Source organism: Talpa occidentalis, unplaced genomic scaffold (genome assembly GCF_014898055.3).
Source record: "Talpa occidentalis isolate TD23 unplaced genomic scaffold, MPIMG_talOcc4v2.1 talOcc4.7, whole genome shotgun sequence".
Classification (NCBI taxonomy): domain Eukaryota; kingdom Metazoa; phylum Chordata; class Mammalia; order Eulipotyphla; family Talpidae; genus Talpa; species Talpa occidentalis.
The window spans coordinates 1453490-1591114 of NW_023605083.1; the positions used below are offsets into that span (position 1 = coordinate 1453490).

The 137625-nt window shown below is 68.3% G+C and overlaps 1 protein-coding gene across 1 annotated transcript; it reads right to left on the minus strand.

The window, feature by feature from the left end:
• Positions 1-11587: 11587 nt before the first annotated feature.
• On the minus strand, positions 11588-78759 carry RXRA (retinoid X receptor alpha). Its single transcript, XM_037492943.2, has 10 exons — positions 78709-78759; positions 30300-30565; positions 25710-25860; positions 25463-25642; positions 20546-20715; positions 18940-19069; positions 17788-17920; positions 16693-16784; positions 14986-15091; positions 11588-13584 (listed from the first exon to the last, which is right to left on the minus strand). Exons 1-10 carry the CDS (start codon positions 78734-78736, stop codon positions 13437-13439), a joined length of 1404 nt encoding a protein of 467 aa, XP_037348840.1. The 5' UTR covers positions 78737-78759; the 3' UTR covers positions 11588-13436.
• Between the last annotated feature and the right edge of the window lie 58866 nt (positions 78760-137625).

Genomic DNA, 137625 nt, shown 5'->3' on the forward strand with positions numbered 1-137625 from the left:
AGGCGCTGACCCCAGTCACAGGTCTCCGGGGCTCGGGCTGCACTGGGGGAGGCGGGAGCAGAGGGAGGAGGGCGGGAAGCTGGAAGCCAGGACCGCGGGGCTCGGGGCCCAGGGCAGCCGCAAGCAGGAGGGCCGGACCTGACCACAGAGAGAGGCCTGGCCCGGGCTGGGGTGGGGTGCTGGTGACGGGAGCTGCAGGGGAGCCCTTGCTGCTCTGCAGACTCCAAGGGACGGGACATGCTCACAGGAGGGGACCCCACGTGGAGGCAGCTCGATGGGGGCTCAGGGCACCTGCGCCTTCCAAAGCGAAGGGCCTGCCCTCCCGGAGAACCCGGGTCCTCTTTAAACTCTCCGCTTGTCTTTCCATGAAAGGCTGCGCGGAGTAGCGGGCGGAGGGCTGTTGCTGTGGGGTGTCTGGGACAGCCTGCAACGGGCCAGCTGCACACACAGGTCTTCTGGGGGGCAGGGGGGCAGCATGCCCCTGGCGGACCCAGTCCCTCCTCCTCACCGCCAGCGCCCTGTCCACAGTCGATCCGACCCGCTCGCCGGGCTGGCGGCCGCTGGCTGGGCGGTCTTGGCTGGCTTGTTTACTGTCAAGTTGTTCTAAAGGTTTATTTTTTCCCTTGCTCCCACAAAATTGATGCCCTCATTCTTCAGGCTGTTGTCGGTCTTCAGGCAGAAAAGCGCACTCAGGGGCCTCTCTGCTTGCCTGGCCGGTCTGTGAGAGGAGGTAGCGGCCACCATAAAGAGGCAGAAACCACTGGAAGCCCAGGAGCCCAGGCGTCCTGCCTTCTCATGACTGCACGCCCCAGGCGAGAGGCGGTGGCCGTGCCCGGCGGGCGGGGCTGCCCGCTCCCGTGCCCCCACCTGCCCCCGCCTCCTCCCCCAGGCCCTGCGGGCCTCCCCAGGCTGGCGGGCCATTATCCCACACGTGCCAATGGACCGCTCCCAGCTTCTCCTCCGGCCACAGCCACTGACCACAGCTTGCGGCCAGGAAGCCAGGGCCCTCCTCAGCTCTGTCCTCCTGTCCCTCTCCGTTCCTGTAGCCCAGCGCAGCCTGGCTGTGGGGGGCCGAGGCGCAGAGGTGGCGCACAGCCTGGCTCGGAGCAGGTTGCAGCTGCCCCCCAGCCCTGCCCTGTTTGGCCCCCCGTCCCCACTGCTACTCTGAAATGAGACGCAGCTTCCCGACAAGGAGCAGGGTGGGCTCCTTGTCCTCCCATGTGACAAGCGAGTAAACTGAGGCTGAGCTCAGGGACGCGCCCCCAGCCACACACACTCTTAGTGGGCACCGCTGTGCTGTGCCTCCTGCCCCAGGCCAGGCCCAGAGTCCTGTCCTGCACCAGATGACAAGCAAGACCTCAGCCCCCAAGCTGCCCGGAGCCTGGTTCTCTCCAGCCTCTCTCAGAGCCCAAGAGCCGGGCACCCACCGCCCAGGTCAGCACAACCCCCTCCCATCCCAGCCTGGGCCTGGCCCTGCAGACAAGGGACAGCCTCAGGCCCTGGCTGTCCAGGAGACAAGATTCCTGTTCAGGAAAACGCAGGAGACATGCCAGACGCAGCTGAAGCCAAGAACAAAGCCTGGGTGGGCAGGGGTGGCTCAGGAGGGCTTCCTGGAGGAGGAAGTGGACCAGAGATGGTCACGGGCTTCCCTGCTGGACCCCAGGGCCTTGTTGCCAAGACTCGGGGTGATTCCCTAGCCTGCATCCGTGCCCAGCGAGGGGGGCCCCCGCCAGGTGGAGACATGCCTGGCCGCGCCAGAGAGCCACAGGCCGCAGCTCTGTCCCTTCCCGGGCCCCGGAGGTCATCTCCCAGGGATGTGGGCTCCCCCCGCAGCTGGGCCTCCAGGGGAGAAGTAGCCGCGGGGGGCCAGGCTGGTAGGTGCCGCGGGGCTCCTGGCAGGGTCCAGAGCGGCTGCCTCAGAAGTCAGAGCTGTCAGTGGCCCCAGGACGCGTCACTTCCATCCCTGCTTTTCTGCAGTCCCGGGGGTCACCGCGAACCTCGCTGCCCTGCCTCCCTGGGAGGAGTCACCGGCTCAGCACCGTCTGCTCGTAGCCGGACCCTTGACAGCCACAGTCAGGTCTCGCCCGAAACCCCGCCGCCCCGGCAGGAGGAGGGCAGGTGCTGGTCGGGCGGCCCAGGCCAGAGCGCTGGCCTGACCCGCCCGGTGCCCTCCCAGCCCAGCCGCTGCCAAGGCCCAGCGGGCGGTGGGAGGGACCAGGCTCTGCTCAGAGGAGAGCCAACAGCTACTTTCCACGGAAAATATGTCTTCAGACCCCCAGAGGCTGGGAGGCCGGCGTGACTCAAGGCTCTGCGGCTGAGTCGCGTCCCAGACAGGCGGCTGCCCCCTCCCCACGAGCTCCCCGCAGGCCCGGGCTCCACAGCCAGGCCGGGGAAGGCGGCAAGGGCGGGGCCCCCACCACAGCGTGGAAAGGAGGCCGGGGTGGGCTCCAGCTAGACCCCTGAGTGCACGGGGTCTGCTCAGGGGAGCCCCAGCGTGTGCTCCGGCCAGATCCTCGCCTTTAGGCTGGGTAGTCAGCTGCTCAGGACGCTGGCGGGGGCCCCCCTGAGGTCCTTTGTGGTGTGGGGTGCGGGCTTCTGTTATGAGGACACTGCTGTGGCTGAACATGGGGGACACTGGGCCTGTGCACGCTCGAGGCTGGGGGATGTGGCCGCACCGCTCTGGAGTGGGAGTCGGCCCTGCAGGCCCCTGGCTCCAGGCTGGGGGCCCGGTCAGGCCACAGGGGGCAGTGCTTGCCCTGACCTGGCGGCCTGAGTGCCACGGGGAGTCCTTGGGATCCTGGGGTGTCAGCCTCCTTCCCGGACCATCCGGGCCACCACATCTGCTCCTACTATGTCCCAGGGGGTGCGCACTCTGGGGGACCCTCTCTGGAGGTGCCAGGACATGCCAGGTCCTGACTTGGTGGACAAAACGGCCCCAGGGCAGGTGGGACAGGCTGGGCTGCCCCACCGTGAGGGATGAGCCTGGGCGCCACGCTGCAGGGCAGGCTAGAAAGTGGTGGAGTTGGGGTCTGCTGCAAGTGGGGAGCCCTGGGGGCTGAGCCACCCCCGGCAGCTCCAAAGGGACCCGCCCAGACCCGGGAGCCCACCCAGTTGCAAAGGCTCAAGCTCAGGAGTTGCTGCGGGACCCTGAGTCCAGCAGGGAGGGCAGAGCCTGGGATGGGGGAGGAGCCCCGTGGACCCCCAGCTCTTCCCGAATTGGGGTGGCCGCCGGCCGGATCAGACCAGTGCCGGAGACCAGACGGGCAGTCAGTCCAGGCCGGCCCCGGCCCCACGTCCGCCCTCCCCAGCGGCCGCGGACGGCCCGGCGGGGGCCCTCGTGCTGTCCCCCCGCCGCGGCCGCACAGCCCTGACGTCAGCCCGGCTGGCGTGAGCCTCGGCGGCTGCGCAGTTGTCTCTGCAAAGTGGAATCAGATGGTCTTTCCAGGCCTCCCGCCCGCCGCCCCCTCGCGCGCCTGCCCTTGCTCTGTTCCCTGGCCCGCGTCCAGGCCTTCCTGCAGCAGCCCTCCACGAGCTCGCGGAGAGCAGCGCGGGCCGCTTCCTGCCGGCCGCCGACGTGGCAGGGCGGGGCGGGCGGGCTCGGCGGCGGCGCTGGACCCGCCGCGCCTCCCTGGGTGCCCGGCCCTGGCCCGCGATGGAGGCCGTGCCCCGAGGGTGGGCAGGGCAGGGCCGGGCGGGCTGCAGGCTCCTCTGCCCTGGGGTGACCCCGCTGCTCGCCGGTGTGCCTGTGACCGAGGGAAGCTGCTGCTCAGGAAGCAAAGCGGGCCCGCGAGGGCAGAGGGACACTCTGCTGCCACAGCCTGGGCCACCCCCCCGGCCAGCGCCCAGCTCTTTGTAGCAATTTTTGGGAGATCCCTGGTGCTGGTCGGGCGGCCCAGGCCAGAGCGCTGGTCTGACGCGCCCGGTGCTTTTTATGAGCACGGCAGCTTTCCCCACAGGCCCCTGGGGACAGTATTTGGTGTGGGGGAGTCTGAGCAGCCCCCCAGGACCCTAAACAAGAGACTCCGGGTAGACCCAAGGCAGGCAGCAGGAAGCCCCCAGCACCTCTTCTCTGACCCAGTTTGGTGAAAGTTCTGGAAGCTCATAGCACATGCACAGCAGCACCCGCCCGTGCAACACCGTCCAGTGTCGGCTCCACACGCCCGGCTCCCGCCTCCCTGGCTTAGCTGGAGAATTGGGTCCAGGGGGTGGGGGGGCGCCTCCAGCGGCGCCCTCTAGGGGAGAAGGGAGGTAAGTGAAGCGCAGGCCGCTGCTGGGCCGGTGTGGTGAGGGACCTCTGACCCCACTGCCAGCGAAGGTTGGGGGGGGGGCTGCCTCCTAAGGGCAATCAAGAATCATCCAGAAGGTTCTCAGCCTTGTCCCTGCACCCCACAAGATGCTCAGGCAAGAACATGGCCTGCCCACAGGAGCTCAGGAAATGGGGGCGTTAGTGGAACCCCGAGACCTCAGCGTTCATGATGAGGGAGGCATGCACGCCGGTACCATTTCATGAGCAGGAGGACTTCAAACAGCGATCCGTGAGGGGCAGTAACTGCGGGTCCCTGATTTCTCCAGGCTGTCCTCGATCTTCAGGAGCCCGGATGCCAGGACTGAAAAATTAGGTTTTCTTTCCTGTTTTGTACCCAAAGAACTCCTAGTCGTCCTTCGGAGCCCAGCTCAAACGCCACCTCCGCTGGGGGGTCTTCAGCCCTCCCTCCCATGGGCGTGGCCGCCTCCTCCGGCGCAGGCGGGCCAGCTGGTGTCACAACACCGGGGCGCAGTGAAGTCAGTGGTTGAAATTCACGAGTCTCTTGAAGAGGCTGCGGCACGTTGTTAACCCGCGGGGTGCACCTTACATGCCAAAGGACGGACACGCTGACCCTGGCGCCGCCCTCCCGGCCCGGCAGCTGCCAGGCAGGGGTTCCGGAGAGCAGGGGGTGCCTGCTGCTCAGGGGCCCCGCGGCACCCTCACCCCAGCCTCACCCGCCCAGCAGGGCTGCCCTGCGGAAAGGCCGGGGCTTGTGAGCTCGCTGGACTGCAGGCCCCCTGGGGCTATGCTGGCCGCGTGTCAGGAGACCGGGCCCACTGGGCCTCTGGGCCCCGGGGAGAAGATGGGAGCCCCAGTGGGCGAGCGCTCCGGGGGCCGGCGGGCGGGCTCCTGACCGAGCCTAGACGGGCCAAGGCGGCCAGTGCGTGGGCTCAGGTGTGTGGGCTCAGGGCGGGGGCCCTGGGCCCAGGAGGAAAGAGGGGACGCAGGAGGCAGTGGCCCAAGGAGGAGCCCCCAGCCCCCAGCCCGAGGGGGGATGCAGGTTGGTACCAGGCAAAGCACTTCATGAGGGGAGTGACGGAGTGTGGGTCTCCCCCACCCCGCAGACCCTCTAGCCTTCCCCACGAAGAGCAGGCCCCGCCGCCCCACCCCCCAGCGGGCTGGCCCTCCGCGGTGTCCTTCCCTGGGCCTCTGCGTGGTTAGCGCCTCACTGGGGCTCGCCCTGACCCCCACCCACCTCCCGCACGCCCCCCTCCTCGCCCCTCCCCCCACCAGACGTGGCCCTCACAGCCCTTCCTGTCTCTCCAGCTGCCAAGGTGCCCCCCTGAGGCTTCCTGTAGGCCCTCGGGGGCCCCACTGGGGCACAAGTGGCCAGAATTCACAGCCACCTTACAAGCGCCACGGCCTGGCCACGGAGGGGCTCGGGAGTGCCCAGAAGAAGCCCCGGCCCCAACCGTCGCCTCTGACCCCGAGGTTCTGCAGCCCCCTCCCCTCGGCCGCAGGTGCACCCCCTGGGCCACTGGGAGAGACGGCGGGGGGGGGGGGGTCGCAGGGCCCCGGGGCCTTTATGCCTGGCTCCGCGGGGCCCTTTCCTCCATGCTCTGCATTTCCGGGGAGCAGACGAGAAAGACAAGCGCTCAGGGGAAAGAGAACTCCTGGCCCGGACGCCATCGGAGCAGCTGGTGCTGGGCGTATGGACGTATGGGGGACCCTCCCTGCCTGCACTGCCTACCACAGTCCATTCGGGCAGGTCCTGGGCCTCAGGCGGGGGCAGCTGACGGCAAGTAGGCAGAGGCCACCCGCCCAACACCCATGAGCTCCGTTGCCCTGGGAGAGGGAGGGGGAGATGCTTGCCAGGGAGACGCCGGGTCTAACCAATCAGCAGGCGCCGCGGCTTGAGTGGAGGGTGTGCTCGGCAGGGCGATGCTGCCCTCTGGTGGCAGAGGGGGATGCTGACAGCCCAGGCCCTGCACCGAGTTGGGGTTTTTGTTGGGGTGGGGGAAGGAGGTGCCAGAGGGTGTTCCCCCTCTTCTAGGTAGAGATGGGCCGCCCTGGGCGGGGGTGTGAATCTCCAGCTGGCAGCATTCACAACCCTCTGCAGGAAGGCCACTTCTCGGAGCCACCCTCATGTGCTGCCCCAAATCAGGAAAGCTGTTTGCAGGGGATAGAGCGCATGGAAGACCTCTGTCCTGGAGTCTGACTCAACTCAGGGTCACGACGTCTGCACAAAGACGTTACCAGACTTGCTCAGGCCACAGGTTGTTTGGCCTTATAAACCCTGACAGTGCAAATCTGAGGAAGGTTCCGCTTGGAGAAGAGTGCCACCCACTGTTGGCCCGGGGAACTGCAACCCAGCTTTACAATCTTTGTGCCCAAACAGAGGAGCCACACTCTCTGGCCACGTGTGGAGCCTGGAGTTCTGGGAGACCTAGGGGAGGGTGTCCAGAGCCAGGGATGGGGGGGGTTTCTAGAGCCCTAAGAGGGGCTGATGTGACCAGTGGAAGAAACCACCACAGTCAGTGGGGCACCAAGTGGACAGTCCAGCAGCTCTGGACCCATAAGCCAGCTGCCCTCTCATGTCTCACCTCCAGGTGACCATGAGCACTTGGCTGCACAGCAACCCTTCTATCAGACCGGGCCGTCTCCTGGGACTGCTGCAGAACCAAGCCAAGGGGCAGCTGTCCGAAGTGCACGGACAGGGCTTCCACATCCTGGTGTCAACTTGCTTTCTCCCCTGCATGATGCTCTAGGCTTACCTCATGCATTTCCTGCCCCACCCCAGAGTCAGCCACTCTGCCCCAGGACCCTGTGCTTCCGTGGGAAGATGGTGCTAGAGGCCAAGGGTTAGGCATCGGGAGGTGGCAGTTGCTTTTCTCTCTCCTGACAGTAGGAATGACGTGTGTCCTAGTATGATGCACACATCTCCACGTTAGGAGGACATGGACTTGCAGGGAGGACTCCAACTCCAGCCCCTCAGCACATGACCGATCCCAGCAGCTCCCTGTCCCCTTGGGCAGGAATTGTGATGTCACAGCAGGAGGCACCTTATGGATGGGATCGAAGGGCTCACCTGCAGCTCCTGCAGCCCCCCCTTTCCCAGCCCCAGGGCTCCCCAGAGCTACCAGGTCACCCAGCACCTTGTCTCCAACCTCCGTGGAGGCTGTCTGGGACGTGGGTGACATAGGGAGATGGTTCTGCCACAGGCTGCAGCCCATGCAGATTCTCCCAACCTCCTAAATGACTTTTATTTGCTGTGGTGAGGCTGGCCGCGGCCTGCGCTGTGAGGTCTTGCAGGTGCTGACAAGGGCAGTGTCACATATGCCCAGGAAGGCATCGCAGAGCCACCTCACCGTCCTGAGCGCTTCACCTCCACAGCTTCGCCCAGAACCCCAGGCAACCTCCTCCCAAAGGCGGGGCGAGGGGAGTTGAGCCGCAGCCTCAGCCTCCCCCAGTGAGGGATCCACACTGTCTTTCTGTGGCAACTCCTCTCCCCTCACCGCTGAGAGGTGTGCAGGCCCCCATCTGGTCATCACTCAGCACCGACGGGCATTGTGGCTTCCGCTGTTCTGTGGCCGTGAGCGAGTCACTTCCATGTCCGTATGTGTTTGGTGGACCGCACGGGTCATCCGCTGGGCAGAGACCGAGGGCAGATGGCCGGGCAGTGTCTGCCCACTGCCTTCCAAAGTGGCTGTACCCCATCCCCCGTGGGGGGTATCTGGGGGGGTTTGCCCACATGCAGCAACCCTACAGGGGCTCTCGGGTGACCTTGGGGCTCTAAGGAACCCATCCCCTGGGGTTCTGCAGCAGGCGGGTGGCCCCAGCCTACCAGGTCTCCCCACCAGCACCTGTGCCCCCACCTGTCTCCACACAGCCTGGGACCTGAGCAGGTGGGGGCTCATGCGCGCCCTCTCCTGGCCTGGCTGCAGAGTCCAGGGCTGCGGGAAGGGTCAGCACAGCCCCCCTATGCCCAGCTCTGGGCCTGCTCTTGTGGGGAGCACCCCAAGGCTGGGGTTCCACTCGCTTGCTGATCCCCTCCCCGCAGTGTCCACTGAGCCGTCCGGTCTCTGCTCCTCCGCCAGAGCGCAACCATTCTCGCTTCACTCACCGTCACGGGGAGCAGCGGGAGCCCCAGGCCGGGCGGGAGGCTCCAGGCCTGGATTCCTACCCCTCGGCTCAGGCAGGCAGGGGGTGGGGGGCGCTGGCCAGTCCTCTGAGGCCCAGGGGCAGGGAGGGGCCGTGGGGTCTTGCTGCCTCAGGGTTCCGGACCCTCGCTGGCTTCTATCCTGGGCCTGCTGCTTCAGGACCACCTGGGGGCCTCAGGGGAGGTGCCATCAACCCCCATTTGCCTCCCAAGCCTGGGCCCCACTCACCAAAGCTCCCAAGAACCTGACTTGCAGAAGGAACAACACGGCGTGGGCGGGAGACCCGCCCCCACCCAGGCGCCCTGGGTGCCCAGTGCTGCGCCTCACAGCTGCGGGTCACAAGCAGCATGCTGGCCACGCCAGTGAGGTCAGGGGCCCCCAGGGAAGGGGGGCTGGTGTTCCCCAAATGCTGCCTGCTTTGCCCGCCCTCTCCCTGGGGAAGCAGCCTGCCCACCCTGGTGGGGAAGTGCCCCGGGAGGGTGGGGGAGGGGAGGGGCTGAGCCCTGCACAGCCCCCAGCGCCCGTCCTGCCCCACAGGCAGCTCTGAGGCTCTTGGGCCTTGATATGGATCCCGCCCTCCCTGGGCCCCCTTCCCTGTGCCACCCGGAGGGGGCGGCCACCCTGTGCCCAGGTCCCGCCCAGCACTAGGGCCCCTCCGGCCCAGAGGAGCAGGCAGTGGGTGTTGGGAGCACCTCCTGGACCACCTCTTCACAACAGCCGCGGGAAACGAGGCAAGGAGCAGGCGCAGTGGCCAGCGCCGCCCCTTCCCAGCCCAGGCGGCGCACAGTAGGGCATCTATAGGCGCGGGTGCCAGCTCCGCCCCCTTTGGATGGAATGCGCCTGGATGCCAGGATTCTGCAAAGCCCGGCTCCCACACGCAGGGGCCAGGGGCCAGGAGCCGCGGCGCACCCCGGGCGACAGACGGGCCATACCCCGTGCCGCCAGCAGGGGGCAGTGCCGCCCGCACCTCGGCCCGGGGCTGAGGCTCTGAGCAGGCAGGGGCAGCACGGCCTCCGCAGCCCAGGTTACCTGGGGCCCATGGAGCCCCGGGGTGGGCTCTGCAGCCCCTCCCACCCTACTCTGGGTTCGGCTGAAGGGCACGCGAACGTGGCCCGATTAGATGCTGGCCCAGTCGGGCGCTCCAAGCCTGCGAGGCCTCTGCGGCGGGCCGGCCTCCGAGGGGCGGGAGGGCGGCGGTGTCCACAGGCAGCAGGCCGCCGGGGCGGGGCTGGCGAGGCCGCGTCCATCCAGGCTGGGACAGATGGGCCCATCCCGGAGACGGGGGCTCAGCTTCACAGGGCCCCCTTCCGCGAACCCCAGGCTGGGCCCCCCAAGTCCTCCCGCTGGCCCTGCTGCTTCCCCACCCCGGAGCTGGGACCTGCCCCTGATCTGAGGGCCCCCAGGTGGCGCTGGCAGTGGCTGGGGCAAGACAAAGCCCCTCAGCAGGGAGAATTCACCGGGCCCCAGGCCAAGGAAGGGCGTATACCAGGACACACAGCCATGACGGCGGAGGGCAGGCAGCGGCGCACCCCTCAGTGGCCCCCGGCTCCCCTGGGCCTCCTCCCCCTCCAGGAAGCCAGCCCACTCCAGCGTGCAAGGTGGTGGCCCCGGCCCAGCGGCAGGCATCACTTCTGTCCCGGAGGAGCTTGCGGACGACCCCCACCGCCCCAGCAGAGCCCTGGAGGGGAGACGGGCGCCCCGCTCAGTCTCCCACACCCCCGGGCCTGAGGCCCTTCAGCCCATCGTCCAGTCCCAGGGAGACACGTACTGGGTGTGCGTGGGTGTGCAAGCACCGAGACTGTGGGCCTGAACGGCATGTGCACCCCACTGCCTGGTGTGGAGCCATGTGGGGGGCAAGGGGTGCCCCTTGGGCATGGCCAGTCGCTAAGGCCCCTCCTCAGGAGGACCACCTCCAGGTGCCGCTCCCCGCTCTGGACTGCCCAAGGGCCTCCCCCAGAGGGTGCCCAGTCAGATGGAGGTGCACAGGGGTTTCAGGAAGCACCACGGGCATGTGGATGCAGGGCTGGGCCTGGGCAGCCCGGTGCCTGCGGGTGCGGAGGGCGGCCCCAGCCCCGAGGGGCTCGCGGGGAGCACGCAAACAGGGCAGGCGGGCCCCACGGTGTCGCCGACTTCCAGGCACAAACAGGAAGACCCCGCAGAACAATCGAGAACTGAATGGTGATATATTTTTAAACGCTCCTATTTCGCTGGTTTCGCCTCACGTTTTTTCTACTGCTCTTCCACGAGTCCACGCCGGGTCCTCGCGCCCCGGCACCGGACAGTCCGCAGGAGCCAGCCACGGCCGCCGGCCACGACGGAGCGGAGCAGGGCGCGGGCCGTGCGGGGGAGGAAGCCTTGGCGGCCCCGGCTGGGGCGGCTCTGCTTGGCCACGTCCTGACCAGGCCTTCCCTCGGCTCTCCGGGCAGAACAGAACCGCCCTCCCCGCCACGCGCCCCGGTGCACGAGGGATAAAATTACATTTGTACAAAAATAGATTTTTTTTACCTTTCCCGATGCCTTAGACATTTTCTCTTCTCTCTGCGTCTGTGGTCTCTGAGGGCCAGCTCCGCGCCCCACCTGAGGCCGGGGGGCTGCTGACACCCACTCCGAGCATCTCAAAATAGATGCGTCTCCCCTCGCCTTGCGATATCCATTCAAACCCGATTTCACCAAAGGAGGGTCCTTATGTACTTGCTTGCACGAAGCAAATTTGCAGGAAAACAGGGGTAACGTCTTGATCAAAACCAGACGGGACGGTGGCAGGACACGGCGCGTGGCAATGGCCACATGGCTCCCGGGCAGACGCCCCCGCACACGCCCACAGGGCGGGCACCGCCGATCTGCAACGGGGCACTGTTCGCTGCCAGCCGCCAGCCGCCGCGGCACGCTCCTGTCCCGGGCCCGTGGAGGACAGGGCTCTGGCGCTCCCGGGGACTGCCACCGGCCGGATCCTCTGGAAACGTCACGAGGAACGCCGCGGGCGCCGGACGTCTCCCTGGAGAGAAGGGCCAGCGGCTGCAGGCCTCCCGGGCAGGCCACCCGCCTTGCGGACACCCAGCGGGTCACCATCCGGATACCGGGCTTCGGGGCCCCGCTGATGTCCGAGCTGGAGGGGAGGCTGCAGGGCTGGGGCTGCCACAGCAGCCACCCAGGGCCAGGACGGGTGGCGGGGACAGGCGCACAGTGGCCAACGAACTGATGTTAGCGCTGTCTTTAGAAAATTAAAGACTGTCCCACCAAAATAACAATTACAGAAAATCACCTTAATTGAACCAGATAGGTAATACTCTCAAAGGTCTGGGTAAAGGTTCCGCCTCATGGCCGGGGCCGAGCGCCCACCTTCCCACCCGACGGCACGTGTGACGTCACGGGGAGACGCGGCCGGTGGGACGGGGAGGGCCGGTCCGGCAGCTGCGGGCTGGGCGGCCAGGGAAGGCTCCCTGACTTCCGAGGCGGTGGCCTGGGTCTCAGTGCTTCATGGTGCCAGGCCCCGCAAGAGACCCCACCTGCACTTTGCCCCCTGGGGCCGCCAGTTCCTGAGGGGCGCAGGGGCGGAGCTGGAACATGGGGTGCAGAGAGCTGACAAGCCGGCGCGTGTGGCTGCAGAAGGCACCGGGTGTCAGGGTGGGGCAGCCTGCAAGGTTCCCGCAGCTGGGGGACACTGGGGCGTCTCCCAAGCATGCCTGTGTCACTCAGGACATCTCGAGGTGGCCCAGATGTTGAGGGAGAGTCTGGGAGGGTGCGCTGGGCAGGTCCTGGCCTGCCCGTCTCTGCCAGGTGGTGGGTGAGGGGGCAGGGCGGTGGTGGGGGCCACTCAGGAGGCGGGGCGGACAGACACCCTGGGACCTCGGACCACCTCTGCCCGCACCACCAGCATCCTGGAAGCACAGCAGGGCGCCTGCTCCCCACCAGAGCCCGCCTCCCCTCGGCCCACCCACGCCAGCCCGGGCGGGACCCTCCCCAGATCCATCCCGCTCACAGATGCTGGGGCGCCTGGGCGTGAGGTCGGCCAAAAGGAGCGTGTTACAGTGCAAAAGAGGCCAGTTCACCCTGAGAGCCCCCCACCCAGAGCCGTCGCCTCCGCGCTGGGGCACGCTGCCGGGACGCGGCCCGAGCAGGAGCTGGAGGGGCTCTCACGCCCAGTGGGGGGCTGTGCCTGAGGGGCGCGCACACCCAGGCCCAGATGCCCTCCCAGGCGCCCAAGTTCTGATTCCAAGAGTCTTCTAGAACAGTCAGCCAGAGAAGGGGACTGGCTATGGGGAGCCCCGGACGCCCCTCCTGCTGTTGCGCCCCTGCCCTGGGCCCCCCAGGGTGCACAGCCTGGAAGCGGCCAGCAGCCCCTCCTGCCCCGCCCCTGCGGACACAGCGGCGAAGGGGCCAACGCGGGCCAGGCTGCTCCTCCCCGCACCGGGGAGGGCGGGTGGGAGAAGCCGGCGGCCGGTCTGCTTCTGCTGGGCTGGGCAGGATGCGCGGGATAGAGGACACCAGCACGCAGAGAAATCAAGGGGATGGAGGCCCCGTCCCTGGAGCCTCGGGGTGGCCCCAAAACCCCACACCGAGGTCAACTTCTGCCCGACTGGCAAGGTCACGAGTCATCTTTGGAAAGAGGGGCGCCCGCCCTCCACATGGGGGCAGGAGAGCCCTGGCCCAGGGGGCCTCTGGTCTTCTGGGGACGGGTGTCCTGCCGGCCCCGCTCGGCGCCCGCCTGGTGCCGGGTGGCCGCGGCCCTGAGCGGAGGTAAAGCTGGGTCCCTCCACACAGGAGCCGGCCTCGCGGGGGAGCCCCGAGACAGAGATAAGACTCGCGACCGGAACAGGCCGCCTTCCCGTCTGCGCGGAGACGAGCCGCGGCCGCCAGTTCCGCCCTCTCCAGCGGCTGCCCGGAAAGCCATGCCCCCGCTGGCGGCGGTGGTGGGGGTGGCCGTGGCGGCCGAGCGGCGTAGGCTGCGCCCCCGGGTCCCTGCAAGCCCTGCGGGGCGGCGGGCCCCACTGAGCACGCTGAGCGGCGGGGCGCAGGTGCGAGGGACCCGCCTAAGTCATCTGGTGGGGGGCCTCCAGCATCTCCATGAGGAAGGTGTCGATGGGCGTGTCCCCGATGAGCTTGAAGAAGAACAGGTGCTCCAGGCACTTGAGGCCGATGGAGCGCAGGGCCGGCAGGCGCAGCAGCAGCTTGGCGAACCTGTGGGGGGCTCTCGTGAGGACACGCTGCCCCCGCCCTGACCCGAGTTCTGGGGACTACACCCTGGGGCCCCCGCCCCCTAGTTTTGGGGACTACACGCCGGCGCCCCCCCGCCCCCGCCCCCACCCCGGGGCGTGCGCCCTCGCACCCCCTCCTGAGCTGAGCCTCCCGCAGAGCAGCAGACAGGACACCCGGAGGCAGGCGGGTGTCACAGTCCCCGAAAGCTGCCCCTGGATGGGGGGTCCGCTGAGATAGCGGACTGGGGGGCGCAGCCTGAGAACCCCGTGGCCAGGAGCGGCCACTGCAGACTGAGTTGGGGAGAGCGGGTCCTGCAGCGCCCCTGCCTCAGTCAGAAGGCAAAGGCGCCCCGGGGCCGCCCCAGTAGAGGGGCAGGGCCGCTGCACAGGCCCCGAGCCAGCGCCCACACCTCCCCAGAGACAGCTCCCCGGTGGGTCACAGGCTCTGGGGTCCAGGGCGGGCGGGAGGGAGGGACGGGGGCTCCTCGGTCCCTGCCCTCCACTCCGGGAGTTTCTGGGCAGGGGACTGGGTGGGGGGGGAGAGAGAGGCCTGGGGGCTCTGGAGGACCCCAGGCGCAGCCACCGGGCTGCGTGAGGAAGGTGCGGGTGGGGGCCGGCTGTCCCGGAGCCCCCACATCTGCGCTGCCCCAGCCACACGCTGCCGGGGGCCTCCACCCACTGCGGGGCCTCATTAATTATTAACAATGTCTTTATTTCAGGGGAAGCCCCGCGGTTGGCTGGAGCGGGGCCAGAGAACACGGTTTTCTGCTGAGCTGGCGAGATGGGGGCGGCAGGAAGCCAGGAAAAACAAGTGGCCCCCCTCCCCTAAACCAAACCAGATGGGGGCCGGGAGCGGGAGAGTAACCAGTTAACCGTGTGCGTGCTGGGCCTGGGGGCCTGGGGGCCCATCCACTCCCCCCGGGAGAGGCCCTCTGGGAGGAAGCGAACAGAATCCAGGCCCGACTTGAAACGCCACTGAGCCGGCGTGGTCCCCTCCTCTGGCCACCTGCCGGGCGCCCAGGATGAGGCCCTTCTGGGGCCCAGAACTGGGGGGGCGAGAGGCAATCTCTGCACAGCCAGCACATGTCTATAAAGCACCCACTGCGTGCCGGCGTCCAGGTGGCTAGGACTGCGTGGAGGGCTGCCCTCTGCAGGGGCAGGGATGGGGCACGCCATCAGTCTCTGCAGACAAGCGCCTACTGTGTGCCAGCGCTGGAGCTGAGCCCACCCGCTGGAGAGCCCGGGGAGGTGTGGGGGCACCCCCCCAACCCCCCCGCTCAGGGCAGCTGCAGCAGGGGCTTCCAGGCTGCTCTCCCGGGATTGTCCCTGCCGTGCCAGGGGTTGGGGGGGACGGGCAGTGCCCAGGAGGCAGCCCCAGGCTCACCTGCCCGGCTGCTCGGGGTACTTGTGTTTGCAGTAGGCCTCCAGGGACGCGTAGACCTTCTCCCGCAGCGCCTCCACCTCGGCAGGGTTGGACAGCCCCTTGGAGTCTGGGAGGGAGAAGGAGCCGCTGGTCAGAGTCGCGCACTGGGGAGTGTGCTGGGGGGTCTGCCCCCAAGAGGCCACCCTGCACCCCGGTCCTGGTCCTGCCGCCTGCTGGCCACACGACCTCACACACCGGCCTCGTCCTGTGTGGCCACCTGCGGCGCCCTCCTGGCCACCACAGCCCCAGGGAGGCAAAGCAGCGGGCTTCGCGGACCAGGCGGGGTCTCAGCCCCTCTGAGCCCTCTCCCTGGAAGCAGCCAGACCACGCCGAGGGAGCCGGCGGAAGGGCAGGAGCCCATTCTGGAGGGGCTCGGCCTGTGGACAGATGCCTGGAACCCGGGTCACCAAGGGACCAGGGGTGGGGCTGATGAACAAGGGCACTCCAGGTCTCCCCAGCCCAGGGGCCCACGCTGGGCAAGTCCCTGGCAGCCCCGCCCTGCACCCACTTGGGGTCACAAGGCCCGGGGTCTGGACCCAGCCGAGTGTGGCCCACCCCGTGTGTGGGCAGAGCCGGCCAGCAGCCACTCAGCCCAAGGGGTTCAGGGGGCAGTTCTGAGGCCAGGTCACCTTTGACCCTGAGCCAGGGTGTCCTGCTGCCCGCCCTCCCCTCTGGACACAGCGACCAGCAGGAATGTGCCAAGTGCGTCACCTGGTCACCCCTGCGGCCCGGCTCCCCAGGCTCCGAGATACCCCAGCTCCATGTACCCCTTGTCTCTGGAGGCCCATTCCCGGGGGGCCAGGGCCAGCACCCAAGGCTCCAGGGCTCCTTTGCTGTAGGATCATGGGCCCAAGCACCAGCCTGGGCGGCAGCTGGGTGGTGACACCACCCTGCTGGGCACCTCAGCTTGGGAGCTGCTGGAAGGCAGAGGCTCGGGCTGGAAGGCAGGGGCTCGTGCAAACCTGGGCCCACCTCCCCAGTTCCCCCGGCACACACTTCACCCCTCAGAAGCCCAGCGTGTCCCAAACGGCCCCTCTGCCCCCGCCCACCCCAGCTCCCTTGCCCACTCCCCCGCAGGACTGCTGTGGCCCCAAGATAAAGCCAGGCCCTCTCAAGGCCCTCTCCCACCACGACGCCTCCAGGAGGTCCTCCCCCAAGGCCAGGCTCTCCCACACCAGCCTGCGGCCTCGCCCGCAGACCCAGGCGCTGAGCGGGCCTAACCTGGTGCTCCCTAGTGGACCCCCCAGGCTGGGCAGGGTGCCCAGCACGCAAGCTCTGCCTCTGCATTTGTTGGGTGAAGAAGAAACACCTTCGAGGCTTTTCTGGGAAAGACGCCAGAGGCTGGAATGGGAGTGCAGGGAGCAGGGGTGCCGCCAGCACCCAGCCTGGGCCCCGCAGGGGGGAGCCTCCTGGCACGCTCCTGCACCGCCCAGGCTCCAGGCCTTCGCGCTGGCCCGCGAGCAGAGTCCCTCTCTCTGGAGCCCGGATGTGGCACCAGGCTGGGGTGCGGCCCCGCCGGCCATTCAGGACGCCCCCACCCAGGGAGCCTGCTGCCCGCAGAGGCCACGCCGCAGGAGCCGCCTGGCCCGTCCTCACTGGCCGGGCGCTTCCTCGTCAGCAGGCGGGGGCGCGGGCCGGGGCGTGGCGGCCGCAGCAGGAAGGCCGTACCGGGGTTGAAGAGGACGATGGCCCGCAGGCAGCCCAGCTCCGTCTTGTCCATCTGCATGTCCCGCATCTTGGACACCAGCTCCGTCAGCACCCTGCGCGACAGCCCCGCCCCGGTCAGCCGAAGCCCGCACGGAGGGCCCGCAGATGCCCGCGGCCGGGGGACCCAGCCGGGTGGGCCTGAGGCAGCGAGGACTGGACTCGCTGCCCCCCCAGGCCAGTGCTGCCCAGCCGAGGGGGCTGCTCTGCTCTGCTCTGCTCCCCGCCCCGAGCGTGTGCGCCGGGGAGACACGCGGACGACGGGGGCCGGTGCAGCAGAGCCAGGGCCAAGCCCCTCCGAGGCCCCGCCCCGCCCGTGTGTCCTGCTCTTGCTGCCCAAAGCTGGAGCGGCGGCGGGGTGGGTACGGGGAAGCAAGGGGAGAGCCACGGCCTGGGCCTGCACCCTCAGGAGCGGCTCCCTTGGCCCCGGGCAGCTGAGGGTCTGCAGGCAGAGGGAGTGGGGAGCCTGGAGGACAGGCCGGAGGGAGGGCACGCGGGTGCCCACCACATCGGGGCTCCTGCTGTGGGCAGTGGAGGGGAGACGCTGGCGCCCCCTGTTCTCTGCACGTCGGGGGCCAGCAAGGGCTGGGCCTTCCCGGGACCTGCTGTCTTCACGCTCCTCCCTAGCAGCGGGCCCCGGGACCATGGCCGGGTACGGGGCTGATCCACCCCACAGGGCAGTGTGGCCCCCCATCTGTGCCCGTGGCTGACGGGTCCGCTCACCTCCACGCAGGCCCAGGACCCCCTCCCACTCACGGCTCCCGGGAGGCCCAGGCCTGGGATCCTCAGGGTGGCCAGACCAGGCTGGCCCCGGACGGGCGGGAGACAGCCACGGCCCGCTGTTTGGGGGCACGGCGGGGATGGGGACAGTCACCCTCGGCCGCCCCAGGGCGGAAGAGGGGAGCAGCGGCCCAGGGAGAGCTGGGCGCTGTCAGCAAGTGCCGACAGCCCTCCACACGGGGTTGGGGACCCCGAAGGAAGGAGCTGAGTGGAGGGGGCCATGGAGACCCCCCGGGCAGCTCCCCGGCCCGGCCCCTGTGCCGACGCCTGCAGCCCCACCTGTCGAAGATGGCGCCCACCCCAGCGCTGTGCGCGCTGTTGCGGTGCACGTGCAGCCCGGTGGCCAGCAGGATGCCGTCCTTCACAGAGATGGAGCGGTGCGAGAAGGAGGCGATGAGCAGCTCGTTCCAGCCTGGGGCGGGGAGGGTGCTGGTCACTTGCTGTCTCCAGGCCCCCGCCTGCCCCATGGCACCCACGCCGGGGTCACCAAGGTGGGTCCCGGGAGCCCCAGCCCCGGGCACCTCAGAGGAGAGGGCCGAGCACGCATCTGGGAAATGCCTTTCACCACCACACAGAGGCCTGATGGGCACTTGGGGCGCTGCACCCGCGGGGCACCCAGTGATGCCCAAAGAGCCCTGCAGGTGGGGGAGCCACGGCCACGCGGGCACCAGGGAAGGTGGTGACAGGACACGGGCATCCAAGCTGCCCAGCACGGTCCGAGGCCCCGGAAGGCCGAGAGGAGAAGGCAGGCGGGAGGTGACTTCCGGGCACGTAGAACCCGTGCCTGCACCGCTGCCAGTCTGCACCGAAACCCCCTCGACCCCGACTAGCCTCCCACGAAGCAGGGGAAACTGAGGCCCAGGGGGTAAGGAGATGCCCAAGTCGCACAGAGCCCTCTGGGGGGTCCAGAGTTCTGGGGTGCGCGCCTGGCCAGAGCAGAGCTCTCCTCGCCCCCAGGGGACACCTGCCAGCTGAGCAAGGGCCCAGGATGGAGCTCGCGGGGGCAGAGCTGGCCCCACTGGGCTCACCCAGCTGCCTCCTTCCTCGGGCCCACTGCCCTCTCCAGGCGCCGCAGGCTCTGGGCTGGGCTGGCCTCACCCACCGTGGGTCCCGCTGGGGTCAGCCAGGGCTGCTGTGCGGGGTGGGCCTGGGCACGTGCAGGCTGATGGCCTGCGGGGCCGCGATGCTCCAGCCCCCGCTAAGGTTGGACAGAAGCCTGGCCCCCAGCAGAGCCTCATCCTGCCCCAGAAACCCTGGCCGCCATCCTGGAGGCGCGCCCCTGGCCCAGACCCAAAGGCTGACGCTTGGGCAGCGCCCACCTAGCCCGGCTTCTCAGGCATCCAGAGCTGGGGGCAGAGAGAAGGACCTGGACTCGGAGCCCGCCCCAAGCGAGGCAAGGGAGGTCCGCCCGGCCTCCCTGCCAGCACTTACCTGCCCGCAGCAGGATGACCTGGTCGTCCAGTGGCAGCTCCGAGAAGTGCGGGACGCGCTTGGCCCACTCCACCAGCGTGAAGAGCTGTTTGTCCGCCGCCTGGCAGATGTTGGTGACGGGGTCGTTGGGCTGGGGGGAGACGAGGTGAGCAGAGAGCACAGCCCGCCCCGGACGGACCCCCAGATGCCTGTCCTCACCCCGAACCCGCGACGGTGCCCTGGGGTGCGGGGGGCTTCGCGGCAGGGGGGAGGCGTGCTGGGGAGGCGGGGCGGGGGCTGCAGGCACCGGTGCGGGGTGGAAGCTGGGGGAGGGGCCCCAGCCTGGGAAGGGGGAGCCGGGACCTGGAAGCCAGGATGGGCTCCTCCCTGAACCTCCGAGGGAGCCCTGCCTGTGGCTCAGGGTCCCCCCAAGAGCTGGGGTGACATGACCGCAGGGCAGGGTCTTTCGTGAGGCACAGGAGGCCCCTCCACGGTGACCCGGTAAGCTCCAGTGCCCATGGCGCCCGGAAGCAGGCGCCTGGCCTGCAGGGCCTGGAGGGGAAGGTGCAGGAGGGCAGGCCGAGGCACACCGACAGACGGGGCCCTTCTGGAAAGCTCTGGCCAGAAGAGGGCTCTCCAATCACTCCTTGCACCTCCTGGCTGAGATGGGGGGCTCAGATCACAGACCCTCGAGGGCCTGAGCTTGTACACAAGACACAGAAAACTCTATTCCAGAAGCTACCCGGCCGGTGCTCCCGAAAGCCGGCCCAGGGCCCAGAGCAGACGGGACAGCTATCACCCGGAGTCGCTGCAGGCCAGGTGAGGACGCCGCAGGTGGACACCCGGTCACACGTCCAGCTGCACACGGACCAGGCAGACAGGACACGGGACTTGAGGACAGGGTGAGGTGCCTATGCAGAACTGCAGGGCTGGGGCCGGGGGCTCCCCGCTGTGTGGCCTCTGTGGGGTGCTCCACTGCTGAGTCCCCCACTCAGATGAAGTGACCGTATCCGGCCTGGGACATCTGAAGAGCTGCCCCTCGCACCTGGGCAAGCGGTCATCCCCACCCTGGAGAGGACAGCGGGGCCCGTCCACCAGGTGCCTGCCTCTGGGTCCAAGCCCACACCCCTCCCCAGGCAGGGCTGCCAGAGTCGGCGGATCTGCCAAGAAGACAACAGGGCTCCCCTGTGAAGTGACACCGCGGAGGAGGCTGAGCCTGAGGAGGACTCAGCAGGAGGAACACGTGCAAAGGCCCTGGGGCTGGGGGAGGAACAGGCTAGTGTGTCCAGCACAGAGGGGCGGTCAGTGTCTGGGCCCCCGGGAGTTGGGAGGACCATGGAGGGAGAAGCGGGTGACCAGCCAGGTGGCGCAAGGGCCCTGGGCCAGCCCAGGACTCTGGTTCCAGCCTGGAGCAGCACAGGAGGTGCAGGTAAGACCTAGACGGACGCTGTGCACACACCTGGGCCAGGCATGGGCACCCCGAGGCCAGCTGGGCGCTGACCAGACACCAGGAAGCACAGGGCACGCGCCGGTCCTGACCTCGCCCCGGCCCGGCTGCTGCCCCAGGGCCGTGGCCATGGGCTCTCCGGCCAGGCAGTCAGGCACTTGCCGCTGGGGGGCCACTCACCGAGCTGGGGTTCAACCCCATGTTGGCCTCCACATACGTCTCGGTCTTGGGCTCCACGGCCAGCTCAGCCTCCAGAATCTTCTCCACGGGCATGTCCTCGTTGGCGCTGCTGGTGGACTCCACCTCGTTCTCGTTGCGGTCCTTGCCTCGCTGCCGCTCCTCCTGCACGGCTGGGGCGCCAGGGGCAGGTCAGCTAGTGGCCGAGGGCGCCAGGGCCAGCTGCCGGACAGCGCCCCCCATAGCATGCCGCCCGGCCCCAGCCTCGGAGCACCTCCTCCACCCGTTCGTTCGCTCGTTCATTCACGCCACTAATGTGCGCACCGGGACCTGCCCAGTGGCCCCAGCGGGTAGGGCCGGGCTCTGGGGCGCTGAGCCCAGCAGGGATCCCAGCACCAAGTGGGAAGGGCCTTGACGGGGCCTATACTCAGCAAAGCCAGGAAGGCTTCTCAGAGGTGGAGGGCCCACGGCAGCAGGTAAAATGGAGATGACAGGCCAAGCCCAGGAGAAGCACGTGCAAAGGCCCAGCACCCGAGCAGAGATGTACGTATGGGGGGCCGTGGGGGGCATTAGGGCCCTGGACAGCTGTGCAAGGACCACAGTTGGGGTGGGGGCACAAGCTGGAGGTCTAACCTGGTCACGAGCCGGATGTCCAGGCCAGCACGTGGGCAGGGACCAGGGGTGAGGGGAAGCGCGCAGGGCAGGTGGGGGTGGCCTGGGCTCTAGCATCGAGGGGGGAGGCGACAGGGAGGCGGCAGAGAGGGAATCCCCCGAGGAGGCCAGGGCTGGCAGCGCCCCAGTTGGGCACCCACGGACCTCAGGCCCCTTCCTCAGTCAGTCACCCAGCAGGCCCGAGATGACACAGGCAGAGCCGCTGGGACTCTGCCCACGGCCCCACAGCACCTGCAGCTCCCCAGAGGACCCCCATGTGCCCTCTCCTCCCTAGGGGGCACTAGGAACCCCTGGAAGAGCAGAAGAGTTGGCACAGGAAGAAGCCAGGGCCAAGAGGGGCTGCCCCCGGGACCGGGACCACAGGGAGGGCTGTGGGCCCCCGACAGCATGCCTGCGTCCCCCAAGGCCCGAAGCACCTCCCTGTCCATGTGGCGAGGCACGCGAGGCCACGCAGCACCCTCAACACAGCTGCCGGGCGCAGGCAGAGGCCCGTGTGCCTGCCGCAAGCCGGCTCTTCTGGGAAGCCTGGTGGCGGGTGGGGCTGGGTGAGGACTGCGGGAGGCGGGCTCTGCCCTCCTGGCCAGCCTCTGCCACAGCCCACAGGCCACACCGGGAGGCAGCCAGCAGGGACTCCGAGCCCCAGTGGGTCCATGCACCTGAGACCCAACGGGGCCCCCAAGCTCTGCCCTCTGGACTCAGCTCAGTGACACAGTGTGGCTCGACCACCTGTTACCAGGTGGGGAAACTAGAGGTCCAGGGTGCCCAAGGGGCGTGGCTGAGCTCAGGACAGCAGGTTCGGGGCGGACGGCCGGGGTGCCCAGAGGCTGCCCTGTCCCTCCAGCTGGGGGCGGGGGTGGGGTGGGGCGAGTCCCAGCCTCCACCCAGTCTCCTCCGTCCTGGACGGGGGTAAGACCCGACGGCCCGCGGGTCCACGAGGAAGAGCCCGGAAAACGCTCGCAGCCTCGGCACCTGCCCCCGCCCCCACGCGGCCCTGCCTGTGAGGACCGTGGGAAGCACTCTGACGCCGGGAAGGGCCGGCAGCACAGCGCAGCGTCACTGTGAGCGTCACAAGACCGTTCACAGACGGCGGCGAGGCAGAGGGACGGGGCTCCCTGCCCACCAGCGTGGTCTCCCTGAGGTTCCGCTGCCGAGGGCCCTGGGGAGGCGTCGCCGAGAAGGCCTCGTCACCCTCTGGGGTGGAGGAGGGCCTGCTGCCAGGGAGGCTGGGAAGACCCCTGCCAGGAGGGGCCGCAACGCCCAGCATGACCGGGCCCCTCCTCAGGAGACACGTGGCCAGGCGTGGGCAGCGATGGCCCAGCCAGCTGGGCCCCCTGCCCCACGAGCAACCCAGGGCAGGACCTGGGGCATGAGGCTGGACTTTCCCGAACGCCTATTCCCAAGCCTGCGAGGGAGACCCAGAGGCGGCGTCCTGTCCACGTCACGCCTGAGCAAAGGCCTCTCCAGAGCTGTCTCTCCACCCAGGACCAGGTGTGCACACACACTCACACATACGCTGCACACACAGACCCCTGTACGCACACCTGCACCCCCCCTCACAGCGTGACCCACACGGGCGCACACACCCCAGCTCACCAGCCACACGCGTGTCCACACGCACATGCACACAACTCCACGTGTGCACACGGCCGCCCCACGTGCACACAGCCCCGCACACATGTGAACTCATGCGGCCATACACACGTACATGGTCACACGCACACACTGTCACATCCATGCAGTCACACGTGGTCACATGTGCACACAGTCACACACATGCAGTCACATGAGCACGCACTGGCTTCCCCCCTCCACCCCCACCAGCGCCACGGGGCTGTCCCTGCCTCCTTCCTCCACCAGGCCCTCGGGGGCACCCAGCCCTGGGCCCCACTGAACACACAGGGACACCGAGGCGCAACAGGGACAGTCACGTGCCAGTGCCGGCAGGTGGCGCCTGGACCTCTCTACAGGAGCACCGGGGCCACGCAAGGCTGCACAGGCACCCCCGCGCGCATACCATCATCCTCCGGTCGTGAGACGGGCATGTGGGGTCCAGGGAGCAGGAAGGAAGTGGGGAAAAGCTTCCTGGGGGAGGAGGGAAGCAGACACGCAGAGGGTGCCCTCCTGCCTGGGCCGGCGTCGCCCCGCTGGGGTCTGGGTCTCCCCACCAGATGGTTCCTGCCCCCCCCATCAGACCGAGTGCCCGGGGGCCCAGCCCAGCCACAGCGGCTTGGCGGACAGGCCCGGGCGCAGCCTGGCGAGGGCCACGGCATCTCCCCCTGGGCGGGCCGGCCTCCCGGAATGCTGTGGAGCAAGTCCATGGCGGCCTGTGCACGCCACCCGCGCTGCCCAGCACAGATGCTATCGTCCCGGCGCAGGTGGGCCCACCCGCCCAAGCCAGCGCGCCCCTGGGCTCCCAGGCCAGCCCGCGGCCTGCGGTGCCGCCCGCCGAGTCAGCAGCTGCCCAGTCCGGTGATCAGTCCGGCAGAGGGCGGAGCAGCACCAGGCACTGAGGCCCGCCAGCCAGTCACAGGCACGGCTCCCACTCCCAGGAGGGCGAGCAGCTCACCCAGGAGCCTGGGCTGGCATAGCTGGCCCCACCGCCCACTGCCATGCTGCCTGAGTCCACCCTCCGCGGGGGCTGGTCCTGGCAGTGCGGGAGAGGAGGGGCTGCAGGCAGCTAATCCGTAGGGGCAGGGGCACTCCCTCTACGGGGAGCACCTGAAAGGCCCGCACCCAGGCCGCAGTGGGGCCATGGCCACTCCTCCCGCGGGAAGGGGCTGCACCAGCCAGGCTGATGCCTGGCTGCGGCTCTGCCCACCACCGGCCCGAGAGTCCAGTCTCACGCGGCGTCTGCGGGGCAGGGTGCCCTGAAGGAGGCACGCGCCGTCCGCGAGCAGGAATCCCAGAGGCGGCGGAGGGCAGCGGGTCCTGCCAGGGTCTCACAGCCCGTAAATCAGGGTCCAGGCCGCTCTCTCGGGAAATCGCCCCGAGCATCAGATTTCTCTACCACACGAGAACGCCAAGATGAGCACGTTCCCCAGACCCACCGGCCTCTGCCAGGCGTGGCGCCAGCTGCTGGACGGGCCACCATGAGCCCCCTACCCCGCCCCCCCGCGCTCCCCCTCCCTACCAGGGCCTGGTCTCAGCTGAGGCCTGGGTTTCCCAACAAGAACCAGTGGGCAGAGGCAGTGCGGGGCAGTGAGTGGGGGTGAAGCTGCGGCTGCAGAGGGTGGTCCTTGGAGGGGCCCCAGCACAGGGACCCCATCATCGCCAGAGGGAGCGGTGTACACACTAGACACGTGGGGTCCTGGGAAGGAGCAGAGTATGGGGTGACCCAGGAGGCAGGGTCTGTCCACGCGGGGTGAAGGCGGGAGTGTGCAGGTGGGGGAGACAGGCACAGACGGCAGGGGCTGGGAGGACGTCACGCTCAAGTAGGGGCCACGAGCTCGGCCCAGGGACGCTGGACAGCTGGAGAATCTCAGCCACCTTGGGGTGACCTTCCGGGCCACCGGCTGTCACAGGGCCTAGTCGCCAAGGCCAAGGCCTGTGCCTCAAGCACTGCTGTGCACGGCCTGACGTGGCCGGAGGTGTCTAGGCTCCTCTTGGGGCGGAAGGAAACGGCGTACAGGGAGGCAAGGACGGGCACCCTTGCCAACCCTCGTGGACGGCGCTGGACAGTGGGGACAAACCCTAGCACCCCAGGGCGGGCTCTGCCGGGCTCCAGCCACGCCAACCTCATGTCAGCCCGGCCCCCAGCTCACCCTGGGCCCCCTGCGCTGGGCCCGCCACTGCCCCAGAGCGTGGTGTGCGGCACACGCTTAGTCAAATCTGCTGAGACCACGCCTGGCTGGGGCAGGGGTGGGCATTCCGCCTGGCTCCAGGGGGGCCCGTCAGCCTCAAGAGAGAAGTCAGGAACCGTCCTCAGCAGCAGCCCAGTTGGGCCGCGTGGCCTCGAGAGCCCTGCCCGGGGCCTCCCACACCACAGCCTCAGGGACCTGGGGCACAGGACGCGACTGCCATCTCTGCAGGGGCGGGCACCCGGCACTGGAAGCGGGCAAAGCACCGGAGGGCACACAGCTGCCGTGGGCAGGCTGGACCTGGTGCTGGGGATGAGGGGCTCCCTGGGGCGCCCGCCCACCTCCCGCCTGCGCCCGGCCAACACCCACTTCCGGCCCGCACCCATGCCCGGGCCCACCTCCCGACTGCCCCGGCCCGCCCACCTCCCACCCGCGCCCGGCCCACGCCCACCTTCCCGCTTCATGCCCATGGCCAGGCACTTCTGGTAGCGGCAGTACTGGCAGCGGTTGCGCTGCCGCTTGTCGATCAGACAGTCCTTGTTGTCCCGGCAGGTGTAGGTCAGGTCCTTGCGCACCGTCCGCTTGAAGAAGCCCTTGCAGCCCTCGCAGCTGTACACCCCGTAGTGCTTGCCTGCGGGGGGCGGGCGTGAGCGCTGGCCCCCGCCCCCCGCAGGCCCGGGCCCCCGGCAGCCACCTACCTGAGGAGCGGTCCCCGCAGATGGCACAGATGTGCTTGGTGAAGGACGCCATGTTCCCTGAGGGGTGGGCCGGGACTTTGAGGACGCCGTTGAGGCCCAGCGGGGGCTTGATGTCCTCGCTGCTGCTGACGGGGTTCATGGGGGAGCTGAGCTGGGGGGGGACACTGGGGTCACCGTGGGTGGCTGCCTGCGCCTGCAGCAGGTAGGGCTGCTGCACCCCATCCTACAAGACACACTGGGGCGCAGCGGACCATGCCCACCCTGGGGAGCCGCAGGTCCAGTCCCTCTGCCCAGCCTGGGGCCTCGCCCTCCCACGGCCAAACCTGGGTCTGGGAAGAGGACCCCACAGCCGGGCTCTGGCCCCCACCCTCGCCCACAGAAGTGATATGGCTCCTGGCCCGGCCGGCACTCCCCGGGCAGGGTGGCATGAGCAAGTGACCGCTCCCGTGAGGCAGGCACTTGGGGACCCCAGCCCACAGACGGGGCTCAGGTCTGCTCACGGAGGGGGTTCTGTGGGGTGAGGGTGCCCACCGGGCCACATTGCAGGGGCCTCCATGGGCCGAGTCGGGGTCTCAGGTCACGAGGCAGGAGGGATGGGCGGGGCCGGGGCCACATCCCTCTGCCCGACCAGCCGGGGCTGCTCCTCTGCTGCGCCAGGAGGAAGCGTGGGAACTCACCGTCGCCCTGGCAACAGCTGCCGCAGCCGCAATGACACAGCAGTTTTGGTTCCGCTGGGTCCACCCAGCTCTCCTGTCACCCGGCCCGGAGGAGCTTCCCACCGCATCCCACCAGCCAGCCTGTCTGCGGGAGCCCAGGACCCCGGTGGGGGGGCCCACCCCTTCCCCCAGCCCCTCCACCTCTGAAAGCCGCTGACAAAGGCGGAATCTGCGGAGGACGGAGGACGACGCGGTGGGACGGCGCAGCAGCTGCGCTGGCCCTGCAGTCCCAACCGCAGCACTGAGCGCCTCCCTCCCCCTCGGCAGGCCCCCACTCCCACCCCCAGCCCTCAGGACGGGAAGAGCCTGCTGCCCCAAGGAGACCGAGCAGAAACCCCCACAGCCTCCCTCACCAGCTCCTCCTGCAGTGGCTCTTCCGCTCTGGCCTCTGGCCACTTCCAGGGCCTTCTCTGCCCGTGGGGAGGTGGGGGGGGGGGCCTGTGTCTGAGGATACCAGAACCCGAGGGGGCTGCAGGGGACCAGCCCCCATCACTGGGGTGGTCAGGACACAGTGGCCGGGATGGGGCGACAGAGTGTCCACACAGCACCCTGTCATGGGTCAGCCCCGTGCACTGTCTGTGGGTGCAGGAGTTACCCAGATCTGTGGGAGCCCACGGGCTGCTCCGCACAGTGGGGCACCCCACAGCACTCTGGGGACGCTGCTCTCCACTTCCTAGCTGGGACGCTGAGGCTCGGGGTCCTGAGGCAACCCCATGGGCTACAGAAGGAAACAGGCCTGACGGCAAGGGACTGCCCAGTGACCCTGCCCATCACACCTGCCGCAGAGCATGCGGGCCAGTGTGGCGAGAGGGGTGGGAGGGCAGCCAGCACGCACCCCAGGACCCAGCTCTGCCTCCTCCACTCACTAGGACTCAGCGGAGCGCCCCAGCCCTGGGGCTGAGCCCCGTCTGCGGGCAGCACAGACAGAGCCGGTGCCGCCTGAGAGCACCGGGCCTCCTGGGCGGGGCCTCCCGGGCAGCCACCCTGGGAGTTGGGGGGACCAAGGGGCTGTTGGAAGATGGGGCAGAAATCAGTGCAGCGGCGGGTGGGGGAGTGGGCGAGACGGGCCCAGCTGCAGGAGCCTCGCTCGGGCCACCTGGCAGCGCCAGGGAGAGGGCTCGGACATTTCCTCTTTAGCACTTCCTCTCGGGTGGCCCCCCACTAGGTGCGGGCGGGGCCGCCTGTCCTGCCCCCAGTGGCCCAAGTGCAGGCCCTGGCAACTGGTACCTGGCCTAGGTAAACTGAGGCCATAGCCCGGAGCAGGTGCTCAGAGGCCCATGGGGGCTGCAGGCAGGCGGGCAGCCACCCGTGCCCTCCAGGCCTCGCGCACAGATTCCCAGGACACAGCGGTCAGCGGGGAGCTCTGGGAAGCCCGGGGGGCCCTGCAGTGTGGGAAGATGCAGGCTGGGCTGCAGCCCCACCCTCGCCGCTGGCCAGGGCACCCCTCTGCTCCGTGCCCCTCAGATGTCCCGGCACGGCCACCACCGCAGTTTCCCAGTGCCCAGGTTCACGGCTCCCGGAACTAAGCACGGGGGGACCCTCCACCGGCTGCCTCCCTCTAGGGGCCCACAGCCCCGCCTGCACACGCCGTCTCCAGGGAGACCAGGTCTGATGGGCCCTCGCTGGGGGCTGAGGGCTCCCTGCAGGCCCGGGAGAGGCATGGGGTGGGCGCCCCCTCCCATTTCCTCTTTTGTATCCTCGGCATTTATTTCAGTTCCCACCAGAGCCTCCGGGACTTGCCGAAATAGCCACCACCTCACCAAGGCCCCACCCGGGCTCCCGCACCCCGTGCTACACCCCACCCTGCCCTTCCTTCCCGAGCCCCGCAGGCCCCGCTGCCAGCCCGGGGAGGGAGCCCAGCCACACGGCCAGGCCCTGCGAGGGGCCGCTGTGCCCAGAGAGCACACCCTTGGCCTCGAGGGCCCCCCTGCAGCGCCTCCCACGGGCGTCCCTCCTCACGGACACACGGGTGGCCCCGGGGCTGGGAGGCCCCACACCGGGAGGCGAGGCTGGGCCAGGTTCAGACGCCGAGGCGCTCACATGGCGGCCCCGCGGCAGGCGGCCTCAGACACGCCAGCGTGTCCCCGGGGCCCTGCACTGGGGGTCTCGGGCACGGTCCTCCAGCCAGGCTCTGCCAGGCCTGGGGGTCCGCTTCCCGGCCGAGCGAGGCCAGCCGGGTGGACAGGGCCAAGGCCGCTCTCTGGCCGTGGGCTCTGCGGGCGGCGTCCCAGCGCCAGGCCGCCCACAGAGCAGAAGTCAGACGGCCTCGCTGGTTCCGGCAGCTACGACTTCGTGGTTGTGGTTTTGGGGCAGTGGGCGGGGGCAGGCCCCCCTCGAACTCCACCCACACTCCCAGGAATATGGGGAACCCCAGGTTTCCAAGACAAACTGCTGAAGTCCAGAAACTGAACTGAGCTCCTGGGGAAGGAACTGCGGGGGCGGGGGCCGGGGCTCCAGGGAGGCCCAGCACGCGGGCAGGCAGGCCACGGACCGGGCAGTCACCCCCGCCAACTGGCTGAGACACCAGACACACGCAGTGGCCGAGCAGCAAGACAGCTGGGACTCACGGGGTGCTCCCCACCCGCAGCCCCGCCCCCTGAAGCCCCGACGCGTGCCCTGACGCCCTCATGAGCCCCAGGGGCCTGTGACCCCCACTCACAAGTACCCCCATGGGCCAGGAGCTCACTGTGCACAGAGGACAGGACCCTGTGACCCGCAACTGGCCCCGACTCCCAGGCTAACAGTGCCCAAGGCCATCGGGGCCCACTGGGGCCACCTCTGCCCTGGCTCCGGGGCCGGGGGCACTCGCCCTATGGCTTGCTACAGCCGGCAAGAATGGGGTTCGGGCAGCCATGCTAAAAATACCATGGCCACGCTGCCCTGGTGCCAGCGCCTGGCCTTTGCCTGCCTCTGGAGGCCTGGTGATGTGAGAAGGAGCACGCAGGCCTGTCCGAGCTCAGGCCACGCTCCCATGCACCGCAGCACAGAGGGCTGCCCCAGCTGCCCCAGGAGGGCCAGTGAGAGAGACCAGGATAGAAGGGCTCCAGGGAGCCAGGCAGCGACACGGGCCAGCGCCGTCCCCCCTGGGGGCACCGGGGGCCCATGGAGATGGCGCTCACACCCTCCACCTCGGGGCCCTCCTCTTGCGGGACAGCCCAGACCTGGAGGCCAGGGTGGCCAGCAGAGCCACCCATTTCAGGAGGGACATTGGTGTCCTGGGGAGAAGGACCCTTACTGGGGTTCAGGCCATTTTAGCGAGACCCGCCGGAACCACGGGGTAGGAGGGGGCAGCCTGGCCTGGCGAACCTCACAGCCTAGGGTGCCTGGGAGTCGGGGCACCTCCATGGGTTTCTGACCTGAGGTGCTCAGGGGAGGGGGAGCCAGGCCCTGGCCCTCCTGAGCCAGACACAGCCCAGGGCAGAGGGTGGGGGGAGGAGGGCGGCACCAAGGTGTTAGAGACTCCAGGCCCAGCACTGCAGGGCAGAGGCCTGGCCCCCTGTGCCCCAGGGCATTGGTCTGCATGGCACTGGCCATGGCGTCCCTGCAGGGTCTGGGCCCAGGGACACTGAGGCCACCTGGCAAAGCCCAGAGGGTGAGGGTGGGCCCAAGAAGGGGCAGCTGGGGGCACACAGAGCTCAGGCATGAGGAAGGGGGAGTCCGCACCCAGGAGGGCCACTGGGGGAGGCTGGCCGACGCGCTTGGCAGCCCCGGGCCCAGGAGCCAGCCAGCCCTGGGCGCACTCCCAGGAGGGCTGCCTGTCGGAGGCAGAGGCCCAGAGAGGAAAGGAGTGAGGTCAGCACGGCCCAGCCCACTGGCAGCGGCAGCCACGAGGGGGGCGGCAGCCACGAGGGGGGCCGCAGCCACTGGCACTTACCTGGGGGCTGCCGGTGCCAAAGCCCAGCGTGGGTGTGGTGGGCACCGACATGGAGTGGGGGCCCACGGGGGCGCTGATGACCGAGAAAGGCGGGCCCATGCCGTTGATGGGGGAGCTCAGCGTGCTCATGGGCGAGTGCAGCTGTCCTGGGGAGCCCAGGGGGGCGCCGAGGCCGGGCCCCAGAGAGGGGTGCAGCGAGGGGGCGGCCATGGAGCCCCGGCCGGAGGGGGAGTTGAGGGACGAGGAGTTCACCTGGGTGGAGAAGTCTGCAAGAGAGGGCAGAGAGGGGTGTCAGGGCTCCGCAGGGACTCCATGCCCCCGCTCCCGCCTGCCAGCCACAGCACCCTGTGGAGGGCCAGGCCCAGGCGCCTGGGGTTCCCCTCCGAGGCACCACCACCGTGGCCTGGCCCTGCTCCCTGCTCCAACGGCCGGCGCAGCAAGGCAGGCCGACCGTCCGGCCAGCGGCGCTAAGATGTGACCCAGAGGAGGGCGGCAGACGCTGGGCCCCCGCACACAGGCCCCTCCACCGGGGAGTGAGGGCCCAGCTGCCCGGGGCCGTGGTGGAGGTGTGGGGTGGTCATAAAATCACGGCAGCCGACTCCAGGGAGGCCTCCATGCGCCAGAAACCACGTCCTCGGCACGGACGGCCGCAGAGGCAATGGTTCGGGGCCCCGGCTCACAGCTGCCTGGGCGGGGCGGGACTGGCGAGGGTGTGGGGGGCGCGCACAGCTGGGCCGGCTCAGGTACCGGAGAGGCAGAGCAAGACAGCAGACCCCCAGTCCCCACTTTGACTCTGGGCTCGTGAGGGGGCCTGGCTGGGGCAGGGCGCTTCCGGGGGCCCTGCGGGGGGGCAGCGTGTGCCGGCTAGGCAGCATGCAGAGGCTGGGAGAGGCCGGGACCTCCCACACACCCGCCTTTCATCTCGGGGGTTTCAAAGCCCCAGCAACGCTCATTAGGCCTCCCCACCCCACCCCGAGGCTCAGCAGGCAGAAGCTTCCCGGGAGGGCGGCGCTCAGGTGCGATTCCACTGCCACGGGCCTGAGCAGACCACACGGAGGTGCCCAGGGAGCGGTGGCCGCAAGCCCCACACCACCCTCCCCGCCTGTGACATGGCCTCCCGGGCCTTCCTGTCCCGGCCCACCACAACACCTCACTTGCAAGGTCTTGGGGACCACGCTCTAGACTGAGGGTCACGCCCAGGCACACCCCTCAGCTCTTGCCCTGAGCGCCTTGTGAGCTGGGGCAGGAAGACGCTGAAGTCCTCTCATGGGCACTTGTCACCTGCGGTCACCTGTGCCAACTGTCTCACATCCCCCCACAGCAGATGACCAGGAAGGAGCCCTAGAATCCCACATTCCAGCTGGGCAGCTGAGCTGGCCAGCCGCCCTGGGAAGGCCTGAGTGCACGGGGCCCCCGGTACCCTCCAGGCCCTCACCACCCACAAAATGGGGACGAGACCACTCGCTGGACTTAAGATCTGGAGGACTGCACAGCCAGGTGGCAGCGGCACCTATTGGCAAAGATCGGTACTGCACACCAGCCCTATGGTCCCTAAGTCCTGGACGCAGCAGGGGCCAGGGGAGTGGCCAGGGACCCCAGGAGGGGAGAGAGGCAGCAAAGACACGAGGCTGCTGCACCCCAGTCTCAAGCACTTGACTGTCCGCCCACCTCCACAGGAAGGGAACCAAAGCAGAGAGGGCACGCTGCCCCAAAGTGTGCCCCCAGAAACTGCAGCTGCCTCTGGGCACCGCCGGGACACATGGAGCATCGTGGGCCAGCCCATCACCCCGCCACCCGAGGACGGCAGAGCTGGCTCCGTCCCTGACCAAGCCTGCTTCCGTTTCTGCAAAACGCCTCCCTTCCACACCATCCAGAGACCTCAAGAGGGAGGGCGAGGGACACAAGCAGCCCTCAGAGTCCCCACCAGAGACAGGGTGACCTCGGGGGCGGGGAGGCAGCGGGGCGGCCCCAGTGCCGGGGGTATCCATCGGGGCATCGCCCCACTTTCCCAGCCTCCGAGGCCGAGATGGGCATTTTCAGTCCCAAGTCGCCCTGGTCCCCACCTCCACTCCCTTTTCTTCCGGGAATCCTTGCTGGGCTGGGGGGCTCTCGAGAGGAGAAGGGGTCTGGGGGCTTCTCCCGTGGCTCTCAAGAGCTGACCACACCTGGCGGGAGCTGGGGGAGGGCCACGGGAGGACGCCCAGCGCTCCTCTGGGTGTTTGTTTGTTTGCTGCGCTCCTGGCAGGAAGGGGAGGAGAGGCAGGGAGAGCCTGGCAGGAAGAAGGCGGGAGGGAGGCAGCCTGTCTGACTGCCAGCTGCCAGGCGACACCCCACGCTCCCCAGCCCCCCAAGGCACTGCCTGCACTCAGCCCAAGCCCAAGAACCGTGAGGAATGGCGAGCACCGAGGTGGAGGAGGACACAGGGCAAGGGCGGCAAGACGCGTGGCGGGGGCTCTGCAGCGCAGGGAGAGACGGCAGCGAAGGAGACCCCAGCCCTCGTTCTCTGGGTGCCATCACCCCCGCGGGAAGGCGGGTCGGCTCCCTCGGGAGGACGCGGCCCTGCACCCTGCCTGCCAGCCTGTGGGCAGCCCAGTGCCGGCAGTGAGCCCGAGAAGCCAGGGGCCATGTGCCCTGTCCACGCCGCAGCAGCCCCCAGCACCCCACCCGGCCCCTCAGCGCTTCCTGTTTACACAGAACACCCACAGCAGACACTTTCCCGGAGACGGGGTGACAATGGGCTGGAAGTGCTTTCTGGAGCCTTCTGAGGACACTTTCTGGCCAGGAATGTTGAAAAGAAAAGGCAAAAGGTGCCTTCACACCTGGTAGGCAGGAGCCGCTCCAGCACGAGCAGCCGCCCCGCCCGCCCACCGATAAGGCCGCAGAGATATGGCTGTGCTGAAGGCATACTTTGGACTTGCAGGGCCTTGTCACCACTTGCTTATCTGATCCTGGTTCTGCAGCTGGGCGGGAGGGGGCAGGGCTGCAGGCTGCGGGCACCCAGACCCAGGCCCTCCCACCAGAGGGGCAAAGTGGGGCTCTGGAGGAGAGCAGACCCTCAGGACCTGGAACCCCCAGCCCCAAACCCAATACCTCACACACCTCACATCTCTTTGGGGAGCATCAGCGACGGATGAAAATCTGGGGAAGGAGGCCCTGCCTGCAGAGCTCCAGAAGGAAACAGACCCTGTCCAAGAGCAAGGGCGGCCAGCAGCCTCATCGTGGACAACGGGACCTGGCTGGGCTGCCAGATTCAGTCCAGGAAGGCTGCCTGGAAGAGGTGGCAGACAGATCTCTCCCTTGGCACCAAAAGCTTTTCAGGCCACACAACTGACCCCATGGTGCAGGTCCCAGGACACTGGGAACAGAAGCCGAGGAGCAGAGGCGGGAACCCGGAAGGCCCGGGACCCAGAGCGGGTTGGGTGGGGGGAGCTCACTGGGCCCCGAGTGAGCGGGTTAAAGGTTCTATCCAGAAAAGTCAAACTAAAGCACGCTCTCGAGGTGACCGGCACTGCCAGGCCACTCACTTGAGGAGCGAGCTCCTGTCAGAGCAGAAGCCAGCCGAAGCCACAGCCCCCGGGCCCCGGACACTCACCGCCCAGCAAGTGGCCCCGAGGTTGCGTGGCGACACGGGGACACCCCCACCCACCCAGATTCCTCAGCTGCACACAGGCTCCTGTGCCCGGACCCCTCAGCAGGAAGCCGGGGAACCCCCACCAACTCCCTTCCGGCTGGTGCCTGGCAAGCGGGGGTGGCGGCAGGAAATGCCAACCCCGTGTGCCAGGGGGAGCCCCCAGACTGCAGTGCCTGCAAGGCTCTCCAGGGCCATCAGGCCCTGTGTCCAGGTGGACAGAGAGGACACGGCCCAGCCCGCTGGGCAGTCCAATGGAGGGGAGGGGTGAGGGACGCGGGGGCCTGCAGTGGGCCAGGAGCTCAAGGAGAGGCATGGAGGAGGTCAGGAGGGGCCAGCCGAGGGCAGGCCAGCCGCGAGCCAGCACCCAGACACTCCCCCAAGGACCCCCGGAACTGAAACCTGAGAGGGGAGCTGGCAGGAGCTTCTGGGATCCCCCACCCCGTCTGGAAGGGCTGCCTCCCCTGCCCGCCTACGAGAGGGAGAAGTGGCCTGGCAGGAGGCTGTGGTGCGAACCATGGGCCTTAGGGTTTGGGGCAGTGGAGAATAGGGGGAGCGCAAGAGGGGGCGGGGAGCACCCACAGCCCTACCGCCCTGACCGAGAGAGCTGGCCTGGCCAGGACCGGGGCTGAGCTCAGGGTCCCCCCCGGACCACAGGGGGCCTGAAGCAGGGTTGGCGGGGTGGCTGGGAAGAGCCGTAAGCCCCGCAGGTCAGGTCTCGGGTGCCACCGACCTGCAGAGGCCATCGAGACCTGTCCCCCCAGCCCTGAGGAGCACGGCCGCCCCACGGCCGCCAGCCGAGTGTCAACTTGCGGCTCGGATGGCTCCAGCTGAAATTTCAGCTCCTCTGAGGTCACCCTGCCCTTGCCCCGGCCAGTGGCCCTGGCCTCAAATCTCAGGCCCCACCAAGAAGGCGCCAGAGGTCAGCCTGGCCCTCAGGGAGGGTAGGCAGAGACCCTGGCTGCCTCCCATGCGCCCCAAGAGCCCGGGGCCTCAGCGATGGGGCAGGAGGCTGGTGTCTGCAGACAGACCCCCAGTGGCTGCAGCGCTACCCGGCAGCCCAGGTGGTCCTGGCCCACCCAGAGCCCAAGAAGGGGAGAGGGCCGTGGGCACAGTAGCCAAGGAGTGGTCATCTTCGTCCCGCCCCCTGACCCACAGGAAGTGGCTCTAGGCTCTGGACACCAACAGGTGCTTTGTGGAGACCAGGGGTCCCCAGGCACCGCCCAGCCCAGCCCTCTGGCATGATGGGGTGCAGGGCCCAGAGGAGAGCTGAGGGGCAGGCGGGACCAGACTGCCATAGGCCCGCAGGACCCTCTGCTGAGTGAAGGTCAGATGCCGTGACCTCGCAACCCCACAGGTCAGAGGGGGCCTCCAAGGGGGGGTCTTGGTCAGCTCCAAGGCAGGACTGAGTCAGCAGGAGCACGGAAAGGTGGGAAGCTGAGGGCCTGGGGAGCCCCTGAGGCCTCTGGTCCTGATGGAGGGTGGCGGCACTCAGCACAGCAGCCCGGAGGCTGGACGCCCGGGACAGCACATGGGCCAGGCCCTGCCACCCAGACCCACAGGGGTTCCTGCCGTCACCCACAGCACGAACGCCCTGACCTCCGGGCCCAGCTCCGAGACTCCAGCCTCAAGCCCCTCTGTCCTGGCCAAACCTCACCGGGCAGACGGCACACCCCGCAATGCCCCTTCTGGAGATGGGCCCAGGGCCAAGAGGTCTGCCCTGGGAAGCCACGAAACAAAGCTCGGGGCGGGGCGAGCCCCGAGGCGAGAAAACGCCTGACCACGACCCTCCTCGCCACCCCCACCCTCGGTGCCCACAGCACCTGGGCAGCCCCGCCCCGTCCCCCCAGACACGGGGCAAGCACACATCGCGCACGGAGTGCTGGGGGCCGAGTGGACACAGAGTGGACACAGGGAGGGTAGGCAGCGGCAAGGGACGGCGCCGGGGGCTTCCGCCGGCGGGGCAGGCCGGGCGAGGGGGGCAGCCGCAGGGGCAGGAAGCGGCGTCCAGGCCGGCAGCTTCCCGCCCCCCGTCTCCCGCCCCCCGTCTGGGGCCCCGCGGCTGGGCCTGGTGGGGCAGGTGCGGCAGGAGCCCGGCCATGGCAGAGGAAGTGGGGAGCAGGGCCGGGAGGAAGGGGGCCAGGAGGGACTCCCCCGGCAAGTCAGCGACGCCGGCCTAGAAGGTGTCGGGAAGACGGAGTTCTGGAGCCGGAGTCCCCGAGGAGGCTGCCCCACGCCCGCCCGCGCACCAGCCCGCACCCGACTCAGCCACACTCGCCCTCCCTGCCCAGCCCCCCTCCCCCGCAGGGGCGCTGCCACCACCGCGGCCGTGGGGGCGCTGAGCTGCACACAGCTGGGAGGCACAGCTGGCACTGCCTGCAGCGAGGGGACCACCCCAGCTGCACCCTCAACTCTTCACGGCAGAGCGGCACCCGAGGGCGGGGGGAAGGTGGGCACAGGGGCATCTGGTTGGGCACGGGGCGGGCACACGTGGGCCAGAGCCTCTGCAGACCAGCTCCCCTGCCCCCAAGCACCAGAGCGGGAAGACCTCGGGGCAGACCTGCCTTGTGGCTCCATCCACCCCCAAGCCTGGCCAGGAAGAGTCCGCTCCCCACCCTCCACTCCTGCTCCCTCGACGCCTGGGCCTGCCAGGCCAGGGGTGGAGCTGCTTCTCGGGAGGAGACAGGTGACCACTGAGGGACCTGTCCCAGAAATGGGGCAGCGCTAGGGGCGGGGGCTCAGAGACCCAGGTGAGTGGTGGCCAGCACAGGCCTCCACGTAACAGGCAGAAACCCGCAGCTCCGGGTTCAGGCCACCCCATACCCCCGGGCTCCCTTGGCTGCCGCCAGCCCTTTTGGCAGCGTGACCCGCCTCTGATTTTGCCAAGGCCGGAGAGGAGCAGTGAAGGTTCAGGTGGCCCCACTCTGGGCCCCACCACGCCAGGCAGCGCCGCTGGGCCCAGAAACCCTCTGATGGCCCAGCACTGGTGTCCAGCCCCTGCACGCAGACCACCGACCAGCGGACAGCCGCCCACGCCGCCCACTCAGGGGCCTGCCCAGGGGCTGCCGTGGGTGGGGAGAGGCTAGGGAGGGGCAGCAGCAGGCCCCAGAGCTGCAGACCCCGGGTGGGCAGAGAACGGGCGTGACGAGACGGAGCCAAAGTGGCCAGGAATGTGTGGGCCGCGGCCACGCTGGGCTCTGCAGAGGGGAGACCCACGAAGGCTGCGAGGAGGGTGCGTCCCTCCCAAACAGACCCCCTGACGCGGAGACGAGGCCAGGGCGTGTCCGCACCACGTCCATGCAGGCTGAGACATGGATGGACACACGGACGGGGTGCTCAGGCCGGAGTGCGGTCCCCGCCCACCGCTCCCTGCGCACTCGCCCTCACCAACACCCCCCGCCGGCCGGGTGCCGCACAGGGCTCCGCGGGACCCCAGAGCTGGACCGCGCGCGGGCAGGACGGGAGGCGGCACGGAGCTGGAAGCGGGCTCACCTCTCCAGGCCGGGCGTCCAGCGCCGCGGCCGCGCCTCCAGGCAGTCCCCCAGCACTGGCCCCACACCCCAGGGCGCCTGCCCACGCGGAGCAGGGTGGGCGGAGGGAGGGGAATTCCTGGCATGAGCCCGCCTGCCCCACAGCCGCCGGGGGCACAGGGCCCCGGGCCAGCAGGCTCGGAGGCAGTTTCTCTTCAACAGGAAAAGTGACTCGTTTCACTTTGAGCCATGGCACCGGCTGGCGCGGAGGCCGCCGCTCTGTCGTGGAACACCGGGCTCCCCGCCGCCCCCGCGGGCACCCCGCTGCCGCGTGGGCCTCCAGGACACCCTGGAGATGCGGGCTCTGCCCAGGTGGCCAGCAGGCCGTGTCTGGCACCAGCAGTCAGGGAGGGGCGCCCGGCGCGGCGGTCCCGGCCCATGTGGGCTGGCCTCCGGGGATGTCCTCGGCCCTCCTGCTGCCGCTGGCTGCGCCATCGCAGGGACCAGGCCCCCGGGCTGGGCTGGGCAGGGCACCAGGACGCACGAGGACAACTGGGGTCGACTGCGCGAGTGTCCCCGCCAGGGCTGTCGCAGGGACTGCAGAGCAGGGGCAGGGCCCCACGCGCCAGACAGACCAAGAACGGGACATCCGCCGCCACGTGGGGTTTCCCCAGCTGGGCGGGGGCCCCCTCTGCGCCCAAGCGACTCTCCCCACCCACCCACGGCCGCACGGCAGGCACATGCAGCCTCGGCGAGCACCCACCCGCCCCGTGGCCCCGTGTGGCCAGCGCTGCTCCCCGGGGCGGCTGAGTTCCCCGCCCCCATGCCCCGTAGGCAGGCTCAGTGCGGGCCCCATGCTGATGGGAACCGACCCCGAGCTGAGAGCCACCCTGCCCAGCAACCCAGGGCTCTGCCCTCCCCTCGCCCCTGCCGGGGGAGGCCCGAGGGCGCAGACTGGCTCTGCCGGGGAGAAGGTGCCTGGAGCCTCCATCTACCCTCATGGCATGTGGACCACGGCCCAGCTCCAAGCTGAGCTCTCCCTGCTGACAGGGGTGACCACAGACGGAAGGAGGGGTCCCCGCTTCTCAGGGGCAGCCGTGGTGGCAGAGGGCAGGCAGAGGCCCCCAGAGCGCATCCAGTCCCCTTGGCACAGATGAGTCGCAAGTGGCCAAGGTCAGACCTGGCCCGGCCAGGCCACAGGCAGCCCAGCATGCTCCCCCGACGCCGTCCCCCGTCAGGCACTTGGCGCGATGGTCGTGGCCTGCTCGGTCACTCCCGCAGCTCCCCATTGCCACCGCCCAAACTCAAGGTCCCGTCTACACGGGAGGCCGAGAGGGCCCCGCCGGCCAGCACATCCACCTCCTCCACCTGGACCCCGTGCGGCCCCGCCCTCGGCCCCTTCCCGCCAACTCAGATGCACCCCCGTGGACCTCTGGGCCCCACGGCAAGGGGCAACATGGACGAGAGAACCCAGAGAAGCGCATCCCCGCCGTCCACTCCCAGCCCAGGACCGTCTGCATCGCCCTGGCCTGGCACCCATCCGGATCGGGACCCAGAGACAAGCCGTCCAAAGACTCAGACCCATCCCCTCTCCCAGACCCACACCCGGTCCTGGGAGTGCCCCGCGGGGCACAGCTTCACCCCACCCAAGGCAGGAGGACCCCAGAGATGAGGAGGCCGGGTGCACCCGGACGGCACCGCCAATGCCACAAGCCAAAAACCCCACATGCTGGGGCCTGGGGAGGCGCAGGCAGCAAGGGCTGGAGCTCAGGCGAGGCCAGTATGGGGGGCGCCTCCTCACAGAGCAGCCCAGGCCCCCTGCGCCCCGCCCAGCCCCACACCTGCTCCTGCTCCCTGCTCCTGGCGCCCCTCTGCTTATAACAAGGAGCCCGCCTGTCCAGGGCTGGCAGCAAGGGGACTCGGGGGCACCTGAGTGCTCTGTCCCGTGGAGCGTGGGCCTGGAAGACACGCTCTGCACCCCTTCCCCAGACAGGAAAGCGAGCGCGGCCCTCCTTGCGCTCGAGAGGGAGCTGGCGGGGGGTCAACGGCAACCCCCTCCCGGAGCCCCTAGGCTGGGAGGCAGCAGGCTCTTGGGCACACAGTCTGCCCGGGAGCGGAGAAAGTGGGGAGCACAGCCAGGCCTCCGGACAGAACTCCAGGACCCCCCACCCCAGCACCCTGGCTGCCCAGGAGAGCGTGCGGGTCCAGCCCCATTCCCAGCAGCAGGTTCTGGCGAAGGGCACGTCAAGGTCGCCCCGAGGGCCCCCATGCCAGGTTGTGGCCCCTGCCCAGAGACGAGGGTGGGGCCCCTAGACCCGAGGGCCACACAGCAGGATGTCCAAGGGCCTGGGAGCGCGAGCGGCCCAGGCTCCCTCGCTACGGTGGGGCCCGGAAAGACGCCTCACGCCCAGGGTCCGGCTGACGCCCACCCACTGGGACCATGGGGTGCCCGCCATGCCCGGCCCTCACCTGCCAGCCACCTGCGGTCCCCCGCCGGCCAGGCCAGGCCACCGCCCGAGAGCGAGGCCAGGAGGTGCAGCCGCATGGTGAGCGTGGAAGAGAGGTCCCACCACGGGGGCCCCATCAGCCCACCGCCCGGCGGCTCGGGGTCCCGCGGCCTCCGGCGGTGCAGCGTGGCGGCGGGCAGGGGCAGGCGCTGGGAGGGGAAGGAGGCCCGGGCAGCCGGAGCTCGGTGGCGAGTGGCGCCGGCCGGGGCGAGTTCCCCTTTCCCAGGCCCGCCCGGCCCACCACCCTCGCCAGACACCTGTGACCACGGGCGGCTCCCATTGGCCGTGGCCAGCGCTTCTGGGAGAAGCCGGGGACCCGGGCCTCGTTTCCTTCATCAGACTCGACGGCCAGGGCCCGAGCACGCAGGGCAAGGCTGGGCGCCCGCACCCCCGCCAGGTTCCACTGCTGGCCCGTGGGCAGCTGCGGCAGGCCGGGCGACTGGCAGCGTCCATTTCCTGCAGTGTGCCAGAGCAGAGAGGGCGCGGGGCCGGTGGGGCCGGGAGCGGCCCAGGTGGCCGGTGCTGCCACCTCAGGTCCTCCAGGGGCAACACTGCGCCCAGGCCCCAGCGGGACACATCGGACAGACTTGGCAAGTGGCCAGAAGGCCGGGGCAGGGGCGCCGAGTGTGCTGGGCAGAGGGCAGCCGTGAAGGGGGGGCAGAGCAGGGGGCAGCGGGAGCCGGGCCGCAGCGCCTGCGCAGGCTCAGAGGGCCGCGGGGCAGGCGGGGCGCCGCCTAGGAGGGGGTCTCTGAGAGGCCTGGGCTCTCTGCGCCCCTCCAGACCACAGGGGCCATTCTTCTGGGCACAGAAAGCCTTTTATGGCCCATAAGCCTAAGACCCGGCCCAGGGCCCGCAGCGGCACGGGGCCCTGGGGCCACAGACACAGCTCCAGGCCCGGGCGCATAGCAGGGCTCCTTGGCCCCCAGCAGGCCCGAGACCCAGCCAAGGCCGTCCCCGTCGGGGTCCTGTCCAGGCTGCCCGTCGCCAGCACTGGGGCGGGGTCACAGAGGGTGGCTCGGGGCGCGGGCTCTGAGGGGACGACAGCTCCCCCCCCCCCCCCCCCAACCCCTCATGAAACGCCTTCCACGGGCTGCGGTCGCACCATCCTGGGCACTGGGATCCCCGAGCTCACCAAACCCCACTGCCCATGGCCGCCAGGTCGCCTCTGCCCCACACCCGGGTCGCCTGTGATGACCTGACACCCCACGGCGACCCTGCCTCAGTCTCTCCTCCACCCCCCTCTCCCGCCCCCCGGCCTCCCGTGGGGACCAGGCGGGTCCTGCCTCCTGGGGCCAACACCCCACACATGGGCCCAGCCCCACCCAGGTCCACACCTGCCTTGGCCCTGTGGCCCCCACGTGGCCCCCAGACCTCCCCAGAGCACACAACGCTGCAGATGCCCCACCATAGCCACGCTCACGTCCCTCTGCACCAGCCCAGCCCCAGGGTACCCCAGCAAAGTTCCCCAGTCTGGGATGAGAAGATGGAGAGGGAAGCCCCCAAGGGTGACGCTGCAGAGCGAGGGGCTGCAGCCTCGTTTCCAACCAGGCTGGGGTCCCAGGCCATTTGCAAGACAGTGACAGGCCTCCCTGCAGAGGCCCAGCCTGGCCAGCAGCTGAGGCTGCCCCCTCCCCGCCTGGCCAAGAGCCTCCGCCACCGCCCTGCACCTTCCCAGCTCCCCGCTCGTCAGGTCTGGGGCCAAGCCCCACCCCGAAGCTCACACAGCGGCCAAGGCCTGGTGGGGTCTGCCCCGCCATCACCCGGCCCGTGCAAGGCTCCGTTCCCAGGGAAGCTGTGCCAGGTCAGCTGTGCCGGGGGTCAGCCGTGACCCCAGGCCTGCTGCCGCCTGGGTCGGGCGGGTCAGCCGAGGGACTGTGCTCCCAGGGCGGGGTGGCGAGGTGCCAGGATGCCTCTTGGACGGCGCCCGGCGGAATCAGCTCCTGTGCCCCAAAGCCCCGTCACTGGAAAGCTGAGTCTCGGCTCTTTAGCAACCAGGAAGGAAAGGCGCCTGGAGCCAGGCTGGCTGTCACGCCCGCAGCGGGGGAGGGGGCGGGGGGGGGGGCCGGGACGGGGTCCCCTCGCCTCCTGTCTCTGCAGATCGCCCGGCCCACCACCCTGCTGGTCCTGTGGGGTGGCCTCGGCCTCGCAGCCGCCTCCCAGCCCCCTCGGCTCGCCCTGCCATGGCTCAGCAGACGGGGCCCAGTTTGTGCCCTCAGAGCAAACCCCGCTGACCAGGCCCAGGCCTGCCCCACCAGCTGGGCGGCCTCGGGAGGTCCTACCCGGCACGTGTCCCCACCTCCGCCCACCTGTGCCCGGCTCCTGGGGAGGCCGCTCCGCCGGGCTTCAGATGGGCCCTGGCCCATGCCTGAGAACCCAGCAGAACAGTCCGCCTGGGTCCCCACGCATCCTGGCCCCCGGTTCTGCCCTGGGGAGGCACAGTCAAAACCAAGAACGTGCCGGACCAAGCCCAGCTCGGGGCAGCACTGGGGGCAGCCGCCGTGTGCCCCTCTGGGTGGGCAGGCGGGCTGGGGCGGCAGCCGGCAAACGCCGGCCAGTGGAAGGGCTCCCCATCAGGGCTGGGAGCTCTGGTCACCCCTCCAGTCTGGCATCGCAGCACGCAGAGGGTCAGGAGCCACTCGGGGGCAGCCCCCAGGACCCTCCCCCAGGATCCTCCCAAACCCCTGCCTCCCAGGCCTCGCCCTCCCAGCAAGGCGCGGAGGCCCAGCAAGCACTGGCCTGCACCCTCGGGTCCAGGGGAAGGCACACACGCCCACCCAAACCTCAGCTTCCTTCCTCCACGCGCAAGGCGGCAATGAGCAGGCGCAGGAGGGGTGGGCAGCTGGCGCAGCCCTGGGGTTACCCTGCCCGGCACTGCCCCCACCGTGCCCTATCACATCCGGCAGGGGATGGTGGGGGTTGGCACAGGGGCCCGGCGGGCCCTGCCCACACTTTGTGCCCCTCGCGCCTCAGGCATCCACGAGCCCAGGCTCCACACTGCCCCCCACTCCGAATCGAAGAGGCCAAAGACCCCAGGTGATCAGGGGTTAAGGTGCCACTCAAGCCCTCAGAGCACTCAGCCCTGCCCTGGGCTCCCAGGCGGCACTGTACCGCCCCAGCCCCAATTACTGGGTCTCCTTTGTGCAGCCTCAGACCTCTCCAGCTGGTCCGCTCCCCCAGGACCTCCCATGACCAACGTGGGGCCCATGCTGGACCCGAAGGTCACGTGCCCCCAGCTCCGGGTGGCCTGTGAGGCTGGAGAGATGCCCACCTGCAGGGAGCTGACTTGCTCTGAGCCTCTGCACCTGCCCGGGACACAGCCCCCACCCCCACCCAGGACTCTGTGCTCTGCTGTCAGGCAGTGGGGGTGGGTGAGGGCGCTGAGGCTCAGCAGGAGGGAGGCAGCTGCCAACCTTGGGACCCCTGCAGCTCTCGCCCCCAACCCAGGGCTGGAGCCCTGTGGACCCCCCAGCACCCCGACCCAGACGCGAGGGTCTGCAAAAGCACTTGGCGAGGTTCGGGAGCCACTTCCACCCCCAGGGGCAGGAGCCCAGGGGTGTGGGGGGTGCTCAGAGACCCAGGGGGTTCCGGGCCTGAAGGCCTCCCAGTCCAGCATGGAGAGACCCCCTCAGCCCCAACCTGCCGCTCTCTGCCAGCAATGCCCCTGCCCCACCACGTGGGGAGAGGCAGCCTCGGACACGCCGACCCCTGCGGCCCCTCCCAGCCTCACTGGGCGGCGGCGGGAAGGCCTCTCCACCAGCTCCCCGGCTGGCGGTTCCCAGGCCGGGACGGCAGCAGGCCCCAGCACGCCGAGCCCAGCACAGCCGGCCCCTGCCACCCCCGCTCCCGGGGTGAGATCGGCGTGACTCACGGGGCTGGCACGCCGCCCCCAGCCGCGCGGCGCCCTGAACACACACACCTGTCCGGACTTGACACCTGAGGACTGCGGGCTGGAAACCCAGGTCCACACACCGCGGGCCTCTGGGCCCTGAACTGCCAGCTTAGGGGCTTCTGGAGGTCCGGGAAGCAGGCTGGGGCGCAAGGCATGGGGGATGCAGCCCCTGCCAGGCAGAGGCCCCACCCAAATGCCCCGGGGCCCAAACTGCGGAACCCACCGAGAGCTGTCACTGGGCCAGAGGCTGAGGGCCGAGCTGCCAGGAAGGACGTAGAACCCGCCACCCCAGGCCCCAAGGCCACGGCCTCTCCTCAAGTCAGTCCAAGCCCATCTGGGGGCCAGGATGACCAGGGCCACCAGATCCCTGCAGGGACGGACCTCCCTGGCTGGCCCAGGAGTACTAAGGAGGGCCGGTGCCTCCAGGGCAGCCTCCTGCTGCCCCCTTCCCCTGGCTGCGCCATGGCGTCCCCCTGCAGCGCCGGCGGCTCTGAGATCCAAGATGGTCAGCACCACCTGGGAGACAGGAGGGCCCACGGGAAGCGGCCAAGCCCCAGAGGGGTGTCACCTAGCGCCGGTGTGTGGGGCCGACGGAGAAGCGAAGGCGGGGGAATGGGGAGAAGCGCGAGGACAAGCGCGCGTACGGGGAACAGCGTGGGGCGCGGTGGGCGCGCGGCACCGGTACCGGCGGGAGGGATTCCAGAAGCTGCGCCACCGCCAGGACAGCGGCCCGAGGTCACTGGCCACCTGCACTCGCCGAGGGGCCGAGGACGGACGCTGCACAGCCCCACCCCCACCGAGGGCAGAAGCGGGTCCTTCTTCCGGACACAGGATGAAGCAGGAAGCAAAACAAAGTCACAGCCAAGTGTGGCGGGGCTCCCGGTGCGCACAGCTCCAGAGGCCCGGGGCACGTGCTGCGGCAGAGCCGTGCTGGACTCCCGGGGCAAGTGGACAAGGGGTCGGGCCAGGGCACTGCGGGCCCCAGAGCCCTCTGCAGGGGACCCAGCTCCCTCGGCATGAACCCCGCCTGCAGGCGCCTGCCCAGGCGGAGGGACGGGACAGAAGTGCTGCCCCAGTGGTGACCGAGGTGTCCACCAAACCAGGTGACCGCGGCCCGAGCTGACAGGACTCGGGGGCGCCACCACCTCGCACCTGCCCTGAGCCCCGCCACGGTGGGGCCAGGCATCAACCAGGCCCCAGAGGTCAGCTCTGCGCCGGAGCCAGGCCTGTCCTCTGGGCCTGAGCCAGCTCTTGAGACACTGAAGTCCCCTTGGGAGACAGATGTGTGCGTGTGTGGGGGCCTGGATGGCTCCAGGGGCACCCCCACCAACACCCCAGAGCCCCCTCCCCACAAGGCCCCGCCGACGGAGCACGTCTCTCCCCAATGACGCCAGCACCCCACCCAAAGGCACCCCTGCAGCCGCCCGGGGTGGCCTGGCACCCTCAGGCGGACAGAGCTCAGGTCCTCGCCCACTCTCGCTGCCCCTCCCTGCCTGCTCCACAACCCGTGCAGCTGCCCCCACGGTCTCTGCACCCCAACAGTCAGCCTGAGCTGCTCCCACCCACGCACGGCCACCCGCACCGCCCCAAGACAGCAGACTGCGCCCGGCCGGACCTTCCCCGCCTGCTCAGACCCAAGGCTGCTGGGGACACGCTGGCCCAGGCAGCAGGTGTCCACGTGACACACAGAGCAAGAGCCGGGGGCCGGGCGCAGGACAGGAACTGGAGGCCCCGAGACCCAGCCCAGGAGGTGGCAGCCCTGTGCCCTGGCCTCGCACCTGGGCCTCAGCACCGTGGGGCCTCCCCCTGGGATATGCCCCCACCTGCGACCGAGGGGGCCACGTGCAGAACAGCCTCAGCTGCGACCCAGCGCCCTGGGGGCCGTCATAGGTGCAGGGAGACCCCCAGCTCGGCGGAGGTCAGAGGGTCACACCATGGGCTCACGCTCTGCGGCCTGGCCAGCTGCATGGGGCTGGACACGTGGGGTGCGAGTGCCCCCACAGCCAGGAGCTGCCTGTGGCAGAGGCTGCCCTGGGGAGCCTCGTCACCGTGGAGGCCCTGGAGTGAGGGGCAGCCCACAGCCCCTCACCTGTCACCAGGCCCCACCCGGGTCTTGGTGAGCCATCAGGAGTGGCTATCACCTGCCCGACACAGGGAGACGTGGGGGCCAGGGCCACCCTGCCGGCAGCAGCAACCCACCTCCCGGTGCCCCTACTGGGAGACGGGGTCTGAGGATGCATCCCTCGCCAGAGGCGACACCTGCTGCCCACACCCTCAGCGGGCTCACCCCAGGGCCACCTGGACCAGCCTGGCTGAGTCAGGGCTAGTGCCCGGGACGGAGGGAGGGCGAGACCACCTGGCCGGAGGGCAGCCTGGCGCCAGGGCAGCGACTACACCCCGCACCCCCTCCAGGCCAGGCCCCACTGCCCTGGCCCTTCACTGGCCCTGCTTCCTCGGACCCACAGCCCACAGGCTCGCCCTCTGGGCCCAGGGACAAGGAGGCGGGGGCCCCTCCCCAGTCCCTACATCCCTGATGCGAGAGATGCCTGCGCACTGCCCCATGTCCAGCTCTAAGTCCAGCGGGCAGGGCACAGCCTTTCCTGACCACCCCGGGCATGGGACCGGCAGCCTAACACACACCTCGCCCTGTTATTCCTCAACAGTCCAGGCAGGAGGGAAGCTCAGCCTGTCCAGGCCACGCGGCCAGGGGTGTGCCCGGGCGCCTGGGTAAGAGGTGCAGGGAGAGGGCGGTGGGGGGGCTGGCCGGGGGGACCTCTGCCCTTGTACGACTTAGAAAGCAGCAGCAAGACAGGTGGACAGACATGGGCCCTTGGGAGAGACGGACACACACTCCCGCAGGGCCCGCCAGGTCCCAGAAGCCCACCCCGGGCACCGCTCAAGACACGGACCAGCTCTGCGTCTCCACAGCTCAGACGCTGGCTCTCTCCCGTCACTAGAGGGCCTGGCCAGGCCCAGCAAGGGCCTCCTCTGCTCCCCCAAAGGAGGGGGGTCCCCCTTCTGACGGGAAAGTCCAACCCTGACAGAAGCTGAAAATGTGTCCCCTGTTTCTGTGTCACAGCTACCGAGACGAGCCCCTTGTTCTGCTCTTGGTGGAAGGGCCCGGGCTGCAGGCGGGTGGGTGAATACCGGGAAGATTTGTCCCGCAGAACCTCGGTGTCTCTGATCCGCCAGTTGCACAAACTCACCCCACAAGGGCTCTCAAGCCAAGGCAGGCGTGACTCTCTGAAGCCACCCCCACCGGCCGAGCCTCTCCAGGAGCCGGGCGCTCCCCGCCTGTGCCAGGGCTGCAGCTGCCGCCGCCGGCCTACACAGGGTAAGCCACAGCCCCGTGCCACCGCCCGCCCCAACGGGCCCTGTTTGACCTGAGGCGAGGCGGGCCTTACTCCAGCCGGGGCCTGCCCGCTGTCCCTTAGGGGACCCCCAGGGCCCCTCCGAGACACTGACCCATCTTCCAGACCCAGACTGGGCCAGCGAGCACCAGGAGCCCCTGAGGTTCTGCAGGCGGAAAGTTCCCTGGGGAGCCCAGCAAGCAAGGCCACAGCAGCCCCCTCCCACCCTGCAGTGCTCTCCGGCCCTGCCCACTCTCAACCCCCAGCTTGGGAACCAGGTCGTTTCCAGGAACACGCCAGCCCTCTCACCTCTAGGTGTGGACACGCTGTTCCTGGATCTGAAACTCCCTTCACGTGCCTCCTGGCACTCCAACCAGGCTGATTCAAAGGCCACCTCCTCCAAGAAGCCCTCGCTGATCCTCCCAGCCTGAGTGAGGGCCTCTTCCAGCACACACCCCCAGGATAAAACCCCCAAGCCAAAGGTGCCACCAGCCCGCTTGCCCAAGGCTGCCAGGGTCTGGGGGCTCCTGAAGGGGGATGCACTGCTGGCTCGTAGGGCATCCCTGGGGCCTGGCACACAGGGCCAGGTACACAGCAGGTGGCAAGTGAAGGCTCATTAAATGGGTGCGGGGGACAGGCATTGGCCAGGACAGGCTGCAGGACTCACTGAGGTCCTTAAAAACCAGGATGTCAGACCACGAGGCACTAACAAGCAGGTGAGGCCGTCTCTCAGCCAGGGACCCTCTCGTAAGGAGGAAGCGAGTGGAAAACAGCGGCCATGAGGCTGCCTTTCCTGCCTGCCTCCGCCGGCGGTGAGGAGGGGCCTGGGGCTCAGCCCTGGTCCTTGCCCCGAGGGGGTGGTGCTGTTGGCTTCGGCTCCTTTCACAGACCACACAGAGCCCCCTCACGGGACACCTATGCCCCCATCATCCTGTGCAAGGAGCGGGCAGTTAACGACCCAGGCAGGGACGCCCGGTCCAGACTCAGACCAAGTTCCAAGGATCCCCAGTCAGCCAGTCTCATGGAAGAAGAAGCAGAGGACACACCGCCTCCGGCGCAGACACCCAGGAGGGCTTCCTGCAGGAAACACCGCCGCTTCCCTCTACCTACAACACGTTGCTCCAACGTGCCCCCAAACCAAGCCCCAGGCTATGTGTGTGGCTTGGGGATGAGACAGACCTGTACACCCTCACAGCCGCAGCCCTGGGAGGGTGGCTCTGGCACCGGTCAGACCCCAGTACCAGGAGACCTGGAGAAAGGGTCTGAGGCCAGACCCGCCTCCCCCCGGCGGAGGACCACAGACCCTCCCAGCTGCAGGTGCTCATTGCCTCATTGCCGAAGGGGCCGCCAAGCCCTCCGGACGAGGCTGTTCTGGGACTCAGCGTGGGGCCGGGAGCATGGGGCCCGGGCCCGGGGCCCAGCAGACGCCGCTGCAGGCTCAGGCGGGCGCCCACCACAGTCCCACGTGCACGGCGGGTGCTCAGAAACCAGAGCCACCTGGAGTCGCCCTTCCTCCCCACGTGGTCACCCCCAGCACCGTGCTGTGGGCTGGAGCCCACCCACCCTTCACCGACCTCCACACTCCCCCCTTACCGAAGTGTGGGTCCCCGAAGTTCCTGCTCTGCAGGCCCTGGCCCGGCCGCTCACCCTCTCTGGGCGCCGGCTTCCTCATCCATGAGACTGGTCTCGGGGTCCTTCCCCTGCGGACAGGCGCCGGAGAGACGCTGCAGCGGGGCGAGGCCTGACCACAAGTTCCCGGGACCCGGCCCCGCCCATGGGGACCCGGCTGGGGTCTGTGGCTGCGCCTCCTGGGGAGGGCGGGTGCGAGGCCCACTCCTTTTCCCCTCCAACCAGAAAGTCAGATCTGGGAGCCCCCTGGGTCCCTCGGGGGACAGAGCCTGGGCTACGTGACTGGGGCACAGCCCGGAGTGCCCCCCGCCCCCGCAGCTGGCCCACAGAGCCCCAGAGAGGCCTTCACCGGCCAGCAACTGGGCTACCAGGGCCCTCCTCCTCCGAACCTGAGCGAAAGAGCATCCCAAGAGGTAACAGGAGGCACCCGCCCCCGCACGAGCGGCTGCAGCACAGGGCATGGCCGTCACAGCCGCCATGCGCCACCGGGAAGGGACACTGTGCACACTGCCCAGGGCTCGCCGCTGCTGTCTCCTGAAGGGGTCACCCCGCAGGGCCCACAGCCCCAGTCCCGAGCTGGGGGACGACGTGCGCCTGCTAGGCTGGGGAGGCGGCCTCAGCCTGCCCCTCAGCCCCCCCTGTACCCCTCCCTCCAGCGGCGGAGGGCGTGAGCAGCGGCAGAGGCCTGGGTTCAGATCCCACCGTCTACCCCAAAGCACCGTCCACCCGCCCGGTTGCGGCACCACACGGGCCCAGGCAGCCTCACCTGCCCCGACCTTAGGCCTCTGTCACCTCTCCTGGGGAAGCTGGTCCCTGGGCATCCTGACGGGGAGGCCAGACAGGGCCTAGCACCCGAGCTCCTGACCCCGGTCCTGTGACAGGCTGGCAGGATGTTGGGAAACCAATGGGAATCTGTTTCGACACTACGGGCCGCGTCAGTGACGGGTTTCGACACGAGGCGGGCAAGGAGAGGGCCACCATCTTGTCCAGCCACCTGGCGTGCGGGGCGAGGTCGCCCGGCCTCGGTGGGCACAGCTACCCCCTCCAGGGCAGGGGTTGGGCCCTGTCCTCAGGGCCAAGTGTGGACGGGGGATCCAGGGAGAGAGTGGGTGGGCACCACGACCCCCGGCAGACCGGCCGCGCGGAACTCCGAGCCTGCTGGGGAGGGACTGCCCCGTGCCCACTGCGCTGGGGCCTCGGCGGGACAGCCTGTCGCGGGGCCAGCTCTGTCCACCGGCACTGGGCAGGCCAAGCAAGCCCCCGCCGGTTCAACCCGCTGCTCCTGCCTGGTCAGCCGCAGCCCCCAGCCTCGGCTGACTCTCAGCAGAGATGGAGAGGTGGGGGCGGCAGCAGCCACTCGGGGCCACCGGTGCTCCAGGAAAGCCGGCCTGCGGGCCCACTGCACAGGGGAGCCTCAGGAGCGAAGACAGGGAGCTGTCTGGGCGCACCGGGTGGCGGGTGTGGGGGTGCAACGCATACGTGCACGTGCACGTGTGTGACGACATCGGTACACGCTCAACTTAACCTGGAACTGGGAGGAAGAGCCCTGCGCGGGCCCCACTTCCACCGCGACAGCACGAGTCTGCAGGAGCAGCAGGAAGCTCCAGGGTGGCTGCGCCAGGCCCAGGGGTGCTCAGGATCCCCACACCCCACACAGCACCCCAGGACAAGGAGGAATTGGGGGGCCTGGGGGAGGTCACAAGGACGAGGCCTGAGCCCCGGACACGTGTGCACCGCCCACAGACACACCTGGCTTCTGGCTCCAGCAGGGTCAGCTCTGCTGCTGCCCAGGCCCTGTCACCATACAGGGAACCTCTCCAAGGCGTCAAAGTGTGGGGAGGCTGCTGGCAGGGGCTGCAGCCGGGAGGGGACCAGGCCCCGAGGGTGCGGTGGGGGATGGGCCCGCCAGGCCCCAGGGACAGCAGGGGGCAGACACTGAGGCCCCCTTCCTCGAATGGAAGGTACCTCTCGGGGTGACGGAGCCAGTGGGACCCAGGCACCGGGACGCAGCGCTTGGGGGACGGGGGCTGGGGAGTCGGGTGCAGGAAGAGAGCTGACCCCACGCCGCCGGCCACACACCCGCCTTGACACAAGGGCTGTCTGGAGGGATAAAGGCGCACTGAGCCCTGCCCCCTCTAAGGTCGGAAAGGGTCCCCGGGGGCTGGGGACACCCAGGTGTCCTTCCCAGGCAACCCCGCCCAGGCTGGACCTCGGTGGGGGGGGGGGCCTCGAGGAGCGGGTTCAGTGGCAAATGACAGGCGGGTGGGGGGGGGAGGGGGGGTGGGGGGAGAGGGGTGGGGGCGGGGGACCCGTCTCCGGCATCACCAGCGTGGCCGATCCGAGCTCCAGGAGCCGTCGGCCCACAGGGCTCGCAGCCTTGGCAGGGCTGGCCGGCCTGGGACCAGCGTGGAGCAGCCTGGGGGGCCGGGGGGCTGGGGTGGGAGAAGAGCCAGAGGTGCCCGGAGGCATCACCCCATGCCCCATCCACCCCCGGTGGGCACATGTGGGCAAGTCCAGAGCTGGGGTCAGTCAAGGCCTGCTCCAGGCTCAGAGCACACCTCACAGGCCCCGCCCCAGCGCCGGCAAAGGGCTGAGGGCTGGCCGGGCCCAAGGCCCGTCTCCAGGGGCTGGAGCGCTGAGGCCTGTCATTCACCCCGAGCTTGAGACCTCGGCCGCCACCGCACGGGCACAGCCTGGATGGCCACGCGGCAGCTGCCTTTGGAGGTGGGGCCGGCCTGGGCCCCAGGGCACTGCCTGTCCTCACCAGGGATCTACCTGCCTCGGTACCCCCACATGGCACAGACGGCCGTCTGCGGTGAGGCCCCTCTCCCCGACACCGTGCTAGCAGGCTCAGCTTCTGCAGACCAGGCTGGCCCGATGCCCCAGGGCCCGGCTCCACCCCAGGAGGACCACCCCCCTGCCCACCCAGCAGGCCAACCACACTGGCCCCAGGCCGGCCACCTCCTGCCCGGGGGCTCGGCCAGGGCGGCGGCTGGTGCTGGGAAGGTGGCGGCTTCCGCTCCCCCCGACTGCTCTCCCGCCGACACCCCGAGGTAACACGTTCCAGATGTGCCGCCGGGAGCTGCCCGGCGCCCTGCTGAGGAGGCTGGACGGGGCCTGAGAGAATGTGGGATTCCTGAGGCCCGGCCAGGCGTGGACGGGGGCGGCGGCGGGCCGTCAGCGGGAGAGGCGCGGTGGGCGCGTGCGTGTGCCGGGACCACCCGTGCTGGAGGCCCCGCCAGGCTCGCACAGGCGCCATGCACCCAGGCTCTGCGGAGCCCCGGGCCTGGCCAGACAGGCAGACAGGACAGCCCAGCCCCAGAGAGACGGGGCATGGCAGCCTCCAGCAGGACGGCGCCCGGGCAGCGGGACTTGCCCGCTCACCACGGGGCCTCACCCGTGCTCCCCGGGCGCCTGTGGCCGCGGGTGGGTTTGAGAGGCTCTTCCTGCCCCCGTGTGGCTCCCCTTCCATTTGGCCAGCCTCCCTCCTGTGGCTGCCCCTCGCTGTCCCCGGCCAAGCCTGGACGTGAAACAGGTGCAACATCCTGTCCCAAGTCCACTGCGGACAGCTGGGTCCTGTCCACACGGGCTACCAGGCCCCAGCGGCCTCCCCACCCCAACCTCCCCTGCACAGTCGTGTCGAAGCCAGGCTGGTCCCGCGGGACCCCCACAGCTGCTTCTCATGTGGGCAACGTGCCCGCCCAGCACCTGCCCCCAGGGCCTCCCGCTCACCCACGGCTCCAGGGCCCCTGGGGAAAAGAGTCCTGTGGACGCCACAGGCAGGGCTGGGAGAAGCAAACCCCCACAGCTGGCCCTCCCCAAACCCCCAGCGCCCACACTGCCACCCTGCACCCCAGCAGGCAGAGCTCAGCACAGGTCGGGGCAGAGCTGGCCAGAAGCCGCCCAGAGGTGCTGGGGCACCAGGCCAACAGGGCTGGCCAGAACCTTGACCTGGCCTGTTTGGGCCTCAGTTTCCAGCGGGCGACTGCCCCCGGCTGCTGGGCAGGGGAGGAGACTGACCGTGCCACGGCAGGCGGGTACAGGCACCAGGGCTATGGGCAGGAGCGATGAGGGGCCCTCCCCAACCAGACAGAGGCGGCCTGGTCCCTGCAGGAGACATGGCTCCCCGCATCCCATAGCCATGTGCCTGGTCTCCAGCCAGGTCCCCCCAAACCGTTAAGAGCACGGACGACAGGCACCGGGAGCCTGAGGTGGGGTGGTCCCCCAGCAGCCACACGGTCACCTGCCGCAGCCTCCCCCCACACAACCCTCCAGGCCCAGAGCAGGAATCGACACTGGCCCCAGTGAGGAGTCCCGGAGTCCCCGAACCCCTACTGGTGCTCACCACCTGGGCACGGGCCTCCCCCCAGGGCGCCCCAGGCAAGGACGCGCCAGCCGGCCCAGGACTCAGCCGCTGTGCCCAGGCAGAGAGCTGGCCGCCGCCATGTGTGACCACAAGCAGGGCACTGGGCAGAACCTGGCGGCACCGTGGCCACCACATGACCCTCTGGCCGGTGCTGGCAGGTGAACAGCAGCCCAGAGCCCTAGGACGCTCGCTGGGGAGGGCGGGGCGTTCGGGGTGTCCCCGCAGGGCCAGGCGCTGAGACCGGAAATCAGCCAGGTGTGAAATGAGTTGCTCCTCTGAATGGACACCTGCCCCTGGCGGGAGAGGTGTGGGTGGAGGGGCCCTGCCCCCGGTCCAGCACTCGGTCCCCAGGCAGGAGCAGAGCGCAATGGTGCCCGGCCCCTCCTGCAGGCAGAGCACCCAGCACCCCGCAGGCGGCTGTGGCCCCACTGTGGCTTCCAGGGGCGGGAGGAGGGCCCCCCCACCTGTCGGCTCCCGGGCCTCCTCTAATTAATGAGTTTGCACTGCAAGCAGGGCTGGGGGGGACCTCTGCAGACAAGCCCCTCCTCCTGGGCACCCACCAACCTGCTCGGCCACCAGCCCAGGCGCTCACCCTGTCGGGAGGCAGGTAAAGCCCACGAAGACAGAAACGGGCTGTGGGGGCCCCCAGCAGCGTGGAGCACACGGCAGCAGGGACAAACGCGGGGCCACTTCTGACAGGGAGCAGAATGCGGGCGCGGGGTCCAGGGCGCGCCCCCACCCCCGGCAGGCGCAAGACAGGTGGGCTGAGCGGAGAAGGAGCGGTCCGGGCGCAGGGCCTGAGGCTAGAGGGAGGGGTCTGCCAGGACAGCGGGGGTCAGCCCGGAGAACGGGGAGGCACGGCCCCGTACCGACAGCCGCGTCCCCTCCGGCCCCCGTGGGCAGCAGGACAGAGGCCAGGAAAGGCAGCCTGAGGCAGTGGGCACTTGGTGCTGGGAACCCGGGGAACCCTCGCCCCCGAGGCGGGCGCCCTGCCCAGGCCAGACCAGGAGGCGCTCAGGCCCCCAGCTCGTTCCGGAACCTGCCACCTCTGCCTGGACACACCTGGATGGGCCGGCAGCCCCAAGAGCCACAGGCTGCCCCCAACAAGGAGCCCCTGGAGTCCCTCTGATTTTAATCAGCGCCGTCAGGCCCGTGCTCAGTGTCCAGGAGGTGCAAATCACAGGGTGAAGACACTGCCAGGAGGGAAGCCTCAGTTTCCCCATCTGCGACAGGAACCCTCAATGGGGTCTCCAAGTTCCCTTCTGGCTTTGACACCGGGTGCGCGACCCAGAGAAAGTCCAGAATGAACTGGTCAACGGAACCAATCTGCAAGACAGTCAGTGTGCTCGTGTGGCGAGTCAGATAGTGGGCAGGGGAAGGCGAGCCTCACAGGGAGGGCCCCTCCCTCCCGCTGGCTGAAGGCCCGCTGAGCCGGGCAGAGGACCCGCCGGCGAGGTCACAGGCCTGGCTGGTCCGAGTCGGGCACTCAGAGGCCAAGGCCAGGGAGGAAGAGCCGGCTGCGGCGGAGGCGGGATTTGAACCCACTGTCGTTGGAGTCACGGCACAGTCCTGTGACAGCAGGGGTGGCGCGGGGAGGGGCCAGCTGCCTCCTGTGGCCTCTGCCCTGCCCCCAGCACCGCGGAGGCAGCCTGTCCCAGGCCAGACCCACCAGGCCCAGAGCCGCGGGCCCACCCAGGCCGTTTCTAGCACCAGCCCCACCCAGTGCCCCTGCCCACCCCTCCAGGACAGCGTGAGAGCAGGGGCTGTGGGTGAGGGTCTGCAATCCACCCCCTGGACTGCCCAGCATCGCTGCACACCCCCTGGCTGAGTCCACCCACTCCAGGCCCGGACCCAGGTGGCTCCAGAACCTCCCGCCTGCCCCTTGGCCACGAGGAGCCCCTTCCTTCACAGGCCAGTCCTGTCCAGAGCCTCCCGCCCAGCCAGCTGGCCATTCAAGGCCTGGACACCCTGTCCGGGTCGCTGAACCCTGCACACCCTCACCAGGCCACCCGCGGCAGATGGCGCCCAGGCCCCGACCCACCTCGGTCCTGGCACAGGCTCCGGCAGCCCCCTGCTGGGCCTCAGTTTCTCCAGTGCTGCTGGGACAAATCTGGCTCTGAGACACCCTAAGTGCGAGCGGGGGACCCCCAGCCCGAGGCCCAGACTAGCAGACCTCTGCCTCCCTTACCTTTACGCACAGATGGCCTGGAATAGTCGCCAAAGCTGTCTCTGCGCCCCAGTCTCTGCGGCCTCCAGCCAGCCCCCCACTCCTGTTTCTCACCCTAAACTTCTCCAGCACCCAGAAAATACTTAGTGCATCTCCCCGAAGGAGCAAGGTTCCCTGCCTCGCAGGGATGGGTGGGCACAGGCTGAGTGAGTCCCCCCACCACATGGGGTGCACGCCTCCCGGCTGGCTCCTACTTGATCCACAGAGGGACCCTCATCCTTCCCATCCTCTCCAGGGCTCCAAGGGGTGCTGGGACCCCCCCCATATTGAGCCCCGGGCACTCTGCTCACAGGCACAGCAGCACCTTCCACACATAGTCCAGGCGCAGCCTGACAAGGGTCCCAAGGCCACCAGCACCGTCCCAAAGAGACCCCAGGCCCGGCCAGGTCTGCCCAGTCCTGCAGAGACCTAGGGGCAGCGTGGGCGAGCCTGGGGGCAGATCCCTGCAGAACTCTCTGGACCTGGACTTTGTGGGTTCCCACACACCAGGCTTCTCTCCCACTGTTCCCCAGAGCCCACAGGGTCATGTCCAAAACCCGAATCGGGCTTCTGAGACCTGCCCAGCCTCAGCTCTTGATCTTCCCACCAATGGGACTTGCCACATGCTGTTTCCCTAGTCCAGTCCCTCGCCTTGCCTCCTCCAGGAAGTCTTCCCTCAAGCTCCGCCCCAGCCCAGGCAGGTGGGGGCTGTTTTACCATCAACTACAGCTGCCCCATCCACTGCTCACCCCAACTCCATGCTGTGCCCCTCACCACCTCCTTCCTGAAAGTGGTGCTGACCCCTGGCCAGGCTCATAGGGCGAGAGCATTCTCAGGCCAGGGCACCAAACGTGGCTGCCTCTGTTCTGATCCCGGAGAGGAGCTCATAGGGGCTCCTTCCTCGGGTGGTGTGGGCCAAGGTCAGTGCACCTGGGGACAGGCTGCGGGGACCCCTCCAAAGGAGGCAGCCCTCAGGTGGACAGAGCACCAGGGTCAGGCCGTGAAGACACCCAGGAGCACCCAGAGCACTCCAACAGTGCCCCGAGCCCAAAAGGATCCCCACGTGCCTGCCCAGGCCAGCTTTTCAGCTCACGGAGCAGCCCAGGCAGCCGCCACTGCCCGCGCCCCAGACTGCCCGGGTGCCTCCCGGAAGGCCAGCCGCAGGGTGCCAAGGCGAAACCAGCCCCCGCCCTGAGGGAGCCACGACCGCCACCCGCCGAGTCTCAGACGTGGCTCTGACCTGCGAGTGGCCCTTCCCACTCCCTCCCGGCACATGACTGCGTTCCAGAAGGTTCTGCCTAGCAGACATCGGACTTCTGGCTAAGTCGGGCCCCTGCCTAGGCCCTGCCTAGGCCCGTGAGCGTCATCAGAGCCCGCGCCCTAGCCTTGACGGGCCTGAGCCAAGGCTCAGTGGGTGGGGGCTCCCTGGGCCTCGGCAGCCCCCACCCGCCCCATCACAGCTGAGCCTGGGCCTGCGACTCAGCCGCGAGCACTCTCAGTGCAAACAACTCCTCCAGTGCTCCCACCCCGGAGAAGAGGAAACTGAGGCTGACGTGCCGACCCCCAACCACAGCAGGGGCCCCACAACCCCCGTCCCTCAGAGCCCGCCCAGGGACAGCCAAGGCCCCCCACCCCGGGCGCAGACACACACGCCGGTTTCTCCTCCTGGGGAGCAGGCCCCGCAGCCAGCAGGCACCAAACCTGTCCGCCCGGAGGACTCAGCGCCTCGGCAACTATCGCTCCATCGAATTTCTCAAGCGGGCTCGAGCTCAGCCGGTGATTGCGACAGGCTGTGGAGACAGATAAGGAGCCTGGGGTGTGGGCTGGGTGGGTTTGGGGGTGGATTTTGTTATGTTTTGTTTTGCTTTGCTTTGTTTCCGCCCTGGCGGTGCCTCTACTGTTCCCCAGCGCTGCTGGGGGCCCAGGCTTCCTGGGGGTACCCACAGGGCTCGCCCTGCAGCGGGTGGGAGGAGGGAGGCTGAGGGCCCCAGGGAGATGCCCTCTGTCACAGGTGGGGCTGAGCAGGCCCCAGGCAAGGGGAGCTGGAGGAGGGCGCGGGCACCCCCCAAGCCACCTTTCCCAACACAAGGGCACGCACCAGCTGTCACAGCCCCCCCCCCACCCCCAGCAGGATGGTGGCGAGAAAGGCCACCCCATCTGGGGCCCAAGGGTGTCCGGTACCAGAACAGTGACCAGGGGCCACCCGTACCTCCCCGGCCAGAATCCCTGGCCTGCAGGTGGCCTGGCCTGACCTGGCCATCAGGGAGCTGACCTCACACCAGGCGCAGGGCCCTGAACCCTCCTGCCGCGTCCGTGCGTGACCCAGGCTGAGCTGGCCTCCCGACCGAATCCTGGCGGGGCGGGGACATCACTCTCCCACTGCACCGATGAGGAAATCAAGGCTCACGGAGGCTAAGCAGCTGGCCTCCCAGTGCGGTCACCCACAAACCCTGACCTAGCACCCCCACACACGCTGGGACACGGGGTTGAGGGCTGGAACTCAAGGGGAGGTGGGTGGCTCCCCAGAAGCCTCACCCAGCTCGCCAGGGAAGGAACAGAAGCCATGCCATGGTCACCATTGCAGGCGCCAGCCCGAGCCAGGCTCCGGGGAGCGCGCCGGCAGGTCTCGCTCCGGCTCCCGAGGGGCCTGCCCTGCCTCTGGGGGGAGCGGGCCTCGGCCTGGAGCAGCAGAGGGAGGGGCTGCCCTCCCACCTGGCTGTGCCCAGCCCCGCCAGAGCCCCTCTCTGGCCTGTCTCTTCAAAGCCCCTGCCCCGACGGACCAGCGCAGTGAGAAACTCCCAGAAATGCAGGCTCCGGCCAGGGCAGAGCCCGGGGCTCCAGGAGGAATTCCCCGGCCAGCTGCGCTTGCACAACGGGCCGGGCCCCTACCTGCCTCCGGTGTCGCAAGAGCTCAGCCGAGTAGGCTAGAAAACTCGAGAGAGGAGGCTGGCACCTCCCCCGCTGAGACAGAGCTAGCCTCTGAGCAACGGGCCCTGGTCACTGACAGCCTCCCACCACTGCTGGGCCTCCCCCGCACGCTCCGCGGCCCCCCAGTTGGGCACCTGCACCCCCATCTCACCCACAGGTGAGGTCCAAGGGGGAGACCCGCCAAAAATGCCAAGCAGCAGCTCCCAGAGCGGTGAGGGCAGGAAACTGAGGCCGGCAGGGGAACTTGGGGTGCCACCACCCCTCCCTCACACCCAGAATGTTGGGCAGGTGCTCACCGTCAAAAACACCTGCTGGCCAGGAGCTCGGACACCCCCGCCAGCAAGCGCCAGTCATACTGACCCTGGGGGCCTGCAGCACAGCTCCCCGCCCCAGGCCTGCGCATCCCCAGCCCAGGACAGGCAGAGGCCGAGGCACCAAAGCAGAGGAGCGTCCAGCGAGGTGCCTGCGGTGGCACCTGACATGGGGCAGGCAGGGGAGCCGGGCACGGAGGGGCTCCTGGCTCCTGCCAGATGGGACCCTGAGGGCCAGAGGAGAATCCCAGCCCCCGCACTCCTACCCGAGCCCCTCACACCTCCCCAGGGCATGGGAGTCAGCTGCTGGGGGTCCTCTGGCCCGAACACTGTCGATCTCAGGGTACCCCAAGCCCCAACCACGGCTCCCATGGCTCTCAGTCCTCAGATGGCGAGTCTGAGAGGGCGCCGGCAGGAGACAGGAGGCACAGGTGTGGGCTGGGGCTGCCACCTGGGCACGGCTCGGCGGGCAGGGGCAGGGGAAGAGGCTGGCGGGGCCTGAGACGGCCACATCAGCGCTCCTGAAGCCCAAGCTCTCGGGGCAGCGTGGACACATGGACGGAGGCCCCGCACCAAAGGCTCAGAAGCCCCCACGGTCCTGGGGGCAGCCAGCTGGGCCCCCCGACCCAGCAACGCCAGGCCGCAGCTACACGGGGGAGACTTCACACCCCCTGGCTGCCACCCCAGCCTGCTCCAGAGGGAGGGTCCACAGTGACCAGCGTCTGCACCAGCCATGGCCATTACGAAGCATCGAGGTAGCCGCCGCTCGCCACTGTGGCCAGCATGTGACTCCGCAGTGGCTGCGGCCAGGGCTGTGCTCTTCCCGAACAGACACCCACCTCACCGCAGCTTCAACACAGCCGAGGCCCAGCTGCCCGGGCAGCGCAGGGTCGCTGGACAGGCACAAGGCCAGCATGGGTCTTGGGGTCCAGGGACGGGTCCATGGGGTTTTATGGAGGCAGCACCTCCCCTTCCGATGGAGAGACGCAGCCCCTGCTCACCCGCAGCCCGTCCCCCAGCACCAAGAGACAACCCCCACTGCAGATGGGGCTGTCCGCACCGACCCCCGCCAGGCAGAGGGCGTGTCCCCGCTGGCCGAGACAGGCCCACGGCACCGGCAGGGGGTCAGAACCTCAGGTCCCAGAGGCCGGGCTGGGCAGACGGGCATCCAGCCCCATGAGGCTTCCAGAAACGGGCCTTCCCCCGCCCAGCAGACCTGCAGGAACCCCACCTTCGGAGCTGCTTGCGAGCACGGCCCAGCATGAGGCCCGGTGGATGCCATGCACTGGCCATGGCGTGCCGAGCCCTCAGGCTCAGGGCCGTGACTTTGTTTCCTGGGGAAACTGCAACCCCGACCCCCCATCAGGCCAGCACGCTGACCCCACGCCCGCGGGTAGCAGAAGGGCCCCGCCAAAGGAAAACAAGAGCCAGGTCCAGCAGGAGAGCGGCTGGAGGCCGGGTGGTCCAGACACTCGGCTGCGCACGGTCAGATGCCTGGCCCCGGGCCATCCTGCCCGCCGCAGGGCCACACGGGGAGCCATCGGGCAGCCGCCAAGCCCAGCACCGCTGGCTGGGCATGATGTCCGCCCTGCACCCGCCCCGGAGCCCGAGACGCACGGGGCCCCTTGGGCCCAAGAGCAGCCGGACTAGCAGCTCCAGGCCGGCTGGGCACCTCCTGCTCCCCACATGGCCATCTGGAGGAGCCCTGTCCGTGCCCCACCGGGGTCTCCCAGACCCTCACCTCACAGGTGCCCATCAAGCCCTGGCCCCCCAAAGCCCACAGTGGCCCTCAGCCCTGGCGCCCAGCTGGACAACGCCTCCCGCTCACCCCATATACCCACCCTGGGCCCTTGTTGCCCCCAGGCCGTCCGCCAACCTGTTCCCTCCCTGCAGGCAGGAAGGCCCCCGGCCCCCCCAATCCCCACCCTGCCCTCGCCGCACACGCACATGCACACAGACGCCAGACCCTCCCCGGCCCCTCAGCCGCCCCGCAGCCCCTCCCGGGGCAGACCCCACACCCGCCGCCACCCACAGGCCCACCGTGCACCAAGCTCCCCTCAGCTGGGCGTTAGAAATCCATTCACGGCGGCACTTGGTTATCACACGGGGCCGTAATTAAAGAGGACCACGGAGCGGCATCTCAAACGGCAAAGCCGCTTTCTAATCCACACGACTCCATCATCGAGAAAAATACCCAAAGGGCCTGCACCGGCCGCACCCCATCCCCTCGGGGCAGCGAGGCTCGGCTTCCGCGTTTAGGCCGGCGAGATCGCCTTCCCAAGGGAGGGGGCGCCTGTCCTCTCCAGGGGCTCCCCGAGCCAGGAGGAAGCAATCAGGGGTGGCGGAGGGGGTGGTCTGGGGGAACGGGGCCATGGGGTGCTGGCAGGACACTCGCTCACCCACACCAGCACCTGGCCTACCCCTGCTCTGCATGCAGCGCGGCGGGGAGGCGGGGCCCACGGCCACTGCCCACCCCCTCCCGTCCCAAGGTGCCCGGACCCCCGAGGGCAGCCCCTGCAGTTCTCCACACAGGCGCCTTCCACAGACCCAGGCACTGTACCCTCTGGGCTTCTTGGGGTTCAGTCAGCCCCCTTCTTACAGGAGGGGATGTGGAGGCAGGAGGGGAGACTGTCCCCCGCGCAGACCCCCCTCACCGCTGCCTCTGGAGAGAGAAGGGAAGCGTCCCGAATGGGAGCACACCCGGGTGGGCGGGGGCCGGCCGGGCTCCGGGGCAGGTGGACGCGAGTGGGGTCAGGAGACTCGGGGGCCGGCAGGGCCCTTCTTGCAGGTCAGCCTGGCACTGCTGTGCCCACCTAGGAGGAAGGTCCTGAGGGAAACTGCAGCCCGGGACGGGGCGTGAGCCCCCCACAGCAGCCCCAGCGTGGGGCCACCGACACTGTCCCCGGAGCCGCCAGCTGTGAAGCAGGACAGGCCCCCCACAGGCAAGGACGCTGAGGCCTGAGGACCAAGGCCCCCAAGCACCAGCTCGGTGGGGGTGGGGCGGGATGGTTCCTGGCTCCGACAGCAACACAACGGCGGGGTCCACCCCGTGCCGCCCCAGGCCCCCACCCAGCCGCACTGAGCGGCCCCAGGCAGCTGCCGGCGCCTGACACTGACCAGCTGCCCAGGGCCCCGGACAGGTCGCTTAATCAAAGCCGCCAACATCCCCTCACGTCTCCGGGCAGATGCGCATGGCCGGCCATCTGGTGACCACTCTGGCCGAGCCCGGGTCTGCGCATGCTCGGACAGGCAAGAGTCAGGGGCCAGGGGGCCTGGCTGGGGCGGCCAAGGAAGACGCTGACAGCCCCAGCCAGCCCTGCCCTGGCACCGCCCGGCTCAGCCCCAGCAGCACGGACACAGGTACAGTTCTAGGCTCACCCCCAAATAACAGGAGCAGGCCACCCCAGAGAGGAGGGTGAAGACCCCTCGTATGGTGAGACAGGGCGTCGGGTGCAGCCCAGCCAGGCTCTCCTGGGTGCCACTCGGCCAGAAGCTCCCGTGCGATGAGCCTGGCCCCCCGGACCGGCCCAGCCCCACGGCCACCTCCACCAGAGACCTCCTGCACCAAGGCGGGTCACCAGCTCGGGCCCACCGTCACAGCTCACACGCACCCGGGTCTCGGCCTCAGCTTCCGCGGAGCAGCGCTGGCGGCCCTGGCAGAGCACCCAGCCGCTGCCCCTCCGGCATCCCCGGGCACTGGCGGAAGCGGACCGGGACGCTCCGTGGAGCCCAGGACTCACGCGCAGTGCAGGCGTGGACTCACGGGAGCCACCCCCCTGGGATGGATGGCCTGGCCGCCATGCCCGGCGAGAGCTGCCCCAGCCCTGACCCCTGCTCTGCCCGGACCCCCTGAGCTCCCTGCTGCGCACACCCACCCAAGTCACCTTCAAGTCACAGCCAAGCTGCACCTGGAACATCCCGTGCTCAGACCAAGACCCCCCCAGTCCCACCTCCTAGAGGCCTCCAAGTCCCTCCCCCCAGCCCAGGGCGGCCTCTGCAGTGACCCTCACAGGCTGAGCTCGCCCCCACCTCAGGGCCTTTGCACGACAGCCTGGAAGGTTCTCCTCCACGTGTCTGCCCACCCAGCTGCTCCTTCTATCCCACATCCTTGGCCCCACATACCCAGGACCTGACCACCGTCACCGCCGGCCCCAGGCCCCCGTGCGCCTCTGGAGAGGGGACACAGGGCTCTGACCAGCCAGGCTGAGGAAGACCCCTCCGGCCCTCCTCACTGGCGCCCTGCACTCCGTGGCCCCAGCACGCACTCCCCACCCCACCGGCCAGGGGGGTGCCTGGCCCTCGCTGTCCGGCCTCCCCGCTGCAGCGGCCCCGGCTCCGCTGGGGCGTGGACACAGAGAGCCGCCCGCGGAGCGCGCCATCCATCCCGGCCGACACCACGGCAGGCAGCGGGGCGTCCTCCGCGCCCCCATTTACATTTTCATTGCATCACACGGGAAAATCGCAAACGTTGTCCCTTCCCTGGTCTCTAACCTGTCCCCGGCCGGCTGCGGCGCCCCGCGGCACTCCCGCAAGGCCAAGTCCGGGCCCACCCACCCCTGCCTGCTGGGGCCGCCCGGGGCCCTCCCGCACTGCGGGTTCCCCTGTGGCCCGGTCCCCCCGCTGTCAGGGCCTCCCAGCTGGAGGCCACACACCCCAGGGGGGCCTCCCCACATCCTGGAGTCCTCCCCCATAGGATCAGTGCTCCCCCACAGGGCAGGACCAGCCCAGGGTCCCCCTTGGCCTGAGTCCCCTCCCAGGACCCAGGTTCTGCAGCCAGAAGCCGCGCCTCCCTGTCCCCAGGACCTTGGTCCAGCCCAGGGCTACCCCCAGCTCAGTTTCCCCTCCAGTCGCCTCTGTCTGGCCCGGTCTGTCTGTCACGGCTCCATCGACATCATCCGGACTCCAGGCGAGGCTCTCACGCCCGCCCCAGAGCCGCGGGGGAAGATCCTCCCAGGCCTCTCCTTCCCGCCGCCCTCCACAGAGCTGGCCCAGAAAAGGGGGCCCAGACCCCAGGGAGCCCTGGTCCTGCCACCGTCTCCCCTCACTCGCTGCGCAGAGCCCACAGCCCCACCCCCCGGGGTGCGGAGCCCCGGACACGGCGGCTGGGTGGCCAGGCGGGAGCAGGGTCGCCGCGGCAGGCTGGGCTCGCTGAAGCCCCACCTAGGGCAGCACGACAGAGCAAGTGAGCGCTGGGGGGCGGCCAGGCGCCCCAGGAGGCCCCAGGAGGCCCTGCGTGGGCCGCCGTCACAGCTCCCTGGCTACCACCTCACCCCAGGCCCTCCCCAGAAGCTGCTGCCCCGGGAGAAGACAAGACGCAGGCGCACAGGTGAGGCACGGGGCTGCGGTGAGGGAGCGACACGTGGGCAGGGCGTCCAGAGGACTTCCCATAGGAGGGGGTGCAGCACACCGCCCGCCGTGAGAAGCCATCCACGCGCACCTGTGCGGGAGTGACCCGACCTACTTGTGAACCAGCCAGGCTGCAGAGTGGACTCCCTCCCCAGCAGGCACTGCAGACAGTGGGCACGGAAAGGCAGCACACGCCGCTGGCGCCCGTGGGAACAGCCTTCCTCAGCTGTTTTCCCAGTACCTAAGGAGACTGAGCAGGTGGGTGGTGGTGGCAGACATGGGTGACTTGGGGCGCATGCGCGGCCGCCACCAGATGCCCAGCGAAGGCCCGCGGGAAGGGCCCAGCCAGGACCTCAGGGCAGAGAAGCGGCTGCCAGCTACGGCCCTGCTGCTGGGCCACCAAGGCGGACAGTCTCTAGCCCCATGCTCCAGGCCTCGTGGTGGCACCTCCGTGCCAGCCCCAGGGTGGGCCTGAGCGCAGCTTCCAAGGAGGGGGCCGCTGACCACCCAGGTGGCACAAAAACCCATCCCAGACTTGGCCAAACTTCCAGACCCATCCCAGCAGCCGGGCCCAGGAGCCAGGCACAGCCCCGGGCCCGACAGCACCATGGAGACACCCCAGTGGGCACCGTCACCCCAGGGGACAGGTGCGGAGACAGAGGCCCTGGTCCAAGGCCCCGCCGCCACCCGCGTTACCAGCAGCCCCCGGGGTGTCCACTCCCACCCCCTCCACCACCCACACGCACGGGGCAGGGGCGCTGGCGCCTTGGAGGGCAGAGGGCCTGAGAAGCAGCAGACCCGTAAGTGCCAACGCCAAGCCTCACCCTGGGTGGCTGTCCAGCGACTGCTCCCCCAACTCCGCAGCCACCCCCTGACCACCAGGCCAGCACAGATGCTGACAAGGGCTCCGAGCCCCTGTCCGACCACCACCCGGCACAAGGGACAGGAGTGCGGTGACCACTGCCAGAGCGTGGAGGAGACCTAACCCGGGGGGGCTTCCTGGAAGCGGCTACGTGTAGGCGGAGACCTGCCAGCTGGAAGCTGGGTGGGAAAGGGGCAGCGTGGGCAGGACCTGGTGGTGCTGGAGGCCACTCCGGCTCCTGAGGACCCGGGGGCGTCCATGTGGGAGGCAGGGGCCCAGAGCGGGTGGGAAGGCAGGCGCAGGGCGGCACCAGGGAGCCAGGGCAGGCAGGGCGGTGTGGGCACGGCAGGAGCAGCGGGAGTGCTGGCCTGGGAGGCCAGGCCCGGCACCGGCCCACCCTGCGTCCTGCTGGAAAACCCAGCACCCAGTTGGGGGTTTTGCCGCGAAACCTCCGTTTCCCCCACGCTGTGGCTGCTGAGTCAGGAGCCCGGGGGTGGGGGCGCGGGACGGAATCACAGCCCCTCCGCCAGGCTCCACCGGGGGCAGGTCAGACCCGAGCTGGGCTCCAGTTCCAGGCCCTGCCCAGGGCACCAGCTCATCGGCGGGGAGGGACAGGGCGCGGGTCCCCGGGCAGGGAAACTGGGGCCTGCGTGGGGCAGCACAGACTTGCCTGTGCTTGGTCGGCCCCCTCGTGTGTGTCCAGAGCAGAAGCAGGTGACGGAGGGCCAGGGGCAGCGCTGGGGCGAGGGGGCGCTGCAGGCACACCAGGCAGAGGGAACAGCCTGGGCGAAGGCTAAGAGGCGGGAACCCAAGCGCAGGCGGCCAAGGACCTCTGGGGCTCCACAGGGGTGAGGCCACCCCCGACCACCAGGTGGGCAGGGCTGGCCCACCTGGGCAGGGCCCACAGGTGGCAGGCAGGAGGCAGAAGGGCAAGAGGGCTCAGGGGACATCAGATCTGCTGACCAAGCCCCGGCCCCCGCCCGCTCTGGGGAGGAAATGCTCTTTCCCACAGTTACGAAAGATCCTCTTTGCTTGAGGGAAGGAGGCTCAGCCAGGGCCACCCCACGCCAAGGCTCCGTGCCGCACTCGACGGGGCTGAGGGCCCAAGGCCTGGGGTCCGCGTGGTGACCACCCACCTGGGCACGCGCCTCTCCCCAGGACACTGAGCGAGGAGAGGCCAGTGGGGACAGGACAGGGGACTCAACCCCAAGTCCACTTCAAGGCGCGCCCGGCCTCGATTCCCGGCCCCTGGGGGGTTCTGGAAGCAGCGGTCCCTGAGACCAGCTCACCCTCCCAGGGAAACACTCCCTCCCAAGACACAGGCTCCACGCCTCCCACGGCCGCCCACCCAACACCGCGGGGCCCACAGGCAGCCCCAAGCCAGAGCTCCCCATCCTGCGGATGAAGACATTGGTCCCCGGCCACAGCTTCTGGGGCAAATATTGAGGGTCTGGGCCCACCGAGTTCACCCTCATGGCCACCCGGACACAAGTGGCATCAGCCCCGAAGGCAGGCAGACCCAGGCGGGAGGCCCACCCCGGCTGCCACAGCTGTCACGGGCCAGGCCCCGGGGTAGGCCTCAGTGGGTACCAGGCCACCTGCGGCCAGACGCCTCTGTCACAGAGGAGATACCCTAACCCTACGGGCGCTCCAAAAACGAGGGGCACCCCCACTGCCTGAGCCAAGGATGCAGCCTCCGAGGCCCCGCCACGGAGAGTGGGTGCAGCCGGCACTGCCCACACCTGCTCCCCCCTCCCCAGCTCTGCTGCCCCCAGGGCTACAGGGCCCTGGGGAATGGAGCCCAGCAAGCAGCTGGCACTGGAGCCCCATGGGATGGACCCTCCCACAGGGAAAATATCCGCCTCGTCCCCCCTGGGCCAGCAGCTCCCAGAGGTGGGGACCGCGGGGGCCCCTTCCAGCAGGTGCTGGACCACCCTCCCCGGACCGCCACCTTCCTCCCGCCTGGCCGGCCCCACCCCTGCAGGGCACGGGGCGGCCGGAGGGGCCAGTTGGGGGATCGGGCGGGCAGCGGCCTCACCCCAACCACCGCTTCTGGTCTGTGAAACGGGATGGCTGCCCCACACCCACGCGCTGCCAGGCCGAGCTCGGCCACCCTGACCTGGGCCTCGGTGTGAAGGGGGTGACCCCCTGCCCAACGTGCGCCCAGGGCGGTGAGCTGGGCACTGGGCGGCCTGCAGCTCACCCCGCCTCCCCCGAGCCCCCGGCCCACACAGACCGGGTGCCAGGCTCAGGCGCGGGCTCCGGGTTGGAGGCAGGTCAGGCGCCCCAATGCCGGCAGAGACCCCTCACTCCAGGCCAGGCCGGACCAAGAGCCCAGGGGAGTGACCCCAGCCCAGGGTCCCCATGTCCCCACGGGCAGCAGCCCCCACCACGGAGAGACCCCAGCTGGCGGGCACACCCACAGCTGCCACCCTGGGGTGGGCCCACGGGCCCTGCAGCCCTCAGGGGCCGGTCAGGGGCCGCAGTGGCGCAGTCTGAACGAGCAGACCCTGCCCGGCCGGTCGGAGGCAGGAACACCTGTGTGTGTTTATCCACCTGCACCCTCGCGGCCCGCCCTGCGCACACCCAGTCACTCGGGCCGCCCCAGGAGTGCAGTGGGGCCGCAGGCGCCGGGCGAGGCCCACTCCCTCCGGAGGGCGAGGACGAGGACGAGGACGAGGACGGCGGGGCTGCCCTGCGGCGGGGGCGGGGGGCGTCATTCCACAGCCCCCCGGGTCACACACCCTCACCCATGAGGCCCCAGGCGGGAGGCCGGAAGCCGGGTGGAGACTGGAGGGTGGGGAACTCTCTTACCCAGAGTTGCTAAAAAGAGCCAACGGGGAAGTAAAAATAGGAAATAAAAATAAAATTGCTCCAGCGCCCGGCTGTTTGTTAGGAAACCAGGCATGTCCCAGCCCTCTGGCGGCTCGACGGCCCCTCCCAGGTGAGGAATGTCCCCCACCTTGAGGCCACGGCAGGAAGCGCCGCAGGCAGGAGCCTGGGCCCAGCCCGGCCAGGCCAGGCCAGGCCACCAGGCCTCGGCACCTCAGGCGAGGCCTCCCGCGCCTCCTCCAGATGGATCCGCCACCCAGGCCCGTCCACCCAGGCAGAGAGCAGCCCCGCACCAGAGTGGTGGGGTGCCCTGGTCCCCAGCCACCACCTCTCCAGGACCCCCCATCTGTGCAGTCGCCCTGCCCCCAGGGGGCAGCAGGACACACCGTGCCTGGCCCTGCGCCCCACGCGGCTCAGACCTCGATTTCCTCAGCCACACAATGAGAGGAAGCCTTCCTTCCTACCCGTCCGGGCCTTTCCCGGGCTGGCACGAGGCAGCTCGTTCGCACTGGGTGAGCATGACAGACCCTGCTGCCAGGACAGCCACTTCCCCCAGGCCCGACACTCCCAGCAGCCGGGACCTGACCCTGGGGCGCACCCAGCCCGTGGGCGGTGAGGCGGGCACCCTGTCTAGGGGGTGGGTGCTTCACCCGCCGGTCAGCAGGCACTTGTCCCGCTCGCCAGCTGCCAAGGCGCTCACTAGGAGCCCGGCACGTGCTCCCGGGCCTGCGGGGACCCAGATCCTCTGGCCGGGCCAAGCCCAGTGTCCAGATGCCCAAGGTCATGGCGGCGTCAGGAACAGCGCCACCAGGAGGGGTGGGAGGGCAAGGGCAGGGAGGCCTGGAGGGTCCCCTTGCTCTGGGTCCTGACACCCTAAGACCCAGGTCTCCCCGAGGCCTGCTTGCGCCCTCAAGGGTGTGACCTGAGCCCACAGCCCACAGGCCCAGCCTCAGAGCCAGGGACGGGGTGGCCAAGGGGTTGGGGTCCTGGCTGCACCCCCAGCCGTGAGTCCCACAGCGTATCAGGAGGTCCGCGCCAGTAAGGGTTCCGGGAGCTGAGCCCCACCGTGCCGGCCTGCGGGTCGCAGAGCATGCCCGCCACCCACGCCGAGACACGGCCTCCCACGAGCAGAGGCGTCTGGGCGGCGGGCATGGGCAGGGAGGCCGCCAGCGCGCGGGGACACACCCTTCCCCATCTCCACCGGCGAGGCTCTGGAGACTGCAGGGGATGGGGGCCGCCCGCCCAGGCTGGGGGTGCGGGGGCCTGGGTGGGGGCCACCCCACCTGCAGCGCCTCCCCAGCCCGGGACACACGCCCGCCGGGAGCCCCATCTGCAGGCAGGGAAAGAGGCCTGAACCCCTCCAGGCCCGCGCTGGCCAAGGCCAGCTCTGACATGCCCACGGGCCCAGGGCAGCCTCTCGTTCTCAAGCAAGTGCCCCGCAAGGAGCAAAGTCGGGGACAGACCCCGAAGCCCAGCCCCAGCCCGGGGTCCCAGGCGCGACAGCTGCAAACACCTCACCAGGTCACGGGGGAGCAGAGCCCCCTAGCAGAGGATGCCCACCTGCACCCCGGGCAGGAGGTGCTGGGACGCCCCCTGGCCCCCCGCCACGGCCCCCCGGCCCTAGCTGCTGCCACGGCTCCTCTCTAGGCCACGGCTCCTGAAATGCTCTTCTGAGGCCTGAAAGGGCAGGGGCGGGGGCCCCGTCTCCAAAGCCAGGGGCACACTCTGAAGCCACGGCCTCTCCCTCCTCCGGGATGCCCCAAGGATCCCGCTCCCCAGGCCTGCACGCGCCCGCCGCCAGCGCCCCAGCAGGCAGCCCAGTGCCGCCCAGGCCTCTGCCCTGCTCTGCAGCCCGCACCAAAGCCGCCGCCATCACGGCCTCCCTGGTTTGGCAAAAGCTGCAATATCTTGTGGGCACGCAGGCACCGCCTGGCCTTCCACTGCTCTCCCCCCGCTTGGCACCCTGCCCAGCCAGGACCCTCCGAGGGCCGCCCCAGATCCCACACGTGCCTGCTCGGCCGCCTCGGGCCACCGGGCCCACCCCCGCGCCCGACACCAACTCCCGCAGCCCCGCTCCGGACACACCTCCCTCCCGGCTGTGGGTGCGCCCTCGCGCCTGCGCCTCCCGTGTCCCGCTCCCCGCCACACCCCTCAGCAGTCCCCACGGTCCTCTGCAGCCTGCTGACCATGCACTGCCCGTGGACCGGCAGCCGCAGGGGAGGCTGGGGCGCGGGGGCCCCGAGAACCCTGGTTGTCGCCAGCACCTTTCATGCTGCCCAGCAGCTGGCTGGCAGGACAGAGCCACCGGCAGCCTCCCACCCCTGCGCTGCGCCCGAGCTGGCCCCTGCGGGTGGGGCACACTTCCGAGATGGGGCACGGCTGATGCCGGGACCTGTAGCCCAGGAGGCCCCTGGCAACGTGAGCCAGCACGTGGGTTCCTCTCCCAGAAAACTCCGGTGCGCCCCACACATCTGTCTGCAAGGCCCACGCAGAGGCCAGCGCGCGGACACCGCCAGGCTGACACTCCTTCCTCCAGCCCTGCTCCCTCTAGCACGCGCTCTGCTGCCTCCACACTGAGTGGGCAGGGGCGGCCAGTCGCCGTGCTCTGCGCCGGCGCTGTCCACTCTAAGACGCATGCCATGTGGCCCCGGGGCCGCCTCCCCCGGGGGCCGGGCCTCCCCCACCTCTGCATCCCCGGCTGCAGCCAGCCAGACGGACAGACAGATGGACACAGGCAGGTGGGAGATGCGCTCTGCACGCCAGCCAGGATGGGTTTCGCGCCCGACCCTGCATCCAAGTGTCCAAGAGGCAGAGGAATCGGGCGCCAGCAGGGCCGCACAGGCAGGCCCCCTCTGCCCCACGCTCCGAGATGCCTGGATGCGTGGATGCGCATGGATGCGGCCACATGGATGGCCACATGGATGCGGCCTCAGCATGGACTCTGGGGGGCCTGGCCTGGCCCTGCGGCCCCCACTCCCAGAGTCAGTGCCAGCTGACGGTGGGGGGGGGGTGGGCATGACCACACTGACAGTTGCCCCACGGTGTCCCAGCGACGAGAGCACGGCAGTGGGTTTTGAGGCTGTGCGGGTCGGGCCAGGGCTGCTCCTGGACAGTCAGGGGCCCGTGGTACGAGGCCCCAGGGACAAGTGGCCGGTCAGTGCCGGCTTCCCAGGACTTCCACACAAACAGCCCCTGCACCAGCTCCTCCCCAGCCCAGCGTCCTCCTGTCTTCATTTTACAACTGAGGAGACCCAGGGGAGCGGGGCTGAGGGTCTCGGAGTCACAGAGGCCGAGTCCCATGCAGAGGCCCAAGTGCCCACCTGCTCAGAGCACCGGCTGAGCTGCAGGCCAGGGGGCCAGTGCCCCGACGCTGCACCCAGGGGGACTGCAAAGAGAAGGCAGCGGCCCTGGCTGCCCCGAAGACCCTGGGCTCCAGCTGGGCCTAGGAAGGCCACAGTGGGCACTGCCCCGCCCCAGTCCACTGTCCAGCCCAGAGTGGCCAGCACCCAGTGCCTAAGACCCACCTCCCGACCTTGATCCCAGGCTGAAAGTCCAGCAGCAGGGGTGGGGCGGGGGCGGTTCCACCACCTCCCACGGACTCTGGCCCCAGCACGAGCTGTTTTCTCCCCATCCAGTCGGGGAGCCAGTGGGGACCTCAGACAGCCCGGCACGCATGCCCAGCTCCCAGCTGAGGGCCAGGGCACTGCAGGGATGGGCCAAGAGGCATGGGCACAGACAGGTGGTGGGGAAGGGACGGCGCTACTGCACCGTGAGGCCTGCTAGGGCCTCTTCCGACCAGGCCATCCAGGGCCAGGCAGTGGAGGGGACACCAGGGCAGCAGGACCCACTCAGAGGGGTTGCCTGCAGCCAGGCCTCAGCCGCTCACAGGGTCAATGATTCTCAGACCAGCTGACCGCACCCCCAGGCACACAGGTCGCCCTCCAGCCCAGACCTATACCCCGCCCGGGAAGGGCGAGCTGGAGGGCCAGTCATGCAGTCAGAGCCTCTGAAACCCTCCAGGGAGGAACCCCACCCATGTCCCCACCTGGGGCTGGGGCCAGAACTCTCCAGGACTCCTGTTCTCTTTACCCGGCTCCCTCTCCTCAGCCCATCCAACAAACTCCTATTCGTCCCTTGAAGCCCAACTGCAACAGCCCTCCTCTCTGAACCCTCCCCGACTTCCCAGCTTCCAAGGGAGGCAACAGAGTCCAGCAAAGGGGAGTGGCCCCCCCCAAGCCACACAGCCCCCACTCAGGAGATGCTACGCAGGGCGCCTCCCTCACCAACAGGCTTTAAACACGAGAAAACCGAGGAGAGAGAGTGGGTGCCCGGTGGGGGGGCGCTGCAGGCCCGTGACACAGAGCAGAGGCCTCCACCTTGGGCGGCGGAAGGGGCGCTGCGAGCCGTCCCAGCAGGCAGGTCAGCGCCCAGGGGAGAAGAGGCTGGCCTGGCCTCGGGCGGCGGCAGGACGGTCCACCACCTCCCCCCACGTGCTGTTCACCCCCACTCAGAACCAGACTAGGCACAGCTGGAGCAACCCAATAACCACAGGAGTCCCTGCCCCGCCGGGTCCTGCCCGCTGTCTGCTCAGCCGTGGGGAAGGAGCAGGGCACATCCCGAGACCTGGTGCCCAACGGTGCAGCCCATGGGATGGCACAGCAGAGATCCTGGGAACCAGGCCCAGGTGCAGGGGACAGGCAGAGCCTCTGGCAGCCAGACAGCCCCAGGGACCCCCAAGGCCAGGAGGAGAGCCCGGGCTGCACCCTGCACGGGGGACTGGCCCTCCTGCACATGGCGAGGGCGTCCGCCCGGAAGATGCACAGCACCAGGGGATGCAGGACACGCCCCAGCAGGACGCACCGTCCTCCCCCAGGCGCAGCCATGGCCTCTGCAGAGGGCCCCAGTCTGGACCAAGCTGGGTGTCGGGCGTGGGGGGTGCTGGGGTCTCAAGGAAGGACACCCGCCACAGCGCAGACCCAGCACCCGCGCTCTGGGCCCTCGGCAGCCAGGGCACCCGGGCAAGTCCCTAAACACCCTGCACCTCAAGTCCTCGTCTTGAACACGTGGACACAACAGCAGCCCTGCCTGGTGTGCCAGATGGTGGGCACCAGCCTCCCCCCAGGGCCCTGGGCGCACCCCCCAGGGGGCAGCCACCTTAAATCCAGCACTGGGGGCCACAGGGTGCCCACACTGCAGACTTCCCTGCCCTCAGGAAGCCTGAGAGAGGCGGAGCCAGATGGGGTGAGGAGGGTACAAGGAGCGCCCCGCCTGCTGCGTGTTCCAGGGGCACCCACTGCGGGGTGGAGCCAGGCAAGAGGGACTCCCAGGGGCACATGCCAGCTGCCGTGGACGCCTGCGCCATGGGGCTTTGGACAAGTCGGCCAGGGAGCCTGGGAGCCGCAGGTCTGGCCACCTGGGCTGTCACAACCTGACCTCTGCCCGGGGCCAGTGCGGACACTTAAGCTAAATTGGCCAATTACGGGGTACTCAGAGCCCCCCCGCACCCCCCCCCCGCCTCCCAACCCTCCCCTTCGAGGCACAGCACCAGGAAATCTGTTGAATCAGTAACCTCATTAAGGCCCAGTGGCCACACCCGCAGCCAGCTTTGAACTCCACAGGGTTTATCGACGGCTGCTGGAGGATTTACACCCGGCCTGGCCCAGGTCCAGCTCCTCTCCCTTCCCCTCCCCGCCCTGCTGGACCCAGACCCAGGACAGCCGCCACCGAGCCCTGCCACCTCCAGCCCGTGCCCACGGAGTGCAGAGGCTGAGGCCAACCTGGGTCGACCCAAAAGCAGGGGCTCAGAGTGAGGGCGCCCTCAGCACCGACTCAGCAGACAGAGTCAGGGGCCGCCGTGAAGGTCTCTCAGGGAGGGCCCTGGGGACACCAGGGTGAAGGCCACTCACGGGGCCCTGGCATGTCGGGCCAACCAGCCCCTCCTCCTTCCTGCCTGCCTCCACCTCCCCATCCCGCACTGCACTCAGAGCCGGAGGCCTCATTCCCGCCACGACTGGCACCAAGCCCAGCCCCTCCCCCACACGGGCCGCCTGCCCAGCTCCAGCCACCAGGACCTCTAGGCAGCCCCCGACCACTGTCTGGGCGGCCACAGCCCGAGTGCCGCCCCCAAAGCCCGTGCAGCACCGGCTCCCGCAGGAGGCCTCCCCCCAGGCTCACAGCCACCCCTCGACAGCAAGACCAGGCCCATCCAGGCCCATGTGGACTGAACCCGCCTCCAGGCCCAGCCCATCTGAGAGCCCCCGACGCTGCCAGAGCCACCTGGAGCGGCGTGTGCCGTGGTGGCTGCATGCGGGGCACGTTCATGGTGCGTGTGAGCACATGCGAGTGTGCACGTGTGTGTATGCAGGTGCGCATTCATCTGTGCACTTTGCACATCTGTGTGTGTGCATATTAACATCTGTGTGTGTGCATATTAACGTGTGTACACGCATTCACCTGTGTGCACTGTGTGTGCCTGTGTGTGCAGGCCTGGGTGCGAGTGGTGGGGGCTACAGACAGACCCGCCCTGGCCTGGGCCCGCTGCAGAGGCCTCACTGGCCGTAGGAACCTACTGCCAGACAACTCGGTCCTCAGCCCCCCACCCACCCACCCCTACCGAGACTCCTGGACATAGATCGTTCATCCCCATTGGGCCTCAGGAGGCACCAGGGGTGAGAGCCCCGTCCCCAAGCATGTAGCACTTATGCGTGTGCCAGAGACCCAGCACAGGGGCCACGCAGAGCCGGGTAGGCAGACCAGGCCCTGCCGCCAGGGGCTTCTGAAAATGCTAACTGAGCCTCAGGAGGCCTCTGGAGCACGCTTGCCTGGGCTGGGTCCACTTGGGGCCGGTCAAGAAGGAGAGGCAGCAGGCAGCACGGCCCGGAGCGTAGCAGCAGCACCGAGGCCCTGGCCAGCAGGACAGCTCTGCCTGTCTGCACAGCAGGCCGGCCTCCACGAGGTCCTGACGTCCAGTCCCAGGCAGGCAGCAGGCGCCCAGGCTGAGCTGGCAGCGTCCTCACAGAGGCAGCAGAGGGCCCTGGACAAGCGGGGAGAGATCTGGAAAAACGGGACAGGGAGGGGCACCAGGACCCAGCCCGGTCTGGAGACAGACCAGGCCCCGGCCCGCGCCCCAGTGCCACTCACCCGGGAACTCGACGGCCAGGGTGGCATGCAGCTGCTGCCCGCGACAGCACCCAGTATGAGGTGAGCCAGCCCGCTCACACCCAGCCCTGCACACGCGAGTGCCCTACTCTCCCCTGCACAGGCCTGGACCAATTTTATTTAGCTGCTTTCTGCTCCATTTCACGCTCATTCAGCTGCTGAGCTAGACAATTGCTTTGTAACTCTAGGGTGCAATTTCCCTGTCTGGGAGGCGCTGGGCACAAGCACTCAGAACATCTCGCACCAGGCTCAGTGGGTGTGCAAGCCAGCCCCGCACTCCACCTGCCTCCTGCGGGCCTCCTGCGGGCGAGCGCAGTGGGGGCAGAGCGGGTGGGGGCGCCCCGCCTCACAGGAGCGCCGGGCAGGGCACCCCTCTGCCTCTGCTCCCGCATCCGATCCACCAGCCATCGCCGCTGCGTCCCGGGCTGGGCCAGCACGCGAGGCCTGGACCCGCCCTGACCTGGCCAGAGTCACGGGGGCTGGCCACAGCCTTGCTTCCGAGGGACCATTGGACAAACTCCAAGACAGATGCCTTCCCTGGCTGGGTAAGGCCCACACGTGCGTCCATTTCACAGGCGGGCAGCTGAGGCTCAGCCCGGCAGGCCGCAGACACATGGAAAGCGAGGACAGAGGACCAGACCCCGGCGACCTGACCTCTGGTCCAGCCACCAGGCACAGTTGGTGGGAGCCTCGCCCTGGGAAGGGGCAGCTGCTGGGGTCCGGCCCCGCCAGGGCTGGCCAGGTCGTTCAGGAGGCCGGTGGGGGAGCAAGTGACACAGGGAGCTGAACGGGAGGGGTGAGAGAGTGAGGCTGGAACCACGTGGGCCTCTTAAAACACAAACCCCGCAGGCTCGAGGAAGGGGAGCCGGGACATGTAGGAAGAGGCGGGGGAAGCCTGACCCAGGACCACCCCCGTCCACAGCAACCCAGGAAACCCACCTGCCAGCCATGAGCCCAAGTGGTCACTGGCCCCAGGAGCCACTGCCCGGACACTCAGGCTGAGGACGGCCACCCGGTCCTGCCCGGCCCCACCAGTTCCCACACAGAGAAATGCGCCAACGGGCACCTCAAGGCCACGGAGACAAACGCCAGCCGTGGAGGGGCGGGCGGGCAGGTTGCGGCCTGTGGAGCAGCCTGCACCGGCACAGCCAGAGGGCCACCCCCAAGGCTGCTGCCCACGGCGCACCGGAGGCCAGGGCCCACAGCGCAGCCCGAGAAAACGAAACGGGGACCGGCCCAAGGGTCTAGGGCAGCAGGAAAGGCACTCGCCCGCCCCCACCCGCCCCTGCAGCCTGCACTGCGCTGTCCTCGGGCCCTCTCCGAGTACCAGGCCCCGGAGCTGCATGCTCAGGCGCCCCCTGGCAGGGGCCCATGCCTGAGTGCCCATCCTATGCCTGCTCAGCAAGTCTACGCCCCCAGGCGTCCTCCCCAGACCACCATCAGAAAGTCCCCGGCCACAGAGGATGAGGCGGGGCCCAGGGAGAGCAGGCCGCGGGCCTCCCCGAGGGGGCGAGGCTCCGTGCCGCCCTGAAGGACAGGCACAGCTGGAAGAGCCGCCCGGGCAGGCCCCCGGCGGCCACCCCCATGGAAGGGCGCACGGCTCCTCTGCTGAAGCCTCACTCGGTCCTGGCCCTCCTGGGTCCCGCGTGCCACCCACATCTGGGCACCGGGCTCAGGGCTTCGGCTGGCCCAGCCGCCAGCACCAGAGGAGGACGCCAGGTGCCAGGGGCACGGCCAGGCCCGCCGAAGCCCGTGCCGCTCCCCGCCGCAAGCAGAACCCCCGCATGAAACAAGCCCAGCAGCCGCAGTGCCCGGACCAGCAGAGCCTCGCAGGCCACTCCAAGTCCAGCCTCCGGGCCCGGCCTCCCAAGAGTCACATGACCCTGTTATTTCGGGAGGCCCCGGAATGTGCTCTATTTTGGGTCCCGAGGGCTCTGGCATTACCAGAAGCCCCTCTCCGGGGGTTTAAGTTTGCCCTGGTCCCCAACAGCTCCCCGGAGCACAGCCAGGAGGACCTCTGCCCCCCGCTGGCTGCCCCGTCCCGGTCTGGGCAAACACGCCTCCAGCAGCCCAGGGGGTCTGGCAAGACCTGGGGCATCCGCTGCAGACTCGGCCTCCCTGCCCCACGGTCCAGGCTGACACCGTGCCAGCCCCCACCCCCGGCGGGTGCCAGGCCCTAGCCCACCCTGGGCAGCAGGCTCAGGAAACAGGGGCTGCCTCACACACGTTACCCAACCACCAGAACGGTACTGGGCCTGTCCCTGCCCTCACCGGGCGGCCCAGCGGGCAGCAGCTGGGAGACTCTGGGCAAGAGAGGGCAAGTGCTGGGCCCACCAAGCCCCAGGGCAGTGGGTACAGGGAGAAGGAAGCCCTGCCTGCCTGAGGCCCGAAAGTGGCCAGACTGCCCAGAGGGGTGGTGAAGCCTGGCCAGTAGCTCCGGGTCTTGGCCCGGGAGACCAGCCGGCCCTGGACAGGACAGGCCTTCTGACACCCACCCCCAGGGATTAGGCTGTGTTGACAAAAGGGCTCAGGGCTAGTAGGCGCTCGAGTGGACCTTCGACTCCCAGGACTTCAGAGCTGGACACAAGCTCAGAAAAAAAAGAAAATGGAATCAGGGCCCGGGCCGTCCTCTCAGGCAGGGCCCAGGCTGCACACAGGCCACCCTCGGGTGGGGAGAAGACCCCACCCCGCCGGCCCCGGCAGTGGCTCCCAGACACGGGCCTCCTCACGGCGGCCACCGCGAGGCCCGACCCCGTGTGCGGACCCCGGGACCCTCGGGCATCAGGGACAGGCCGTGCTCTCCCGGCGGGGGGGTGGGGGCGGGCGACACAGCGGGCTCTCCTGCTCGGAGCCGGGCTCTGCGTGTGTGTCTGCGTGTGTGTGTGTCTGCGTGTGTCTGTGTGTGTCTGCGTGTGTGTGTCTGCGTGTGTGTGTGTGTCTGCGTGTGTGTGCGCGCGTGTGCCGGTGCTCGGGAAACTTTAATGGGAGGAAAGGAGCTGCGGAGTGCGCGAGCTCCCCACACCCCGGAGCCCCGGGCGGGGTTCACACCCCACAACCTCCGCTGTCACTGTGGCGCCCAGGCCCGTCCTGCCCCCGGGGGCGCCCGAGGAGGCGCCCGCCCGGCCGGCCCGAGTCTCCGACGGGACGACGGGCCCCCCCGGCGCGGCCTGCGCGCCTCCAAGTCCCTCCAAGTCCCGGGCGCGCGGCGGGCCGGGCCGGGCCGGGCCGTCCACCGGGGCCCAGAGCGCCCGGGGCCCGGGGGCGCCTCTCCCCGCCGGCCTGACAGCCCCGCCGGCCGCAGCCTCCCCGGCCGGGCGCCCCGCCCTCCTGCCCCGCGCGGACGGGGGGCGGGGGGCGCAGGCCTGCCCCCCCCCCCCCCCCCCCGGCCCGGCTGGAGTTGGGGGGCGGCCTCGCGGGCGGGGCGGCCGAGCTGCCCCGCGCCTCTGGGGTGCGCCCCGAGCGCAGGCCGCTCTGGGCCGGCCGCGGGGCCCGGGCCGCGGGGGGCGCGCCGGGCCGGCCGGGGAGCGGCGGCGGCGCGAGGCCGTGGGGACCCGCCAAGTCGCTGCGCCCGCCCGGCCGGCCGGGTCCCTGCGCCGCGCGGCCGGGGGGGCCGGGGGGACCGGGGGGCCGGGGGGCCGGGGGGGCCGGGGGGACCGGGGGGCCGGGGGGCCGGGGGGCCGGGGGGCCGGGGGGGCCGGGGGGGGGGGCCGGGGGGCCGGGGGGGACCGGGGGGCCGGGGGGCCGGGGGGCCGGGAACGGGGCCGGGCGCCGCCGGCCGAGGGGCCAAGTCGGGGAGTGGGGCCGGGGGCGCCCCGAGCCCCGCCGCCGCCCCCCGCCCGCCGCCGGCGCGGGGAAAAGTTGCGGGGCGCGGGGTCCGGGGCGCCCCCGCCCGGCCGCCCGCCCGCCGCCCGCCGGGCCCGCACTCACCGAGCGGCAGGAAGTGTTTGGTGTCCATGGCGGGCGAGCGCGGCGGCCCCCGGCGCGGCCGGCCGGGCCCGGGCGGCGGGAGCCGGCGGCGGCGGGGCGGCGGCGGCGCGCGGAGGCCGCGGCGCGGCGAGTTGTTGCAAAAGTCGCCCAACAATGTAAACTCTGCGCCGCGCGCCGCCGGCGCCCGCCCGCCCGCCCGCCCGCGCCCCGCGCGCGCCGCGCGCGCCCGTGCCCGTGCCCGCGCCCGCCGCGGCGCCGGCGGGGGGTGGGGGGGCCCGCGACGGGCGCGGACTCGGCGCAGCGCCGGCCGCCCCGCCCCGCCCCGCGCCGCCGCCCGCCCGCCCCGCCCCGCCCCGCCCCGCCCCGCCCGCGCCCCGCCCCGCGCCCCGCGCCCGCGCCCGCCCCCCCCGCGGGCGCGCGCCCCGCAAACTTGCGGCTCCGCCTCCGCCGGGCGCCCGGGAGCCGCGGGGGCGGCGGGGGCGGCGCGGCCGGGCGCGGGGCGCGGGCTCGGGCCTCCCGCCCGCCAGAAGCGGCGGCGCCCGGCGCCGGGGGGCCCGGGGGGCGCGGGGGGCGCCGGGCCATTGTCTCCGCGGCCGCGCCGAGCGCCGGCCCCGCCGCCCCGGGGGAAAACTGAGGCCGGAGAGGGGCCGCGGGGCGGGCCCGGGCGGGGCGCGGGGGCCCCGGCGCGCGGGGACAGCGGGCAGCGCGGCCACCCGCCCCGAGCGCGGCCGGGGAAGCGCCCTCGCCCGCTGGCCCCTGGCGGCCCGGCCCTCCCGCGGGGGGGCGCAGCCGGGCCGGGCCGGGCCGGGCCGGGCCGGGCCGGGCCGGGTCTCTGCCCGACTCTGGGCTCGTGATTCGGTTGTTTAAAAACGAAAGGAAGCGCGAGGCCGCGCGGGGCGGCCGGCGGGGCTCGGGGGCCTACCTGCGGGAGCCCAGGCCGGCCCCCCCCCGCCGCCCCCCCACCCCCCAGCGGCGCTGGCCGCCCCCGGGCCCCAGCCAGGCAGGCCTCACGTGGGCCCGGCAGTGACCGAGAGGGAGGGGCGCCGGGATCGCGGTCACCCGGCCCGGAGGCCCCCCCAGACCGCGCATGAGGGGCCGTACCCTGCCCGGGCGACCTCCCTTACGGCCTCACTGTCCTCCGAGCAGGGGCAGCACCATCAGCCACCATCTCCCCCCAGCCACTGGCCCAACCCCCCAGGCCAGCGTGTCCTGTCCAAGCGGGAGTGTCCTGAGGGGCTGTGGGTGGCCACCACGGCTTGGGGAGCTCTCCACAGCCAGCCCCCTGCAGAGCCTGTAGGGGGGTCCCCCCTCCCGGCTCTAGAAAGCTGGACTGGCTCCTGGGCCCAGTCCCTCACCCTCTCCGGCCACAGCCTGTTTAACTGCAGCCCCAACCGCTGTCATCAGACCCACGTCTCTGCTTCCTCGAGCTCAGCCGCTGCCTCTAAAACTGGCTCCTGTTGGCCAGGCGGCCAGGGGGCAGCCGCTCCCCTCCTTGACCCTGCCCCTCACTGCTGGCAAGCCCTGGAAGAGCAGTGCCAGGCCCCCCGTGCCTGCTTTGCTTGACGACCTGTGGGCAGCGGACACCACCGGCCCGCCTGACTCCCAGGCACGCTGGCAGGACAGCCCACCCAAGACCCCGTGGCACTGGGCCTGGGTGACCCTGGCGGGCAGCGGCGGCAGTGGGCAACAGGAACAGCCCTGTTCCTGGCAGCTCAGCCCACCTCCTGGGGCCTTTGTCCGGGCTCCCGCCTGCACGCTCGGTGGAGGCGTGGCCCCGGTGTCCAGGCCTGGGCCAGCGCCCAGCTCTGCAGTGCCCAGCCACGCACCTCAGTTTCCCCATCTGCACAGTGGGCGTGACCACACCCTCCTCGCTGAGTCACGATGGCTGAACGAGGTAGTGTGGGAGCCGGGCGCTTCCAGGTGCCCGGAGGTGGGAGTCGCTGCTCCTCCTGCTGAGCCCCAGGCAGCCCCAGCCTACGGGGTCCAGGGCACGCCCACAGGGAGTGAGGCAGAGGGAGCTCCTCGGACACTGACCGGAGAGCAGGGCCACAGCTGGCCAGAGGCCCCAGACTGGCTGGTGCCTCAGGTGCGCTTGGGGGGAGGGCGGCCAGGGGCTCTGTCAGTTAAGGCTGGGGTCCCGGCAGGAGGACCCGCAGGGCCCACGGCCTGGAGATGGGTGTCCCCGCGCACAGGAAGCGCAGGCCGCCTGCCCACGTGGCGGACAGGCAGGGACACGCCTGTCGGGCCCTCGTGGGAAAGCTGGTCTCAAGGGTCTGAAGTCGCCCAGACTGAGGGCAGCCGGCACCCTGGGCCCCTGCCCCTCCTCCAGCCCCACCCGGCCACGCAAAACTAGACAGTGTTTTTTGAAGCAGTTGGCGCCTTAGAGACCAGCCTCATACAGACAAATTTCCACCCGCTTCCCGCCCCAGGGGAGGCCAAGGGCCCCGGAGACCACGGCCTTGGGAGGAGCCCAGGTCCGGAGCCCAGGCCGGGCCTCTCTCCTGGAGGGCGCAAGGAGGCTGCGGGGCTCAGCTGCCCGAGGGCGACCCTCAGGCCCGCCTGCTCCGGTCATAAGAGAAGGCTCCCCGGCTCCTCCCTCCCCGGCAGGGCTCTTTGCTGCAAAGGACCCACACTGCCCGCCGGGGTGGCCGGGTCCACGCTAACCATGGAAAAAACCGCCCCCGGCTTTCCTGCCATGTGCTTCTGCAGCCAAAAATATTTTTATAGTAATAGCCATCTATTTACAACCTGAGATCTGAGAGGGTTTGTTTTTGTTTGGAGCTTTTTATTTTTAATTTCCCTGAAGAATGCTTTTCAAGGTACTTTGCCCTGCTTTGCGCTCCCGTCCCGGCTGGGTCCTGTAAACAGTCTCCAGCGTGGCTCGGTGAATAATATTTTGAAAGGCCGCCGTCTGCCAGCCGTCCCTGCGGCGGGGGCTGGGCGGAGGATCCCAGCTTCCCGCTCAAGGGCCGGCTCAGCTGCTTCCAGCTACTCTCCCTGAGGGGCAGTCGGTGCGCCTGAGCTGTGACCCCCCGCCACGGGGAGCCGGGGCCTCGCCCCCCCCACACACAGCTGGGCACCTGCAGCCTGTCCTGGAGAGCGGGGGGTGGGGGGGGCCTGTCTGCCAGTCTCTGCAGCTTCTTCGGGGTGACCCCCTCTGCGGGGAAACTCAAGCCGGGGGACGACGAAGCCCAAGGGCTGGCCGAGATCACACAGCAAGGCCAGGGCCACCCGAGCCAGGTCCCTTCCCTCCGTCAGACAGGAGCCCCCCAAGTCTTGTCCTTGGGCTTGCAGTGGTGGGTTCTGATAAGTGAGGGGAGGGGAGGGGAGGGGTAGAGAGGAGGAGGGGGAGGAGGGATGGAGAAGATGGGGGAGGGGAGGGGCAGTGGGGGGAAAGGAAGGCTGGGGAGGGTTGGGGAGGGCCTGCAGCTGCTGGACAGGGCCCAGACCACACCTCCACCATTGCCCAGGTGGGGCTCAGCCTCGGGCCTGGCCCCAGGGACAGCACCAGCAGCACAAGAGAGTTGGGCTCCTGTGATTGCCTACAGAGGTGGCCCTCCTGGTCCCCTAGGGGGCTGCATGGGGATGAGCTTGGGGGGCAGTGGCCAACTCAGGCAGACCTGTCCTTGGCGGGGGCCGGCCTCAGGGGGCAGGGACTTGTGGCTCCGGCTGGAAGTCAGGGCCGCTCGGAAGGGGTGGCAGACGCGGGGACAGATGAGGACACCGCTGGTCTCGGGCTGTGGCTGGCCGGCGCACACCTGCACACTCTCCCACCCTGCAGCCTCACAGCCCGGCCTCCGGCCCCCTGAGCAGAGGGGCAGCGGCTCTGACCGGGCCCCAGGCTCAGGGTGAAGGTTAAAGGCCAGACCCCCCAGCACCACGCCCCTCCTGCGCTTGCGGCCTGTGGGCTCACGTAGGTGGGTGGGTGAGCCAGGGCGCCCGGGGCAGCGAGGCCAGAGCGGAGGGCAAGGCCGCAGCCTGGAAAACTGGCGCCGGGCAGGTGCCACAGCCAGGCTCGGTCACCGGCGCTCGACCTCAATCCCGTCTGCAAAATGGGGGAGCAGAGCCAGCTGGGCAGGGAGCAGGAGATGAGACTGGGGACGGGAAGTGGAAGTTGAGGAATCCCAGGAGCTGAGAAGGGCCCGCGGCCCGTCCCTCGCCAGCCCCCGCCCGCCCGGCCGGAGAGGGTGGCTTTCATCGGGGCACTTATTATCGACAATTGCGGCATCCATCTCCCGCGCTCGCGGGGTCCGGAGAGGTGGGAGAGGTGCGGGTCGGCAGCGCCCCGTCTCCCCGCCGGAGTCAACTTGCCCCCATAAAGATAACAGGAAATGATTCCGAATGTTTATTTGACAGACATGATATGAGCCGTAATAGCCTGTTGGGATTAAAAATACCCGTTCATCTCTGTCACCCGCCAATGTGGTTTAAATATTATGTATGTGGCCGCGGCGGCGGGCGACGGAGCGGTTATTGATGGCGCCGTAAAGAGGGGCCGGTTTGCCTTGAAGGATGGGAAAGGGTGGGGGCACTTGGCCTAAAGCGCCTGGGTGCTCCATCCAGAGAAACCGCGCAGCCCCCGCCCCGGCCGTGAGCGAGGCGGCCCGGCCGACCTGCCCCCCGCGGCTCTGCACCCTCGGCGGGGTGGGGCGTCCTGGCCTGGCTGCAGACTGCAGCTCAGGGTCCCCACCGCAGAGGCCCCAACACCCGCCCCTGCTGAGGACCCCTCACCTGGTGGCCGTCCCCCACCCAGCATGGCGCAGCGGCCCCCCAGCCGCCTCCCAGCGGCAGTGCCGCTCCCAGCTTGAAACCCTCTCCTGCGCACCCTTGCCCTGGGATAAAGTCCAAACTCCCAACCTCCCTCCCTCGAGTCATCTCCCTCCCGCGCCCCCTCCAGGGCCAGCACTGGCCGGACCGCTGTGCTGGCCCCTGGCCGCACCTGGCCACGTCGCAGCCACCGAGAGGCTCCGCTCCAACAGGGCCTTCTCCAGTTTGCTGGGCTCCCCCGCGCACCCCCCACGCCTGGCAGGGGCTTCAGCGCCCCTGGAAGCCTGCGCCCCCTGTCTCTCCGCCTGGTCCGCTTCCCTGGCCAGCCCCAGCCCACACCCCGCCTCCGCACAGTCTGGGGTACTCAAGGGTCAGCAGGGGAGCGGGAGGGAGCCGGAGGGAGGCCGGGCCCTGCCACCTTGTGCCTCCGAGCTCTCCACGGCCGGGGCGGGCCCTCGTGTCCCTCTATTCTTAGGAGAACCACCCTTTCCCCTCCAGGGCCTCGGTTTACCTACCTGTACAATGACTCTGGCCCGAGTCCGCAGCTGAGGAAGTGGCCTCTCTCCCACTGACGAGGGGCCCTGCTCCCAAGGAGACCTGGGGTGGGGGGGTTGTCCTGGAAATGAGGTCACCCAGGAGCCCGGAGCCACCTGCGGGGAGGCAGTGGCCTGGGGTATGCGGTCCCGGCCTCAGCGCCCTCGCCCCAAGCTTCTGGAGGGCAGGACGGCGGGCTGACCGGGAGGCGAGCCCTGGTCCAGAGCGTCACCAATGAGCCCCACATACATGGCACCCCTGAGCTGTGGGGGTACATGAGTCTTCATTCTCTTCACCCCTTTTGGGGGGCCCCTGGTCCTCCTGGGGCCCCCACTGCCCGCATTCCCCACCAGACCCCATCACCACGGCCAGCAAGTGCCCGGGACAGGGCGCTGCCGGCGGCTTGGTGGCCTCCCCGGAGGAGGAACCCCGACTTGCACTCCTCCAGAGCCCCGCATCTGGTGGGTGCTCACGGAGCTGGCTGCCCCACCTTGCCCCCGACCTGTACCCCTTTGTCCTCGCCTCCCTGGAATGTGGGCATCACGGCCCCGCCTGCCCAGGGCAGTGGAGACACAGAGAGGGGAGACAGACCCCGGGGACGCACCCCAGGACTCGAGGCAGCTCGTGTCGTCAGACGGCTCGGCCTGGAAGGGCAGAGGCGAGCGGGGAGGGAGGGAGCCCCAGGCTCAGACCCCCCTGATCCCTCAGGGCCCTCGGGGGCCTTCTCAGCGGGTCAAGGGCTCTCAGCAGAGTCTGTGCCCAGATGGGGAGCCGGGTGGTGTCCGCCTAGAGCCAAGGGGCCAGCCCAGGCTCAGCCTGCGTTTCCCACCATCTCTGCCTTCCTTTCCCTCCACACCGTCCCTGATGCCCCTCTGAGCCCCTCTCGCTCAGCTCCCCCCCAGCGCAGCACCCCCACTTTGCTGGCTCAGATGATTTGGCTTTGTCAGTTCATCCCCGCGGCCCCTCGTGGGCCGGCGGGAGGCGCTGGCGTCTGTGCCTTCCTGACCTGCTGTCCTGCAGGGTCCCCCGGGCCCCCGGCCTGCTGTGGGGCTGGCTCCATCTCCCCTCCCGCCCAAGGGCTGAGTGGTGCCCACGTGTGGCCGGGCCGTCTTCGCCCCTCCCCGCCAGCGGGCACAGGGGCCTGGCGTGTCCGAGCCAGCGTGCCGCCCCGGGCTCCTGGGCAGACCAGTCTCGGGGTGTGGCTTCCCAAGCTCCACATGGAGCCCAGAGCAGGACTGCGAGTCCCACGGCAGTTCCATTTTCAGTTTTGTTTTTTTTTTTAAGATCTTATTTACTTTTGTGTAGAAGAAGTGGGGTGCAGGGGGGTGAGGGGGACTCACCAGAGACAGAGTGGGGCACAGAACAGGTGGATCCACTGAAACACGCTGCGGAGGGGACAGCGGGGAGACAGGAGAGGTCTGCCGTGCCGTGTGGGTAGCTCCCTGGCCAGGGATCGCACTCAGGCCGCGGCGGTGACAGCCTGAGACTCACCCCCGGGCCACCAGGGAGGCCCCCATTTTTAGTTTTTTCAGGTAAATCCAGTTCACTTTCCATGCTCCGATGTGCATCCCCACCGACGGCGTGGTGGCTTCCGTCTGGGCTCAGCCCTCAGAAGGCACCTTGCTGGGGAGACAGGAGGAGGAGAAGGGTCCCAGCAGCCCTCAGGGGGCTGGGTGGCCACGGGCTGTGTCTGCATGGGGCAGCGCTGGCCATAGGCTGTCCGGAGCTGGCTGACCAGGCTCCCCCAGCCCAGCATGGACAGCCGGGTGGCGGTGCTGGGTTAGGCCCACAGAGGCAAGAACACACTTGACACCCTGTGCCGTGCCGGGCACAGTGTCCAGCTGCCCACCCCGATATGCTCGACGCAGTGTGTGGTCAGGTGGACAACGGCCTGCAGGTGGGGCAACACCGCGGGAGGCCATCTCCACCCGACCAAAGGCCACGTGTGAGAAGGGCCCTCACGGTTCCGTGGGCAGGAGTGCGAGCCAGGGCAGCCGTGGTGGACAGTGTTTCTGGGCTGACCGTCGGACCCAGCAGCCCGCTCTTGGGCAGCCATCCGAACAGCCGCCGACTCAAAGAGCTCCCTGCCCTGCAATTTACTGTAGCGTCATTTACAGGACTGGACGTGGAAACCCTAGGTGTCCACGGGTGGAGGATGGGGTCAGCACGGGTCCAGCCACACCCCAAATCCCACCAGTTGCCTGGAGAGACGACAGGCCGCCATTCGCCGCCAGAAGGGCTGGCAAGAAAGGACTCACGCGGCGAAGCCAGAGGGCGGCAGCGGCGCTCGGACGCTCGCTCGGGCGCCTCTACAGAGCGGACTCTCACAGAAGCCAGTGGCGCTCGTAAAGGGAGCGAGGGTCCTGTGATGGGGGTGCAGAAGGGGTGCACGGGGCCTCAGGGACAGATGGGGGGTACAAAAAGGAACACCTAAGAAAAGCAGGAGCCCAGGAGACAGGTGGCCAGCTGCAGGCGCACACAAGTCTGGACAGAAGGGCCCCGTGGTTGTGAGCTGCCGTGCAGCCGGAGCCGCGCCCCGAGAGCCCTCCTGTTCTCCTCGGGGAGGCCTCACTGCTGTGACGGGAGAAGCCACTTGGCAATGGCCCCTGGACCCCGGAGCCCGGGCAGCACCAGCTCAGGGCCGGTCTCCGTCTCTGCAGCCCCCAGCGGGCCCAGCCCTGGCCCCACCAGCCACCCTGCCGCGCCCCCTCCTCAGGGGGCGCCCAGCCCCCCAACATCCAGTCACTAGACAGGCCAGGCTCCACCAGCGTCTTCTGGAAACATCCTCGTCCGCTTTGCACAGATAAGACTGTGCTTACCTTCCTTGGTCGGCGGCAAGGATCTGGATCTGATCTGCCAGCTTGTCACGGGGCCAGGCGAGATTAATAATACACTTAATTTCACAAGCACAGAAGCTTGTGTCTAAATGGCCAAAATATTTGGACCACAGCATGACGAGTGAGATCATTTCAGTGGTTTTAAAAGCTGACGCAGAAGCCACTTGGCATTTGTTCCCGACTGTCTGCTGCCAACACAGATGAATGGCCAGGCTCGTCCCGAGGTTCTGAGCTGCAGATGGTGCCCCGGACCCGAGCACCCTCAAATGCCAAATGCCGCTGGTGGCGGGTCGAGGGGGAGGGGAGCCGCTGGCGTGGATACACCCCGTGAGCCGGGTCCCACCCGAGCCAGCCTGTGCCGGCCCAGGCAGACCAGACGCCCACGGGCCAGACGGAGGACACAGGGCCAGGAGAAGGAGGGGTGGGGGGCCGGAGATGCCAGGGTGGCGCAGAGCCCTGGATCCTGCCACTGAAGGCTGGGCGGCCCAGGCTCGGGAGGCCCCGATCACCCAGCCACGAGGCTGCTAAAAGGGGAGCAGCCACCCCAGGGGGTCTGAGCCCCCAGGGACCCCTGGCCTGTGGGGCGAGCCTCCATCTGCCTTCCCTGGAAGCCTGCCGACAGGTGCTCTGTCCTCCCGCAGAGATAAATGCATCCAGCCCCCTCCACAGAGGGCAGCCAGGCTTGGGGGCCTGCCCACCGCCTTTACACTGGAGTTTGCCCTGGCGCTGCCCCGGGCTGGTCCAGCCTGGAGCCTGGGTCCAGGAGAGCAAAGCCTGCCTGACCTCCCAGAGTGGAGAGGGCTAGGGAGCCGGTGTGTGCACCCATCCCATGCTGGGCCCCAAGCGAGTGTCCAGTGGGCCAAGCCGGGTCAGCATTGTTCCAGTCGAGGCCCAGGAGGCCCCAGACCACCCTGGATCCCCCGGAGGCCTGCTCTCCCTCCCACCCTCCCCAACTTCACACGCTGTATTCTGAGGTCCAGAAGAAGGAAAAACTTGCCCAAGGCCACCTCACTGCAGCCCCCAGGCCTTTCAACCTTGGATGCTTGTAGCAGACACTGGGGTTCAGTGGGGTTGCAGCTCCTCCCTCTGGCACCCCTGGGGAGTAGTGCCTGTGGCCACAGCCTGTAGAATCCCCGGCTCTCCCGGGAGCAGCTCCACCTGCAGCCACTCCACACACAGAGCTAAAGTCAGGGCTGGTGGGGCCTGGGCCCTGGCCCTCCAGCGCTGCCCTCGCCGGGGTACCTGGCCACTCTGCTCCCCGCCAGGTCCAGCCCTGCGCTCTGCATTTGCTGCCTTTGAGGTCAGGCTCTGAGCTGAGCAAGTCCAGGTGGCCGGACCAGGCCGGCAGTTCACACCATGCCCTGTTGTGGGGCAGCCCACGCCCCTCGCTGGGGGCCCAGCATGGGATGCAGAGAGCCGGCCCTCTCCCGTGGCCAGCCGGCCCCGCCCCGCCGTGGAGCGCCTTGACCCCTTCGCCCTTGGCACCTGCCCTCAGAGTGGAGGCCACGGCACCTTTCTTGAGGTCAGAGACCAGCGTGGAGAGGACCAGCACACAGTAGGTCCTCCTGGCTACGAGTCGTCCCTGCGTTGGCCTGACCAGGCCCCCGGCCTCCGACAAGGTGACCCCCGAGGCCCTTTCTGCTCCCCCCCTCCAACGCGGGATCCAAGGGGCGGCCTCTGCGCCTCCACTTCTCGCGTCCCCGGGCGCTGGGTGGCCTGGGCTCCTGCTGGCGCTGTGTCCCGGGCAAGTCACTTCCCCGGGCAAGTCACTTCCCCGGGCCTCAGTCTCTCCCCCACGAAGTGAGCGGCTGCACTAGCGCGCCCCACCCCACCCAGGGCCGTCGCGGGGCCGAAGAACAGGCGCGGTGTGCGCAGAGCAAACACTCAGGGCGTCTTGGCTTGTGAAGAAACAGAACGTGGCTGTGGGACGAGTCGTCTTCTCACCCAGGACTCCGTAAATCCTCGGAGTGGCTGAGGAAGGAGGTGGCCCCTTGCCCACGAGCGGCGCCCACACTCCCAAGCCCGCCCGGAGCGACGCCCGGCCGGCCAGCCTCACGTGCGCCTTTTCGGGAGATGGCCCTTCGGGAGCAGGGGTCAGGCCCTGCCCGGCTGAGGCCAGAGACTCCTCAGCCTCGCACTGATGCTGCAGATGGTCACCAAGAGCAAGGCCGCCCCGGAGGAGGAGGGAGGCCTGCAGGGACACCCCCACTCCACGGTCAGCCGTGGGATCGTGCCTGCACGGGCTCTTGGCCCTCCATCTCCCTTCCTGTGAAGTGGGGTGCGGCAGGTGGGGGCAGGGTGGGGACGGTTGTAATTGGGGCTATTTCACGATTATCAAGCTTCGGGTAATGACCCGCAGGCCGGAGCGAAGACACTTCTTCCCAGGGCCATGGAACTCGCGGTGACCACGAGACGCTCGCTGGCTTTCCAGGTGGCGAAACTAAGTTCCGGGATGAATGGGCGCTGGCACGACACGGAGTGACCCGTGGTCTGCAACAATGCCACAGAGAAGTCACGAGGCGGGTGGCCGCGCTGCCAGCAGCAGAGGTGGACAGATGGCGTCAGGCAACACCGGCAGGATGGCATCTGAAAGGAGCGGGACAGCGAGGCCTGCTGTGGGTGGGTGCTGGGGTGCGTGAGAATCCAGCAATGCCTCGAACTTTCCACCTGCAGTCAAAGAATTCACCTCGTTGGGGCCGACGTCTGCCCAGGCCTGGACATGGAACCCCAGGTGTGCTGCTGCGTCCAGGCCGCCCCTCCAGATGCAGCCACAACCTCAAAATGACCCCACATGGCAAAAGTGGGAGCGCGCAGCTAAAGCAGCGCTTAGCGGGAAACCTACGGCTTAAACGTTTACATCAGAAAAACAGGAAGATCTGCAACCAAGGGCTTCAGGCTTCACCTCAAGCTGGTCGGCGTGCGCGGGGACACTGGTGGCGCCCTGCGGGGACCTGGGGTAACGCCTGGCTCCCATGTGCTGAGTTTCCCAGAAGCCCACACACAGCCTTCTCTCTGTGACTTTTCACAGCTCCGTGAGCCCCGACGTCAAAACACACCTGCATTCCCCCAGGCTGACAAGTCAGAGGGCCCTTCGTCGAGAGTGGACCCCAGGACAGCCAAGGTCCGGCAGGCCGGCGGCCTCCTGTAGACCCATGCTCCTCCGGGACGTGCCTCAGAACCTTCCCGCCAGGTGCCAACGGCTGCGCAGCACACCTGCTCCAATCTAGGGGCCCCCAGGCACCGCCTGTCACGGTTCACAGTTGTGCAGGTGAGGCACCCCATCAGGCACCCCACTGGGCAGCCCCTCCGGCCCACAAGGCACTGACAGGGCTCACTGACTGGGGACTCAGCTGGCCTGGACAGCCTAAGACATCTTTCCAAACAAGGCTGTTTCCTACAGCGTGACTAGCTTGGGACTGTCACCCCCACGTCCTGCGGAGGCCTCTCCAGCCTGGTGTTCGCAGGGGAGCAGGACTTCTAATGCCACCACTTAGGGTTTCCAGAATGTCCCAAAATGTCCGGGGGGCAGGCAGGCTGCAAGGTTTCACCTAAGCTAGGCGTGGGGGGCGCGTGCCCGGCGTGTGTTCTCCTGGTTGAGCTGGCTGCAGAGTCAGCTCAGGTTCAAGGGCAGAGGAACGAGGCTCTGCCTCTCGGTGGCGGAGATCCCTTTGGTGGCGCTTCTGGCAAGGCTGCTTCCTTGGCTGACTAGAGCGCGCCGGGAGAACGCTGCTCCATCTTCCCGTTGGCAGCGCCATCTCCGGCGCCACACCACCAGCGCCGCGGCCACCGGCGCCACCGTAATCTACAGCAAAGTCACCACCGACAGCGAACCACCGCCGCCTGTCCTCAGCCCACCCCCGCCGGCGCATCACCACCCCCGCCGTCCTCTTTCCCGCCGTGAACACCAGGGGCTGCGTCTCCCGGGGCAGAGGCCCCCCGAACGCCTCTGGGAGCAGATGAGGGGGCCAGGGAGGAAGCGGGCGCAGCGTGACTCGCCCACACTCCCCTGGTAGAAGCATCGGGTCAGCCCAGCCTCCCCGCGTGCCGCCTGCAGGTGCCTGCCCGGGCCCTCCGAGCCCTGCTGAGGCCCGCAGACCCTGGCGCGTCCCCGCGAGGGAGGCGTTTCCCGGAGTCGGGCTGGGCAGGGCCGGGCAGGGGGTGTGCCGGGAGCCCCAGGCTCTCGCTGCCAGCTCTGCCGTCTGCCCCGGCCGCCTGAGCGGGAGCCCGCAGCGGCGGGTGCAGACAGACATCCCCGCGGTGTCTACACGAATCAGGTTAATTGGACAATGGCCCCTTCACGGGGCTGGGCGCTCAGCGGCCTCGAACTCGACTCTGTCACAGGCGCTTTCTGGACCTCCCGGGGAGGCTTCTCTGGCACGGGGCGCCTTTCCCAGCGCGGGGGGCAGCCGCGGAGAGAGGCCAGCGGCTGTCGGGGTCGCCGGGCGGTCCGGGGGCGCGGCAAGGAGAGGCCCGTCCGCCCCGCCTCCGGCTCTGACAAGTAAATCACCCCAAAGAGACGCGTGTGATTTCATTTCTATTCCGTCCGCAGGAGGGGGAAAAATCAATGTTTGCTAAATGAAAAGGAAAAAGATCGGCAGGAGGAAAATGTATTTTCAACTTTTAATAGGGTGTTATCGCCGCTGACAGCCAGAAGTGAAGGCGCGGCCCGTGTGGCCGCGGGGCTGCCGTGGGCAGCGCAGGGGCAGCGGTCAGCACCCACCTCCCCACCCACCCACACGGGAAGGGGCACAGAAGCCCCTTCTGCCAGCCTGGGCTGGAACTGCAAGTTCCCGCTGGATGCCCCCAAGTGGGCGGGCGCTGGGCCAGGAGAGCAGGGCGAGGACCCCTCTGCGCGGGGCGGGGGAGCAGGGGGCTGTGGGCCTCCCCCGCCCAGAGGGCCAGGAGCAGCCGCGAGGGCAGGGAGGGGCAGGAGGCGGCCCAGGGAGATGCTGACCGTCGAGGGTCTGCGCGGGCTCCCCGACCCCGGTGCCGGGCGGCCGAGCGCTGGACGCAGCGCCGGATGCGGGGACGTGGCGGTGACCCGCAGCGCCTGCCCAGGGCTAGGGCCAGTGGCAGAGGGTGGGGGCACCTGTGCTGAGGGCCTGACTCCAGCCGGGGGTCAGAGGGGACGTCCCGAGGGAGGGGCTCAGCGAACCTCTCAGCTTGGCCAGATGACAGAAAGGGAAGCGCGTTTTCAGCCGACGGGGGAGGCCCGTGGGGGGCTGGAGTGGGGGCAGCCTCCCGGAGCGAGGGCCCCCTCCCTCGGACCCCCAGGGAAGGCAGGAGGGGCTGGTGGCCTCTTCTCCGTCCACCGGGAGCCCCATGCACCCTGGCATGGGCACACCTGGCGGGGAGGGACGAGGGCTGCCGTGCGGTTTGGTTCCAACAGTCGAGCCTCCCGCTCCTGGGCAAGTCCTGCCCACAGCAGACTCTGCGCTCGGGGGCCCGAGGCGCCTCTGCCCACACCCAGGGGCTGGCTGGCCAGGTTGGTGGTCTGGAGCTCTGCTGAGGTTGCTGGAGCCGACACAGACTGGCCCTGCTGCCCCTCAGGTCCAGACCATCTCCCCCAGGTCCAGCCCAACCCCCCAGGTCCAGCCCACCCCTGGGTCCACGGGTCCAGCTTGATTCGCTCGCGGGCTCACACCTGCACTCACAGCTCAGCGTGTGAACGTGCCACTTGGGGTCGTGGCCGCCGTGTGGGGTGGAAACCAGGCGCCTCCACCCCCAGGTCGGGGCTTCAGGGATCAGGTATCTGTGAAAACTATCCCTGGAGAACCATCCAGAAGCTCCTTTTCCACAGGGCTAGGGTTCCCGGGTTCGCCCCCAGCTGCCATGAGCCCCACGTATCGGATGAGTCCTCTTCCCCCGCCAGGCTGCCCCGACTCGGCCTCCTGCACTGTGGCCCTGTCAGCTCCGAGTGGGGACAAAGGTGACTGGCCAGGCCACTGTCAGGGCAGGAACTCCCTGGGGTGCCACGCTCCACCTGCTGAGATGGAAACGTCCTGCCTTGCATGTCCCCCAGGAGAGTCCTCAGTGGCCGCGGCCTGAGTCTGCACAGCACCCCTGTTCCCAGCTTGGGATGGGGGAGCTGGAGGAGGGTGCATGGGCCAGAAGCTCACAGGGCCAGCGAGCATGTGAGGGCACGCTCCGGGGCGGGGTCCACGCGGTGCCAGGCCTGGGGTCCGTGGAGGAGGAGATGCTGGCACTGGCCTCCCTCTGGCCACGCCTGCCCAGCCTCTCCGCCTCCACCCCTGCGTGGGGAGCGCCCTTTACACACAGGAGGCCCCTCTGGCCAGCCCACCGCACACCCCCCCGGGCCTGGGGCCTGCAGCCTGACACGCGTGTGTGCAGTTGTGCGTTTCCGCCGGGCTGGGCACTGTGGGAAGGGTCTGAACATATCACGCGATTCTCCTCTGCGTGCTGAGGGCAGTGGGCATGGGCAGGGTGGGGTGGGGGGTGGAAGGGAGAGCAGATGGGGGTGGAACACAGAGAGGCCTCGGACCCTCTCCCCACGCTCTTAGGCCGCGTCCCTCCGGCGCCCCAGGCAGTGGGCCACAGCGGGCAGGGATGGCGCCTGCGGGAGGGGACAGCCCAGTGCCGCACGTGCTCCTGGACAGCAGTGCGGGGCTGAGGGGTGCAGAGCAGCCGGGGGTTCCCACGGACGGGGGAGGCGCAGACCCAGCCTGCGGCCTCAGGCCTGGCAGCTGGACCCTGCCCTGCACATCCCCCTGAGGATGCGGGTGACTGTCCTTTTGGGAGGGCTACACCTCCATGAGCTGGGGCTGACAGCACCCCCAAATCTCTGGGTCCCCCCGGCCCCACCAGATGGTCCTGGGTCCTGCAGGGAAAGGCCAGGGGACATCCGGTCAAGCACCCGCTCAAACTATGGGCGTCCACAGGCGGATGGGATGGAATTAAGAGCCCGGGAGTGAATCCCACTTACACGCGCGGGTGTTTACGACCCAGGAGGAGAGAGCTCACGAGGGAGAAAGTCCCTCCAACAGCGTGTTACTGGCTGGACCACCACGTGCAAAAGAGGGGCGTTGCAGCCTCTCCCCTGACATATGTCAGTGCCAAGTGGCCGCGAGGCCTGGACACGCAGGAGGAGGCAGGCCGAGCACCAGATAGGGGACGCAGTGCAGGGCGAGGAGGCAGAGCCAGGCCCGGCCGGGGCCCAGGAGGCTCCGCAAAGGGGAGACCCGCGTGGGAGGAAGCGCCGGCACATCGCAGGGCCACGCGAGAGACCAGAGACGCCCGCCGCGGTTGCGGGGGGCGGGGCTGGTCCCGGGGACACCAGTCTGGAAATCTCTCAAAATCTCAAACACAGATCTGCCGCGCGGGCCAGCGACCCAGCTCCGGGCTCCACTTAAGAACACAGACACAGGTCGGCTCCAAGGACCCAACCCCAGAAACCTGACTGAGGGAGGAGGCTCCCGGGGGGCAGGCGGAGGTCCGGGCCGCCACATGAGACCTCACGATCCCCCTACAGGTGGGATCCCCCGGCTCAGAGCTGGGGCAACCTTGCTCAGAGCAAGATGCTCTCCAGGGAGCACCTTGGGGTGCACAGCACATCTGCCGTCCCCTTGCTGAGCTCCACCAGGCCCAAGCTGCGCCCCACCCCCGGGGCCCCGAGGCAGGTGCAGGGACTGAGGCCCAGAGATAGGAGGAGCCTCACGGGCCCAGTCTGTGTTTGGACCCATCTCTGGGGAGGGGCCGGGAGCAGCGGGGCTGCTGCTGGCGGGAGGTGCCAGAGGGCCTGGAAGAAACTTCCAGATACAGGCTCACGGCCTCTGCCCAGGACTGAGCGTCCCGGTGCATCCGGAACAAGTGTATCCCAAGCCGGAGGGCGGACAGCGGGGTGCCCTGCCTGGCAGGACCAAGGCGAGCTTCTGGGCAGACATGGCACTGGGCAGAGGAGGCCATTACGGGCTGCCAGCCCTGCCCTGGCAGCCCTGCTTCTTCAGGTGTTTGCGTCCCCGTGCTGATGGCTGCATCAGGGGATCCCTGGCGACTCCAGGCTGTTCCTCAGTTGCTCAAGGTTGCCCTCTCACCAGCCAGTTAAGGCCCAGCGGGAGCTGGGGGACAGAGACCCCTGAGCTCAACACAGCACAGAAGAGTTGGGTCACCGGGGCACTGCGGGAGCCGGCAGGAGACACTCCAGCAAGCGGTGGTCCCCAGAGAGGGGCCCTGGCTGCACAAGGGGTCCCACAGGAGACCTGGGGCACGGGAGAGTGCCCCCCACACCCCTCGTGCACTCAGCCAGACATTCGAGGGCTGGGAGATCCCCGAAGTGGAGGCTGCCCAGGGCAGTCAGGGCGCTCACGTGTCCACCTACCTGCATGCAGCCAGCCACGCCTGGGCACGCGTGCACGCCGCGCCAGCCCCGGGAGGCCAGTGCCCGCAACAAGACTGGGCCCTGTGTGTTCCGGTGCGTTGCCAGAGGACTCGGGGTGTCTGGAGGAGGCTAACGTTCAACTCTGCCCAAGCAGGGCCCCTCCCCATAGTGGGGGGCCTCTGCCAATCTGCGGAGGACCACAATGGAACAGAAAAGCCGAGGGGGGGCCCGGCCCTGCACTGACTGCTGAGTTGGGACCTGGGTTTCCTGGCCCGGACTGGGGCGCACCTCCACTCGGCACTCGACTCTCAGGGGCTGTTCCATGCCCTTTCCCTGACCCCCACTTGTGGATGGGGGACCAGGGACCTTTAGTCCCCAAAATCACATGAGCCAGTTCCCTACAGTAATCTCTCCCTCATGCACACATCACTGATGCACGCACAGAAGCACACATAGGTGCAAACCCAGGTGCACACTCACAGATGCACAGGCAGAAGCATGCATGCACACACAGGTGCACATGCACACTGGTGCACACACACTGTGGACTGTCCCTCTGGAAAACCCTGGCCACCATACCACCCCAAAACACGGCCTGTGGGGAGCCGGAAACACTGCAGGCACCACGTGTCTTGGAGTACCCTCTGGGAGTCCCCACCAAGGGCCTTACCCCGGCCCCACGTGCAGTGAGCAGGTACCTCTCGTCGTGAGTGGCAGATCTGGGGTTCCCCGTGAGCTCAGATCTGCTTCCTGGCCACTCGAGGGTGTGGTTCACGGGCAGAGACTCAAATGCACACGTGGGTCGCATCCAAGGACAAAGAGGAAAAGGCACGTGTGCACGGCCTGGGCACATGGGCTCACACTCACCCCGCACGCTCACATCTGTGGTGCACACAGGCTCATGCTCACCCTGCACACTCACATCTGAATGCACACTCAGGCTCACACTCGCCCCGCACACTCACATCTGTGGTGCACATGGGCTCATGCTTACTCAGGCACACTCACATCTGCAGTACACACTCAGCTCATGCTCACCCTGGACACTCACAACAGAACAGACTCACCCCACCCCTTCCCTGGCTGCACAGCACCGTCCAAGCCCTGCCGGGAACTGGGTGGAAGCAGAGGCCCAACCCGCCCCTCCCGGTCCCCAAAGCAATGACATCGCTCGCAGCTCCTGCCACCAGCGCCCACTGATAGATCACCCCCGATGACTCAGTGGCCACGGCCGGTCTACACAGCATCGTGATTCCCCGGGGTCACCCGCCACTCGGGCAGGACACTCACACGGCCCTGGCCTCTGGCGGCGGTGCAATGGCGTCTACCCAGGCCCCAGAGCTGGAGCTGGGAGGGACAGTGCCAGACGGACCCCGGGCCTGCAGCCCAGGACCATAGGCACCTCCCAGCGGTCACCCTCCCAAGCCTCAGTGCCAGTGGGGGCCAAAGGAACCCCAAAGAGCCAAGCCCCAAAGATAAGGGACCCCCAGGCCTCCGTCCCACCGGAGGGTCCGTCCCTGCCTGAGCCTGGTATGGGGGCCCCTTTCTCCGCCCCAAGCACCTGCCCCTTCACACATCTGGACAGGTGTGGGGAGCACAGCAGGGACAGCTCCAGCTGGTCTCCAGGCACGACGTGGGGCGAAAGCCCCGCCCCACTGAGCATCCCCCAGAGGCCACCCCAGCAGTGTCCTCCTGGAGCCCTGACCCGAGCCAGACCTGGGGCAAGACGGGCACCTCGGAGCTGGCAGGGGTCCCCCTCCGCCACAAGCCGCTGTGTGGCCTCAGGAGCAGCTTCCCCTCTCCCGGATGGTGTACATGGCCGTCGGCTCAGCCCCTCGGAGGGCCAGCTGGAGGACTGGCAGGCGCCACTGCCCCACCCGAGGCTCCGGGGAGGCCCCGGTGGCTCCTGTCCCAAGACGTGGGCCCCGCGCCCACCAGGGGCCTTGCTGTCTGATCCAGCACGGGTGAGGCCACAGGCCCCAGAAGGCTCCAGGAGCTGCTGCACCTGGCCGCCCCCCCACCCCGGCGTGGCGGAAGCCCTGCAGTTGGCGCGCCCGGGATCTGCCTCTCCTGGGGCTGAGAAGGCCCCAAGCCTGCAAGCCGACTCCACAATATCGGGGGTCATTGCTTCCAGGGGCAGTTTCTAAACCTCTAAAATCAAACCTGCCTGGCGGCTTACCTCTTGACCCCTCCATGCCCCATCTCGGGGTCCCCCAAATCCACCTCCCACCAGAAAGCCAACCCCAGCGGCTGCCTGTGACCCTGTGGCTGCCCCGGACGGAAGCCCCAGCCTCCCAGGGCAGCGGCTGCCCATGGGGTCAGGCGCGCCGGCCTCCACCGGGTCTAGCTCGGGCCAGTGTGCCCCCTCCTGGGCTTATTTGGGTGGGAGTGGGCAGGCCCCCAACCTCTCCAGTTCCCCGCAGGAGAAGCCCCCTTTGTCTCCCCAGCCCGAGAGGGGGAGGGGCAGCGTGGCCTCCCTGGGGTGGGGGAGGGCTGGCTTCATGAATCCCCAGGGGCGGGCCCCGCCTGCCGTCAGCGGAGCCCAGGTGCGTGACTGTCACCAAGATAGAAGAGACGTAATTAAGTTCCAATGGGTGGAGTGATTTGTTATCATAATGCAATATCCCTCCAGCCCCTGGGCCCACAGATCTGTCTCCGTCAGGCCCGCCTGGGGGGTTCCCACTTGCCTGGGTTGCAGGCCTTCCGGATGCCCAGCGCCCAGCTGCTGGCCGAGCGGCCGAGGGGGGCGTCCACCCCGCACCCCCGCCCGGCCACGGGAGTCCCTCCCCCGCTCCAAGCTGCCGAAGGTGATAATGAACTCATTTTTCTAAGGAATGTTCACCTGGAAGACAGCCCGTCCGCAGGCCCAGGGGAGAGGGGCGGGGGCTGGGGGGGGCCAGGAAGGGGGGGGTCGGCAATACGGCTTGGTTTGCAGGGAACCGCTGCCTCGGGTGATTTATGCGGGAGCCCCCTGCCCTGCCCTGCTGGATGCAGCCATGGTGCTGGACGAGGGAAAGCCGGAAAGCCGGGATGGAGGCCGGGCAGCTGGCCCCCTGGCCGCATGGGGGGAAGGGACGGCGCGGGGGGCGGGGAGTGGGCTCCCTCAGGGCCTGTGCTCGCCCCACTTTCCTCCACGACCTCCTCTCCAGGACCGCCGGCCCCCAACCCCCTCCACCCCGCTGCTGTTGCAGCTCACACACCGTGCAGGCTCAGGCCTTTGGTTAAGAGCCTTGCTGGGAGTCAGGGGTCTGGCCCACGCCCAGGGCCCACAGCACCGCCTGGTGCCTCTGTTTCCCCATCTGTGTCCTCGCAGGACCCAGCCATGGGCGGTCAGGACAGAGGCCCCGGGCGCCCCGTGCTGGGGAGGGTCCAGGCTTGTGCTGCTTGAGAGCGGAAGAGCTCAGAGAACGATCCAGACAGCAGCAGATCCTCAGGCAGGGGCGGGAGGGAGGCTCCGGGAGCCTGTTTACACCTTTCTGCTTTTCTGTGGCTTCCACCTCTGCTAAAACAGGCCTGTTGACTTTCGGGGGAAGCAGGGCTACGTGGGCCGACAGGGAGCCGACAGGCGGAGGCGGCGGTGTGGGCGGCCGCAGAGGGCTGGGTGCCACCTGGGAGGCGGCCGGGGCGGCCCAGGCACGGGGGTCAGTGTCCGGGCCACAGTGACGGAGGATGGGGCCATGGCCATGGGCCACGGACCACCTTGACAGCAGCTCCCTCGCCGGCCGGCCAGCCCAGCCTGCACTAGCCGGCTCCGCGCATGGCAAACCCACTCAGCGGCCTGCTCTGTGCACAGCCCCCCCAGCTCTCCCCGCACCCCAGAGGCAGGTGCATGACTGCCTCACAGGAGAGGAAACCAGACCAGAGACGGCAAGGAACTGCCGACGTCACACAGCTGCAAGGGGCAGGAGGAGCTCGACCCCAGGGCAGACCAGCGCCCCGCACAGCCCCTGCAGTGTGCAGAGTGGCTGGGGCCACGGAGGCCCCATGGCAGGGGGGCTCTTTGCAGGACCTGGTGGCCCTCCCCAGACTGGATGGCCGGGGCCCCTGGGGAGGAAGAGCTGTCCCACGGTTGGGATGGGGACAGGGCGGGCAGACCACCAGGGCGTGTGCCTTCGGGCCTGCGCCTGCTTATAAAATGCAGGTTCCAGGCGCTACCCACACCCACTGGCACACCCTGCCGGAGACGGGCCCCAGAGCCCGGGCCTGTGAGGGTTAGAGCACCTCTGCCTGGTGTCCAGAGGGAAGCGACAGGCAGGCCCACAGCGAGGTCCTGGCAGGGCTGGGCCTGGGTTTGGCGGCTTGGAGTCTGTGGGCTGAAGCCCCCGCCCAGGCTCCTCGGACCTGCAGCTCCGGGATGTAGCTGGCTGGTGGGGGCAGGGGCAGGTGGAGAACAAGTCTGAGCTGCAGCCCGCCCCGTGCTCTGTGGGCCCCATACACTGGCCAACTCACTGCTTCAGTGATAACGTTCAGCTGGTCAGCCTGGCTGGCCTGCAGGGCCAGTTGCCATCAGCTGCCCGGCTGCGTGGAGGGTGGGAGCCAGGGCGGTGGGAAGAGGAGCAGCACTCGATTACTCATGTCTGCCCAGGAGGAGGCGCAGCAGCGTTCGATTAGTCATGTCTGCCCAGGTGCAGGTGGGGAGCTGCCCGGTGCCCCAGGTCCTGGAAACATGAGAGTCCCCCACAGACTCACAGCTAGGGTGTGGGGTGTAGGTGGCCCCTTACTCAGACACAGCCTCATGTGCCCCCTTTCAGAACCTCTCAGCACATCCTGAGGCACCTGGACACACCCCACCACAGGTCTGCCAGGTGCCTGGCTGTCTGTCCATCTGTGTGTGCCCCACTGCTCCAGCCAAGCCAGGGTGGGGGGCCAGGTGCACTGGAGGGAGGGCCCCAGGGGCCCAGAGCGGCCTGCTGGCAGGTCCTACCCGTGAGCACCACCCTGGAGCTGGCAATCAGGTTCGACTTGCAGGAGGTGCCCCAAGATGACCAAGTCTGGGCTTGGCTCCACGAGGGTGGTGGAAATGGGGAGGATGGGCGGGTGCGGGGACGGGACAGCAGGTGGAAGGTGGAGGCGAGGAAGTGCCTTCCAGGACAGGAACGAGGGCGCTGGAATGGACACTGGAGGTGGACGCAGGACGCCTGCCGCGTGTAGGAGGGGACCCCGGGGCCAGGGTCTCGGTAACGAGGCTGACCTCAGGCAGACCGACCCCTCCGGCCACCTCTGTGGGACGCTGACCCTCTCAACCTCCGTCCACACCTGTGGGATGGGGGTGCCCGTCCGCGCACCTCAGAGCACGCAGTGCTGGACGCGTGCGTGTGAAGGGGGAGCCCCTCCCCCATCGGCTCCTCCGCAGCAGGGACCAGCAGCTTGGGTGGCCGCCAGCGTTCCCGGAGGCGTCCTGCCAGCTGCTGGGCGGCCGCGCGCGCGCCCGGGCCCTGTGAGAGGGCAGGAGCGTGATCAGAGGGAGGGCGGCTCGTGCCAAGATGGTTAGAGCGCGGCTATTCACCAGCGAGCTGGAGCCCTCCCAGGTGCCCGGCGGTGGGGAGCAGGGTGCCAGCGCCCGGAAGGCAGCTGCACGGACCCCGTGGACACAAGCACTTGGCAGAGTGGGGGGGGGCAGGGCGTGGGCAAGGCCAGGCGGGTGGGCTGAGGACGCGCACGGGACCCCAGAGCGGAAACAGAGCCTCGAGCCTGTGGCTCCGCAGGGGCTCACCGGCAGAGCGGGCACTTTGGGGGCCAACCCAGGTGGGTCCTGGCGGGCGCCAGCACAGACCGCACCACTTTGCCCGCCTCCCGCTGTGCTCCGCTCCGCACAGAGGCGCGGGGGCTCTGAACCAGCGGAGCCTGGCCCTGGCCGGGCGTCTCCAGGGAGGGCAGCTGCTGCTCCGTGGGCAGCGAGGGTGTCTGGAACCCCAGAGCACACAGCGCCTGCCACCCTCGGGATATCGGGGCTCCCTACTTATCCCCTGAGTGCCCCACCGACTCCAGCTGATGGGAGCCTGTTGGCAAGACCTCGGGCCCCCAGGCAGGCTGGCACAGGGGCCGGGGGAGGAAGGAGCCCAGAACCCCCGCTGCTGACCCCGGGAGCGCCCAGGCCGCGGGTGGAGGTGACACCTGCAGCCCCCCGCACCCTCCCCCCGGGCCGCACCAGCTCTGCCCGCCTGCTCAGCCAGCAGCTCCCGCTGGCAGCGCTGGACAGGCGGCTCCCGGCCCCTGAGCACGCACAGCCACTTTCCCAGCCGAGTTATAATTTCCCTTCATTTCCCCTTCAAAACACGCTAATTAAACGGACATTGTGGAGACAGCCGATTGAAATTCAAAAAAGCATCCTCTCTCTGCAAAACCTGCCCGCTTCTTTGGAGGCAATTGTGCGCATTGTGTGAGCCGTGCAGGGAGAGGCACACGTGTGCACGCGTGTGCACGCCTGGGCACGCGCCTCACCTGCGGGCGCCCCCTGCCCCGGGCGGGGCTGCTCGTCCCGCACACCAGCCGGAGGGGTTGCGGTGCCGTCCCCTATCCCAGGGCTCCCTTCGCCCGGACGCCCACCTCCCCGGGGTCGTCCCTGCCCCGGACCCTGAGCCCACACGGAGGCTTCTGGGTGGGGGAGGCCTTGGCTGGCCGAGGACTCAGTCTCACCTGGAGCTGAGCCCCGGCCGTGAGTCCTCGGAGCCTAGATCCACATGTGCCCAGCACTCGGGGGTCAGGGGTCAGCACAAAGCACCCCTCTCCGGACCCCCGCTCAGGCAAAAGCCCAGATACCCCGGAAGCCCCAGGCCCCCCCACCCCCACCCCTAGACCCCAAAGGGAACCGGTCCGCACCCTAAGGCCCATGCTCCCCCACCTGCGTGATTGGCCATCTCTGGCTGCTTCCGCCTGCTCCTGTGGGTGCGCCTCCCCCCCAGGTCTCCGGCGGCTCTGTCTCTGGTGCTGCAGAGGCCAGGTCCGCGCCGGGCACACGCAGGGGCCAGAGAGATGCTCGTCGGGGCGTGGACCCTGCTGGACCCCAGGTCTCCTCAATGGCAGGTGTGTGTACCCCAGAGTCCTGGCCAGTGGTCTCACCTCTGCAGGCTGGGGGTGCACAGCGCTGAGCTTGCAGCCCCACCTGGCCCCCACCCCCGAGCCGGCTCCGGCTGACCCACCGTGCTCACAGGCAAGGCTTCCAGGGACTCCCAGCCGCCCCGCAGGCCCCTTTGGTCCAGCCCTCTGGATCCGCTTTTCAGAGCACCCTCCCATTCGGCCCCGGCCCCTCCCGCAGCCCCCTGCCCTGGGGCGGAGCTGTGTGCTGACCCACTCAGGCCCCTCCACTGCAGCGCCGGGATGGACGATGTCGCGCTCAGCCAGCATTTGGGGGCGCAGTCCTGGCGTGGCGTGGCGGCCATCCAGACCCCCTCCACACACATCCCTCCTGCACACCTCCCGGCTGTGATCACCTTGCACAAGGGGCCCTGGCCCCCGGTCCAAGGTCAGCCCAAGATTCTGAGACTGGTGACGCAGGATTCAAGGAAACCCAGATGGCCCCTCCCTCGGACCCTCCCTGCCTCTCCCCCGCACCCTCTCCCTGGAAGATAGGTGCTCGGCCTGCCACCTCCCTCCACGGCAAGGGCTGGGGCAGCTTCAGGCAGGGGGCAGGCCAGAGACACAGGGGAGTGTCACCACCACAGGGAGGGGCAGGCGGGCTGCCTGGAGGGGGCCGCTGCTGGCTCCGGAGCCTTCACCCAGGGCCCTGGTGCTGGGCAGGCCTGTCCAGTCTCTGGGGAAGAGGGGGTCTCAGATACAGCCACAGATACAGGCCAGAGACCCCTAGGTGAGACCCCACTCCGCGGAGACCTCCTCTTCTGGTCCTGAAGCCTGCTGGGCCCTGAGGTGCTGACCCTTGCTGTGTCCTGGCAGTGCGGACTTCCAGCTGGGCCCTGTAGGTGCGGGCTCCTGCTAGACCCCATGGGTGCTGACTCCCTGGGGGACCCTTCAGGTGCCTCTTCCCTTGCTGGACCTTATAAGTGTCCACAGCCTGCTGGGCCCTACAGGTGCTGGTTTCCTGCTGGACCCTTAGGCACTGACACCCAGCTAGGACCTGTGGGTGCTGCCTTCCAGCTGCACCCAATAGTTGCTCACTAGTTCTGGGCCCATGGGTCCTGAATCCCTGCTGTGCCCTATAGGCGCTGGCTCCCTGCCAGGTCCTGTAGGTGCTGCTGTTAGAGGGCAGGGAGAGGGGCACCCCAGCCCCCACAAACCTGCCTGTTCTAAATGGGTTCTGCCATCCGCCGCATCAACACAAAACATAGGAGACTTTGCTGGGAATGAACTTTAATATAATTAGTGAACAGCACAGGAAAGGCAAAGAATATGGTTTCTAAGTCGAGCACCCAGAGTTACCCGTCCCCTCGTGGGTAAAAGTCCACCCAAGCAGGATTGGCCCAGAGCAAGGCCCCAAAACCTGCCACAGTCTAAAGCACCTTCCGGGGGGACCCACAGAAAAGGGTCAGAAACAACCAGACAAGTCTGGGAGGAAAAGAGCAAAATCAAAATCAAGACAAAAACCACCACTGTCCCCTCCCCACGGGTCTCACCCACGTCTGTGTCACCCCATCCACGACCATAAGGCCGGTGCAGCTTCTTCACGTGTCTCTCGGCTCCATGCGCCTCCACCAGGGCTCCTTCTGGCTCCATCCTGCTCCTTCCTTTCTCCGTCTCCTCCGCAGCTTCTACTCTCCCTGCTCAGCTCCACCGTCCCTTAGGTAGGGCAGGGAACCTGGTACCTCCCCCTTTCCTGGGGACCCCCCTGTTACACTGCCACCATGCAAGGGGCCCTGTTGGCACCGGGGCCCTGTTGGCGCCGGCCCCCTGTTGGGCCGTAGGTGCTGACTCCCAATTGGGCTCTGTAAGTGCTATTTCCTTTCTAGACCCTATAGGTGCTGACTCCCAGCTGGGCCTATAGTAGCTGATTCCTGCTAGGCCCTATGGGTGCTGACTGCCTGAGGGACCCTATAGGTGCTGCCCACCTGCTAAGCTCTATACTTACTCTCTCCCTGCTGAGCCCTGTAGACCCTGGCTCCCTGCTGGGCCATACGGGTGATGGTTCCCTGCTGGACCCTTTAGGTGCTGACTCCCAGCTGGGGCCAGTGGGTGCTGGCTCCACGCTGCCCACTCAGGCTGCTGCTGGGTCTCAGTCCTGGTTCCCTCTGCTCCCCGTGGCCGGTGCCTTGGAAAGGGCTTGTCCAGACTGGTTTATTCATGAGGAGAAAGGAGGTGGTTGCGTCATGGAGGGGTGGTGCAGAACCCCGAGGACTAACTGCCTGGTCACAGCTCCTGGGTGGCCTGCCCCTGGGGCGCCCTTCTGGGGAGACCACACCTCCCCCCGGTGCTGTGCGCCTGCACCCCAGCATGTCCACGGTGAGCAGCTGTCCTGTTCCCGGGGCAGGAGGTGGGAAGCAGAGGCCCCTGGAGGAGGCCGAGGAGCTGTCAGGTGAAGGCGACCGGGAGGGCGTTTCTGCCCAGCACGCGGGCGAGGGGGCTGGCGCTGCTCTTGCGACAGCGTGTGCGGGCACGCGCGGGCTGTGCATGGGAGCGTCTGCGGGCGTGGCCGTGAGCATGCGGGTGTGAGAGGGGTCAGGCGTGCTGCTGGGCGTGGCCTGGGCACAGGCACTGTGTCCCACACCTGCCGCGTGAACCCCAGGGGCCCAGATGCTGGCAGTGAGAGCACAGGCTCGGCGGCCAGAGGGCGCTTGCAAGCTGGGCGGCCTGGGGAAGTGACCCCCTTCTCGGAGCCCTACTTCCGGGGGGCTCGAAGGAGATTATGGTCCCGCCTGTGTCAGCCAGTTTGGCCGAGTAACAGATCACCCCGCTTGCTGCGGGCTCCCACCGCGCGGAGCTCGCTCGGGTGGGTGGGGCTGCGCTGGGGGCTGCCCACTCCCTCCCTCTCCCTTGCCATCCTGTGGCCCCCGTAGCAGATCTCCAGAGCAAGGGCAAGCTAGCTGGAGCCACAGGACAGGAGCACGCCCCCTGCCAGCACCCCGGCCCAGGCAAGCCTCAGCCAGCCCGGCGGGAGGGGCAGCTGCTACTGCCTGGGGGCCAGGAGTGACAGACCCAGGAGTGCGAGGTGTGCCCTGGGCGGGCATGGGAGAGGCAGGAGCAGGGCGGGGACAGGGTACTGCGCTGTGCTAGGATGGGAGCTCTGCCCCCGCAGGGGGTAGACCTTGCCCAGGGCCCTGCCCACAGGACAGAGATGCTCTGCTCTGAGGTGCCTCTGAGGTGCCCCCGCCCCTGTGCAGGGGTCCTGCAGGTCACCATCCGGGGCAGGAGCGGACCCCCCAGCAGCCAGGAGGACCCAGCGTCCTAACGCCACTATACGGGGGTCTGGCCCGGCCCACCCACCTTACCCCCCAGGTGTGGCCTTGATCACAGGCCAGGCTCAGCTCTGGGTCTGTCGGGAATCCTGGCCACCTGGGGGCTTGGGAAGCAGCCCAGGAAGCAGCCAGAGAGAAAGGTGAGGGGCGGACGCCTCACCTGCCCAGTGAAGGGCCAGGAATGCAGGGCCCAGAGCCTGGTGGAAGAGGGGGCCCTGCTGGACCTCACACCTCCAGAGGCCGCACCTCTTCCCTGTTAGACTACAGGTGCCCTCCTCTGCCTCCAGGGGCAGAGCGGGGAGCCCTGAGCTTCTGCTGCAGGTGGGTCCCCTGGAGCCTTCCAGCGCCAGGAGGCTCCGGGGGCAGCCTCGCCCTCAGGAGGGTCCCCACGGCCCCAGCAGCAGCAGAAGGGCCACAGCTCTCCTCTCCCCTGCCCTGCCCGGCCAGCTACCAGCAGGAGGGGCTGGGAGGGCGGTGGGGGAGGGGGGCTTACCCTCTGACTTGGCACCACTTAGCCCAACTGTCAAGAAGATTCGGGGGCAATTAGGCCCAGGGGAAGCCATAAATCTCCACAAGCACCGCCCAAGTCCTCTCCGCTCCTTGAAACAACAGATACCGTTTCGAGCTGCGCCAGCTCCCGCTGGCTCGCTGATAAAAAGCCGCTTCTTCCAACACCAAACCCGAGTTCCTCTCCCCTTTCCAACAGCCCAGGGGTCTGGTTTCCTGAGAGGGGCCGGAGGCCTGAGTCACGATGCCCTGGGCGGCAGCAGGTCTCTGGCCCCTTAAATCCCACGTCACCCCTGAGACGGCCACCCCCTCCCCGTTCACTGGGCTCCCACCTTTGCAGGGTGCCCACCACCCTGGGGTTTACCTCTGCCTCCCGAGCACCCGGCCTGGCTTGTCCCAGTGACACCCAGAGATGGCCGCTCGGGGCCCTGTGGCCAGACAGCCTGCGCCGACCGGTCAGTGGGATCCACCTCTGCGAGGGGCAGGGAGGGGGACCCCACGTGGTGCCTGTGGGGCAGGAAGGGCCCAGTAAGCCCAGAAGGGCCCACGGGAGGGCGACTGGGAGGGGGCCGTCTGCCCACCTTGCTCTTTTGGGGATGATGCCCTCTTGGGGGGGTCCCTCCTGGCCCCTGCACTCTCCCAGGCCTGCCTGCTGGTTGGCCAGATGACAAGAACAGCCCCCCATTGCCCTGTGGCCCCAGCCCCCAGGTGGGGCCTGGCCTGAGGTCTCACAGGGAGGACAAGTCCTGGAGTCCCGGGAAGGGAAGGCCCCCCGGCCCAAGCCCAGGGGTGGTGTAGGGGGGCTGCCCCTCCCGCTGCTCCAGGAGCCTGGCTTGTTAGTGAGCAGTAACTGAGCACCCTCTGAGTGCCCGCCCTGGTCCCCACCTCCAGGTGTGACCTCACCAAGGCCCCACGGCAGCCTGGGGAGCCTCTCAGAGGGAAGCCTGAGGTTACCAAAGCCAATGCTTGGCCCCTCCTCCAGGAAGCCCCCCTGACTGCCTCGTAGGCAGAAAGTAGGAGACAGAGGGGCCCAGCTCAGGGCCAGCAAGCTGAGAGGGGCAGGTCGGGGGAGCCTTTTTCCTGTCAGGCTGGGGGCTCCTGAGGGTAGACACTGAGCAGGGGTGGTGCCTGCCTCCCTTGAGGCCCTGGATAAAATGCGGTGCTGTGAAGACCCAGCGAGAGCTCTCAGGGCAGTCCTGGCTTCTGGGGTCCAGGCCTGTGCCCCTGCGCGGTGGGGCCCTGCACGCCCCCATCCCTCCCACCACCACCCGCCCCGCCTGCCCAGCGCCTGCTCTGCACACACATCTCACATCCACACTGGCTGTCCCAGCGTGTGGAGGGGTGCACGGGGCTGGGTGGCTGCCCAGTGGGATGAGGTACCAAGGGTGCCCTTGAGGCTGGAGCCCCTGCTCCCCTGTGGAGGGACCCCATCTACCTCCATCCGGGCCCCTTGGGACTGGAGGCCCTGCGGCACAGGCCCTGCATCCCTCACCCCCAAGAAGCCCCCCAGGCTCAGAGAGGTTTGCCAGGCACCCCAGTCACACAGCAAAGACGTGCCACGGGGCAGGACCTGCCAGGCTGGCCGGGCCTTGTGCCCGTGCACGGGGTAGTGCCCCTCAGGAGGAGGGGGAAGCTGGGGGACTCCCTTGCAGACAAGGAGACCAAGGTTCAGAGGGGAAGTGCCCCAGGGCGGGCGAGAGGCAGAGCAAGCCTGGTGCCCCAACTCCAAACCCCCAGGCACATGTCAGGGGTCCCCTGTGAGGCCGGTGGAAGGCTGCCTGGCCCCAGTGGCCACGTGGCCACCAGCGGGATGCAGCCAGCCAGGCACGCGGGAGGGCCACTGTGGACGCCGTGGCCTCCTTCCCGAGGATACGAGGACCAGGTCCGGGGAGGTGGGTGGGAGCCCCTGGTTCCTCTTGGCCAGGCGTGGGCACCCTCTCCCTCCCTCGTGGACCAAGCCAGGCCGGTCCTTTCCCAGCAGCCCTTCTCCCCCATTAGCTCCAGGCCACACGGGGCAGTCCCTCCAGCTGGGCCGCCTCAGCAGCATCCACAAGGAAGCCCATGGGTGCTGGTCTCCGGGGGCGGTCAAGCCCTGGGCAGCTCAAAGTTTTCAGAGTAAGAGGGATCTTCTTTCACTCCTGGGCAGCTGGCGTCCACTGTGCTGGGCCCAGGGAGCAGCATGGGGTATGAATGGGGTCTGGTCCCCAACAGGTGGCAGGGCAGGGCGTGACCAAGCGTGATTCCCCTGCATCCAGGGGGAATCAGGGAGGGCTGCCCAGAAGAAGTCGAATCTAAGCTGAAATAATAGGACAGGAGCCGTGCAGATGGGGAGGCGGTGGGGGATGCCGGCACAGCAGAGGGCACAGGGCTGCCCCAGGGGCAGGGAGCCAGCGTGGCCAGAGAACAGAGCGGTCAAAGAGGGGGCAGGGCAAGAGGTTTGGACTCTGATCCGAGGCCAGCAGGTGTGCGACGATGCACTGGAGATGCCCCACTGCCCCACGGCTCCCCGCGGGTGGGAGCAGGAGTCCAGGGCCGGAGGCCCTGAGGGAGGGGCTGAGCAGAGGGGAGGTGTCACGGGGAATGACATGAGACCCAGGGCAGGGCAGAGCCCCCTCTGGCCCCTGGAGAGCCAGGCACCGAGAGCACCGCCGAGAGGCTGCCAGACGTCTGGAGAGCGTGCGGCCCGTCTGCGGCCTTGGCGCTGAGCCGGCCCAGCCCAGGCGGGCACCCTCAGGGAGCAGGTCTGGGACAGTGCTGGCAGGGACGAGGCTGGCCCACCCAGAGCCGAGGGGCCCTGGGGCCCTGCGGTCAGGGCCTGCACTGGGGCCCCCTCCAGGCCTGGAGAGCTGCCTCCCTCGCTGTGGCCCCGGACCTGAGACTGGCGCCCGCTTGAGCACCTCTGGCCCAGGCCATGGGGGAGATGCCCCTGTTGCTGGGCCCCAGGCCCAGCAGGCCCTCGAGTCCTTGTCTTCACCCCTAGGCCAGGCCCGGCGTTGGGACCCAGCTTCCCGTCCTGGGGAGTAGACTCGCCAGGTGCAAGCCCAGAGTCCAAGGAGCCCTGGAAAACCCAGTCCCACCAGTTCCCCGCCCGCGGTGCCAGCTCCCACTGGTGCATGGGGGCTCTTTGGGGAAGTGGTGCATTTCTGGGGGTGATCAGGGCCCTGGGAGGTGGCCTTGGGGGTGGCAGCTTCCATGATGGCTTAGGGAGCCTGTCGGTCAGGGAACTCCACTGCCAGGCCGAGGGCACGGCCTTGACCGTCACTGTGGGCAGGAGCCACTGCTCCAGCAAACACCACTCCGTGTTTACCTGCCCGAAGCTGCTAACCACACAGCGCTCGCTTTGCACCAATAAGAAGGTTCAGGGGAGCGGAGCCGGGGTGCTCTGGGCACTGGCCCCACGGTCACGGCCCCTCTGGCGGTGAGACCCTGCTCTCCAGGGGGGCGGGGGCGAAGGACGACCCGGCCCCAGCTCCTGGGGGGCATGGGGTGCAGTGGGGGTCTCAGGAACACCAAGACCTCTCTGACTCCCCCCATTGCTTCTAGACCCGCACACAGTGCCCCCCAGGGAGACCCCCACCCTCCCTGCAGCGGAGTCAGCCCTGAGTGTGGGTCTGAGCCACCACCTGCCCTCCCCGCGCCCATGGGTCTGAGCGACAAGCCCGCGCTGCTCAGCCAGGTCGCCCCGTCCAGCAGACGGGGCGCAGGGCACAGCGGGAGGCGTGAGCAGGCACAGGGGGCGGGGGGGGGGGGCGCTGCTCGACAGCTGCCACACACCAGCACTGTGCCCACAGGGGCACCTCCCCGCAACACCCTGGCCAAGGGTGGCTTGTGGACATGAAGTCCCTGGCACCTCCTGGAGCTGAGAGCCAGCGAGGGACCCAGCAGCCAGCTCCCCAGCAGGTGGGACCCGCGAGCCCGCTGACTCGGCCAAGAGGGGCCACCCGTAGGAGCCACCAGGAGACTGAGCCCCAGACTGGCCCGGGGGAGGGAGCTGGGTTGGTGCCACCACGGGGCCAATGATGGGCTCCGACGCGGCCAGACTCCTGCCACCTGAGCTCGGCGGGCGCAGGCCTTGAGCCCGGGGCCCAAGAGACCCAAGGAGGCCCCTGGGGCAGGAGGCCAGAGTGTCCGGCTCTGCCTCCCGCTGGCCCAGGGCGGCGGGGAAAGTGCCCTGCAAGTCTGTGGAGCAAAGAGAGAGCAGGGGCGGATGAGAGCCTCTCTGAGAACCTTCCGGAAAGGGGCAGGTCGGGCCAGGTTTTCAGGACAGTCTTGATGGGCTAGAAGTTGCGTCCTCATGGGAAGCCCGCGCCGGCGCCAGGGAAGCCGCGCTCAAGGGAGCTGCCGAGCCCTGCAGACCTGCCCCATTCCCCCACCCTCCCTGCAGCTCCTGGGCCCCCTCCACACTCGGGGCTCCCTGAGACAGGCTGCCATGTCACCCCAGAGAGGGGGCGCAGCACACAGGCCTATGCCAAAGTCCTGCAGCGCCCCCGCCTCCCGCCCTGCCTGGTCTGCGCAGGGCCGCTGGCTGGAAGCCGAGCGCACGCAAGTCCCGGGCGAGCACCCCGCCGCCCGCGGCCCCAGGGAGAGCCACCCAGCGCCCCGCGGAGCCGCCTTGGCTAACGCTTAAAAACAATTCATCCCAACTGCAAAGTGCAATAAAGACTGGATAATCAGTATTAATATTAGTTATTGTTATTGATTTCAGCTTTAAAGAATTGATTTCCAGTCTGGGTCCCTTTTATGAGGCCCTTTGCAGAAGACACATGGCTGCGGCCACGGCGGTTGGTGGAAGCCGGCCCCTGCGCCCGCATCACCCCGAAGGAAGCGGGGCGAGCCGGAGGCAGCGGGGCGCAGAGGAAGGCGGGGCTCCCCCCTCACAGGAAGAGATGGCAGGTTCCCTGTGTACCCACTGGAGAGGCCCAAACAGGCCCAGGGCAGCCTCCCCTCCCTACCCCATGCTGAGCTCCCTCACCTGGCGCCCCGATCTCCTTCCCCACTTCTGGGGTCCCCAGGGTCAGCTGAAGCCCGCTGGGAGCTCCACACGCCTCAGCCCTGTGGCCTGCACGTGCCCCTGGGCCGTGCTCCGCGAGCCTGCAGGGGTGCGGCGGGGCGCTGACGGGCGAGGACCACGGTGTCCGGGCGCCTGCCCGTGAGCTCGGGACCCCAGACGGACAGAGGCAGAGGCGCACCCTCCAGCTGGACAGGCGAGCGAGGCCCCGAGAGGGAGTGGAGCCCCGGGGCAGGCCTGTGGGGTGGGGCAGGGCCGCACCCTCCTGGTTCAGGGGCGAGATCAGCCGAGAGCCCAGGTGTCCGGTGGCCACGGAGGACACGGCGTCCAGCCCGGGGCCCGGGGCCAAGCGGGAGCCAGCCCCAGACTGTGGACGCCTGGAGCGGGGCGTAGAGGCCTCCCTGCCCCGCGGTCCCGTCACTCACAGGCCGCGCCGCAGGGGCTGAGAACAGCAGCGGAAAGGACACGGGGCGCGTGACACCCCCAACGCTCCTCCCAGAACACCTTCTGCGGGGTCTCTGCAGACCGGGCTGAGCCGGACCTGCGCGCTGGCGCAGGAGGTCGCGGTGAGGGCACCCCGCCAGACCCTCGCGCCTTGAACGAGGAAGGCAGAGGGGAGCCTGGCGCCGCCCGTGTGGGCTGGCCCACTGCACTCCCGCCCATCAGGTGCTAGGAACCTCTTCTGGGGGCGAGCCCCCCGACATGCGTGTCTTTCCTCGCTCCCTGGGGCGCCGGGTCCTGCCCCCAGCTCTCTGGCCTGTGACCACGGCCTTTGGATAGCGGGGAGCACGGGAGCCCCAGCAGTGTGCCCCACAAAGGGCTGTGGACCCTCGGCCCACCCAGATACCCTCCGGGGGTCAGAGCAGGCAGACCCCGTTTTCTTGCCCTCGGCTGGCCACAGGGTCTGCCCGAGATTCCAGGAGGCTGGGGGAGAGCAGGGTCGGAGCCAGGCCCCTCCCTGGAGAGGGAGGCCCCTCACTAGGCCCCCCACACACCCTGCCATGGGGTCTGGACTTGCCAGGGCTCCCAGGGTGTCAGGCGGGCATTCGCTGGACCCCGGGGAGACCTCTCCCGTGTCCCGAGGCCTGACCGTCCCAGCCACTCCCTCACCCCGCCCCGCACCCTGTTCACAAGCCCGTCCCCAGCTGTCTCTGCTCGGCCGGGGTCTGGGAGCGGGGACCCCGGGAGGTTTCAGACCGTGGCACATGGGTTTCCTGACACGAAGGTGCCCATGCTGGCCCGGCGCCCTCCCTGGCGGGCCCGCCCACTCCCACCTGTCTGTCCAGGCCCCGTCCTGCCCAGCAGCGTGCCCTGCAGCCCGGGCCGCGGAAGCCCCCTCCTGAGAGCCCATCGGTTCTGCCCTGACCGCGGGCCCGGGAGTGCGGGCTTCCAGCTTCCGTGCACCCCACTCCCGGCGGTGTCAGGTCCAGGCCTCAGGGGGCCGAGGGTCGGGCGGGGGCGGATGAACGAGGGCTGCGGGGAGCGGGAGCCACGGGAGCTGCTGAGCCGCCTCCCAAGTGATGAAGAGGGTCTTTAAATAATGATTATCTTGATCCCTCCTTGAAAGCTACATTGGGGGAAATGACTCTAACACTGCTCCAGCCGATCACCAGCCCGGACGCGAGCGGCTCACGGCGGGGCGGGCGGCGCAGGGGCGGCGGGGAGCGCGCGGAGTCGTCACGCGCCAGGCGCGAAGCTCCCGCCCAGCGGCCTATTTTACTCTGAAATTATAATCACATTTAGAGAGAGCTCTTGCACCCGTGCACAACTATCATCCCTGTCAACCTCCCCGAGAGCTGTCACTCTCGTCAACTCACGGATTCGCGGCAGAAGCTCCCGAGCTGCCGGCCCACCGCGCCCGCTGCCGGCACCGGCGCCCGAGGGTGGCCCTGCTGGCCCCCCTCGTGCCCCGTCTGCGGCTCTCGGGCCTGCCAGCCCAGCGCCGGGAGCATCCACGGACCCCCGGCAGAGCCAAGGGCCCAGCGGCCAAGGCTCTCGGGGTCAGGACCAGCCAAGGCAGAACTGCGGCCGGGAAATGTCTGGGTGCCGCCGACCTGGGCGCCCCAACATCCTGCCGGGTGGAAAGCACCACTCTTGCCGCAGGGAAATGGAATCTTCCCAATTCTTTAATTGCTCAGCCTAATTAAAAAGCAACGGAGCCATAAACTCCCGCCTTCAGGAACGTGGAGAGACGGGCCTCCCGGCAGGCGGAAGCTCTCGGGGGACAATTTTCTCCCCGCAAATGGGTAAATTCCTCAACCACCCCCTACTCAGTCCGAAAGCTGCTAATAGCCTGACCCTGTGATGGGGGTGACCTTCCAGGGCTGAAAGCCCCCCCCAGTCATACTGGGGTTCTGGGGAGTCTTCAGGGTGGAGACACCCCCACCCGCCTCACTGATGTTTCCACGCAGGCTCCCAGTGCCCCCCAAGACAAATCCCCCCCGACCCTCAGCGGACAGTGCTCAGGTGCCCGCTAGACAGCAGGGAGCACAGCTCAGGGAGGATGCAGAGCCCAGAGGCCAACCCAGCACCGTCCCCGCTGACACCACGAGCAGGAGAGGCCGCCGCGGGCAGAGGGAAGCAGAGGGTCCTCCGGCCCCGGCCCTCGGAGGTGGCACTGGCCTTGCCAGGTCTCCTCTGACAGCTGTTGGCAGGGACGCCTTTTCATGATTTCACTTTCAACCATCCACCCGTGAACCACTGCAGACAGAGCATCACCAGCCCACGGCGCCTCACGCCGCCGTCTGGCCTCACGGTGCCTCACGCCCTTTGCCTTGGCGTCCAGTCTGCCGACACTACAGATAATCAGAAAAGCTTCTTTTGTCATTTTGCTATTTAGTTTCTATGTACCTTTTGCCCTCAGTTCCTCCATGACTGTCGGTGTCTGTGTGTGTGTGAGAGAGAGAGACAGACAGACAGACAGAGATTTATCACACAGGACCGCCTCACCCACCGGTCTGTGACACTGGCGCGGGGGCGGCGGGAAAGGCCTGGTGCAGGCTCCTGCTTGAGTCCACAGACCTGAGACCGTGAGGACCAATGGTAGAAGTTTAGCTTAATCCCAAAGGGCCTGAGAGCCAGGAACGCCACCAGTGCTCGTTCTGGCCCAAGGTTAGGGTGCACAGCTCGCCGGGCAGGCAGCAAGGGTCCCCTGACTCGGCTTTCTGGTCCATTCATGTCTGGAACAGGGGACGCCCCACTGGGGAGGGCAACCTCTCTACGTGGTCTGCCGACCCAAGTGCTAATCCCACGCGGAAACCCCCTCCAGACACGCAGAACCAGGCTTGACCACACGCTTAACCCGCCCCCTAGTAACCACGTGGCGGGGTGGGTGACAGCAGCTCACTTCTGCTCTCGACTCCCCCACCCCCGCGGTGGGGACAGAAACACAAAGAACTCTGATCTGAGAGGCACCTCCTTCGCCCCTGCAGGCTATCTTCTCTGGGTCTGAAAGTCTAGCATGACAGTTGGGTTTGTTTTTTGTTTGTTTTTTTAACCCCGTACTCACATCACTTACCATCTTCTGGATTCCGTCATTTCTGCTGAAAATCATCTCATTGGTCTTTTTTCTCTATCTCCTTTAAAGTCAGTCATTCTAGCTTCAAACATTGCTCCTTCCCTACTCTCTTCTCCTAAAATTCACTCATACACATTTTAGACTGTACCTGGACACACCTTGTGTTCTGGAGGTTTTTCACACCGTTTTTCTCTCTGAGTTTCACCCTAGATAGTTTCCTTACTGATTTATCTTTCTGCTTTATTAAAACTCTATTGTGACCAGTTTGCTGTTAAACCATCTGTTAAGTTTTTAATTTTTATTCATTGCATTGTTCTTTCTGTTCTAGAATTTCCATGTTTATAGATTCCAGACTTCTAGTGAAATGCTCCTATTATCATCCATTTTCTTATGCAATTATTTTAAAGTCTGTCTATGATACACCAACAACTAGACAATCTGTGGGTCTGTTCCCACTGTCTGTTTGTAATCTTGGTTCTGTTTCTTGGGTACCTGGTCATTTCTAGTTGAATGTTGGGCATTTTGTAGGTGAAGTTGCTGAGGCTCTGGATAATGTTATCTTCCTCCAAAGACACTTTGCCCCTTTTTTTCTGTCTGACCGATAAAGGGGGAGCAAATTACCTTCATCGAAGACTGAGCCAGCTGTGTGGGTATTGCCTGGCTTTAAGGCTAGCTTCTGCCTTCAATTCACACCTTTTCCTCGGAAGCTGCTTCTGGGGTCTCACTGAGAGCCTAGAGTGTTTTCTGGGACTTCGACTTCTCCTTGGAAAATTTCAAATTCCAATTTTGTCTCCTTAGGCCTGAGGCTGCTTAGCCTCTTTCTTTGTACAACTTAAATCACCAGCCACTGGAAGGGAGTACAGTGGGCACTACATACCCTCTTCTGTGCCTCCCTCTCTTGGACATCTTTGCCTCTCCAGTTCTGGTTGCTTTGACAGCCCCAAGCCCCAGTGTCAGCCATGAAATTGCCCAAACCTCTGGCCTCAGTCCTGGGTTGCAGCCTCTCTTGCTGTACTGGGAGTTGGCAGGCTCTCAAGTGGGAAGCAGGCATTGGTGTCAAGTCACGTCTGAGTAATTCCCCTTTCTCCGGGAGCTGGGCCCACGTCCCGATCTCACCTGCTCACCATTTTTCACTCAGCTTTTCACTCAACTGTCCATGGAAAGCTCTTCTTGCTCTCCAGATCTTCAATGGCACCACACACCCAGCCCAGACACACAGCCCCCCTTATTTTCTTCACCCTAAGGGCAGCACAGAAGCTACAAATTGGTACAGCGACATCAAGAGAATTCAAGGGTCTCATGGTCCCTTTGTGGCCGTGTAAGTCCACCCATCGGCGCGAGATGCTGCGTACGCTTCTCCTTTATTGCTGTGGCTAGTCCGGGGGATGGGCACCCTCATGGCTGGGGGCCTGAGGCCAGCTTGGAAAGTCCTACTCAGGAAATCTAAGTTGGACTTGTCCAGATCCCTAGGCCACTGTGCCCTCTGGCTTCGCGAGGGACGTTCCTCCTCTGTTCATCTCCAGAATGTGCGGGCTTCGTGGTGAGGTGGGCAGGGGCGGGCAGAAGCCGTGCGGAGGGCTGGGTCATAGAAGGCACTGTCACCTGGGCCCGGGTGGTGCACACAAGGTGCACCCGCACAGGACGCAGGAGGTGTCTTAGCCTCCTCTACCAGGGCTGGGGAGGGCCTGCAGGTCACAGAGGCGCCAGCGCCTCGAGGGGCAGCCTGGCCAGCACTGTACGTACCCAAGAGGGCGCATACCCCTGTAGATGTGGTTTCCCTGGGCCTGGCGTCTGGCAAAGCTGCCACCAGCCCGTGAGCAGCAGCGAGGCCAGGCCCCCATGACCACTCCCTGCAGACAGTTCAGCTGGGGTTCAGGGCAGGAGGCACCGTGTGGCGTGGAGAAGTGGCACTGTGCCCAGCCCAGCCCAGCCCTGTCGCCCGTCCTCGCCGGGAGCTGCACCTCCGACCCCTGACTCAGCCCAGACCACGCCGTGCCCAGGGCCTGGGAGCTGGCCCAGAGCAGGGCCCCCTCAGGCGCTTTGGCCGGAAGCCCTCACTTCACTCCCCCAGGCCAGGGGCTCAGCCTTGGGGTCTCCCTGAACTCGCCCTTATTCTGCCAGTCCCGGGGGCCTTTTGAGTCCATGGGGGGACCCGCCCCCCAGGGAAGGGCAAGGGCAGGGAGAGGCGGCCCCTCCCCTGACAAACCCCTGACGCTGCCCATCCCGCTTCACACCCTCCGCGGCTCCCCATGGCCCCGGGGGGAGGCCACAGCCGCCAGGAACTCCCGGGCACCACACACAGCCTGCGCCCTCGTGGGGCACCCCACGGCTCTCTGGCAAGGGCTAGTCTGGCCTCCGGGGCTGCACTGAAGGACGGGCTGGGCCTCCACTCCCCCCTCGTGGCTGAGAACAAGGACCCCAGTTCCTCGGAGGCCCCTCAGGCCGTCCTCAGCCACAGGGAGGTTCCCTGGACCAAAAGCTGCCCAGGCGGACAGCTGGACACTGGCGGGGCAGGGCCTCTGGAGGGAGACGGTTTGGGGCTCAGTCTTGCTTCAGAGCCAGAGCAGCGCGGGGCCTGAATGACGGGAATGGAGGAGCCAGGCGGGCCCACGGAGGTCCTGCCGCCAGGCCAGGCTCCGGCCGCCCGCACTGCCCCCACCCCCCGTGCCCTGCCTTCCTCGCTCGGGGCCGGTAGGCGAGGCCCTGACTCTGATCCCAAAGCCACTTGAACCCAGAGGTCAGCTCTGAGGGACAGGGCCCCGACCCCTCGGCTTTCTTCTGACGCAATCCACAGCTTCCTGTTTCTGAAACAAAAGACTTGGGGAGACCGTCAGATGGGGGACCAATTCCTTCTGACGCATTTGATGCAAATAAGCGAGAAACAGATGGGGACGCGCTGGGCGGCCCTGACACGGGTGAGGGAACCCAGGGGCCAGGGGCCGGACAAAGCTCCCCTGGCCACAGGCCCCAACATGCCCCCAGGACTCAGCAGCTTTGGGGCGGGGCCAAGGTGCCCACAGGAGGAACCCGGACGGCCGCCAGGGCCAGGTCAGGGCACCTGCCGTGCAGACCCGCCGCCCCGAGCGCCCACAGGAGCGCGGCCGCTGCCCCTCGAGCAGGCTGGAGCGGCCCCAGCAGGCCCCGGCGAGGCCAGCCGCAGCGACGGCAGCGGAAGTGCCGGCTGCCCATCCGCCCGGTAGGCCACTTACTAATCGTCTCCGACTCCGGTGCCCTCGCCTCAAACCTGTTTTTCTTCCATCACGGAGACTCGGTCACTTGGAAACCAAACAATTTGTAGCTAAGAGTGGACGCCCCTCGTGCCCCACCCTCACACCTCCGCCTGCACCGCTGGAAAACCCATCGCCTCCCGGGCCAGGGTCACTGGCGGGGGGGGAGTGGGGGAGCACCTTCCGGCGCCCCAGGGGTCGAGGATGGAGCGCAACTCAGCCCAGGATGCTGTAAGGCCGTGACGTGGAGGCTGGGGCCGGGGCCCAGGACCCACAACTGCATTCCTCAGGGGCTGGGCACACCCTGCCCCCAGCCCAGGGTCTGCCCCCAGTCCCGGCAGGCGCGGGGGGCGTGGGAGGCCGTGGGAGGCGAGCCCCAGAGAGGAAAAGTACTGCCCAGCCGGTGCCCGGCTCTCCTGGCACACGCTGTGGGGAGCTGCCCTGGGCCCTGGACAAACAGTGGGGGGTGGGGGGCTGTAAAAGGCAACTGGGATGAACATGAGTCATTCCCAGACACCACCCCCACTTCTGCAACTCAGTTCTCGGCACCAGACAACGGAGAGCCCATCACTGGGCTCCCAAAACCCCAAGGGGCTGGGACACCGCTGTGGGGAGCACAGCCACGTGGGGCCTGGGCAGTGTGGGCTTCCCTGCCTCAGCCTTGGGGGGAGCTGAAACCAGGCCTCAGAGGGCACGAGCCTGGCCCTGGGGGAGTGCCCATGCAAGCCCTGGGGTGCGTCCAGTGGCTGGTCCGGGGTCCCAGGGCCTTGCTCAGGCCAGCATCCGACTCAAGCCTCTTGCTAGGGGTTTCAACCTCAGCCCAGGTCACCCTCAGCCTGAGCTCCCGGCCACTCCCACACCTGGAAACTGAGGCCCCGGGGAAGGGGTCCCCTGGGTTGATGGCGACCCAAGCCTCTCTGGCCTCTGGCCTTAGGCGCCGACCATGGCCTCTGCCCCCTGCTCCAGCCACAAGGGCCGACAGAGGCCAAGGTCCCGGAGCCAGTGTGCACGAGCCAGAATGTGCTCATCTGACGGAGTGGCCTGGCCTGGCACCTGGACACCCTGGGAAAGTTTACCCCTGGGAGCCCAGGGCCCCGGGTCAGGGACAGGCGGTGACATCAAGTGGACAGGCTGGAGTAGGCGCCACGGGCTGGGCGGGGGCGGCAGGGGTGCCAGGAGGGGCCTAGCCCGGGGCAGAGGGGCAGGCAGGGGCCAGCCAGGCTCCAGGGTCAAGGGGGTGGCAGGGGAGATGGTACAGCCCTGAGGGGCACCAGATTTGTGTGCCAGAAAGATTCCTTCAATGACTGTGGGCAGAAGGACCGAGGAGGCGCAGCCAGAGGGAGTGACTGGCAGGGCCCCCGCACCCCAGAGACCTGAGGAGGGCCAGGACCCTGCCTCCCTGCCATACTCTCGTGAGCGGCTGGGCGGGGGCACCCAGAGCGGGCCCCCGGGAGGTGGCCCAGTGAAGGGACCCCCTCCCCAGGAGCACGGGGTCTGGAGCTGGCAGCCCCGCCCGGCCTGGAATCGCATCCAGGTGGCCCCGCAGTCGGGAGCTCTGAGAGGCCATCCTGCTGCTGCGGGAGGGGCCAGGCCAGTGCCAAGGGCCTGGGGGCACAGCGTTGTCCAGGGTCCACCTTCTGACCAGGGTCGGAGCCAGGGTCGGAGGGTGGGGAGACCGTTTGGCATGTTCTATGGAGTGGACCTCAGTCAGGGACCCAGAGGCCCTGAGCGGGGCTCTAGGGGGTGTACGGGGCCGAGGCCTCACAGTCAGTGGTGTCTAGAGCCGGCCACCGGCTGACCACCAGGTTGAGCCTGCAGTCCCCAGGGGGGATCAGCTCAGCTGGCATGTCCAGCCCCAACCCCACACACCCGGGCTCTGTGGAGCAGGGACCCAAGTACCATCTGCCTTAACCATGTCCCTCCACCCACCAAATAATGTCCTAGGAGGCTTCTCTCCTGAACAGCAAGAGCCCTTCTTCAGTCATATTTCCATTTTTGCTCTGGCTGCCAGGAAGCTCAGCACTCTGGCCAACCGCCAGGTCACTCGGCTGGCTTCCCCACCCAAGCTGGCTTCTGGGGGTAGCTTCGCAGCTCCGGCTCTAGTCCATCCTCCTGGATGTGTGTGAATCCTTGCCAAGCCCCCTCAGGCCTTGCAGGTGGACCTGACCTTCACTTGCTGGAAGTCACATGTGCAGCTGCAGGCACCAACAAGACCGATGACAACACGGGCCAAGAGCTGCGGAGGCAGCAGGACCTGGGAAACAGGTCTGGGAGAGAAGGGGGTGAAGGAGAAAGGTCTTGGGGTTGCTCAATGACTTGCTGCTTAGGGGTGCTTTGTAAAGACGGGAGCTGGGAGTGGCCCTGGGCGGGGGAAGAGGCTCCAGGAAGAGTGAGAACCAAGACAAAAATAGCGTCCAAATGACCAGCAGGGGGGCTGGGCGCTGGGGAGCTGGCCCGGGCCCTGGGCCCACCGCGTCTCCGCTCTGCTCTCCAGCCAGGCCCCAGCCCCCAGCTGGGCTCGGCGCCTCTCGGGCAGCTCTCCGTGGGGCAGGCCTGTGCTGGCCTGGGGACGGGGTGGGGGCGGGGGCTGGCCCCAGCTAGTGGGGGTTCGGTCGTGGGGACAGTCAGCATGTGGGCCTCATGGAGACCCTGACAGAGACCTCAGACAGAAGGTACTAGAAGAAGCCCCCGTCCCCATGGCTTCCGCGGCTTCATGGACCCGCTGAGCAGAGGGCTCCCGGGTCTGGATCTCTACCTGGGGGCCCTGTCAGCAGTTAATGCAGCAGCCCTGCGGGCCGTGGGGCTCTCTGTGTGGCTCGCAGGCCCCAGACACTTCGCACAGCATTTCACCAGCCCCACCTCCTCCGGAGCCACAGCTTCGGGGTCGGTGCAGGAGGCTGGCCAGCTGGCCCCGTGCCAGACTCTCCGAGGGGAGCCCACTGGCCCTTTAAGGAGCCGGCGCTGCTGGCACAGCACACAGCTGGCCCAGCGCGGAGCCGGGCACGTTCCTGATCCTTCTGGAAGGCTGGCTGACTTGGAGAGGAGACAAAATGTTCTTGCACAGCCCAGTAAACAAGCCGAAAGTGTTTTGAAAGCTTCTGCCGATATAAAGGACTGGGAACGAAATGCAACAATTTGCCAAAGGAGGGCCGGCAGTGGGGGCTGGGGTGGGAGGGTAGCCCGAGCGGCTCCCTGGGACCGTGCCCTCCGCCCGCCAGCCCGCGGGGGCCCAGGGGCGTGTGTCCGTATCCATGCGTGAGGCTGGGCTCGCGTGTCTGCACCCACATTCAGCACACGGGCAGGTACACAGCCACTCCCGGCTCGCCCCAACTCCTCCCCAGGTTAGCGCCACCGCGGCAGGGAGCGGGGCTGCTCCCAAGAGAGCTAATTATTGCCAGGGTGCAGGGTGGAGGCCGGGCTGCTGGAGGCAAGACCGCTGAGGGCACCGGGGTGCTCCGGAGAGAGGGCACTCGGGGCCTCTTAGCTCACCCGGAGCGTTTTAGGTGGTAATGAGGGTGCTGAGGGCCCGGGCCCCGGGAGAGCCCCGTGCACGGGGGAGCGCAGACGCCACAGCCTCGCTCTGCCACCAAGCCCAGGTCCCAGGCCCAGCTCAGCATCCCCCTGGGCAAGTGGGGGAGCCCCGAGGCTGTCTTCTCATCTGTAAAGTGGGCAGAGCACCCGGCTCAGGCCTGGGGGGGTGAGAGCCCAGAGGCTGGGGGAGGTGCCCGCGTGGACAAACAGCCAGGTCCCACCTCTGCACCAGGCAGGAGGAGCCAGCGGCGGGGCTGCTGTCTGGCTGCAGGGGTGTCAGCTCGCCTGCCAAGGGCCCCGTCCCTCCTCCTGGGTTCAAGCCCCACTGGCCCCCTCTCACCTCCCAGCACGCAGCCACCAGGCCTGGCAACCCGCCCGCTCAGGGCCGCCTGCTGGAGGCCAGGAGCCCGGGGATAGGCACAGACCCGGCCTGGGCAGGCGGGAGGTGTCGCCTGGAGAGACACTTGGGGCCCCGGAGAGGCTGAGGCGGGCCTGGGCGCGGGAGAACAGCAGGGGCTTGGGAGGAGAGCAGCGTGAGGCCCGAGGCGGGGAGGGCGACCAGGAGAACAGGGCTGGGACAGCGCCGGGCACACAGTAGGTGCTCAATTAATACCCGCTGAATGAATGAGTGAATGAACCCTATGAGGGGGAGAAAGCCGAAGCCCCCGAGGCCACAGACACGTGCTGGCCTGGCCCTGTGGCCGCGGCCTCCTGGACCAAGGGGCTGAGCGGCCCCTGCCTGCCCCCTGCGCAAGGCGGTGTCCCCCGCCGTGACGTCGCCCCTCTGGAGGCCCAGGGCTCGGAGCCGGCGCCCCCTGTCCTGCATGTTGCTGGGGAGCCGGCTGCACGGTGCCAGCACACCGACCCTCCGAGCTGGCGGGACGAGGGCGGGGAGGCAGGGAGTGCCTCCCCAGCCTGGCTGCGGCCGGAGAGCTCCCGGCCAGGAGGCCCATTTGGGAAACGGGCGGCAGGGAGGAGCTGGGGTGTGGGGGCGCGGTCGCCAGCCAATGCCCGTGCTGCCAGGCTGTCCGCCCCTTGGGCTGGGTGGGGGGACTCCCCGGCCGGGCCGAGCTTCTGGGTACCTGTGAGCCAAAACCACTCAGAAACCACAGGACAAATGACTCTACTCTGCAGCGCCAGGGAGAGGGCGACGCCGCGCCTCTGTCCCAGCCGCCCACAAGCCCCGCGCGGACAGCATGGGGGGCACGCCCGCGCTGCCCGGGCCCGCCCTGTCCACCTGTGCGGCAGGCAGGCTCTCTGCACTCCCCCACGCGATGTCCTGGCTGGCCCAGGCCCAGGGTCTGCGAACGCCTGGTGTGTCCTCCCCAGCCCGGAAGGGGTCAAGCGGGGAGCAAGGCCCCAGCCAGGATGGGAAGGGGGAGGCGGGCAGGAGGGCGAGGTGGCTACGTAGCCGAGACAGCCTGGAAGGAGCCACCCTCCAGGGCCAGGGTGACCCCTCACGGCGTCCCCGGCCTGTGCTGGCCACAGACCCCCAGCCAGGGCCCGGCCCGCCACGCCAGGCTGCGAGAGGCCCTGACGTGCCAGGACCATGCCAGGGGGCGCCAGGGCTGGAGCCAGGGCTGCTGCTGGCCCCAAAGGCTGTCAGCCCCACTGGGAGGGACCCCAAGCCTGGAGGGGTGGTGAGGCCAGAGGCAGGAGGGCACTGGCGGGAGAGGGCTGCGGCGGGGAGCTGCAGCGCGGCACGCCTGGTGGGAGGGCGGGCCTCCCTCTGCCTGCAGGGGCATGGAGAGGTGCCAGCATGTGGGTGGGGTGGGGAACGGCGTGAGGGACAGGGCGCTGGGGGAGGGGAGGGCGTGGGGTGGAGATGAGTGGCAGAAGGCAGCCCGGGAGGCCTGGGAGGAAGGAGGCGCAGGGGTCTGGGGAGGAAGGGGCGGGTGCAAGGGTGGGACGTGCGGGGTGCATGGCGGTCGGGTGCTGGGGGGGAGGGGTGGGGGGAGATGGCCCTGGGCTCCTGGGCAAGCTCTCGCCCCCCCACACCTGTGACGGGTGGGGTTCAGGGTGGGGGCCAAGGCTGGGTGAAGCCTCAGGGGAGGGGCCGGGCCTGGGCATCAGTGAGAACCCAGCAAACACCACCCTGTGTGGCCTGGGGACCGAGGCCCGTGGCGGGGCTGGTGTCTCTGGGCCTGGGGTCTCCTGGAGGGATGGGGGCGAGGCTGGGGAGGAAGCTGGCTCGTGGGGACAGGGCCTGTGGGGGCGGGGCTCCGCCAGGCCTGTGACTCTCAACTTTGCGTGACTCGGATCCAAGGAGTGGCCTCTAGGCCAAGGCCTCAGGGGCCCGGGGGTGCTGGAGGAGGAATGGGCAGAAGAGCCGAGCGGAAGGGCTGAAGGGAGAGGCCCTCTGGGAACCAGGGCTCCGGGAGATGGAGCAGCCCGTGGGGTGACCTCCCTATGCCCCACTGGCCTCCTTGGCGAGGGGGGCTGTGCATGGGGCAGGGGAGGGGCGGGTCAGGGACAGGAGGCCTTGTCCAGGGGCCGCTTGCCCAGCCTTGGCGTCCCCTCTGCAGTGGGCACTATGAAGCGAGGGACACGCGGGCCTCTGCCCCTCCCCCTGCGGTCCATCGGCCACTCCCGCTGCACCCACCTCCCTGAGATAGGGGCCCCGGCTGCCGCTCCCCTCAAGTGACCCTCCTGGCCCCCCCCACCCCGTTATCGTCACTGCTTTCACCTCCTGGCACCACCTCCTTCTCCCAGCTCAGCTCCCAAGTGAGGTCACACTTCTTCCTCCTGGACCTACCTCCAGGCCCCTCAGCATGTCCCGTCTCTCTGCAAGGCACCCCAGCCTGCCCATACCCCAAAGCACAAGCCGGTGCCCAGGCACGTGCCCTGGCCCTACGTCTAGCTGCTCGGGGGCCGTGTACCCCGAGCAGAGATGACCAACGCAGGTTGTTTGGTGGATTTTCCCCGAAAGTACCCTCTATAAAAGGGCGCTCCTAAGGGTCGCCCTTTAGCCAAAGGCATGGGGTTTAGAGCAGAGAAGGACCCCGAGTCCAGCTCCCTGCTCCCCGTGCCCTTCCCCCGGCCCGGACAGTGACCAGCCCAGCCCTGCAGAGCTGGTGGCAGGCCTGGGTCAGGACCCCCGGGGCCTGGCCTGCAGTTCCGACCCCTCCCGCCCCCGACCCGGCAGAGAGCTGGAAGCTGAGTGCCCTTTGACCTCCGGAAGCGTCCCTGGGCCGTGGGACTTCGGGAGTCAGAGAGGGGTCCCCTGGGGAGGTCCGAGGGGGAGTGGATCCCAGCCTGTCACCAGGCGGCGGAGGCCCCAGATGCGGGCTAATTGGCAGTGCGCGCTCCCCACAGCGGCCTGGCCTCCCTGCCCTGCTCTGCACGCTGACCCCCAGCACCCGCACCCACACGGACGCAGCACCATCTGCCCGGGCCCCCCCGGAAGCCTCTGGCTGGGCTTGCTCTCAGCCGGGGGCACGCGGTGGCGGGGCTGCTAGGAGGGAGGCTTCTGACCTTGGACCTGAGCAGGGCAGGAGCCGCAGGGACAGAGCAGGCCGGCTCTGCAGAGATTAGCAGGGCCACACAAACGCCGGGGAGCCGGCCTCCCGCCGACGCCGGGACCTCCCGACAGGCAGCGCAGGATTGCCCAACGAAGCTGTTGCAACAAGCTCGAGCCGGCGCCAGCCCTCCAGATGGCTGCCAGCCGGGGCGCCCGGCCCCCCCGCCGAGCCCCTGAGGTTTGGGGGCTTGGCCACAGAGCAGAGGGGACAGGCGAGAGGCGTCCCTGGGCCCCACTCCCCCTCTGCATGTGGTCAGGACATGGAGGCCAGGATCAGGCGGCGGGTGTCGAAGAAGCTCTGGCTGACCGTCTCTTCCTGGAATTGGCTGAGGGAGTCACCCGCTTGCCCCCGGGAAGCAGGGAAGACCCAAGCCCCTCCCTGCCCCCTGCCGGCTCTGGGGTCTGGCCCGTGGCCCACAGGCTCCTCTTCCACCCGCCTATGTCGTGGGGGGAGCTTTGGGGAGCAGGCAGCACCCCCAAGGATGTCTTAACCCCGCCCCAGCAGATGCAGCCCTGCCAGGAGGCGTCTGCACACAGCAGGCCCGGCCTGGGGACCCTGGCCTCCTCCCATCCTGTCCTGCCCAGGCTGACACTGCCGGGCCAGCCCCGCTCTCTCCTCCCCGGGGCCCGGGCAGAGCCCAGCCACCCCTTTGCTGCCATTCCCCAAATCCCTCCTTTTTCTGCAGAATTTGATTATTCTTCCCCATCCAGCCACCATTTCCTGAGTGTATTAAATGCCAGGAGGGGTGACGCCCTCTCATCCCGGGGCCTCACACAGCAGATGCCGCCACCCCCTGCAGTGAGGAAGGGGCCGGCAGGTGGCGAGACCCAGCCAGACCACACCAAGGCAGGCCTCGCCCCTCCCTGCTCCCTCTCTGAGCCACAGCACTTGGGGCTGACATGTCCCCTCCGTCCAGCAGGGCAGCGCTGTGTGCACAGCCTCCCCCTCTTGTTAGGGGGAAAAGACGTCCTGAGCAAATTCTGTACAAGCTTTGTGGGCTGCACCCCCACTCCAGCAGGACACTGGGAACTACAAATCCCATGATCCTCAACGGGGAGGTTGCGAGGACCTGAGGGCGGAGTTAAGCAACAGTGTTCTCTGAGTATTTAAGCGGCCACGTGGCCAGGGCTCTCTCTCTTGGCCACGCAGCGAGCTCAGTTTTTCGCCAGCTCGGCAGGTCATTGGGATTCCAGGTCAGCGGAACGGGTAGGACGCATTTACGAACTTATCTCCCCCCTTTTCTCTGAGTTATTCATTTCCCCTTCCCTTGTAAATAAACCTTTATCCACCTTCTGCGTGTGTCTGCAGTTGAGCATTCATAAGTCCCCTTTAAGCGGGCGGGTGAGGACCCAGAGTCAGGCAACCCATTTTATATCGGGGTTGCTCTGTAACACTCGGACCAGCGGGGCCAGCGCTCAGCCCTCAGCCACAGCCCTGGGGGTGGTCAGCGAGCCCACCTGTGGCCTGTGCCGTCATGGGCCCCTGCCCCCCCTTTGAGGTCCTGGAGGATTTGGGAGAGTGTGAGAGCCGCCCACGCTGAGATGACTCCCTCGTCCACAAGCTCTAGATGAAGGTTGACCTTAGATGGGGCCCCACCTTTCTTAAGAGACCCCCAGTTCTGCATCTTCCCCAGTAAGACACTCACCAGCCAGGGCTGGGCCTCCCGCCATGGGCACCGGGAGCAGAACACCACAGATGACCACGTGGGTGTCCCAGGCACCTGCTGTGACCCAGTTATCACCTCTCAACCAGAGGGGTAACTTAACCTTCCTGGGGGCTGCTATGCGGGCACACACATGCGGGGTGCAGCACATGCCAGGCACACGGGAGGGCCTCCTCGCCCCTGCTTCCCAGGACAACCCCCGACTGGCAGAGGGCCAGGGCGAGCTCAGGCTGGGGCACTGGCAGGGGTCCTGAGCCACGTGCTCAGCAGGCACCTCCCAGGCGCGCCTCCTCCGGGCCCCACCTCCAGCTCACCTGCCTCACCCACGTGGGACCCAGGCAGAACCTTCTGGAAGCCCAGAAGTGAGCAGCCCTGGCTGGAAGGCCCATCCACAGCGGGACCCTCGTTACCTGCCCAAAGCAACGGGACTAGTTAAAAGTTTTATTGATTGAGCACAACTGAGTGTGAGCAGTAAAGTCTCCGCTGTAACCCACTTTCTCTTAATGGGTAATCTCAGACACTCGAGTTTGTATGTTAAAGGAGGTTTAGGACAATTTAATAGCTCATAAAATTTTATAGTCCCAGTTGAAATCAGAGTGATAACTCTGGCCCGCGCAGCTATAGTTTGCTAAATGTCTCTCATCTATTTTTTTTCCCCGTTTATTGGAAAGTTAACATCTGCTCTGCTGGGGGGGCGGGGGTGGGAGAAAGGAGAATAATGATCTATTTTTCTCAAAGAGCAGACAGAGATCCAGGCTCTCCTGGCAGTTTCCAGACGCACGCGTTTCCTCTAAGGCAGAAAGAGGGTCGATCAGCCCGGCTGCCCAGCACGCGGGGAGCTCCGTCCACAGCGGGCATCACGCCCCAGGCACCTGCAGGCAGACTGGAGTCTATCTGGGCCAAGGCCACATCCCGGGCTCAGCCCCAGCCTGGGGAGCCCATGAGGACCCCTGACTGGGAACTACAAAGCACCCACTGTGTGCATGGTTCAGGAACTTGCCTTTGGAAGCCAGCCGTGACTCCGAGGCCAGAGGCTCTGGGGAGGCAGTCACCTCGCCGAGGGTTTCTAGGGGGAGGCGGAGAGCAGGACTGGGTGCGCTGGGCCGGGTGCCACAGAGCCATGGAGCAGCCGGTCACCCGGCTCCCGGGAGCCTCGGTTTCCTGCTCTGTGCCGTGGGCGTCACTTTAGCTCAGCACATAGCCAGGCCAGTGTGCAGAGACTGGGGAAGAAAGGCTGGGAGTTGCCAGCCGGTGTTTGAGACACGTTTCCAAAAAGGAAAGAAATTCAGGAAAACATTCTGGTGGTTCCTCAGAAAGTGAAACAGAATTATTACCTGAGCCCACAATTCCACGCCTCCGCCTGCTCCAGACATTTGCAAACAGCCTCCAAGTGTCCATACACACAAGGTTAGCGCAGCTGGGTGTGCATGGCCCAGAGGCAGAAAGAGTCCATCAGCGGGTGGACAGGCAGTGGGCCGGACGGGATGGGCACACGCTCTGTGGAGTATTACTCAGCCATCAAAAGGAAGGAAACTGCCGCTCAGACACCGTGTAAGTGGAAGATGACACAGGGCAGGACCCACGTCACATGAGCCCATCTACGTGAATTGTCCTTAGGGTAAGTCCATCTTCAGAGCGAGAACAGGGCAGTGGAGGCCAGGGCGGGGGCAGGGTGCCCTGGGGGCATGTAAACATCTTGGGGCCGGAGAGGATGTCCGCACCGGGCAGTGAATGGCCACGGAGATGCACTTTCAATTGTTTTCAGGCTTGTGAATTTCACCTCCAAAAAAAAAAAAATGTTTCAAATAAGGAAACTCCTGCAGTCTTCTGTGAAGTCTGGGTCTCGGCAGCCCCTCCAAGCCTGCGGGGCGGGACCTGGCTGGAGATGGGGGCGCGAAGCTGAGGTTGGCCTCCCGGCTGTGAGCTGCACCAGATTAAACCGGAGGTGACTCCTGGATGGTGCGTTATCGCAGAAGGTTGGCAAGTAGGACAAGCTGGCTTGTCAGGGTGCAGCCTGGGGGACCGGCTGGGAACCCCCAGTGTCAGGGCAGAGCCCCACCTGCCCAGGCCCCTGAGTGGGCCTGCCTGTACCCCAGGTCCGCGTCTCTGGACTCCTCCCAGCTGACCTGCACTCCCTGGGCTTCTGCCCCTTGGCAAGATGGGCAAGAGGAGAGCATGGACCTTGTCTCCTGCCACACGGAGGCACCTGTGCAGATGGGGCCACACAGCCACGCCAACCCAGGAGCCGGGGCTCAGCAGGCAGTGGCCCTGACCGGCATGGGCACCCACATATCCACCGTGTAGGTTGCCTCAGGCTACCCGAGGGCCCGCCCAGCCCTCCTAGACTGGCATGAGACTGGTCTGCCAAGAAATCCATCCTCCAGGTCTTCCTGGTGGCGCAGGCAGTTGAGCGCCACACTGTGAAGCTGACCACAGCCTCTGCAGCGTCGGTTCAATCCTGGCCGGCCGGCGAGAATCCCACATGGCGCGGCAGACCTCTCCTGTCTCGCCTGCTGCTCCCCTCAGCAGTGTATTTCGTCAGTCAGCCTGTTCTGCTCCCCGCTCTGTCTCCAGTGAATCCTTTCACCCTCCCGCGCATCTGGCCTGCACCCTGGTTCTTGTGTAAATAAATAAATCTTAAAAAAAAAAAATCCATCTTCCAACTCCCCGGGCCCCTCCTGGAGCCGTGCCGCTGGTGGCAGTGTGCCCGAAGCACCCGTGAGTCAGATGGAAGCCTGCCTGGGGAGCCGGTGGGCCAACATTCCCTCCATGCTCTGGACGCCCGGCCCCTCCTGAGGCACCAGCTGCCAAGGACAGGGCTGGACGGTGGGCCTGGGTGGCCACGGAAGCCACATGCTCGCCCCAGGACCAGGTTTGCATATGGAGCTCTGCAGAGGGCCCCCGCACGAAGCCCTGCCCCAACCTTTGCAGCCGCCTCCTTCCACAGCAGACTCCTCTCGGCCCTCCGCCTGCTACAGAAGCCGCTCCCGCCCCAGGCACCTGCCCCGGCTGCCTGCAGGCCTTTCTGTTCTGAGATTGCTGCTGCCTCTCCTGCCAGACCTGTGGTCCTGCCGAGCCCAGGCGTGCGCACCTGTCTGTGCTTGAGGATATGTGCTGGGCGGCTGGTGTTGCCCTGGACGGCTGGTGTTAAGGCAGAGGCTCTGTGACCCAGGCCTGTGTTGAAGCTCTGCTGTGGATCACTCTGGGGCTGGGGGCCCTTTCTTGGGCTTTCCGGGCACAAAATGGGGAGAAGACACTGACATCACAGGCCCGCTCGGCTCCCTCCACCCGCCTGCATGAGTCTTAAGAAAGGCCTTACAGGCCTCCCCGGTGGCGCAGTGGTTGAGCGCTGGGTTGCAAAGCTGCCCGCAGCCTCTGTAGCACTGGTTCGATCCCCGGCTGCTCCCCGGCCACCGGAGGAGGGTCCCACATGGCGCGCAGACCTCTCCTGCCGCCCGCTGCTCCCCTCAGCAGTGTACTTCGGTCCTTCTGCCTGCTCTGCTCCCCTCTCTGGCTCTGGTGAATTCTCTCACCCTCCTGTGCTTCTGACTGTACCCAGTGCTTGTATAAACAAATAAATAAATAAAAATAAATCTTTAAAAAAAAAAAAAAAAAAAAGAAAGGCCTTACAGAAGGCCCCCACCATCCCCAAAAGCCTCCCTGCCTCGCCCCCCGCCATGCCCAAGGGCCTCCCTGCCTCGCCCCTCGCCCTGCCACCCCCAGAGAAAGCAGCAGCAGCCTCCCGGGAGAGGTTCGGTGCACTGTGGCTCCGGAATAATCAGATCACGGACGCGCAGCAGCGGGTAATCGAATATCAGAGGCGGCCATCCTCAGGTCGGCCATTTCCTGAGTCTCTCATATTTGTGCTTTCTAAGAGAGCCCCCAAATAAAGCAGCCCTGCTATTTTATGACTGAAAATGCTCACGGTTACAGCGCCTCTGGGTCGCCGCTCTCACGCTGTCTGGGCTGAACACCTACTACGCGCCAGGCCCCCGGGGGGATCCCAGCCGGGAGACGTGGGTGCGCCCTGGCCGAGCCTGGCCCCTCCGCGCCCGTTAAAGCCCCTCCAGGTCCCGCTCAGCCCCCGCATCAGGGTTAAGCCTCACCCGGCTTTTCATTTCCAAGTCAGGTTACTACAGATGCAAAATGAAAAATGAGCCAATAACCCAAGAACTCCGAGCCGCGCGGCACGAAATGCAATAACAGCGGGAGGCCGCGAGGCCGCCCAGCCAGACAGATGAGGCAGCGGGCGCAGGAGGTCTCACCCTGGGGGCAGAGGGGGTCGCCGCCTGTGCGGGGTGCGGAGTGGCGGGGCGGGCCAGCGGACTCCCCTTCAGGGGTCTGGCTCCTCTGCCCCTCGGCTTCAGGGGCGTAAGGGGGGCCCCTGAGGCCGCCAGGTGCTTGGAGAACAGAGTCTGGCCACTGCGGGTCTGGAGCACACGCATGCTGCCCGCCTGGCCATGGCACGTCCTGCCTTTCTGGAATGGCGACTTTCTGAGTGGGAACAAAGGTGAAAGGGATACAGATAAGCAGGGCAGGCCCTGTTGTGCCACGCCGGGAGGCGCAGATGCCTGGACACAGGGGCCTGCACCTAGGGCACACAGGCCAGGGACGCTCGCTGGGGCTCAGGCCTCAGGGCCACGTCCCCTGCCAGGCCCCACCCTAGTGACTTGGGGCTGCTGGGCTGGCTGGGCTGGCCCACTCGACCCGTGTGCCCTGCTGGCCCCACCCGGTGGCCTCTGGCACGGTGCCCTCAGGAGCAGCCGAAGGCTGGCGTGAGCCAGGTCGCTGCAGTCCCAGCCCCAGCAGCCGTGCGGGGCACCCGCTGGAGACCTTGCTCCTCCTGGGTTTGGCACTGATTTCGATTTTGAGAAGCACTGCAGTGGCAGAACTGGGCCGGGGGAGGGGGGGGGCGGGGGCTGTGCTGGAGGTGGGGCTCCGGCGGGGCATGTGCTACAGCCTGTGGAGTGCGAGCCTGTACCCCAAAGTCATACACCATGTGGCAAGTCGGCGTGACCTCAGTGAGCACAGGTGAAGGCGTCTATGGTAGGACCTTGCGCCCGGCCCGGCCCTGGCCAGCCTCTCCCTGCTCTGGGCTCTGGGGGCCCTGCCTGCCCTCTGGGCCCTGGGCTCTAGCCGCTCGGGGACCCCAGGCACCTGGCCAGCAAAGTCAGCCTCACCCCAGCGAGGTCACCCAGGATACACGATGGCCAGAGCTCCTCTCCCGGGGCCCCCTGGGACACAGGAGGGGTGTTTGGGGGTGACCGAGGCTGAGAGCGCTGCCCTCGCTCTGCCCCCAGGCGCTCTGCTGTGGACCGTGAGCTGGGCGGCCCTGGGACCACAGGGCTGGGAGACAGCGTTACTCACGGCGGGTGCTGGGGGCCCCTCCCTTCCGGGGAGCAAGGCGGCTGTGATGGCCGAGACCCGGCGAGGTGGCGTGGGAGGCCCAGGACTCAGGAAGGACCCACACACAGGAGCCCCCCTCAGCCGCAGGAACTGCCAGCTGGGGCGCTGGGGCGGAAGCCAGCAGAGCCTGGGCGGAGCCCTCTGCCTGAGAAGGGGAACCCCCTCAGGCTCAGCCACCTCCCAGAGGAGAGCGGGGTCCTGGCAAAGAGCCCCCAGGTTCAATTAGCTAACTGCTCTCCAGCCAGCAGACTGGGAAGAGCCGGGGCCAGACCCCTCTCTGCCCTCCCCACTGTGGAATCTTCCAGGTGCCGCTGCACTGCCTGGGAAGCCCCCAGGCTGTTGCCGTTTCCCAGGAGGAAGGTGTCCCCACCCGGGTCCTGCCTCCTTCCCTGGCTCCCAGCCAGGAGGGCATGGAGCTGGGCCTGGGGTCCCTGAGGGCCCGTGGCTGCCCCACTGCCAGCCAGGCCTGTGGGCAGAGCCCCTGGCCCAAGAGCCCCTTCTAGCTTGGGGATGAGCTTGGGCTCCGGCCTGTGGGGGGGGGGTGCGTGCGGTGAGTGCCCCAGGTGGCGCACGGCCTCGGTGTGTGTCTTGGGCAGGGGAAGGAGCCGCTACTGTGTGAGGCCGCCCTCCGCGCGGGGACGCAGGGCCACTTAGTGCATCCTCATCACGGCCACCGGGCCCGACCCCTGGCAGCCTGCCCTCGCCCCAGCTCCGCAGTGACCACCGCTGCCCATGCCCGTGGCTTCGAGGAGACGGCGTGGGGCCGCGGCCCCTGGCTCTGGGTGGGGCCCACACAGGCGCTGGCCTCGGTTCACCCGCCCCCAGCTGAAGGATGTTGGGGTGCTTCTGGCTGGCGCTCAGCCACGTTCTAAAGAAGGTGTAAAACGCCCCTCAGCCCAAAGCGGGCTTCCCAGCACCCGCCCCGGAATAGCGGACAGCCTCGGCGAGGGGCCGCAGGCTCTGCACCCCCCAACTCCCCGCGGCCCTGCCAGGCTGCATCCCACCCCCTTCGGTCCTGGCCTTTCCCGGGCGGGGTCTGCCTGGGGCTGCGACCCTCTGTGCCCCCGTGCGCGTGTCCCCAGTCCCACACGGGGCTGGAAGGGAAGGGAAGGGAAGGGAGAGGACGGTGCGCCCTGGCGCACATGATGGGAGCGGAGCTCAGGGACTCGGGGGACGGCCAGGCACGTCCCTCTGCTGGTGGCCACGAGGCGCCTCCCTTTGTTCCGGCAGAGGGACGCGGGCCTGGCCGGCGCACTGCCCCTCGCCTCCCCACGCCAGGAGGAGATCACTCAGGCCCGATACGATCGCCGCGGGACAGGCGGAAATTGGAGTGTCCCCGGTGCTTGATCGCGCCAGCCCAGCGGCAGGGACATTTAGAGGCCGCGTAATGGCCCGCATTCAGCTCCCTGGCAGCCCCGTGACCTTGGGCGGCGCGCAGCCGGTGCCGTTTTAATGAAAAATCAGGAGCGAGGGAAAGGCCGAGGCCTGGAGGGGCAGGAGGGGGAGGGGCTCCGCGCGGCCTCCGTCCATCTGTCCGCGCCGGCTGCAGACCCCGCCCCCAGCACAGGCCGCCAGCCACGCCAGCCCCTTGCGGCCCTGAGGACACAGGGCTCCCCACCCCAGGGGGCCCTTGTGGTGAGGAGCTGGGGGGCAGCAAGGGAGAGCCGCACTGAGGGGCTGTTGTCCCCGAGCCCCGCACCCCAAACTGGCTGAGGTCCCCTCGCCACCTCGGTCTCGCCGACTCTAGGAGTTCGGCCCCTCCACTCTGTCCCCACAGCACCCTGGGCTGTCATGCACCCCACTGTCAAGTGAGGGAGCCAAGCGACCCCCATGGAGCAAAGAGAGGCCAAGTGGCCGCAGCAGGCCCCTGACCCTGGAGGGCCCACCCACCCCTGGCCCGGGTCGTCCTCTGACCTCCGTGGGGAGGCCAGACCCATGGCCCCTCTGACCACCACCACCCCCCGCCCATCAAGGTAGCTGCTTCCCCCGCCCCCTAGCTACCTACAGCCATACAGGCCCCCCCGGAAATCAAGGGCAGGTCTGCAGGCTCCAGCGCCCCCTTTACAAACTCAGGCAAGGGCAAAGCAACCCTGGGTTGACCCAGTGTGGCTGAGTGAGGGTGCGAACCCAGCCTTGAACCAGGCAGCCCCCCATTCCGTGCCCCCCACCAGTCGCGACCACCAGCCAGCTCTGTCCGCTGGAGCTGATGGGCAGGGTCCTGAGAGGGTCCCTGTAAGCGTGCTGGGCCCCCACCGCCGCGCTCTCTGGCTGGACGGGGCCTGCCCCTGCTCCCCGGCCCTCCCCAGCGGGCAGGCCGCGGACAGAGCCGGAGAGGGGAGGGTTCAGCGGAAGCCCAGTCTGGCCGGGACGCCGGCTCCTCGGCCGGCAGCTGCACACTGAATCCTCCACGCCGGGCTCCTCCCTCGGGCAGCGCCTCTGAACGGGGACTGCGCCAGGCTGGCTACCCAGGGGGTGCACGGGAACCCTGGCCTTGGCCTGTCACCCTTTGCCTCCACATTCCCCTCCTGCCCTCAGCAGGGCTCAGGGGGTGCTCTTATTCCCTTCACCGGCTCCGAGCAAGACCCAGAGGACGCTGACCCCGTGGACCTCCAGGACGACCCCCACCCTCTGGGTGGGCTGCACCGGGACAGCCTCCTGGGCAGAGAGAAAGCAAACGCCAGTGACCGAGAGGCTTGGCCCCACCGGGCCCAGGCTGCTGGCTCTCACCCCACCGGAGCAGGCTCCCTCGAGCCCCAGGACTCAGGGGCCACAGGCCCTTCCCCAGCTCACTCGGCACCGGAGTGGCGGGCCGGCCGCAAACATGGGGTGGGTCCCAGGAGCCTCAGAGGGTGCGCGGGCTGCGGCCCCCCAACTCCTGTTTGAAAGTCCCAAAATTTGCCCCATTCTCCTGATGGGAAAGAGGTGGGGTAGGCACCTGCCACCTGCAGCCACCCTTCCTGGCACCCCCCGCCTGTTCCATGTTCCCCCCAGCCCACGTGTCCCCCCAAGCCCCCCGCCTGGTGGGCCTGAAGCTGCCCCCGTGTGCGCCCGTCTTCACCCCCGCCCCGCACAAGCACAGCGAGTAGTTCAGGGGCGCTGAGCCATTGGACGGCCACCGGCAGGGACGGCTCCCCCGGGCGCCCGCAGGCTCCGTGGGTGGGGGAGTCACTCCCCGCGTGCCTGGCCTGCAGGCGGCTGCTCCGTCTGGACACCAGCGTGAGCTCCAGGAGCCGCGTGCGCGTCCCATGCCGCCCCGTGGTCCCGAGGGAGAGGAGGTCTGGGCGGCGGGGAGCAGGACCCCAGAGTGGCGCTGGCCGTCCCCACCCGCACGGGCCCCCCAGTCCCGGACACGGCCCGTGGCCGCAGCTCCCGCCAAGCAGCCCGCCCAGCCCCCGGGCAGACGGAGGCCGGCCGGCGAGGGCAGCAGCCTGAGCGCTCGTGGCACAAGGCCCCGTGGGGCTTTTCATCGCCCCACCCGGAGTGCAGACGTGATCTCCAAAGCGGTCTGGGCCACGCTGCCGCCTCTCAGCAGATTCACGCGGGGTCTTGGCAGCGTCCACTGGCTGTGTTTGCTCCAGAACGAACGCCCTTGACAGCGCCTGCCGCGTGCCAGCAGCAGCTCGCGGAGCCGTGGCCACCTCTGCCAGGCGACAGAGCCTCCCGCCACCGCGGGAGCCAGCGGGCGGGAGCCGGGGAGATGCCGCTGCCGCCACCGCTCACCTTGGCCGCTCGGCCGTGACCATCCTCGGCTGCCGCCTGCTGTCCACCGCCAGGCGGGCCAGGCCTCCAGGCAGGAGCGGGCGTGAGCTCCCGTGGCGGGAAGCAGGGGAAGGAGAATGTGCCACTCCTCGCCCGCTCCGAGCTTCAGCCTCCCCAGGGCACAGCGACAGGGCCCTCTCCCAGCCTGCGCCCCGGCTCCTCAAGGGCCCCCTGCTCCCCCTTGACCTCCATGGCCAATGCCCGCTCGGGACCACTCTCCAGCCCACCCCCAGCCCCGGGCACCAGCCTGGCTTCCTTCGCTCGGCGCGCCTGGGCAGTGGGCCCTCTCCAGCTGCACCTCGTGGGGACGGGAACCACCAGTGGTGGGACGTCGAGGGCGAGGTGAAACGGGCCCAGCTGGGCCATCCCGAGGCCTCGTCCCCCTCCAGCCCCCTCCGCTCACCCCAGTCCCCCTCCAGGGACAAGCCCCCCGGCTCTCCTCTGGAAGCAGGCAGCACCCCGGCCTCTGCTCAAGCCCTCCCAGACCTCCAGCACCAAACCGGTCTCCCCCTGCCCCGCCTCCAGACCCCGCGAGAACCGGCTCGGGGCCCTGGGACCTCGGCCCAGCCAGCCACCACCCCCCACCAGACGCCAGCAGGAGACGACTCCAAGGGGCTGTGGTCCAGCTGGCCACACGTTCACCCGCCTGGCAGAGAGGACAGCGGGCCCGAGCCCCGGGCAGGACAGGAAAGGGGCTGAGCGCAGGACGCTGGCCTAGACGTGGCAAGGAGAGCGCGGCCCCCACTCGTGTCTGTGGCCTGGGCCCACGGGACGCTTCCCCCACCGCAGACCTCAGACGGGGCCCCCAGCCTTGCTGACCGCTGGCCGGTGCCAAGCCCTTCCTCGCTGAAGGGTTGCCCAAGCGGGTCTGCGGCGTTGGCGAGAGCCTCGTCTCGAAAAGACAAAGGCAGTGCAGGCAGTGCAGGCAGTGCAGGCAGTGCTTGCCCGTGTGCTCTGACCCTCACAGCGTCCGGGGCCACGGATGTCCAGTGAGATGCACTATGGCGGCCAGTGCTGCTTGTTGAGTGAGTTTCCTGGGGAGACAGAGGTGAGCGGCTCAACAGACCCCCTGGTACCCCAACTTCACCTGTCAGGGAGCTGAGTTGATTGTGACAGTGGTGACACAGTGTCAGGGACTGAGAACGTGGGGGTCAGGGCGGTCCCCTGAGGGTGCAGCCTTGAGCCAAGAGCTCAGGAAGAGGGGGTGAGCCAGGAGAACATCTGGGGGGACCCCACGCTGGGGTAGCAGCAGGTACAAAGGCCCTCAGGTTGGGTGGAACCATGTGGCTGGACAGAGGGAGCTGTGTCTTGGGGTGCCCTTGAGGGCTTGGCCAGGTGGAGGGTGATGGCCACTTAAGGGATGGGGGCAGAAGGGGTTTGTGGTGGACATGCTGACCTTGCTCCGCTGTTGGCATGTGAGTGGACAGTGGCACGTCTAAGCGTGGTCTCTGGCTGGGCAGTACCTTTGGGCAGGAGCCGGGCGGTACCTGTGGGCCACGGCGTGGGTGGCATTTAAAGGAGGAGGCAGCCTTAGAGAGAAGCACAGGGCGGGGTGGGGGGCTGGAGCAGCGGGGATGCGCGGCGGGAGGAGGATGTGAGCAGCTCGGCCGCTGTCCTGACCCGGAGCTAAAGACCAGGTGCCTCCTCCGCTGGCCCCGGCCCCCTCCAGGTCACAGGCCAGGACCCTGATTTCGGGGTAACTAGGCCACATGCCTCCTCTGCTGAGGCTCCCTGTACCTCAGGGTGACGTCCAGGCCTCCCCACGGTCAGGAGGCCCAAACTCCCACCGCGGCCCTCCAAAAGCCCTTGGCAGGCAGGGGAGCAGGTGGGCAGGCCAGTGGGGCCCTCATGCCTCCAGACCGCGCCTTGTGGCGAGCCTGGCTGTAGGGTAAGGCAAAAGTATCAGGCTTTTCTGCCCTCCCGCCATTAGGATGGATGATGGATCCCTGCGGTCCTGCACAC

What these genes read in the sequence shown, in the direction of transcription:
- RXRA (XM_037492943.2), bottom strand. Translation starts at nt 78,736, where the DNA reads ATGGACACCAAACACTTCCTGCCGCTCG. An exon ending in TGGGGTTGAACCCCAGCTCG is followed by an intron (nt 19,070 to 20,545) that starts GTGAGTGGCCCC and finishes GTCTCCCCCCAG; the next exon opens with CCCAACGACCCCGTCACCAA. An exon ending in TACCCCGAGCAGCCGGGCAG is followed by an intron (nt 13,585 to 14,985) that starts GTGAGCCTGGGG and finishes AGCCCCCCACAG; the next exon opens with GTTCGCCAAGCTGCTGCTGC.